This window comes from Aquarana catesbeiana, linkage group LG01 (genome assembly GCF_042186555.1).
Source record: "Aquarana catesbeiana isolate 2022-GZ linkage group LG01, ASM4218655v1, whole genome shotgun sequence".
NCBI lineage: Eukaryota > Metazoa > Chordata > Amphibia > Anura > Ranidae > Aquarana > Aquarana catesbeiana.
Window position 1 is genome coordinate 560,527,468 of NC_133324.1, and position 144,179 is coordinate 560,671,646.

General features: G+C 44.0%; 1 protein-coding gene across 1 annotated transcript; it reads left to right on the forward strand.

The window, feature by feature from the left end:
• The first annotated feature begins 29,059 nt into the window (after positions 1-29,059).
• On the forward strand, positions 29,060-71,887 carry PEX11G (peroxisomal biogenesis factor 11 gamma). Its single transcript, XM_073596348.1, has 5 exons — positions 29,060-29,273; positions 49,123-49,311; positions 51,480-51,658; positions 54,293-54,343; positions 71,415-71,887. Exons 1-5 carry the CDS (start codon positions 29,211-29,213, stop codon positions 71,638-71,640), a joined length of 708 nt encoding a protein of 235 aa, XP_073452449.1. The 5' UTR covers positions 29,060-29,210; the 3' UTR covers positions 71,641-71,887.
• Positions 71,888-144,179: the final 72,292 nt, after the last annotated feature.

Here is a 144,179-nt window from a genome sequence, read left to right on the forward strand (position 1 = left end):
GACCACAAGTGTAAGGAACATTCTTCCCAATGACCATAACACTAATGTATAATGAGTTGTAGATATAGTAATTTTTAGCAGGGGTTCCCTGAGATCGGAAAGTTATTTAAAGTGTTCCTCTGTGTTGAAAAGGTTGAGAAAGGCTGTTCTAAACCATTCAAAGGGAGATAAGGCAGACTGGGGCATGTTGCTGCCTTTCCCTGACATCTTACAGACACCAGTAGTGACTTACAAGTTTTACAGTATATTAATGTTTGCACTATTATTCTCTTGTTCTCCTCCTTTTTCTTTTTCAGGTGTTCTGGACTTGATTCTCAATTGTTTAATATTTAAAATAAAAGATTTTTACAGGGAGTATCATGTTTTACATGAATTGTTGTTTATTTGCCTATACATAATTGTGTTCTTTCCTCACTCCATAGCTAGGGAATGCTCTATGTAGTTAGTCCCACCCTACCTCTTCTTAATACTTTAGATCAGGGGTCTCCAAACTTTCTAAACAAAGGGCCAGTTTATTGTCCTTCAGACTTTAGGAGGGCCAGATTGTGGCCAGCGAGAGTCAAAAATTTCCTGACATCAGTGGGAGTAAACATCGCCACATTTGGTACTGGGGGGAGGAATAGTACCCCATTGCTAGTATCATAGGGAAAATAGTGCCCCATTATTGGTGTCATTGGGAGAACCAGTGCCCCATTATTGTTGTCAGATGGCAGAATAGTGTCTCATATCAGTGGGAGGAATAGTTCCCCAAGGGTCAAATAAAGACAGGCAGTTTGGAGACCACTGCTTTAGACTTTTTTAACCTATCTGATGTTCATCTGCTCACAAGTTTTCAATTAAAGCATTCTATGATCTGCAGGGTGTCATCTGGATCGAGTCACTGTCTGCCAAGCTACTAGACTGTAAATGAATACACTGCAACTTGATCAGTTATAAAAAAAAAAATCACACTTTCAGTGCTTAGATTGCTGAAGCGGAACAGTGCATAATAGCAAAACTGCCCACTGCACCAAAAAAAGGTACACGTACTATTTTTCTGTAATGCGAAACACTACAGGGTGCAGTAGTATATTATCATGTGTTGTAGTGTGCTGCAATGCACATCCATTGACAATGTGCATTGGGTTACCATTCAGAATAAATTGGGTCTGAACGGGCCCAATTTAACTCTTCTAGTACACTCAGTATGCCATGCTGTATGTTCACTATCCTGCACTGAATAATTCCATATGTCATGCTGCATGTTCACTTTTCTGCAGCAGCTCATTCCATTTGTAGAAGTAGGAAGGGATAGCTTGGCCGCTGCACACCTTGCCTGGCCTGAGTGTTAGCAGGTAAAAACAGCCTCAGTTCGATTCATCCAAGCCTTGCCCCCAACATGTTTTGCCCCACCCCATCCCGCTTAGTCCATGGCTAAACATGTTGGGGGCCTGGCTTGGATGATTCAAGCTGAGGCTGCTTTTACCTGCTAACCACTCGGGTCGGGCAAGTGGTTCTGCAGTGTGCTCTGAGTTTGAACAAAACTTTCCCCAGCCTGCACCCTCCTTAATCAGCGACATCCAATTCATCAGACCTTGTTAGCCTGAGCAGGGAACACTAAGCATTATTTATGGGTCACAGGCTCATTCCATATGCCACATTTTCTATTACACACTGCCCCATTCCATGCCATTTGGTATGCCATGCTGTACTTTCCCTATTCCACATGAACTCATTCATTATGCCATGTGGTACAATCATTATTTTGCACTGCATCATCCTATATGCTATGTTGTACATTCCTTATTCCACAATGCCTAATTCTATATGCTTTTTATTTTTCTCTAGCACCCTGACTGAATAAGGCTTACTCACCCCCTCCAAAGATCTGTACATATCTCCGTATCATCACCACATCATTTTCGAGGCTTTATCACCTACCGTAGTTGTACAATGGTGTCTTTTTTCTGTTGGGGGCCCATTCATATTTTTTTGATGGACCCTGTGGTTTTTAGTTATGCCCCTGTCTGTGAATTAAACTGTTGCCTAGAATTTGCCTTTTTTTTTTTTTTTGCATTTGTATGTAGAAAGTTCATACTATCATTGGTAAGCACTCCAGAAGCTGAACATCATTCTATCACAGAATGAATGGGTATCTGTGTCCAACTCGGCTATCAAAGTAATATAAAGCATTTTACCTGTAAATTACCATTAATTCAACTGCTAAGCATATAATTTAAATTTAGCATTCCTTACGGTATCCACCCCTTAATTACAGACATAACTGATTTGACATTCTAAACTGCAATATTAATCTTATGACTCCAAGGCAGGTATTTAAACTAAAACCTATTTAAATCTTGTCTGACCCTACGTGAGAGCATTTATACTAGACTAATGTTTTTATATTTCCATCAGCAATACTTAGTCAGCTTTCTTTTGCATAAAACTCATCTAGACTTGAGGCTAGAAATAAAAACAGGCATAAAAAAAAAAAAAAAAAACTAAAACCGCAATTGAATGGACTATCAGTTATGTTTTCATACTGATCTTGCATTAGAGTATTTGCAAAATGAACTCATTCCATCTCTTACAGTTGTGTGTTGAGTTGTAAGAGAACAGTTATCACAAAAGAAAACTGCACCACCTAGTGTATAATCACAGATCGGATTGAGACATAGAGGTCTGAAACACTGTATTTGCATCTATGACATACAGTATATAAAAACTATTCCTTTATTATAACATGTCCAACCATAAATAATACCTAAATTCAACACAGCCAGTAAACCCATACATTAACCCCTTCAGCCCCGGAAGGATTTGCCCCCTTCCTGACCAGGCCATTTTTGCGATACAGCACTGTGTCGCTTTAACTGACAATTGTGTGGTCTTGCGACATTGTACCTAAACAAATTTATGTCCTTTTTTCCCCACAAATAGAGCTTTCTTTTGGTGGCATTTGATCACCTCTGCGGTTTTTATTTTTTTCGCTATAAACAAAAAAAGAGGCCTATTTTGAAAAAAAACACAATATTTTGTACATTTTGCTATAATAAATATCCCAAAAAAATAAATAAAAAAAAACTAATTTCTTCATCAGTTTAGGCCAATATGTATTCTTCTACATAAGGTAAAAAAAAAAATCGTAATAAGCGTATATTGATTGGTTTGCGCAAAAGTTATAGCGTCTACAAAATAGGGGATAGATTTATGGCATTATTATTATTATTTTTTTTTTTTACTAGTAATGGCGGTAATCTGCAATTTTTATCGGGACTGCAACATTGCGACAGACACATCAGACACTTTTGACACTTTTTTGGGACCACTGACATTTATACAGCGATCAGAGCTAAAAATAGCCACTGATTACTGTATAAATGTCACTGACAGGGAAGGGGTTAACAATAGGGGGCGATCAAGGGGTTAACTCTGTTCTCTATGTGTGTTTCTAACTGTGGGGGGAATGTGGCTGACTAGAGGAAGAGAGAGATCATTGTTCCTACTTAGTGGTAACACACGATCTGTCTCCTCTCCCCTGATAGAACCATAATGTGTGTGTTTACACACAGATCCGGTTCTCGCTCTGTCACGAGGGATCGCGGGTGTCCGCCGTGCACGCGCATCTGCTCCGTGGACACGCTGTGGGCCCACGCGCCTGCTACAGTGTCTTAAAGAGCCGATGTACACCTAAGACGGCTCGTGCAGCTGTGCCAATCTGCCGCAGTATAACTGCGGTGGCTGGTCGGGAAGTGGTTAAGTAAATTTAGCTAGTGGAGATAATGTGGACTGTTCTAAAAAAACAAACTGTAGCACTACGCCCAAAGGAACTACTAAATTGTTTTGTGATTTCTCTGCACAAAGATGACACACCTCGCTCAACTAGCACTTACCGACACACCTTGAGGTATTTCAAAGAATTTTATAAGCTAAGTATAGCCTACAAGAAGAGGGGATTATCAAGTCTACTAATACAAACAATTAATAAGAAAACAATGTTACTCTGAGAGATATGGTTAAACACCTGCAGTATTAAGAGAACTGAACTGCATTTACCTATCAACAGTGTATAAAGTCAGTCCTAACGTGCTACAACAGTCCCAGTTTTATCAAACGTTGGTCAGCAAAGTTGAAGCCCTTGAAAGGAAGCACACAGGCAACAGTTTAACTTGTATGATGTTAGTCTCTTACCAGTCCCAGGGCACCTTCTTCTGGGTTTACGGAAATGTGTTCTTATTTAGTCAGACAGGGGTAGAAGTTGCTGATGATCTCTCTCTTTCAATCTTGCTGAGGCACTCCCTCCTTTCCTTCCTTACAAGTAGAGGGACTGCTCTCTATTACAGTCTGATCTCACCAAGCATCCAAATCACACAGAAGGTTGTCAGTCTCTTTGCTTCTCTGAGTTCTCACCTGTAGTACAGCCTAGAAACAATAGTGTACATCTTGCTTTTTTATCCTACCTAAAACATTTTGGCACTGATACTAATTAAAAAATGCTACCTAAAATAGACTGTCCTTGACCTTTGCCTCTGACCATGACCTTTGATTTTACACACACTTTTTTATTTACATTTTACAATCTTACCCTCCGTTCAGATAAGAAAGCATACACAGGGGCGGGCTTTACAGTGATTGATCACTGTGATAGCCAGACTGAGGCTATCACAGCAATCAGGTGATTGGGAACTGGGCTTTCCGGTTCCTGATCATTAGTACAAGACCCAAGACTTTCAGTGTGAGACCGGTCCCTGTGCTGCAAGAGAGCTGTGCAGGGCACTTCCAACACAAACACAGTTACCCATTATATGCGGCCTTCCAAAAGAAGACCCACTTTAGTGAGGCCACATATTTCGTACAGTCGGTTGGAAAGGGTTTAAGATGGGTGCTGCACTTTTGCATTAATGAATATTCTGTTTACCCTGTCAACATTGGAGAAGGATATTACAGCAGCAACAAAGGAAAAAATACCACATCAGTTGCCATCTACAGCCCAGGGTACATAAGATTAGACCACACTAAGCATGGGGCTATGCACTGGATGCCCATCTAAGCATCACAGCTGTTGTTAAAGAAAGTGTTGACTCACTGTCACGAATGTGGGCGTCTAAGAGACAACTGATGTTCCCCTAAGATACCCCCAGGTCACCCAACAGGTACTCACAAACATAGTGGTGTGTAGGTAGTAGGACTGCCTGGTAGCAGACTGTAGCAGGACATAGTGGACTGGAACAGGATTGATAGAATAAAGATTACAGAGACACCATCAATGTATTTCACTTGATCAAGGGTTGGAAGAAGAACATGGATCAAATGAATGATGATTGGATCTCAGATCTCTAATATACAAAAGTGGACAGCAGTAGCATTCTCAATTAATTTGGACAAGCAGATTTTGACTTGAATTGGTCAAAATTTGAACTGTGGTTGGCCCTGTAGTGCCTACTCAGCTCAACAATATTCAATCTGAAGATTGAAGAAGTTGAGCAGAAAATTCTTAGCCAAAGAGGAACTGCAGCCAATTATAAGCTGTCATAAGCTGTTATAAGCTGTCATTGCAGCTGCAGGCTAGGCCATCTTTAATATTGATTGGACCCTGGGCAAATATCGCCTTTGGCCCCTCCGACTTAAATCAGGTTAGGCAGCAATTGAGATTGGTTGCCAAAAGTTACAGCATATCATTACTGCTCATTGACTGGATGCTAGAGGTTACAGCAAACATTTCAACTCATCAATTAGTTGTTAGAGGTTACAGCACATCATTTTTCCTAACCGATTGGTTGCTGGAGGCTACTGCACATCCTCACCGCTTACTGATTGGTTGCTAGAGGTTGCATGTTTACTGCTCACACATTGGTTGCTAGAGGTTACATGCTTACCGCTCACTCATTGTTTGCTAAAGGTTGCATGTTTACCTCTCACTCACTGGTTGCTAGAGGTTACATGTTTATCGCTCACTGATTGATTGCTAGAGGTTACTGTGCATCATTACCACTTACTTATTGGTTGCTAGAGGTCACAGCACATCAATACAGATCACTGATTGGTTGCTGAAAGTTACAGCACATCATCTCCTCACTGCCTGCACACCATGGACTGGAGAGGTAAGGGGATCCGCCAATAGACAGAAAATTCCTAGAACTTGCTATTAGCAATGAGCAGAGCAGAGCACACACAGCTATGAAGGTTAACTGAGTGCAGCTAGGAACAGAGCCCGAAAGGAGCAATATCCCTGAGGACTGGCTACCAGAAATAAATGACTAGTTATGCCACCTGCAGTAGAGCACTGTGAAGGGGTGAGCTACGTACAGAGTACAGGGTTAAGGGGTGCGCTATATGGAAAGAGTGCAGGTTTTAGGGGTGAGCTGTGTACAGAGTGCAGGATTGAGGGGTGAGCTATGTAGGGAGTGCAGGATTGAGGGGTGAGCTATATGCAGGGTGCAGGATTTAGGGGTGAGCTGTGTACAGAGTGCAGGATTGAGGGGTGAGCTGTGTACAGAGTGCAGGATTAAGGGGTGAGCTGTGTACAGAGTGCAGGATTGAGGGGGGTCTGTGTACAGAGTACAGGTTTTAGGGGGGATCTGTGTATGGAGTGCAGGATTTAGGGGTGATCTGTGTATGGAGTGCAGGATTTAGGGGTGATCTGTGTATGGAGTGCAGGATTTAGGGGTGAGCTGTGTACGGAGTGCAGGTTTTAGGGGTGAGCTGTGTACAGAGTACAGGATTTAGGGGGGAGCTGTGTATGGAGTGCAGGAGTTAGGGGGGATCTGTGTACGGAGTGCAGGAGTTAGTGGGGGTTTGTGTATGGAGTGCAGGATTGAGGGGTGATCTGTGTACGGAGTGCAGGGTTTAGGGGTGATCTGTGTACGGAGTGCAGGATTTAGGGGGATCTATGTACGAAGTGCAGGAGTTAGGGGGATCTGTGTACGGAGTGTAGGAGTTAGGGGTGTGTTGTGTACATCCAAGTCCCCCCCCCCCAGCAAGTACAGGGCTCTCGAGGATATGTCTTGCAGATCGAGGATATGTCTGCAGAGCAGGGAGGGATGTGAACGGCTGCCAGGAGGAGAGCGCTGTTACTTGTAAATACAGAAGCAGCGCTCCTGTATTTACAAGTGACAATAGCGGGCAGCTCAGCAACCAGCGCCGGATCCCAGAGGTGGAGAAACTCCGGCTGAAAAAAAGCCGGCGGGCAGCACAGGCTCCACGGGCAGCTGCTTTGAGCCCCTCAACAATGGCGGGGCTCTGGGCAGATGCCCCGTTTGCCCTGCGGTAAAGATGGCCCTGGCTGCAGGCATCACTCCGGTACAACCACTTGAAGCCAGTGTTAACTGACAATTACGTGGTCATGCAACTCTGTACCCAAATACAATTTATATCATTTTTTTCACACAAATAGAGCTTTCTTTTGGTGGTATTTGATCACTACTGGGTTTTTTACTTTTTTGTGCTCTAAATGAAAAAAGACTGATGTTTTTGAAAAAATATATATTTTTACTTCTGCTATAAAACATAAAAATAAAAAATTTAACAAATCAAATTCCATCCTAAATTTAGAATAAAAGTAAAGGAGACTACGCCAAGATAATGTTAATTATTAATCCTGTCCAACTGCTATCAAATTGAGGGGCCTCAATAAATAAGTAAAGCAAAAAAAGTCAACAAAACAAAAAAGAAGCACAGCACTGTCCTTTTTTGTTTACTTCATAAATTTAGGCCAATATGTACATATATTTGGTAAGAAAAAATCCCAATACGCGTATATTGATTGCTTTGCCCAAAAGTTATAGCATCTACAAACTATGGGTGTATATACTGGAGTTTTCTATTTATTTTTATACTAGTAATGGTGGTGATCAGCGACTTAAAATGGGACTGCGATAGTATCTGGCACTAACTGACACTTTGTGGGAACCAGTGACACTAATGCTAAAAATATTCACTGTCACTGTACTAATGACACTGGCAGGGAAGGGGTTAACATCTAGGGCAATCAAGGAGTTAAATGTGTGCCTAACAATGATTGGTGCATTTACTGTGTGCTGTTTTTACTAAGGGATGTGCTGGTTTTTATTCCCTGCTTTACAGGGAAACAAAAACCGGCATATCCCCGCTGACAGGACAGAGCTCTGTATTGTTTACATTTACAGAACTCTGTCCTGTCTTCCTCTTTGGCGATCAGCAGGTGCTGCCGGTCAATCGTTTGCAGAGACCCGCTGATCGGCTTGTGCTGTGACTAATCACAGCACAACCAGCGTGGCAGCTGCGCTCGTGTGCGCCCTCTACCCAGAAGTGCTGGATCACGTACTAGATATGTGGTCCAGTGCAGGAGTTCTACCGCCGTTTTCCTATGTGAGGAGTTTGGCAAGCGGTTAATGGGGTCAAACCGCAACTGTATGCAATGCACATGATTGTGGTAGTGTGGAATTTTAGGGTTAAATCAGGCAGCGAGGAAGTATCAATACGCCTCCTCACCACCAGTCAAATGCCAATATGTACACAATGAAATTTAGTCTAGAAATGGACCCTTCCACGACTCCATCTGCTGCTAATTACTAGAGATGGCTGGGGCATCCTCTGAACTCATCTCCACCCAAACCTCGGCTTTGCTCTATTTTCTAATCCAGTGAGCTGCAGGCCAGGTCATTTCCCACTCCACAGTACACATAAACAAAGGAGCGGGATGCTGATGACATCAGTACATAGCTCCCAACTGTCCCTGATTTCAAGGGACTGTCCCTGATTTGGAGCAATGTCCCTCTGTCCCTCTTTCATCCTCATTTGTCCCTCATTTTGGTCTGATCTATATAGTTGTATATTAAATGCACTTTTTATCTTTCAAAAAGTGTTTCCCAGTGCTAAACCTTTCATCCAATTTCTAAATTGCTGCATTTGTACATTTCAAAAGCCAGCATAAAAAAATAGTAGTGGTAAAAAAAAAAAAAGCACTTGTGGGTTTAACAATTTTTTTTTTAATATATAATATTCCTTTGAGGGGGCATGGCAGGGGGGTCTGTCCCATGCCTACATACTTTTGCTAATAGTTGTCCCTTGTTTTGATCTCCAAAGGTTGGGAGGTATGTCAATGCCCTTATATGGACAAATGCCCATATTTAGTCAATGACATTGAATGACCCGGGCCGCAGGTCTTTGGATTAGAAAACAGTGCAAAGCCAAAATTTGAATAAACATAAGTTTGAGCTCATCTTTATTGATCACATACTGAAGGCTCATTTACATTATCAGCGGTGACCTGCATATTTCCACACTGAATATTATTATAATTATACAGGATTTATATAGCGCCAACAGTTTAGGCAGCGCTTTACAAGTTGCTGCTAGGAGCCATAGAAAACAAACAATAATTTTTCTGTTCACCCTATTCCTGATGCAACGCTAATATGATGTGCGGTGACCTACGGTAAAATGCAGCATGTCTGCATTTTCCCGCAACGCACTGGTTGGCACATGGCTTAGGTTTCTAACCAGTGTTTTCTTGAGTGGAGTATTCTTTTAGCTGAATGAAATGTATGACAAATAGCAATTCTTTGTGACATGTCAGTAAGTAAATAAAAAGCCAGTGTATACTTTGCTGAAATGGAAAAATAAATAGAACAAGAGTGAAATGAATTTAGTACATTTATTGTCTAACTAAAATAAATAAACGTGTCCTTTCTTCATGCACTGAGCACAAAAGATATTTATTTTGTGCAGACGCAATAATTTATACCAGTGTAAAAATGTATCATCAAATATCTGTTGAACTTTATATATTTGTAACACACAAGAATAAACTGATACAGCACACTGAAATAAGTCACAAGTCAAACCGTTTCAAAGACATTATATAATAAATATGTATGTTCAAAAATGTCCCAACATTTTAACTGTAATCCCTTGATAAAGTCCTTTGGTGGCAAAATGCGTTGTAGGTGGAGCTACATGACACACTGTGGCCTTTTTGAATTTTTTAGGTCATGTGTTTGCATTATAAATCGATATGATTGGAAGCACTGCTCCACGTGGGTTGCTTTTTGTTTTTATGATTTTAATAAAATCTTTCTGGTTTTACGCTATGTTGAGTTTTGAATTTATGGATGAGGAAATGCAAGGAAGAGATTCTGTTGTGCGGGGTCAAGGTCATCCAGTGCCCAGGAATCCTGGACTCGTCAGCGCAATGCCTCGGTATGTTAGTAGAAAAAAGGACTTGATAATGTATTAGAGTTTTAACAATTTATTAGTCAAAGCAAAACCCCCATATGGGGTACTCACATAAATTAGGCGCGACGGTGCGCCACTCTACATCAAGCGAAAACGGCTAAAAATACCGGACTGGTATCGGGATGGTATGTACTTCCTCCTCGGCAGATCACCTGCCCAACGTGCCGTCCTGTCCCCTTCCCAACACATGTCGATACAGGGATTTCCATATCTTCTTCAGGGGGAATTCTGATTGGATGGCCGATTAATATAGAGCGCCCGCAGCCATTTTGTTGTAGCCTAAGTAAGGACACTCTAGTGCTAAACCTTTATGCTCAATGGATATACTACAAAGAGCTCTATTGCCGGGATACATTTAATGGCTTCAATAGCTGTATTGAAACTACTCCATTATACCTGCGCGCTACGGTGTCCTGATTGTTCCACCCGGGCTCACCTAAATTTGTTAATGTAAATAATAATAATCAGGACGAACGTACCAACCCGTATGGCAGTCAGCATCACTCGATGCCCCACCACACAATAAATATATCAATATAATGCATATATAAAAAGATTAAAAAAAGATTAAAAACATGTAAACACTACATATAATCTAATAGCCAGAAAGCAGAAATAAAATAATCTCAACATTATAAGGGATCCCCTCTTTACCAGTGATAATCGCATCAGAAAATCCATCATAAAAGGAGGGGCCCAGCTAGTAAAATTAAACCATCTAAATATATAGGTACTAAAAGTGCAAAAAATACCCTGTAAATATTATGGATGAAATATTATTTAAAATGTTATATATATTATATATATATATATATATATATATATATATATATATATATAAAAATACTATGTGTATTGATGCTAATATGGTCAGAAGCTGTATAGACTACACAAAAAGTTTATATTTATGTTTTATGGAGATAGACCAGTAACTTTTCATGTATTATGCATTGGGAGTGGTACTGGTACAGAGAGACCCCATCCCTGCAATAAATCATTGCGTCCAGGGCAGCTTCCCCTCCTGTCCAACCCTTGTGCCGGCCCTGAGTGCTGGAGTAACATCATGAGCTATAAAACCATCCTAGTTTTTAGTGGTTCATCATTTGTTTTTGAAGGATACCCAATGCTTGGAGGATAAGATCAGAGAGTGCATGACCGACAATGCTTTTATGACCTTCTTGAGATATAGAGGTCATTAACCACTTCCCGCCCGGCCCATAGCAGATGACGGCCGGCCGGTGGTTCCGTTAACCTGACTGGGCGTCATATGACGTCCAGCAGGATAATATGCTGCCACGCGCCCGCTACACCGATCTTGGTAAAGAGCCTCTGGCGGAGGCTGTTTACCACGTGATCAGCCGTGTCCAATCACGGCTGATCACGATGTCAATAGGAAGACGCGAGACGCGACAAACGCAAGTAGAGGAGAGCCGATCGGCGGCTCTTCTGACAGGGGGGGTCTGCGCTGATTGTTTATCAGCACAGCCCCCCCTCAGATGACCACACTGGACCACCAGGGATCGCCACTAGGACCACCAGGGAAGGGGCAACATGTGGATGGCCAGGTATGTACCCCATGGCCATCCATATGTGCCCAATGTGCCCAATCTTTGCCAATCAGTGCCCACAAATAGGCACTGATTGGCACCATTATGTTTCAGTTCTGCCCAGCAATGCCACTAACCAGTTTTATCAGTGCCACCAATCAGTGTCATCAGTGCCACCTGTCAGTGCCCATCGGTGCCACCTGTCAGTGCCCATGAGTGCCCATCTATCAGTGCCCATCTGTGCCACCTATCAGTGCCACCCATAAGTACCCATCAGTGCCACCCATAAGTACCAATCAATGCCACCTACCAGTGCCCATCAGTGCCGCCTATGAGTGCCCATCAGTGCCACCTATGAGTGCCCATCAGTGCCGCATACCAGTGCCACCTATCAGTGCCCATCAGTGGCACCTATCAGTGCCCATCAGTGCCGCCTATCAGTGCCCATCATCAGTGCCACCTCATTGGTGCCACCTCATCAGTGCCACCGTGTCAGTGCAGCCATATCAGTGCCCGTCATTGAAGAAGAAAACGTACTCATTTACAAAAAATTTTTACAGAAACAAAGAAAAACTTGTTTTTTTTCAAAATTTTCTGCCTTTTTTTATTTGTTGCGCAAAAAATAAAAACCGCAGAGGTGATCAAATACCACCAAAATAAAGCTTTATTTGTGGGAATAAAATGATAAAAAATTTGTTTGGGTACAGTGTTGTATGACCGCGCAATTGTCATTCAAATTGCGACAGCGCTGAAAGCTGAAAATTGGCCTGGGCGGGAAGGTGTATAGGTGCCTGGTATTAAAGTCTTTAAGTTCTGTTGAGTCTTCTGTGTTCTCAGAGGTGGCGGAATCAATGAAAAATGGGTGATTGCTGCATTGCTCTATATAATCTACACTAGGTGTGACATTCCACAGAAAGTGTGTGCAAGTTGAAAATCGATTGGAATACAGAAGAATATCATATCACTCACCACCTATTTTCACAGATTAAATATGGTGGGACATTTGTGGACCCAGCAATTTTGCAGCACAAATACAGCCTAAAATTATTGAGCAATTTATTCCAAAATGCAGACAGCTGTTTAAAGCTTATTAGCCATCATCAGAGCAGTGTATGGAAACTTTAGCTTCTATGGAATAGAGCCTGCAAAACAAAAAGAAAAAAAAAAAAACAATGCATAACAGTTTATGGTTAAATGGACCAATAAGGAACAAAAATCCCTCTACTTGACTGTTGTGAGGCACAGTGGAGCAATCTTGCAAAAGAAGGCATCTCCACGGAAAACCTGGCTTCTATAGACTGGGATTTGCATGCCAGTCATTGGTGTGCAAGCATTACTCCTCCAAATCTACCAGTGCCATTTCATTTTTCTTCATAGCTCTACTCCACCGAAGCCATGGTTTATTATACACTGCAATGACTATGGCCAACAAGCCTATAACAGCTGTATGCAGTTTAGAAAAATTACTTATATTAATCTGGTTTTGTGACGTGCATGCTCATGCTTACTCGGCACTGGTCTTGGTGCCAAAAAAAGGTCTAAAGTATAACATGGATAGATTGCTGATTAGTCTTCAGCTAGTTCCTGATTACCTGCGACCTGACCTGCTACAGTATTTCCAACTTACTGTGTGCAACCCAGGATGCCTTCCCACCTGCCTCTAGACCAGGGGTCTTCAAACATTCTAAAGAAAGGGCCAGTTTACTGTCCTTCCGATTTTAGGGGGGTCGGACTGTACCAAGTGGGAGTAAACAATGCCCGATCTTTGGTATTAGGGGGAGAAATAGTTGGTGTCCATGGGAGGAAATGTGCCCAATTCTTGTCAGTGGAAGGAATCATGCCCAATCGTTGATGTCAGTAGAAGGAATACTGCCCCATTGTTGGTGTCAATGGCAGGAATAATGCCTCAAGGGCCAAATAAAGGCAAGCAAAGGGCCGCATCTGGCCCCAGGGCTGCAGTTTAGGGACCACAGTCTAGACCTTCGCCTACCTGTTGTGACCATGGCCTGCATTTTTACTCTAGTTGAAAGGCAGGTAAGCCATTTTGACTGGAGAACAAAGGACCAGATACTGAACTAGAGGAACAAGTCATGGTGGAAAAACTTGAGGAGCTGCTTCATGAAAAAAAGTCATGCTGCAGTATTTGATAAAGCATCTGTGCAGGTATATTGGCTGTTGTGGACCAGTAATGGTCATGCCTTCTGCCTTGTACTTCTGCTGCCCACCTTTTAATGACCATTTCTTGTACCCTTATGCTATTTCTGCTTCTCCATTTGGTATCTCAATGACTGGCTGTTACAGACCTTGGCTTTTGTTCCTGGCTCACTTCCTTTCTCTGCACCTTGCTGACTCAGCTAAGTTTTAGCTGTTTTAGCTAAGTTCCTGTCTCTTGCTCCAGTACCTTAGTGTTCCTGCATCTGGTTCCCAGTGGTCTACAGTTATCTGGCCTATGCACCCCGTAGCTGCACAGATCTGGTACCGCCTACAGTGCCATACCTTCCAACCACCCCGTGGATCGTCACGAGATTTTAACTAAATCCCGGCATCCTGTGAAAGCCGGGCTAAACCCAGAGTCTTGTGCCGAAACAAGCTTTGGCCCTGGGTTCCACTAATACACCTTGAAGGCGTGCGGGTAGCTAGTTGCACCTGTCAAGGCTGAGTTGCAAGTTGGGCCGTGGAAGAGGAGGGAGGTTGGAACTGCTCTACCTCCCACCCATATCCCCCCGTGTCCACCCACGCTCCAACCCCCGGTGTACAGCCTGTGAAGGAGATCATGTGGGTGGGAAATTTGAACACAGCAGCAGTGCTACACCCTGCACATGATGCCACTGTCTGAGAATCCAGAGACCAGCCTTGTGAGCAAGCACTGAGATTGAACTCACTGTGCATATGCTATGGGCGCCACTGGGCTTGGGATGCCCTCGGATGAGAGTCTAGGGGAGTTCCACTCTTGCTGGAAGGCTCATATCTTATCATAGTTAAAAAAGACAAATAGACCTTGCATATGCAGGACAAATGACGGTATGTGCAAGGTCACAGTGTCTCTTGTAACTAACTGACAATTACCTTTTTTCCTTTCTTTACAGTTTTGGTGAGTTACTGAATTACCTGTCTATAGGGCAAATTTATTTTTTGAGTTTTTTAAAAAAAATTTTAGCCAAATAAATGTTCATTCAAGATATTTTCAGAGTATAATGAGAAATAGGACAACAATTCAATATACAAATCCGTGTAAAATGTTACATTGTAATAAAATAAAAAAAATGCCAAGGGGAAACATTCGAGCAATAGACAATAGAAAGCACATTGGTACCTGTAAATATTTTTTTGGTGAATAGAAGCCTATGCCTTTAACAACAAAATGATAACAATTGTGTAGGAATGAATCATATTAAGGAAAAAATAAGAAAAAGAAGAAAGCTTAATTAAACAATACTAAAGAGATGTGACATGTGGCCAGGCTGCTATGTTTGGAAGTATATAAACCGAATTCACCAAAGGAAAATTATAGATGAAATAGTGGCGCTTATCCCCAGGTGGGGAGATGCCAGATACTGTTATCCAGTCAGTGAGCTGAATACAGACGTAACTAGAGAAAAAGTGAAAAAACATATATTGCTAAATAGCCCAAAAAGTAAAAATTAATATTAAATAAAATAAATTATTCAATAAATTCAATATGAGCTAATATAAATTATAACACTCAGTGAAAGTGATATACAAATATATAAATCCAAGAAAAAATATATAATGAATATTGAACACAGTAAATATGTATAAAGTCCAGAAACCAATCAATCGTGAAAAATAATCGTGAAAATATTTGAAGAAAGTCCAAAAAAAGAGTGAGGGTGACTCCAAAACTGCTCAGCTGTGTTTTCAAACATCCACCACACCTCTGTGACGTGAATCCACTCCCTGCTGAAATTCAAACTCACCAGCTGTTAAGGCCTCTCACTCTCGTGTTTGGCCTGACAGAGCCTCTAACCCACTTACATGGGGGTTAACATGCAAGCATACACCTCCACTGCTCCATAGGAACACCGTTTTTCTCAGGTTGGTAGTATGACATAAAAATAAAAGAAGCTCCAATAGTGTAATCTCGTTTAAAAGATTTAATCACATATAAAACAACTTGTAATGAACTCAAATTTAAAATAAAATAACAGGCAAGTCACTTCACGGCAAATGGAGAACTCCCACAGCACAGCAAGCAAGAGCAACTGAAATAACAACAGGCAGGCCACGGAGGACCCAGGAGGTGTGTGCTCACGTTCATCTGACCCGTCCGCAGCACTCGTCCCTTCACTGGAGCTCCACTCTGTCCCCTTTCACTCCCTCCTCTAGTACTCATGTGAGATTGCCGTGTAGCCACGCCCCGACATGTTTCATCATAAAGATTTAATCATGGGGTTAATCATGATAAAATCCCTGGGGAGGAGTGGAGGAAAGGCTCATAAATAGTCTGACGCCTGAGCAGCAGGGGCAGTGTTCCTGGGTCCAGTCCTGCAGGAGAAGTCTCCTGTACTGAGTCTCTGCCTCCTGGGGCAGCAATGCTAGAGAAGCCTTTGTGAAGACACTGAGGTCCCAGGCAGGCTTAAATGGGGAGGGTCCTATTCGCAGATACATTGTAAAGGGATCAAGCTGGATCGGGTGGAAGATCAATAGAGAGAGCCAGGACATCTCCCTCATTAGGAATAGTTTGTGAATATTGGTAGGAGACAACTGGTGATCCTGTGGCTAAGTGAGTAAATGAACCCCAATTCTGAGAAGAAGTAACAGTGTGTGACTTTTAACCTCCCGAGGGAGCATTAGGAATCCTATGGGACATTCAGTGTGCTGCTTTGTAGCCAGCAGTGTGTGAAGTGCAGTCAGAAGTTGAGGAGTACTCGAGTTGTTCAGTTGCAGTTCATCAGGGTATCCCATGCTCCCTATCCCTATCCAAATTCATGTTCCAATCAAAACCCTAAAAAGAACCCCTTGTTTTTGAGCCAGTGGAAGAATGAAGAAAATGCTGTGTGCCTTGCTGTGTGTGCTCTAAAGGGGGAGTGCTACATCTGTTTATGGGAACTTGCAGGGGAGCATCACCCCAATGGTCTGTTCCATGTTATAACATGCTGTGGTAAGCAAACAGCATAGTGACCCTGAATCATACATGGTGAAGAACCGATTAACACAGCTCCCTTTCTCCATTTCCTGGCCTGGGCAGTCCCGCAGTAACATACCTCCAAAATAAAGCCTTGAGACTCAAAGCAGCACTCACCAACACCCACGTCACCATCTGCAGTAACAACCTTCCCATGCTAGGTTACCATGGGAGCAGAGCAAATAAAATATCCCCAAACCCGCTACACACACTAATCCTTCTCCTATGCAATCATGACATTAGGAGATGCTCTCGGGAGCTAGGGTTATATAGGGAGAGTTTCAGTAGCATTATATATAGGGAAAATAAAATCAAAATATACTCTCTTATAAGAAGATAGTATTAACAGCGCTAATAAAATTAAACGAAAGTACTCAAAAGGTCTATGGCTAATGCACACAGTAGCACTAAACTATCAAATGAACGAGAGTAGATATAAAAGTAATAATAAAACAGAAAGTTCAATGCAGTGGCGTGAGAACCAATAGTCCCAGAATGATCGTTCATACAAATACCAGTAATAGTTTATAATATACCAGCGGTAGTATAAAAAAACACTTGTAACTCCTGCATAAACTCAAAGTTTTCTTATGAACAGTTCATTGCACTGCGGACAGTTGAGATAAGGGATTGTATTCCTTCTGGAGTGCACATATCCATGGGTCACTAAACCTTCACCACATCACCGTGTGAATAACCCCCTATGGATGTAAGCTTACCAGAGGTAAGAAAAAGACAAGCCTGTCATCTTTCTCCCTTACATCAGCTCTTCCACTGCCAGAATCTCTCAGTCCTCCTCAGTCAGGGTAATGCAATGTTATGGTAAACACATGTAGGAAATAGAAGGGGAGGCTCTCCATAGTGTGAAAATGTTTAATAAAAAGAACCCACTAGGAACCCCCCTTAACAAATGCACTTACACAATAAAAGTTATAAAACAGACTGACATAGTTAGCATCGGCTCACCACTGGTCGCAGCTCCGAACGGCCCGCCCACCACGATGAGTCCTGGGATGACGCTGCCTGTCTCCAGCTGGTAGGTCGCGTGGTCATGCCCTGACACGTTTCGTAATTCCATCTTCAGAGGGCGTGGCCAGGCAACACGACTCTACAATTAAATAGCATGGGAGGCGGGCTCCCGCAGCGCCATCACCACGGGAACCATCAGATTCGTACCCGCCCCTTTGTGGAGGGTACACGGCTTCCATGCAGCGTCCCATCCATTTATAACAGCTCACTCTGTATTAGCACCATATTATTAGGCTAATCTTTATCCATGCTTCTCAGATTCATAGTGTATAATAAAAATACATTAAATAGTCTTGTAATCATTGGAATGCATTACCAAAACCAATACAAATCACAATCACGGCTTTATATTGAAATATTTATCTTCTAAACAAAGTTTGATTAAATACACATTATTGAAAATACCCAGATGATGGTAACTATTAAAGATAGAGTTTCAATCAAAGATATACCTATATAAATCCCTATTGCCAGAGTGCTAAATAGGTTCACTAGCAAGAGGAATACATATTGCGCCTTTATCTCGGGCATAAATTCACATAAAAAATTACCACAAAAAATACCCCAAAAAATATTAATTCACCAGCACGCTGGAAAATCTACATAAAAAATTCCCAAACGTCCATGATTGTATATTAAATACATCAGATAGATGCTGTAGATGCACCGATGCTGAAATACTACTACTAAAATACCCAGGTGATCATAACTGTGAAATTGCAAAGTTCCAACAAAAATAAACCAATATCCAAACCAATAATTAAATCTGATAACTACTAAAATCGTTAACTGAAGGGATATATACTCCTATCTACTTTCAAATACAAGCATACAATCCCAGCATATAAGATGGCAAAAGAGTATCAAAAAATATAAAAAATATATATATAAATGTGTATATCCTCCAGCATACTGGAAAATCAATAAAAATACAGCTAACATAGTTCAAGATAAAATTGAATTAAAATAAAGTGAAATGAACCATGCACCTTAGCGGTGTAACACAGACTACAGTAATTTAGTAATAAGGAGATAATACTGCAATGCAACATAGAACCCAAAAGAAATGAGTATTATGAGCCAACTAGTATCAATAATTGCTAATGAAACAATTTAGGTTGAGTTCAATATTCAGCCCATTAGGGCTAAGTGTATTAGCCAGAAATATCCACAATGATTCATGCTTGGATATCTCTCTAACCATGTGTTTTATTTTTGACACTTTTTTAGGTGAATGGGTAGGGGTACAATGTACCCCATACTCTTTCAGATAGGGTGGGGGCCAGAATCTGGGGGCCCCCTTGTTAAAGAGGGCTTCTAGATTTCGATAAGCCCCCCGCCCGCAGATCCCTGCAACCAATGGCCAGGGTTGTCGGGAAGAGGCCCTTGTCCCCATCAACATGGGGACAAGGTGCTTTGGAATGGGCGGCACAGGGCCCCCCGCCCCCAAAGCACCCACCCCCCATATTGAGGGCATGCGGCCTGGTATGGTTCAGGGTATGGTTCAGTGCTCGCTCATCGCCACCCCCTTTCCTGACCTACCGGGCTGTGTGCTCAGATAAGATCAGTCTGGTTTGGATTTTCGGGGGACCCCATGGCGTTTTTTCGGCGTGGGGGTTCCCTTTAAAATCCATACCAGGCCCTTTAGTCTTGGAGGGGGAACCCATGCCTTTTTTTTTTAATTTGGCGTGGAGTTCCCCTTTAAGATCATCCGAGCACAAGTTGCATGCCGAAGTTGGATCAGTTAGGACGGCGATCCGACTTTGATCCGACTTCATTGATATTCAATGGGCTGAAATAGGATCAAAGTCAGACTAAAGTAGTGCAGGGAACATTTTCAAAGTCGGACCGACTTGTGTCGGATCAGTTAAGACGGCTCTTAAACATGGATGCGTTTGTCGTATCAGTGTGAACCCGGCCTCAAGATCATCAGAGCTCAAGTCCCACGCCAAACTCGGATCAGTTAGACGCCGATCCGACTTTGATCCTACTTCAGTGATATTCAGTGGGCTGAAGTAGGATCAAAGTCGGACCTAAGTAGTGCAAGGAGCATTTTCAAAGTTGGACGGACTTGTGTTGGACCAGTTAAGATGGCTCCCATAGGGAAACACTGATTTTCACACGTCATGAGCTCCCAATGTCAGAGTGTTTGTCGTACCAGTGTGAACCCAGCCTCACTACACGTGTCATATCATTCAGAGCAGTGGGGATAATTTGTGACTGAGAAGCTGACTTTAATAAAAATAATCAAACCTGGATCATAGAAGAACACCGAACACTCATTGCAGATGTTACTGATAAAAGCAATACATTTATTTTAAACATGTCTAAACTAGAAATTACTAAGCACAAGTTTTTCTCACTGCTGCCAGTGCCAACATTTCCGCCTTCTGGAACCTTTCCTCCTTTTAAGGCTTCATGCACACAAGACGGCGGTGCAAACTCTGCTGAACACATGTTTTTAAAAGCTGAAACCGGCGTTTAGAAACGCCTGTTTAGCCGCGTTTGCCTGCCGCGTTTTACTTTCCCTTTCCCAAAAAATCAATCAATTGACCCCATCAAATCCAAAAAAGACAAAGCTATATTTGGAAGTAAACACTCTGCCTTCTATCTCAACGTTTGGCCTTGTACTTGTTGTCTTTAAAAAATGGTGGCAATGGCTAATTGGCCAAGACCTGAGCTGCAACATCTAAGATGTTGTCTGATATTTCACCAGCCCAACCCGCAAAGGGAGATGAACTTTGCTGCAGAAAGACTTCCAGGTTGCGGCCCTCTGGCCACACTACGGTTGGCATTTTTTTCTTGGCGCTTTGCAAAATGAAATTGCTGACAAAAAAACCTGCCCTGTGTGTACACATTTTGGCCTATTTGGGCTGTGTATGCACTGTGCTACCTCTGCTAAAAAAAAATTAAAAAGTGAATTTAATATACTACCCTGTAATTTTTAAGACGTAACAGAGAATAAAAAATAAAAAAAAATCCCCACCAACCAATTTTTTAGGATGCACAGCATTTTTCTGTGCCTACATGTCCTACAATAATCTGTCTATATGCAATTTGCATATGTTTTCCCTAACACAGATAAAATATGGCTGCTGTGACCTCACCCTTTTATAATGAGGGATCTGGCTTATCCAAAAGCCTCCTTATTGGCCCCTTTAATCCAGGTGGCCTAGGTTCAAAGGCCAGGCAGTGCATTATGGTTACAAAGAATTGGGTCTGATGCATTTCCTCATTACTTCTCTGGGACCACAAATTTTAAACCCGCTGTATCCACTGTTAACTCATGGAATTAGAAACGGGTCACAGAAGAAATGGTCGGCACTCAGGATGACATCAAACAACAGCCTTCTTTTATTGAAAAAGCATGTATAATAGCTGTAAAGCAGCCAATGCGTTTTAGTCATCAGGCCTTAGTCATGGTAGCGGGAGACCTCAGCCTCATCCCTATTTGGTTTTAACTATAGAATTAAATGCAGAAGAAATTGGCTGCAGTGCATACACTTCCACTGGACCTGGCACCAGGACCGGTCTGCAAAAATGCACCTTTTTACCTGCATTAGAACTATTGATTGGGTTGTCTTTAGACACTCTCTAGTGGCAGGAGGAGGAAGCAGACATTGCTTAGTCTCTTACAAGTTGTTTTTTTCACTACTAGTTTCTTGAAAGCTGAACTCCAGAAAAGTAAACCCTTGGGGGTTGCACTGCAAAGGTTAAATGCTGATTATGTCCAGGGGCTCATAATCCTGCAATGGATGTGGGGACTTCAAGGAACAGTCCACCTCTGGAGCATGGGGGATCACCATCTGCCAGGTGAGCACAGAATCAAAAAGGCAAAACTGCTTTTCCTGTCCCCTAGACCAGGGGTCTCCAAACTATGGCCCTCCAGTTGCTCAGGAACTACAATTCCCATCATGCCTTGTCATGTCTGGTAATGTCAGAGGTTTACAATGCCTCATGGGAAATGAAGTTCCGCAACAGCTGGAGGGCCATAGTTTGGAGATCCCTGCCCTAGACATAAAGGAACATTTAACCATTGCAGTGGGGGTACAACCCCCACTACAAAACAGGGCTTTTCCTTTTATCGGTGTTGGGCTTTAATGCATGCAGGCAGAGGTGTCAACACAGAGACAAGAACAGCTGGCAAAAAATAATTCAGCGCCTCTCCAAAGTAGCGAATAGCAATTGCTCCCTTTTTCTGTACTGTGGACCACCCTTTGGAATGAAGTTCTGCATCAGAAATCCTTGACTTTTTCTAGCCAAATCCTGAACCTGAGGTCTCCTTGGAGAACTGTGTCAGTTATATCTATTTTGGCACCCTAAAAAAAATATGTATTTTACTGTCTATGAATTATTTCTATAGAAATCCTTCAAAATCACAGATATTTTTACTTTTTTTATCTTTTGAAATGGAAAAAAAAATAAGGAAAACAAAATGAGACACCGAAAAATACATTGTTCAACTGATAAGGAAAAATATCAGCAGCCACCAGGAGATGGAGACATAACACAAATAATAAAGTCTAGGTATTTCCTACAAAAGTGAGGGTTTCTCTATTGTATGTACTGTACATCACTTTTCCCTGCATTTTATGTCAGTGTGAATTCAAACTTATGGTGGCTATACATGTTTGGATAAGTGATGGATTTGTTTTTACAACTGATCTCTTCCAACAGGAATAATTTATCTATACAGTAGTCAACAACCCAATAAATCACTGCCAACGGACATGGATGGATTTTGTTCAATAGTTAAAATGCTTGTATGTAAGTTATTGATCATATCTCTGTTTCCACCATGTAATATCAATCCAATCGACTGAAATGTGATTGTATTCATGATCAAAGTATCCCAGCGCTGCCAATCGATGCAAAACGATTGATCATTTTCTGTCTTGGCTGATTGAATCGGTTTGCTCAAATCTGATCTAAATTGAGTCTAAATCGATCAGAAAGGAAGTTACAGCTATTCGTTTGTTTGCAGATTTAATTGTTTTGGTTAAATCGCACATCGATCGGATGAAAAAAAAAATTAAGAGCGTAAGATCACTATTAGTACATTATGGGCCTGGTTCATCAGGTTGTAGTTAATCTATGTAACAAAGCTGTGACAGTGCTAAGCCCAGCCACTGTGTTAGTAAGAGTAAATGTCATAGAGGGTTCTCAAGGATGCCGATTGAGGGTCTCCAGAATGTCTGGTATGAACAAAGAAAATAGGTTTTTCCCTTTTCTTCTGGTTTTGTAGCTCCTGGATTAGGTTCTGGAGTCCAGAGGCTTCTAAGACCTTTGGGAGGAAGGAAGCCTCTAATCCCGTGTCCAGGTCTTACCGGAGACCAGCATGCTGAGTGTGCAGGTGTGCACAGTCTTTACAATCAAGGGGCTGTTTGGATTCAGGGCTCCACCTGGGAGACAGGAGGTCCCCTGCCCAGAGGCAAGGGCATAGGCCAGAGAAGCAGGGGTCTGAAAGAAAGCAAGCAAGCAAGCAAGAGAGAGAGAGAGTGAGATAGGTAGAGAGTTCCTACTAGATCACAGTGGTACAGTGAATTCGTCTGAGGGACCAAACCAAAAGCCAAAACATGAGGCCTGAGAAGTGACAATGCAAGAAGAAGCCAGGAGGCTTAATACCAGTTTTACTTATGTGTTTGAAGTGATGGTGGAAACTCCTGTGAGGGTAACTTTTTGTTGTTGAAACTTTTACTTTCTCTTTAAATAAAAGTGAGCCATCAAACCCTGAAACCGTATTTTCTGGCTGGACTGAACTCATAGGAAAGCACTAATGATAACACGTAATACAGCTTTATTAATCAAAGAAGGAGAAGTTTCAAGGGTTATGAATAGAGACCTGTTCTAACAAATTCTGAGGCTGCCATTGCTTAGTGACCCTGTAGAAAATTACATGCGCTGGGTAGGCATATTGTCATTTGGATTTCAAACTTTCTGAAGCACAGACCTGGAACAAGCATGCAGCAGCAAATTAAGATTTCAGGCAGAAAATGTGTGAAATGCATGCTATCTGAATAATTTAGTGCCTTCTTTAACCAGTTGTAGACTTTGGGCATGCTACACACGCCCAAAAAAAGTCATCATTGTGCACAGGCCGTGTGTAGCATATCCAGTCTCTCTGTCCTGCTTCTAGGACATCCTTCCCGGTATACAGTAATTGTCACCTGTGTTTATTCAAAGCCGCATTACTGTATACTTGGGGAAGAAGTCGGTAGCTGTATCTGTCAAAGAAGCATTCTGAATCAGTGTTTATAAACAACACTGCTTCAGACCATTATACAAAGATACAATGTAACATATTCTATTCATTCATCTGCAGATGAAAGGGATGAGCTTAGATCTGCAAATGAAGTCACTTAAAGCAACCTGACAATTAAATATATATATATATTTTTTTTAAATAAAATGTTCCTCTGTGTATCCCCTAATTAACTCTTAGTTTACTATAATCAGCCCGAATTAACACATTTGACTCTTTCTCTCTTAAGCTATTATTTTCCTGCTTATGTTTTTGTTTGTTTCTATTTTATAATTTAAAATATAATATTTAAACTTTTTTTTTTGTTTTTGTCTTGTTTGTTAATATTTTTACAAATTTAACATATATTTACACATCTCTCATATAAAAAAAAGCAAAATTGGAAAAAAAAAAAGAAAAAACGCTTTATTTAACCATTTGCCACCTGGCCTATAGCAGAATGACAGCCGGGAAGTGGTTCAGTTATCCTGACTCGGCGTCATATGATGTCCAGCAGGATAACATGCCGGCGCACAGCGCGGGAATCGGTGGTGATGTGTGTCACTCAGACACACTGCATCTCCGATCGAAGGAAGGAGCCTCTGATGGAGGCTCCTTACCACGTGATCAGCTGTGACCACAGTGCCAATCAGTGCCCATCAGGAAAACCTGTCAGTACCTCATAATCAGTGCTGGCCATCAGTGCCATCTATTAGTGTCCATCAGTGCAACCTGTCAGTGCCCATCAGTGCTGCCTATCAGTGCCCATCAGTGTTGCATATCAGTGCTGCCTATCGGTGCCCATCAGTGCTCCATATCAGTGCCACTTATCAGTGCCCATCAATTCTACATATCAGTGCCTCCCCATCAGTGCCCATCAGTGGCACCTTATCAGTGCCGCCTCATCAGTGCTAGTCAGTGAGGGAGAAAATAAAACTTTATAACAGAAACAAAGAAATTTTGGGGGGGCAGGAAGGGGTGAAGGTGCCCAGTATTGAAGTGGTTAATTTGTAAATAACTTTGCAATGCTTTGTACCAGAATCATAATTTTAGTGTCATTTTAAACATGTCAAATTATATAATAAAATGTGCACTAAAATGTAACACTATTTATTTTTAAACTTACACGGCTCAAAAAAAGAAAAAGTGCATTTTCAAGTTTCATGTCTAAGAACTGCAGGGGGAAAAAAATAATTATTGTAATACAATATTATGAAAAAAAAGACTTGTTTGTCCTTAAAAACACAATATATTACCTTGTTATCTTTAGTAATGACAAAGTTATCGCGAAATGAACAGGCTCATAGCAGAATTGGAAAAACTGCTCTGGTCCATAGGGGGTAAGCAGGTGTGAGAGGCGAAGTGGTTAAACAGACTGCTGTGGTGAATTTGCCCATGATACCCCTACCTGATGGGAGATCTGCAAATCCAGCAACATCTGCCCATAACCAAATTATCATTTTTACCTAGGCTGACGCTTAAAAGTATTATGCACCCCTAAGGTTGTGTAAACACCAAAAGAAACACTGTCACTTTACCCTGAATGGGCACCCCACACCCCAGCAACTTTATATGCACCACCAGTCTACACTTTTTCCTCACCTTTCCACTGCCGCAGTCCATCCTGGGAAAGCTCCAGAGCTGGATGATGTCAGCATTTAGCACGGTGGGTGATGTCACTGATACCCCTCACATGTGACAGTGTTCGGGCCTTTCGACTGGCAGCTCAGGCTGAGGCACTGTAATATTGGAGAGGTTTCATGTGCCCCTATAGCTTTGATGATGGAGCAGAGAGGTGGTGAAGGAGCACAGATCAACAAGGATACCTTGCTGGGGGAACATAAGGAGACATTGTCACTTTGTCTTGAAAGGGCAAAGTGACAGTGTCTCTTAACAAATGTATGGACCAGAGTATAAATGAGCTCCTGGTGCAATGCAAACCCATGTTTGGACCAAGCTTTCTTTGCCGGAGAGAGACAAATGTGCTATATAGTAGTGTTTTTTTTTTTCTTCCCCTGTCAATGGTCGTTAAGGAAACAGTGGGTGCCAGCACCTGCCATGTCCTTAGCAACCAGTGACATCATCGAGCCCCATTCATTTACTGTCTTGCAATCCCTCATGTGGGTGAAAGGGACAACGCTCAAAGGAGGGTAGAAGGTAGAGACAAGGGGTGACCCGGAGGGGGTGTACCTTCACCTATTCTCTGAGGCCACTAAAAAGAAGAGCTAAATGTACCTAGCATTAACATGTGTTTAGATGTGTTAAAGCATTTTTTCTGCCAAAACACCGCTGCTCCGGGATGCGCTGGAAGTGTTTTTTTTTTCTCTGCCTCTAAACTCTTTTAAACGCCTATGTATGCATGGACACACAAGCTAACATACAGGGGCAGATAAAAGCCCCTAAGAGCAGCGTTAAAAACCTTCAGTGTGCATGAGGCCTAAACAATGAAATCTAGAAGCTGATTGGTTGCCATGCACAGCTGCTCCGAACTCTGTCTGCTCCTTTATGTGTGTTTGTACTTTCCTCACCAGGGCCGGGACAAGGGGTGGGCGGAAGTGGGCACTGTGGTATCACGTGAGGTGCGGGGCGGCAAGAGGAGATTGGGGGGAGGGGTTTGTGTTGGTTGGGGGGAATTGGGGGGGCAACAGGTGGCAAGAATTGTTCTAAGAGGGTATATTTGGGGAAGGGGTGCTAGGAAAGGTGATTTGGGGGTATTTGTGTTGGGAGAGAGGATGGGGGGGAAAAGATTTGTGCTAGAAGAGGTGATATGAAAGAGGGGGGAAGGGATTCATCATCATAGTAGGGATGATTGGAGGGTATTTGTGCTAGGAGGGAAAACATTTTTTGGGGGGGTTTGGAGTGGGGGAGAATATGTGTGTTAGGAGGGGATATTTGAGTAGAGGATTTGTGCTAGGAGAAGTGATTTTTTTTTTGGGGGGGGGGGGGGGGTCAGGGCATTTGTGCTAGGAGGGGGGTTGTGTTTGTGCTGGGAGGGGGGTTTGGAGTGGGGCAGAGTATGTGTATTAGGAGGGGATATCTGAGTAGAGGATTTGTGCCAGGAGGGGGGTTGTGTTTGTGCTGGGGGGGGGGGGGGTTGGAGTGGGGGGACAGTATGTGTATTAGAATGGGATATTTGAGAAGAGGATTTGTGCTAGGAGAAGTTACTTTTTTTTGGGGGGGGGGTCAGGGGATTTGTGCTAGGAAGGGGGTTGTGTTTGTGCTGGGGGGGTTGGAGTGGGGGGAGAGTATGTGTATTAGGAGGGGACATTTGAATAGAGGATTTGTGCTAGGAGAAGTGACTTTTTTTTTGGGGGGGGTCAGGGGATTTGTGCTAGGAGGGGGGGTTGGAGTGGGGGGAGAGTATGTGTATTAGGAGGGGACATAGAGGATTTGTGCTAGGAGAAGTGATTTTTTTTTTGGGGGGGGGGGGGTCGGGGATTTGTGCTAGGAGGGGGGTTGTGTTTGTGCTGGGAGGGGGGGGTTGGAGTGGGGGGAGAGTATGTGTATTAGGAGGGGACATTTGAATAGAGGATTTGTGCTAGGAGCAGTGATTTTTTTGGGGGGGTCGGGGGATTTGTGCTACGAGGGGGGTTGTGTTTGTGCTGGGAGGGGGGGTTGGAGTGGGGGGAGAGTATGTGTATTAGGAGGGGACATTTGAATAGAGGATTTGTGCTAGGAGAAGTGATTTTATTTTTGGGGGGGTCGGGGAATTTGTGCTAGGAGGGGGGTTGTGTTTGTGCTGGGAGGGAGGGGGGTTGGAGTGGGGGGAGAGTATGTGTATTAGGAGGGGACATTTGAATAGAGGATTTGTGCTAGGAGAAGTGATTTTTTTGGGGGGGGGTCGGGGGATTTGTGCTAGGAGGGGGGTTGTGTTTGTGCTGGGAGGGGGGGTTGGAGTGGGGGGAGAGTATGTGTATTAGGAGGGGACATTTGAATAGAGGATTTGTGCTAGGAGAAGTGATTTTATTTTTGGGGGGGTCGGGGGATTTGTGCTAGGAGGGGGGTTGTGTTTGTGCTGGGAGGGGGGGGGGTTGGAGTGGGGGGAGAGTATGTGTATTAGGAGGGGACATTTGAATAAAGGATTTGTGCTAGGAGAAGTGATTTTTTTTTGGGGGGGGGGGGTCGGGGGATTTGTGCTAGGAGGGGGGTTGTGTTTGTGCTGGGAGGGGGGGTTGGAGTGGGGGGAGAGTATGTGTATTAGGAGGGGACATTTGAATAGAGGATTTGTGCTAGGAGAAGTGATTTTTTTTTGGGGGGGGGGGTCAGGGGATTTGTGATAGGAGGGAGGTTTGGGGGGGGTTTGTGTTGGGAGGGGGGGTTTGGAGTTGGGGGGGAAGAGTATGTGTATTAGGAGGAGATATTTGAGTAAAGGATTTGCGCTAGAAGTTATTTTATTTTTGGGGTCGGGGGATTTGTGCTAGGAGAGGGGTGGGGGGTTAGAGTAGGGAGGAGAGTATGTGTATTTTGGAGGGGATATTTGAGTAGAGGACTTGTACTAGGAGAAGTGATTATTTTATTTGGGGGATTTGGGAAAAGAGAGGATATGAGCTGGGAGGGGGGTTGGGGAGACAAAGATTTGTGCTTGGGAGGGGGATTTCAGCAGATTAGTGCTTATTTTTTTTTGGGGGGGGGGGGGTTGATTTTTGCTAACAATTAATTCTTATGCATCTTGGGGGGGGGGGGGTTGCAGTTTGCCCTGGGCTCTAAATGACCTTGTCCCGGCACTGTTCCATGCTATAACTCAATGTGATATCATAAACATAGCAGCACTTAATTTTCTAGCTCTCAGTAATTCCTATCCTTTTTTCTTTGTTTCCTGCCCTTGTTGTTACATGCTTGTGATGAAGTGCCTGAACTGGATGTTACAGTGTTCATTTCCAGGAAAACGAACACAGGCTTGCCCACGTGACGTGTGGTGTTCAGCCACTAGAGTAGCAGGAAGTGTGATGGAGGTTTTGAGAGAGAGGCTTGGAGCGCGGAAGTCCGAAGTCCTGACCATGTTTCTACCGTGCTAAGCTGCTGGAGAATACTGCCTGCACTACATGTCACAATGGCCAAAGCAGTAGCTGGAATGGTGACTGTCTTGGAGTCATACAGAGGGAGAGACAGACTGGTGAGTGAGACTTGTGCCAGCCTGGATAGGGGTGAGGGGTGCTCTCATAGATTAAAGACAAGAAGTACCCCCTCCCTTTTATTTATTTTTATAAACACCTCCCAGGTTGTCATTCATATTTTACTCAGTAATTTAGATGTATATGAAAACCTACAGCATGCAAGGTGAAAGGAGATCTAGCAGACACTTCAAGGGAACTGAAGGCATTTTATATTAGAATATTAGACTGAGAGCAGGCAGGATTTTATTGCTGAAGAGATATGCAATGGTTGATATGTGATAAAATCCACCTACCTGCCTGCTCCCAGTCTTCTTGGCATGTAAACTGAACAGGCATGGTCTCTGTGTGCTGGGATGACTGACACCTGCACAGGAATAGTGTCATCCGATGCCAGCCAATGGAGATGGCCGAAGACCGGCACCGACCAGGCACCCAGACCATTAGACTGCATTCACACCTGTGCATTTCCTAAATGCACAACAAAAAACATGCACTTCAATTGCAGGACGCGCATGCAGTGCCATTAGTTTGCCGCGCATAGGGAATGGACTGCTCTAGGTGTGGTGCGTTAAGACATTAAAAGCTTGCAACAAAAAAAAAAAAAAGCGAGAGCAGGATTGCTGGTTCTCACTAGGCTCAGGTGTGAATGCAGCCTTAGAGAGCAGGTAAGTGAAGTGCCTTTTGTCCTGCTTTAAAGCTCATTCACACCAGCCCATATGCTAAAATGCTGCAGGCTGGTGTGTGTGTGTAGGAGCCATGCTTTGAGTTGTTGCAACACAAGGCACTGTTTCCTCCTTTTAAAGGATATCTATGGTCACAGCATACACTGTCATTTTATAACATCAGCACTGTAGTGCAAACAATAGTTATATTTCACAATCCAATATTAGCTTCTTTAAAAATCCCATTTCATGTTGTGGGAACTGCCTGTCTGTTGACCATCTCTTTCCACAAGTTCCTGGATTCCCTGCATGATATTCTGCTTCTCCTCCTGCTGTTTACTTTCAATTGCAAAGGACTACATATCCCTATGGTCAATATACAATGTACAACGCTATTAACCACTTAACGACCACCCTTTAGCAGATTTACTGCTACAGGGCAGCCATTCTGTGCAGAATCGTGTGTATATATATATAGAGAGAGAGAGAGAGAGAGAGAGAGATTATATAGATAGATAGATAGATAGAGATATATATATATTGCACAATTCTGGCTAAAATGAAAATCACAATTTTTTTGCTTAGAAGATAGATCATGATTCTCGCGGCATAACATCATCTTTCACATTAAAACAAAAAAAGTTTGAAAGAACGCTGGGCAAATACAGTGTGACCTAAAATATTGCAGCAATTGACATTTTATTCCCTAGGGTCTCTGCTAAAATATATATAATGTTTGGGGGTTCCAAGTAATTTTCTAGCAAAAAATATTGATTTTTAACTTTAGAAACAAGTGTCAGAAAAAGATTAAGAGCCCTTGCACACTGGGGCGGGGGGCGGCGTCGGCGGTAAAACGCCGCTATTATTAGCGGCGTTTTACCGTCGGTATGCGGGCGCTAGCGGGGCGGTTTTACCCCCCGCTAGCGGCCGAGAAAGGGTTAAATACCACCGCAAAGCGCCTCTGCAGAGGCGCATTGCCGGCGGTATAGCCGCGCCGTCCCATTGATTTCAATGGGCAGGAGCGGTATACACACCGCTCCTTCACCGCTCCGAAGATGCTGCTGGCAGGACTTTTTTTACCGTCCTGCCAGCGCACCGCTCCAGTGTGCAAGCCCTCGGGGCTTTCACACTGGGATTACAGCAGCGGCACTTTCGGGGCGGTTTGCAGGCGCTATTATTAGCGCAATAGCGCCTGCAAACCGCCCCAGTGTGCAAGGGCTCTTAGACTTTAAGTGGTTAAACTTCCTGCATTTACAGGTTGTTAAAAACTTGGCAGACTGCCTGGATATTTTCTTTACACACAGAAGTTTATCCATTTGATCTAAGAAGGAAGAGTTAGTTACAATGTTTCATGTTAAAAACTTGGCAGACTGTCTGGATGTTTTCTTTTGACAGCTGAGTGAGCAGATAAGTCTCTCCACTTGTTATATGAAAGAATGGGCAAACTGTGCAATAGAGATCGTCAGGGGGTTTGAATCGAGAACACAATTTTTTAACGATTAATTGTATATATAATTCTTCACCTCCGGGTAGGGGACGTACATGCTGCTTCTGCTGTGATTGGTCACAGCAGAGGCAGAGCTCTGTCCTGACAGCGGAGATGTGAAAGAGAAAGAAAATCCACCACAACCCCCTAGCCAAAGTACACAAAATCACTGGCTATGCACACATTTAACCCTTTGATCGCCCTAGATGTTTAACCCCTTTTCATACAGTGACAGTGCATATTTTTAGCACTGATCACTGTATTAGTGTCACTGGTTCCCACAAAATGTCAGTGTCAGATTGTCCGCCGCAATATCGCAGTCCTGCTAAAAGTCGCTAATCACCACCATTATTTGTATAAAAATAAATAAATCAAATACCACCAAATGAAAGCTCTGTGGGGGAAAAAAATTACATCAGTTTTATTTGGGTACAGCGTTGCATGACCATGCAATTGTCAATTAACCGCTTCCGGTCCGCCCACCGCACATATACTTCAGCAGGACGGCCCGGCTGCACAAAAACAATGTACCTGTACATTTTCGTCTCTTCCCGGCCTGGGCCAGTCACCCTGCTGATCGTTGACAGTAGAGGCAGAACCACGGTCTGCCTATGTAAACATGGCAGACCACTGTTCTGTCATACAGGAAGATGGAGATCTTGTGTTTCTGCTAAGCAGGATCACAGATCTCTCTCTTCTTCCAGGTAAGTCACCCCCTGCACAGTTAGAAAGCACTCCCTAGGAGCACACTTAACCCTTTGATCGCCCCTGATGTTAACCCATTCCCTGCCAATGTGATTAGTGCAGTGACAGTGCTTTTTTTTTTTTTTTTTAGTACTGATCACTGTATTAGTGTCACTTGGTGTCCAATTTGTCCACTGCAAAAATAAAAATGCCATAAAAATATCCCAAAGTTAGTAGAAGCGATAACTTTTGCGCAAACCAATCAATATACATTTATTGGGATTTTTTTTTACCAGAAATATGTAGCAGAATACACATTGGACTAAATTGATGAAGAAATTCGATTTTTTTACTTTTTTAAAATATTTTATTATTAGATATGTTTTAGGGCTGAAACAACTAATCGATAACTAATTGATTATGAAAATAGTTGTCAACTATTTTCATAATCGATTAATCGGCCAGCTGATTAGTTGGCCTGCATACAGAATGCAATATTTGTTTACATATCAGGAAATATAGTGCAGCACACATACTGCTCAGTGCACCATTCATACATGTCAGTAACTGCCTGAGAAAATGTGAATGTGTGAGGAGCAATGCCTCATGGGACATGTAGTCCTGGGCAGGAAGTAAGTGGGTCTAAAAGCAGAAGTTTTTTTACCTTGCTATAGGGGCACACTATACTATAATTTTCAGCTTGCTATTGGGGCACTCTGATGGCAGGGAGGAGCCAGAAGCATAAGTGGGAGAACCCCAGAAGAGGAGAATCGGCTGCAAAACCATTACACAGAGCAGGTAAGTATAACATCTTGTTTAACCACTTGACGACCGCCTCACGCCGATGTACGTCGGCAAAGTGGCACGGACAGGCAAAATCACGTACAGGGTACGTGATTTGCCTTCCGCGGGTGGGGGGTCCGATCGGACCCCCCCCCCCGGTGCCCGAGGCGGTCGTCTTTTGTCCAGCGGCGATCGGTGATGAGGGGGAGACCATCCGTTCGTGGCCCCCCCCTCGCGATCGCCGCCGGCCAATGAAAACACTCCTTTGCTGCTGTATGCTAAACAGCAGCAAAGGAAGTGATGTCATCTCCCCTCGGGTCGGTATTTTCCGTTCCGGCCCGAGGAGAGAAGACATCTATGTGAGTGCACAACACACACACACACAGTAGAACATGCCAGGCACACAAAACACCCCGATCCCCCCCCCGATCGCCCCCCGATCCCCCCCCAATCACCCCCCCCCCCCTGTCACAAACTGACACCAGCAGTTTTTTTTTTTTTTTTTTTTTTTCTGATTACTGCATAGTGTCAGTTTGTGACAGTTACAGTGTTGGGACAGTTAGTATTACCCCCCTTTAGGTCTAGGGTACCCCCCTAACCCCCCCTAATAAAGTTTTAACCCCTTGATCACCCCCTGTCACCAGTGTCACTAAGCGATCATTTTTCTGATCGCTGTATTAGTGTCGCTGGTGACGCTAGTTAGTGAGGTAAATATTTAGGTTCGCCGTCAGCGTTTTATAGCGTCAGGGACCCCCATATACTACCTAATAAATGTTTTAACCCCTTGATTGCCCCCTAGTTAACCCTTTCACCACTGATCACCGTATAACCGTTACGGATGACGCTGGTTAGTTCGTTTATTTTTTATAGTGTCAGGGCACCCGCCGTTTATTACCAAATAAAGGTTTAGCCCCCCGATCGCCCGGCGGTGATATGCGTCGCCCCAGGCAGCGTCAGATTAGCGCCAGTACCGCTAACACCCACGCACGCAGCATACGCCTCCCTTAGTGGTATAGTATCTGATCGGATCAATATCTGATCCGATCAGATCTATACTAGCGTCCCCAGCAGTTTAGGGTTCCCAAAAACGCAGTGTTAGCGGGATCAGCCCAGATACCTGCTAGCACCTGCGTTTTGTGCCTCCGCCCAGCCCACCTAAGTGCAGTATCGATCGATCACTGTCACTTACAAAACACTAAACGCATAACTGCAGCGTTCGCAGAGTCAGGCCTGATCCCTGCGATCGCTAACAGTTTTTTTGGTAGCATTTTGGTGAACTGGCAAGCAAGCACCAGCTCCAGGCGTCAGGTTAGCGCCAGTACCGCTAACACCCACGCACGCAGCATACGCCTCCCTTAGTGGTATAGTATCTGAACGGATCAATATCTGATCCGATCAGATCTATACTAGCGTCCCCAGCAGTTTAGGGTTCCCAAAAACGCAGTGTTAGCGGAATCAGCCCAGATACCTGCTAGCACCTGCGTTTTGCCCCTCCGCCCGGCCCAGCCCAGCCCACCCAAGTGCAGTATCGATCGATCACTGACACTTACAAAACACTAAACGCATAACTGCAGCGTTCGCAGAGTCAGGCCTGATCCCTGCGATCGCTAACAGTTTTTTTTGTAGCGTTTTGGTGAACTGGCAAGCACCAGCCCCAGGCAGCGTCAGATTAGCGCCAGTACCGCTAACACCCACGCACGCACCGTACACCTCCCTTAGTGGTATAGTATCTGATCGCATCAATATCTGATCCGATCAGATCTATACTAGCGTCACCAGCAGTTTAGGGTTCCCAAAAACGCAGTGTTAGCGGGATCAGCCCAGATACCTGCTAGCACCTGCGTTTTGCCCCTCCGCCCGGCCCGGCCCAGCCCACCCAAGTGCAGTATCGATCGATCACTGACACTTACAAAACACTAAACGCATAACTGCAGCGTTCGCAGAGTCAGGCCTGATCCCTGCGATCGCTAACGTTTTTTGGTAGCGTTTTGGTGAACTGGCAAGCGCCAGCGGCCTAGTACACCCCGGTCGTAGTCAAACCAGCACTGCAGTAACACTTGGTGACGTGGCGAGTCCCATAAGTGCAGTTGAAGCTGGTGAGGTGGCAAGCACAAGTAGTGTCCCGCTGCCACCAAAAAGACAAACACAGGCCCGTCGTGCCCATAATGCCCTTCCTGCTGCATTCGCCAATCCTAATTGGGAACCCACCGCTTCTGCAGCGCCCGTACTTCCCCCATTCACATCCCCAACCAAATGCAGTCGGCTGCATGAGAGGCATTTTCTTTATGTCCTCCCGAGTACCCCTACCCAACGAACCCCCCCAAAAAAGATGTCGTGTCTGCAGCAAGCGCGGATATAGGCGTGACACCCTCTATTATTGTCCCTCCTGTCCTGACAATCCTGGTCTTTGCATTGGTGAATGTTTTGAACGCTACCATTCACTAGTTGAGTATTAGCGTAGGGTACAGCATTGCACAGACTAGGCACACTTTCACAGGGTCTCCCAAGATGCCATCGCATTTTGAGAGACCCGAACCTGGAACCGGTTACCGTTATAAAAGTTAGTTACAAAAAAAGTGTAAAAAAAAAAAAAAATATGAAATAAAAAAAAATAGTTGTTGTTTTATTGTTCTCTCTCTCTCTATTCTCTCTCTCTATTGTTCTGCTCTTTTTTACTGTATTCTATTCTGCAATGTTTTATTGTTATTGTTATTGTTATTATGTTTTATCATGTTTGTTTTTCAGGTGTGTAATTATTTACACTTTACTGTGCTTTATTGTTAACCATTGTTAACCATTTTTTTGTCTTCAGGTACGCCATTCACGACTTTGAGTGGTTATACCAGAATGATGCCTGCAGGTTTAGGTATCATCTTGGTATCATTCTTTTCAGCCAGCGGTCGGCTTTCATGTAAAAGCAATCCTAGCGGCTAATTAGCCTCTAGACTGCTTTTACAAGCCGTGGGAGGGAATGCCCCCCCCCCCCCCACCGTCTTCCGTGTTTTTCTCTGGCTCTCCTGTCTCAACAGGGAACCTGAGAATGCAGCCGGTGATTCAGCCAGCTGACCATAGAGCTGATCAGAGACCAGAGTGGCTCCAAACATCTCTATGGCCTAAGAAACCGGAAGCTACGAGTATTTCATGACTTAGATTTCGCCGGATGTAAATAGCGCCATTGGGAAATTGGGGAAGCATTTTATCACACCGATCTTGGTGTGGTCAGATGCTTTGAGGGCAGAGGAGAGATCTAGGGTCTAATAGACCACAATTTTTTCAAAAAAGAGTACCTGTCACTACCTATTGCTATCATAGGGGATATTTACATTCCCCGAGATAACAATAAAAATGATTAAAAAAAAAAAATATGAAAGGAACAGTTTAAAAGTAAGATTAAAAAAGCAAAAAAATAATAAAGAAAAAAAAAAAAAAAAAAAAAAACACCCCTGTCGCCCCCTGCTCTCGCGCTAAGGCGAACGCAAGCGGCGGTCTGTCGTCAAACATAAACAGCAATTGCACCATGCATGTGAGGTATCACCGCGAAGGCCAGATCGAGTGCAGTAATTTTTCCAGTAGACCTCCTCTGTAAATCTAAAGTGGTAACCTGTAAAGGCTTTTGAAGGCTTTTAAACATGTATTTATTTTGTTGCCACTGCACGTTTGTGCGCAATTTTAAAGCATGTCATGTTTGGTATCCATGTACTCGGCCTAAGATCATCTTTTTTATTTCATCAAACATTTGGGCAATATAGCGTGTTTTAGTGCATTAAAATTAAAAAAAGTGTGTTTTTTCCCCAAAAAATGCGTTTGAAAAATCGCTGCGCAATTACTGTGTGAAAAAAAAAAATGAAACACCCACCATTTTAATCTGTAGGGCATTTGCTTTAAAAAAATATATAATGTTTGGGGGTTCAAAGTAATTTTCCCCTTTCGTCTTTCAGGACAGCCACCATGAGAGATAGTCTCCTCCTCTTCCTCTTAGGAAACACTGCGCCAGCCCATAAATTCTCACTTCCCCCTGCCAGACCTCAGTATTAGTGTTTCCTCCGGTGGGGAGACACTGTGCAAGGAACCAGGCTTTTCAGTCAGGGGACTGTGGCTGTTATTTGTTTTTTTTGAGCCTGTAAATGGGAGCAGGGGCTTCCTATGGGCATGGGGGGGACTTACCCCTCGATTCGGTGGCCACCACTTCCTAGCTGAGCGCAGCTTCAGGCTGTGGGGGTTCCCTATTGCGGTCACAGGGCTGCAGCAGGCTGGCGTCCGCCCTTCCTGTATACTTTACAGGCCGCTCTCTTTTTGGAACTAGGCGGGCCGGACGACGGGCGACGTCATTTCCGGCGGAAGGGCGGGGGCTTGCCTTTGACCCGCGGCTTCCGGTTCCGGGTCGCAGGGCTGATAGGGAAGCCAGGCACAGGCTGGAGACGAGTCTGGGACGCGCACAGGCAGCGTTGGACTCGGTAGTAGCAACCACCTGCAAGTCATGTCGGAAGCGGATGCTCAACCAACGGACACTACCTCCAGCCTTCCTAAGGTAAGAGTGCCTTGGGGAAAAGTACTCTTTACCTAGGATTGTCCCTCCATGTATGGTTCCTGTCATGGGGGGGCAGATACCCTGGGTGGTCAGGGGAGGGAGGCTCAGATCCCCATAGATGAAGGAGGGTCTAGTGCACTCCCAGGGTTGTATCCTTGTTTTTTAAAAAAAAAAAAAAAAAAAAAAAGTGACAAAAATGTTTGTTTTTCCTTTCTTGTATTTCAGAAAGCTACAGAAAAATCTAAGTCTACCCATAGCTCTAAGAGGAGGTGTGCCTCTTGCAGGGACACATTAGGGGAGGCATGGACAAAAGTCTTGTGTAGGGAGTGCATAGACTCCCTTGTTAAGGAGAGGGACTCTGAACAGGAGTCAGGACTTGCAGCCTCAGTTAAAGAGCTCTCGTCCACCTTTTCTTCATTTAAAGCCTTATTTGAAAGGTTTCAACCTATTAGTCCAGCTCCCCAGGATACAACCCTGCCTCAGGCGCAGGTCTCTGCTCCTGCCCAACCTGCAACTTCAGTTAGGGCAGAGGAAGCTCCAGGGCCTTCCGGAGTGGAACTAAGACAGCCAGATAGTTCCTCCTCCGATTCCCAGGATGGTTCAGAGGGGGAGGACCAGGACGGGGAGTCCAGGAGATCCTCCAGATATAAATTATCCCTAGAGGAGGTAGAGGACCTCTTAGGGGCTATTTATACAACCCTCGGTATTCAGGAGGACAGGAAACCCCTGACCCTTCATGACCAGATGTACAGAGGCTTGGGGGAACAAAAGAGAAAGGTTTTTCCAGTTCATGAAGTACTGGTTGAAACTATCAAAAAGGAGTGGCAGGATCCCGAAAGGAAATCCTTTTTTTTCTAGATCCTTAAAGAGGAGATTTCCGTTTTCGGATGATCCTACATCTATCTGGAATAAAAATCCCAAGTTAGATGCTGCTTTCTCCCAGGTTTCCAGACACACTGACCTGGCTTTTGAGGACATGGGGGCCCTGGTGGATGTCATGGATAAGAGAATAGACTCTCTCCTTAAAAAGACGTGGGATTCAACAATTGGTAACTTGAAACCTGAGTTGGCTGTCACAGTAGTGGCTCGCAATCTGGAGCACTGGCTCTCTAAGATTCAAGAGCATATTTAGGCTGGAACGGCAAAAGAAACCATTCTGTCTTCTTTCCCTACGATTCTGCGGGGTATCGCCTACATAGCTGATGCCTCGGCAGAGTCAGTACGTATGACGGCCAGATCAGCGGCTCTGGCCAATTCGGCCAGGAGAGCCCTCTGGCTAAAAACCTGGCCGGGCGATAGCGCCTCTAAAGTCAAATTGTGCGGCATACCGTTAACGGGAGACCTTCTCTTCGGCCCAGGCTTAGAGACTGTCTTAGACCGCACAGCAGACAGGAAGAAATCCTTCCCGGTTAAGCGGAAAACCCCTGCACCTACAAAGAAGGGGTTTCGTCCGCAAAAGCGTAAAGAGACTCCAAAGCCGGAAGGGCAAAGGAAGTTCTGGGGTCAGAAAGGCAAGGGCAGAGGAGGGGCGATTTTTCGCCCTCCTGAACAGCCCCGTAAAAGTCAATGACTCCCCAACCATGGTGGGGGGAAGATTGGGGGCCTTCCTCCCACAGTGGGAGGCAATATCCCCCAATCGCTTTATCCTAGGGATTATAAGAAGGGGATACCATATCGATTTCACGAATCTTCCTCCTCGGAGATTTTTGGTCACGCACCTACCCAGGTGTACGGCAAAAGCCGAGGCTCTGTTGGAAGCATTAAGAGATCTGGTAGATCAGAATGTGGTTCTAAAAGTTCCAAAGGCCGAGGAGGGAGAGGGGTTTTATTCACACATCTTCGTAGTGAAGAAACCCACAGGGAAATTCAGACTGATTCTGAATCTAAAGCCCCTGAACAAGTCAGTGACATACAGGAGATTCCGTATGGAAACAATTTTCACGGTGAGAACACTGTTGCCCCGCAACTGCTTTATGGTATCCCTGGACCTAAAGGACGCGTATCTACACGTTCCCATAGCAGAAGCCTCACAGAGGTTTCTCCGGCTAGCGGTAGATCTAGGTGGAACATCGGTACATCTACAGTTTCAGGCGCTGCCTTTCGGGCTATCCTCCTCGCCCCGCATCTTCACCAAGGTCTTGGCGGAGGTGATGGCCTTTCTTCGGCTCCAGGGAATATCAGTGATAGCATACCTGGACGACCTGCTCCTGTTTGCAGCGTGTCCACTGCAGTTAGTCAGGGATCTAGAACTTACAAGAAGAGTTCTTACAGGTCTAGGGTGGCTAATGAACTTGGAGAAATCCAGTTTGATTCCCTCCCAGCGCATTACCTACTTGGGCTACCAGTTGGACTCAACACTACTGAGAGTGTTCTTCCAAGAGAAAAAATACTAAAGCTGGACAGGGCAGTGGCTGGTCTCCAGTGCAGCAGTCGGGTCTCTATAAGAGTTCTGATGTCGGCCCTGGGTCTTTTGACCGCGACCCTCCCAGCAGTGCAATGGGCAGGTCTGCACTTTCGTCCCTTACAGTCCTTTGTCCTAAGGGTGTGGGATCACAGCCAGAGAAGTCTGGATGCCTTGGTTCAGGTCCCATCCCAAGTAAAGAGATCCCTCTGGTGGTGGAGGAGGGTCTCAAACTTGTCGCAGGGTCGTCTGTGGTTCATCCCAGTCTCTCAGGTGGTAACCACAGACGCAAGCGGCAGAGGTTGGGGGGCGCATCTGGGTTCCCTTGTAGCACAGGACACCTGGGAGGGAAACGAACTCAGAAGGTCGTCCAATTGGAAGGAGCTGAAGGCAATCGGGCTAGCACTCAGGTTCTTCAAAAAGGAGCTACAGGGCCACCATGTACAGGTGCAGTCGGACAACTCGTCCGCCGTAGCTTATGTGAACAAGCAGGGAGGCACAAAGAGCGGAGTACTGCTGGCATTGGCATCAGACATTCTGAGCTGGGCCGAGACTCACACTCTCTCACTCTCAGCAGTCTACCTGAGAGGAGAAAAGAATGTGATAGCAGACTTTCTCAGCCGAACCAAGCTGAGAGAGGGCGACTGGATCCTCAACCAGGAGGTTTTCAATCTCATCTCAGAGAAGTGGGGTCCTCCAGAGGTAGATCTGTTTGCGTCAAGAAACAGCGCGAAAACCCCTTGTTTTTTCTCCCTAAACAGAGGGGAGGGAGCACGAGGGGTCGACGCATTGATCCAGGACTGGCATTTCAGAATCTGCTATGCCTTCCCGCCCCCAGCGTTATTACCAGCAGTTCTCAGGAAGTTTCAGATGGAAAACACGTCCCTGATTCTGGTAGCACCACATTGGCCAAAGAGGGCTTGGTTCTCAGTACTCAAGCAGCTAGCGGTCGAACCTCCCTTATTCCTGCCACCTCGAGAGGATCTCCTCTCACAGGGCCCAGTCCTCTGTCCACAGGTTCACCAATGGCAGTTAGCGGCCTGGCTACTGAGGAGGGTATGCTGAGAGCTAGGGGTTTTTCTGAGAAATTAATCTCCACCCTCCTCAATAGCAGGAAGAAGGAAACACGCCAGATATATAAAAAAATCTGGGTACGTTTCAATAAATGGTGTGCAGAAGGCTCCCTTGCGGTACATAGTCCCACAGCTGTGTTGGAATTCCTTCAGTGCGGGGCAGACAGGGGTTTATCCATAAGTACCCTTAAAGGTCAGGTGTCAGCACTTAGTGCTTATTTAGAGAAACATCTGGCCACCAACCCCTGGGTGGTCAGATTCTTTAAGGCTCTGTCTAGACAAAGACCGGTTCAAGGTCCTCCCTTTCCCAAGTGGGACCTATCGTTAGTTTTGCAGGGCCTGACGGGAATCCCCTTTGAACCTTTAGAGGAATGTCTACTAAAGGATCTTACGTTAAAAACAGTTTTTTTGGTAGCAGTGACAACTGCCAGGAGAGTCAGCGAGATTGAGGCCTTATCTGTTAGACCTCCTTTTTGCGTTATTTTTCCAGATCGGATCATCTTTAAGACCGATCCGGCATTTTTACCTAAGGTTGCTTCTGGTTTCCACAGAAGTCAGGAGGTAGTTTTACCCTCATTTTGTCCCAACCCCTCGGGGGAAAGGGAATTAAAATGTCATTCTTTGGATGTGAGGAGATGTATCCTTAGATACCTAGAGCTGACCAAGAGGTTTAGAAAGTCAGACTCTTTATTTGTTTTGTTTTCTGGGGCCAGAAAAGGATGCAAAGCGTCTCGACGCACTATTGCCAGATGGCTCAGAGTAGCCATTGGCCAGGCCTATACATTGGCAGGGAAAGAAATCCCAATGGGTATAAGAGCACACTCTACTAGAGCTATGGCAGCTTCGCAGGCAGAAAGGGCTGGAGCAACGCCAGAGCAAATATGCAGGGCTGCAACATGGTCCAGCTACTCCACTTTTGTAAAGCACTACAGAGTGGACCTGGTGTCGGCTAGTGAGCAAGCCTTTGGGCGAAAGGTATTGCAAGCGGTAGTCCCACCCTAAACTGGTAAGTGCTCGTTTATCCTCTCATGGTGGCTGTCCTGAAAGACGAAAGGGGAAAATTAGAGTTACGTACCGGTAACGTCTTTTCCAGTAGTCTTTCAGGACAGCCCTAGTTACCCACCCGAAATTTTTGGGGGGGTCTTACAAAAGACCAGAACGCAGCATGATAATGATATGGAATAGTATGTTATTAATGTGTTCTTGTGCCTCCCCAGCTGACCGGAGGTAATCTCGGAATATACTGAGGTCTGGCAGGGGGAAGTGAGAATTTATGGGCTGGCGCAGTGTTTCCTAAGAGGAAGAGGAGGAGACTATCTCTCATGGTGGCTGTCCTGAAAGACTACTGGAAAAGACGTTACCGGTACGTAACTCTAATTTTTTTGCAAAAAAAAAAAAACTTTTTCATGTAAACAATAAGTGTCAGAAAGGGCTTTGTCTTCAAGTGGTTAGAAGAGTGGGTGATGTGTGACATAAGCTTCTAAATGTTGTGCATAAAATGCCAGGACAGTTCAAAACCCCCCCAAATGACCCCATTTTGGAAAGTAGACACCCCAAGCTATTTGCTGAGAGGCATGTCGAGTCCATGGAATATTTTATATTGCGACACAAGTTGCGGGAAAGAGACAAATTTTTTTTTTTTTTTTTTTTTTTTTGCACAAAGTTGTCACTAAATGATATATTGCTCAAACATGCCATGGAAATATGTGAAATTACACCCCAAAATACATTCTGCTGCTTCTCCTGAGTACGGGGATACCACATGTGTGAGACTTTTTGGGAGCCTAGCCGCGTACGGGACCCCGAAAACCAAGCACCGCCTTCAGGCTTTCTAAGGGCGTGAATTTTTGATTTCACTCTTCACTGCCTATCACAGTTTCGGAGGCCATGGAATGCCCAGGTGGCACAAAACCCCCCCAAATGACCCCATTTTGGAAAGTAGACACCCCAAGCTATTTGCTGAGAGGTATAGTGAGTATTTTGCAGACCTCACTTTTTGTCACAAAGTTTTGAAAATTGAAAAAAGAAAAAAAAAAAATGTTTTTTCTTGTCTTTCTTCATTTTCAAAAACAAATGAGAGCTGCAAAATACTCACCATGCCTTTCAGCAAATAGCTTGGGGTGTCTACTTTCCAAAATGGGGTCATTTGGGGGGGTTTTGTGCCACCTGGGCATTCCATGGCCTCCGAAACTGTGATAGGCAGTAAAGAGTGAAATCAAAAATTTTCACCCTTAGAAATCCTGAAGGCAGTGATTGGTTTTCGGGGTCCAGTACGCGGCTAGGCTCCCAAAAAGTCCCACACATGTGGTATCCCCATACTCAGGAGAAGCAGCTAAATGTATTTTGGGGTGCAATTCCACATATGCCCATGGCCTGTGTGAGCAATATATCATTTAGTGACAACTTTATGAAAAAAAAAAAAAAAGTGTCACTTTCCCGCAACTTGTGTCAAAATATAAAATATTCCATGGACTCAATATGCCTCTCAGCAAATAGCTTGGGGTGTCTACTTTCCAAAATGGGGTCATTTTGGGGGGTTTTGTGCCACCTGGGAATTCCATGGCCTCCGAAACTGTGATAGGCAGTGAAGAGTGAAAGCAAAAATTTACACCCTTAGAAATCCTGAAGGCGGTGATTGGTTTTCGGGGCCCCGTACGCGGCTAGGCTCCCAAAAAGTCCCACACATGTGGTATCCCCATACTCAGGAGAAGCAGCTAAATGTATTTTGGGGTGCAATTCCACATAGGCCCATGGCCTGTGTGAGCAATATATCATTTAGTGACGACTTTTTGTAAATATTTTTTTTTTTTTTTTTTTTTGTCATTTTTCAATCACTTGGGACAAAAAAAATAAATATTCAATGGGTTCAACATGCCTCTCAGCAATTTCCTTGGGGTGTCTACTTTCCAAAATGGGGTCATTTGGGGGGGTTTTGTACTGCCCTGCCATTTTAGCACCTCAAGAAATGACATAGGCAGTCATAAACTAAAAGCTGTGTAAATGCCAGAAAATGTACCCTAGTTTGTAGACGCTATAACTTTTGCGCAAACCAATAAATATACGCTTATTGACATTTTTTTTACCAAAGACATGTGGCCGAATACATTTTGGCCTAAATGTATGACTAAAATTTAGTTTATTGGATTTTTTTTATAACAAAAAGTAGAAAATATCATTTTTTTTCAAAATTTTCGGTCTTTTTCCGTTTATAGCGCAAAAAATAAAAACCGCAGAGGTGATCAAATACCATCAAAAGAAAGCTCTATTTGTGGGAAGAAAAGGACGCAAATTTCGTTTGGGTACAGCATTGCATGACCGCGCAATTAGCAGTTAAAGCGACGCAGTGCCAAATTGGAAAAAGACCTCTGGTCCTTAGGCAGCATAATGGTCCGGGGCTCAAGTGGTTAAAAAAAAAAAAAAATACTTTAAAGACTGTGCAGGGAAGATCAGCATCTGAACCCAGAAAAGGTGGAAGATGATAGACTGGAGGTAATAGAAGGCTTTGCAATTACATTTAAAGTAAACTTTTACATGGAGGCAAGCCACATTAAGTGGTAACTTGCATATTACATGCAGGCAGGGCACATTGGTACAGGGCACATTACAAGGAGGCAGGGGGCAGGGATCATTACATGCGGTGTGAAAGGGGTCCAAATAAAAAATGTGATCTCCTAGTCTGATATTTACCAGGTTCAACCACCAATAGTATATACAGTATATCTTTTCTGTCTGTTATTCTCAGAGTAGATTAGAGAATTTTCTCCCTAAACATATAGTTGGTAATTTATATTTATCACTGCATAGAGATTTTTAAGAATACATTTTTTTTAAACTTTACATATTACATTATACACCACACTTTTTTTTAAGGTTATTATCCGATTAATCGAAACAATCGGCAAACTAATCGATTATGAAAATAATCGTTAGTTGCAGCCCTAATATGTTTTATAGCAGAGAGTAAAACATATTATTTATTTATTTCATTTTTTTTCAAAATTGACAGTCTTTTTTTGTTTATAGTGCTTAAATGTCCACAAGAGTGCACTTTATATGTGTATTTTTACCATACTGCTTCCAGTTTTTTGTTTAATGGAGCTGCACATTTTATATTGTATGTTTGCTGAAGGTTGTGTATCTTTAAACCTGTGCTGGCAGCTTTTTCTGAATTTTTGACACATTATCAATCTAAGTGTGTCATTTTATATGTACATATCTCATGGTACCTTGCTGCCTGCAAGCAGTGATTTCTGTGCTGTAGTTTAGAAGGCAGGCACTGTGAAATGTGTGACACAGCAGTGCCTACCCATAGGGCACCCCCAGGGCACAGGGAACAAGTGTCACAGAATTCAAAGAACTAAATGTGTGGGGAGCTTCACAAATTTAGTTCACAGACTTCAAGATCACTTATGCCTTGTTTGCACTGAGCGGATCGGTTCGGGTCGGTACAGTCTGAATGGCCTAGAATGGTCCGGTCTATTCTGGTGAGCGTTTCCACTGCAAGTGGGACCACAAGGGGCCATACAGGGTTTAGAAAAAATGCCTCAGCATAGCACAGCAGAGGGTTTTCTGTCAGCCAATCAGTGGAATGTATCATAGCTCCGCCCTAACCGAACCGTTCCATTTTCTATGGCCCCACATCTGAAGCAGGACCCTGAATGGAACGGTTCGGTTCCGTTGTATGGGCCGCTTTCATAATGGAAACACCCAAAATAGCGTACCGTACCGAACCGATCCGCTCAGTGGAAACAAGGCATTAGATTATTAGGAGTTGGCTAGAAATAATTGCAGTACAATGTGGAAAAGAATATATGATTTTAAAGTAATATTAATCTCAAAAGTAAACATTTATTATTTTGCAATTTACCAATTCTTACATGTGATAGTTGCATTAGTTTTTTCTTTTTTTAGGCTTTCTTTCCATCATGTTCTTCTGGTGATCTGAGGCTAGATTCACATAGATGCAGGAATGTGTGTAAATTGCACGCATTCCCACACTCTCAGGGCAGACCCAGTTGCTTAATCTGCACTTTTCACTTGTTAACTTTTGGGGGGCCTTCTTTGGGTGTCCATGTCACTGCCTGTGTAACATGAACACTTCCTATTGGCTGTCCTGTAGCACAGTCCTCTCAGGCCCTCTTACATTCTAGAAGAACACAGTCAGTCAAGGAGTCTGTAGGGTTTTGGCTTTCTCAAGAAGATTGCGTGCTTTGGATTAGTGAGACACCCCCCCCCCCCCTCTTCTGCTGAAAATGGCAGACATATCCTGCTATATCTTAGTAAATCTTGCTTCACTAGGTAAGAAGGTAACAAAAATAGAAAAGCCTCGCAGGATGGTTTGGAGAGGAATTGGGGAAAGAATTTGTTCATGTTTTGCCTAGAGTGGGCTTTAAAGTAGACCTGTGGGCAAAATCAAAAATTACATCTATGATGCAGTAACACAGTTAGATCTCTTCATATCCTATTCACCTTTTTTTTCTTTTTTTTCTACTAGTGTCAGCTTACAGCTTATATAGGTCTCACTTGTGTATTTTTATCCAATCACTATAGGGTATATATTGCTGTTAATTCCACTTATGATTAAGTTTCGTTAAGACACTTTATTGTGCATATCGTCTTTCAGATGACATTCTGTCTGACTTTGCCCACTAACGTACATTCAATTTTTTGTTTTTTAGTGCCACACTTATCCACACTACACAGTTGTTTTGTTTTTCGTAACTTATGTAACATAGTTCATTACCTGGTTAGAGAATCTTGTCTGATCACTATTGTTTTCTCCACCACTGGGACTGTGTGACTGTCTGCTGCCTAAAGTGACAAATATTAGTTCTTTTTTTTAGTGTCAGGAGCCTGGTAATGATGGTTTGCAGGGCTCTATGCATTGACAACCATAGCTGTATGCACTTTGTACTTTAACCTAACCCTCACCTAATGCCTCATTTAGACTGTGTAGTTAGCACAGACTGTGAATTCCAGCATAAAAAATCTGCAGTTAAATTATAGATAATTATGGCTGGATGCAGTCTGATCATCTGTCCCTAACTGCAGGTAATTGCTGGCTGTGGGAACAGCTGCAAACAGTCACTGTCATTACTTTGTGTTACCAAAGAGGCCACTGCTCTTCGTATTCATCTGTCATTCCATCCAGAAGAGCCCATAAATTTTTGTCACTGCAATTCACAGTGCGTTTTAATCACAGATGGTGAATGTGGTTCTAAAGCCTAAATATTTTTTACCTTAAAGAGGAGTTCCAGTCAAAAAAAAAAAAAATTAAAAGTCAGCAGCTACAAATACTGCAGCTGCTGATTTTTAATTGGACACTTACCTGTCCCAGGGTCCAGCGATGCGGGGGATCGAAGCCCCGCTCGTCTCCCCCTCCATTCAGCGGCGCCGACATTGCAACTGTGGGCGCCGGGCTGTGCGCCGGGCTGTGGCTTCACAGCCTGGCACCCACTGCGCATGCGCGAGCGGCGCCACGCGCCGTGATTGGCCGCTCAGTCACCTGGGACCTGTAATGGGTCCCAGATGATTGACAGGAGGGAGGGAGCAGAGCCGAGCCCTTCCTGTGCTGAGGGGGAAGTGATGTCACCAGCCCAGGCACTGGAAGAGGCAGACTACGAGGGACCCCCTAGAAACAGGCATTTAGAGGTAAGTAAAAAAAAAAAATATATCCAAATGTTTTTTTGTATTTTTTTTTAGGATTTTTCATGTAGTTTTGTTTTTTTGGGTGGAACCCCACTTTAATGCATTCCATAGCACAGAGCAGGTAAGTATAAACCTGCTTGTTGTTTTTTTTTTTTTTTTTTTCCGTTTTTTGAATAACATTTACAATCATTAAAAGAGAAGTCCAGCTTGAGCTCATTTGGCTGGGCTTCTCCTCTGGATCACAGGAGTGCAATTCGTTTTGCACTCCTGTGATCCGTTTTCATCAGAGAGTGGTCTGAAGTCCGCTCTCTGCTGACATCACCAGTGTCAGTCCAGGCACCTCGTCATCTCGACTCTGGGAGTCTGGACCCACCAGGTGCCTAGACTGATAGCAGCCTCTCAGAGAGCTGCTGAGCCGGCCACTTCCCACCCCTCCACAGCTCAGTGCTCCAATGAACAAGGAGGAGCAGAGCAGGTATGCTGCTTATTGACAGTCAGCAACTCTCTGCTCTGGGAGGTGAGAGAACTGAGCCAGCGGCGGTGTTCGATCGCTTGGTTCTCAATGCAGAGACGGCTGGGGACAGATGCAGCATCAGACCGCTGCTGTAACCACCTAGGTAAGTATGATTATGGGAAAAACTGGATTCCTATACTTCTCTTTCAAGCTTAAATTCCAGGTGCAGTAATATTTTTTTGTTTTTGTTTATATAATTCCTCTCATTCCCTTCCCAAAAAAAAAATATATATCAAAGCACTATTCCCCCTCTCTATCATTGCCCGTCATGTCCTCTGCTGCTGATCCTCTTCAAGAATGAATGACACCCAGCGTTCTCACTTCTTGTGAGCCCAGGCCATCATCCGCCGGGCTCACAGTATAATGCTGCATAGAATAGCACTGATGTCATAACCGAAGCGCTGTTCTGTGCAGCATTCAGAACTTCCAACTGCTGATGCCAAAGGGGAAGAGGAGGGACCCCAGCTCACCATGTGACTGGCCAGAATACACTAGGAAAAAGTATGTTCTCCTAAATTCACTGAACACAAAATACATTTTTTGTGGAATTAAAGAAAATCTGTTGTAAAAAAATATGTAGGCTTCCATTACTATCCTTCTAAAAATGCAGACCCGGAACAAACGTAGATCACTAACGTTCAGTGCTCCAGTAAAGAGATTTCCCCTTTCTTATTGTCACAGTGACATCAGTTTCACCACGCAGGATAGGAGCAAAAATTTCCCTCACAGGTGCAGACTGAAAAAAAAAAAATCAGAAAGGGATTCTAGTCTTTAGTTACAAAAAAAGCATTTTTACTGCTTTTTGCAGATTGCTCCTCGCTTCCTGATTGGTAAAACCATTGTCACAGGGAATATCTCACTAGGAGAGCTGCAGATAGCCCTAAAACCTAGCAGGAGTTCTAATCCTTTCCCCAAAAAAAGTCACGTACTTTAACTTTTATTGGTTTAACCTTATTTATAGTGACTTTAATAAGAAACATTTAATGAATAACAATACTGTATTATGGTTTGGATGATTTTCTTTTTCGAAGACCCAATACCTGTGACTGTTTACATATTCTTTTCATAGATGCGAACATTGTGCTACAGCTGCCAGTTACTTGGGGGTGTCATTACACAGAAGCATGGGGATAAACAGCAGTATGGAAAAAGCTTTCTCATTATAGCTTCACAACTAAGCCACTGCCGGACTGTACTGAGGCTGTTTGATGACCTGTCTATGCTTGCATATTCTTTTCAATATGGACTAGGAAAAAAGGTGAGTTGACTGTTATGTTGTTATATTACCTGATCAACACCTAGTGAAAAGCCAGCATACAGGGAAGGCTATTTCTCAACATACTGCCTAAAATCTTTTACCTGTGATGATAGGCCATTAAATTTGCCTAAAATAATCTAAGTGGTAGTTCCATGCAGTAGGAGAACAATTTTGCCCACTTATCTGGTATTTTATTTATATTTGCCCCATGTATTTTATCTTCTCTCCTTTCCAGGCTCTTCAGTATTTCACACTTCTGGCAGTGTCAGATGACATGGTTCCCCACCGCACGCTCTGGTTAACATCCTCAGACTTCAGTGACGTCAGAGGATAGAACTGCAGCACATGCTCAGGAACACAAGCATCTGACAAAGTGTCCAATGCTGAAGAGTCTGACAAAGGCCACATTTCTAGAATGGAGCAAACTAAAGAAACAAAGGCTACTGGAATAGGCTACCAGAGCTCTTCTATTGCGGAGAACAGATTTTTTTTTTTTTTTTTTTTTATTCGGTATAACCATGTTACTTTACATTTTTCTACTTCTTTGTCATCAAATACTGTAACTTTCTTATTAGCTCTAATGTAACTGGTAAAAATGTAGTGTATGAATTCAAATCCTAGAACTCCTTTTTTTCATACAAGATGAAATGTTACATTTTATTTTCTCAGCCTCTGTCATTGAAGACTTTACTTTATATCATTAAAAAAGAATGACAGCATATAAATCAATACAGGTCTCAAGGTATTAATATGACTTAAATTAGTTTCTGTTTGTCTTGTATCCCCCCACCAAGAAAAAAGAAACAGACACACCCAAACCACTTCGTCCAGTAGCATTGTTGCTTCTACCATAAGATGGGATAAGTATGCGGCAGAAGTGTATTTAGTGTAAGGGATTCGACTCTGAGACTGGGTTAATGTTAGAGCTAGGGCTTTTGCATTGCACCAACACTTAAGTAAGGGCCCAAATCTTGCGAATTGCTGATCATACACTGGATGGTGATATCGTTTTTTCCCTCCTCCCCAACTGCCCCCGTCTAGATGTACCTAAGCACCAGGCCCTTTTAGCGCTTGAGTATTTATTTATTTCAGTGGCCAGAATAAATTCCAAGTCTGGCCAATGAAATAAATACATTCCCACACGTCAAATGTGTCTAAATGCGATTGAAAAACTGCAGCATAGGTGCGTTAACACTGATTTTTCCTGTCAGGAGAAAAAGAGTAGTCATTGCTTTGATATGTTAATAATCAACATGTATATGCATATAGCTGGAATTTATGGGTTTTAATACCACTATCAATTATTGTTTTTACCTTGTTAATCATGGTCCTATTGTACCAAAATTTTATATATATATATATATATATATATATATATATATATAAATAAAAAAAAATATATATATATATATATATATATATATATATATATATATAAATAAAATTTGATAGTTGGTTTTCCCTGAGACTGCATGCTTCATATAAAGTCCCAATTGCCCCCCTTTCCCCCGCAATTCTCAACAGATAGGGATGGAGGTACATGACTTATCTGGTCTTGACATCATATAAAGTCCCAAACAATTGTCTTCTTTTCAGTGTTTTACAGTTAAACCAGTGTGCATGAGGCCTATGAGTTAAACCAGCTTTACACGGAGTAGTACCTTTTAATGCAGTTAATTATTCCAAGATATTAGGCTTCATTCTCACGAGGCGGATCCGCTGCTACGGAGTCCGCCTCTGTCCGCCAGCTCAGTGGGATATCTCTCCGTTGATCTCCGCTGAGCCAGCGGATGAGAGGTCCCTCTCTGCTCACTGAGCGGGTAGGGGCTTGTCGAGCACCGCTGGTTACTATGGAGAGATTGTCCGTTTTCATCAGATCTCACCCGATCCGATGGGGACGGATGCGAACATAGGGGCATCCGGGTCGGATGTCAGCGGACATGTCACCGCTGACATCCGTCGCTCCATAGACTAGCATGAAGCGCCCGTTCAGGTCCGCCAACAAAATTGACAGGCAGACCTGAACTGTCCGACAGTGTGAAAGGGGCCTATAAACTGTACATATTTAAACTGTTACGTTGTGCTACATGTGTTCTCAATGTGAAATCAGTTTCACATTGAGAACTGTTTAACTCACAGTATTTCTTTAATTCTATAAACTTGACCAGGAGGAAGACCGTCTTATCCGATGGATATCTGTCATTGGTAACATATTTGATCAGCTCTACTACCCGTGTGAACATGTGGCCTGGGCTGCTGACGCTGGAGTGATTCGCACCAAATCTGATATTTGGTGGACTGCGAGCACTGCTCTGTGGGGGCTTTCACTTTTAGTAGGAATAATAAGGTATGTTGCTTTAAACCTTTTAAAGGTAACTTAACAGGGCACTTGCACACAAAAATATGCAGCTGTCGAACATAGTATTTCATCTACACTTTAAAACTTAACTCTAGTCTGTTTTTACCTGTAACTGGGTTTGTATTACTGTCCATATGTTGCACAGCTAGCCTGGGGAGCTGATTTTGCTCTGTTACAGTTATGGAAAAGGCGCTCATCTGTCTGTAATTCTACCCCCTCCTATCAACATTTTATTTGTCAACCTATGAGCTCTTTAGTACAAATTATTGGCTTCTTGTGCTTCTTCCAGTCTGAGCTTTGCTGTACAACGACTGCAAGAGGCTGATAAATTGGTGGCTTTTAATTGCCTGAAGTTCAGGTTCAAGTTGGCCGATGGATAAGGGGAGCCAAGTGTTGTGAGTAACACTTCAATGTTTCTAATTTAGGATGAGTTCATTTCAGGGCCCCCTTGTTTAGATCTTAATATTAAACAACATTAGCCAGACCTGTCCTAGAACTGCTGTATACCGGACCTTTAAGGTTGTTTACCGGGGACCAAAACAGATATGAGCATTGTTTGTATATTACACTGATAATCCCATATTATACCCCTCCCACTCCACCAATCAGGTTTTAGGGGAGAAGCTCTTTAACCACTTCAGCCCCGGAAAGATTTACCCACTTCCTGACCAGGCCATTTTTTGCGATACGGCACTGCATTGCTGTAACTGACAATTGTGCGGTCATGCAACTTTGTACCCAAAACGAAATTGATGTCCTTTTTTTCCCACCAATAGAGCTTTCTTTTGGTGGTATTTGATCACCTCTGCGGTTTTTATTTTTTGCGCTATAAACAAAAAAAGCGACAAAAAAAAAAAAAAAAGATAAATAACTAAAATAAATATCCCCCAAAAAATGTAAAAAAAAAATTCCAATTGGCGTATATTGATTGGTTTGAGCAAAAGTTATCGCGTCTACAAAATAGGGGATAGATTTATGGCATTTTTATTATTTTTTTTATTTTACTAGTAATGGTGGTGATTTGCGATTTTTAGCGGGACTGCGACATTGACACTCGCATTTTTTTGGGGCCAGTGACATTTATATAGCGATCAGTACTATAAAAAGGCACTGATTACTGTATAAATGACACTGGCAGGTAAGGGGTTAACACCAGGGGTGATCAAAGGGTTAAATGTTCCCTAGGGAGGTGCTTTCCAACTGTGTAGGGAGTGGACTGACCGAAGGTAGAGAGAGATTGACTCCCCCGCTAGCAAATGGGCACGTTCGCGTGCCCACAGATAGCTGTGTACGCGCTCGATGTACAATGACGGCCATTCGCGCAGCCGAGCCAACCTGCCTCCGTATAACTGTGGCGGCTGGTCAGCAAGCAGTTAAAAGGGTTGGTCTGGCAAAATTTGGAAAACCTTTTTTATTGATTGCTAAATTGTTGCCATATATTTTGATTATGTGTTTACCCATTTTCCCTCTGCAAATGAATGAGCAAACGGTGAAACTGCAGAAACATATTGCATTTTATATAATGAAGTGAATTGCACGTAAAGCAAGCAGTCTCCAGTGATCTGGGAAGAGATCCGATTACTTGCAAGCTGTTTGTGTGTTTGCGTGACTTTAAAGTGGAGTTCCACCCAAAAATGGAACTTCCGCTTTTCCGGTTCCTCCCCCCTCCGGTGTCACATTTGGCACCTTTCAGGGGGGAGGGGGGAGCAAAAACCTGTTGTCTAATACAGGTATTTTGCTCCTACTTCCGGGCAGAGATACCCAAACCACCACCGGCGGGTATCTACGCCACTCCGCCACCCCCACCCCCCCCCCGGCTGTCTTCTGGGAGACACACGGGTCCCAGAAAACAGCAGGGACCAGTGGGATAGTGCAGCATGAGTTGCACATGCACAGTAGGGAACCAGGAGGTGAAGCCGCAAGGCTTCACTTCCCGATTCCCTTACTGAGGATGGCGGCGGCAGTACCCGACAGCCTAGGGATAGATCGCCTTCGGGTGCCGACATCCCGGGCGCCCTGGACAGGTAAGTGTCCATATTTTAAAAGTCAGCAATTGCAGTATTTGTAGCTGCTGACTTTTAAAATCGGCGGCGCTTTAAGCTCCCTGTGAGCAAACTATGCTTGAGAGCTTGTGTTTCATTAATGGAGGTTGTGATAGCATGAGCACACAACCCTAAGGGAAATCTGTACGGAGACTACTGACTTCATCTTCTGAATATACTGGTCTTTGGCTGTCATAATCTAATGACTTCAGTATTTTCTAATTCATTGTCTATAAAAGGAGAGCGAATTAGACGTTCTGACTTTCCCGATATACATGCTTGTTCTAGCTAGTGTCTCAAAAATGTTGAAGTCAGAGACCAGCCAGACAACTAACATTTTTAGAAGGAGGTAAACTGTAGCAGTCTCTCTATTTTTTTTTTTTTTTCAATTCAATGACGCGCCAAGTAGGAAGACTGGAAGATCAATGTGACAGCTAGGCAGTTAGCCTTTTTAGGAGGGTTGGGAATGACAACACAGTTTATTATTATCCATTTGTTTTATTTTTTAACAGATTTATTAATATTCGAATAATGAATGGCTTTGTTTACTTTATGGAATTTTTCTTTTTTTCTGATTTAGGTCTTTAAGAATTTTACTGAAACTGAGAAGAAGTAAAGGAAAACATTCTGAGTAAGTTGCTTGTAATTTAGTGTGCAGTATTCAAGAATGTTTAGAGATAACAGTATGTTCTAGACCTTTTGACTGATCAGCTACCGTATTTATCGGCGTATAACACTCGCCGGCGTATAACACGCTCCCCAAGTTTAGGAGGGAATTTTAAGGAAAAAAACTTTTAGGAGTAAAGTTTAAGGAAGAAAAACTTACATTAAAATGCCCATCAATGCAGCGTTATCGGTGTCCATCTGCAGCCTTGTCAGTGTCAGTGCAGCCTTGCCCCAGTGTCCATTGCAGCCTTTTCAGTGCAGCTTTGCCCCAGTGCAGTCATGTCAGTGCAGCCATGCCAGTGCAGCTTTGCCCCAGTGCAGCCTTGCCCCAGTGCTCGCCGCGAGCAAAGTCCTTTCTTGTATTAAGAGAGGTATGGACTCCAGAGAGAGAGATATCATTTTGCCCCTGTACAAATCATTAGTAAGACCTCATCTGGAATATGCAGTTCAGTTTTGGGCACCAGTTCTCAAAAAGGATATCGGCTAACTGGAGAAAGTGCAGAGAAGGGCAACCAAACTGATAAGAGGCATGGGGGAGCTCAGCTATAAGGAAAGATTAGAGGAACTGAATTTGTTCACTCTTGAGAAGAGGAGAATAAGGGGGGATATGATCAACATGTTCAAATATATAAAGGGTCCATATAGTGAACTTGGTGTTAAGTTATTCACTTTACGGTCAACACAGAGGACAAGGGGGCACTCTTTACGACTGGAGGAAAAGAGATTTCATCTCCAAATACGGAAAGGTTTCTTCACAGTAAGAGCTGTGAAAATGTGGAATAGACTCCCTCCAGAGGTGGTTCTGGCCAGCTCAGTAGATTGCTTTAAGAAAGGCCTGGATACTTTCCTAAATGTACATAATATAACTGGGTACTGACATTTATAGGTAAAGTTGATCCAGGGAAAATCCGATTGCCTCTCTGGGATCAGGAAGGAATTTTTTCCCCTGCTGTAGCAAATTGGAGCATGCTCTGCTGGGGTTTTTTGCCTTCCTCTGGATCAACTGTGTGTATAGTATTGGGTATATTGGATTGGATTTTTTTTTTTTTTTTATAGTTGAACTGGATGGACTTGTGTCTTTTTTCAACCTGACTAACTATGTAACTATGTACACATACCCGAGAGTCCTCGGCTTTTTTCGGCGCCGCTCACAGTCACGCCCAGTCCCGCCCTATGATGGACATAACACAGGTCCAATGGCGGGACTGTGAGCGGCGCCGAGAAAAGCCGAGGACTCTCGGGTATGTGTATCTCCGCTCCGCCGAGTCCCTGCAGTCTCGGTGCCATATTTGAATTTACACACGGCTATGTGTATATCGGCGGCGATCGCGGCAAAAGCCGCGATCGCTCCGATCCGAACAAAAAGTGACAGGGATCGGCCTATAACACGCACCCACGATTTTCCCCTGATTTTCAGGGGAAAAAAGTGCGTGTTATATGCCGATAAATACGGTATATGCCTAAAATACTGGACTAAATATTCAGGAAGAGGAATTTTTTGGTGGTGTGACACCCAAAAAAATAATAATCCTAAATATTTGGCCAGTATTTTCAGCTATCAGCATGTGGTGTTAAGATCAACAATGGACATTGTGACATATTCAGTTTAGGCAATTGATTATATGTATAGCCAGATTTGTGTGTCATACTTTTAAAAAGGTTATTTGCTCTTGGGATGAACGTGGAATTCCCTTGCTCTGAACCCATCCCTATGAGCACATTCACCAAAACAGAGGGACATAACTGTGACACTCAAAAACACAAGTGTACACGGTCTGGTATGCTCAAGTCCCTGCAAAATTCTTATATTATGACACTTCATTTAATATCAACTAATATATAGCATCTTACCAGTTCTTATATGTAGCTGTAATTTTATTTTTTCTTCTTTTTTTGGGGGGTCAAGAATATTTTTAGCAAGTACAGAAAATATCTGTTGATCTTGCCAGAAATGCAGTTCTTGTCACTTCCTGAACATCTTTATCTTTTTTTTTTTTTTTTTATAAACAATTAATCCAATTCATTACCATGTCATTGAGATTACCAAAGGGTCAGGATTTGCAGGATTACCAGGTAAAAAAAAAAAGCCTGAAAAGAAAAAATGAATACAAGGTGGTATGAAAAAGTTTTGAGGTTTTGCAGCATGCCAACAGATGGCAGCATAAGGCTGCACAAGCAGTCACAGGGAGCACTAACCTTCATAAGTCAGTGTGTCAAAAGATATCGTCCTGTGTACATCGGGAGTTGAGCAACTGGTGCAATTCTGACTACGTGCGTTTACCACATCTGCTATTTCATCATGGACAGCAAGTTAGAACAAAGGGCAAACGTGAAATTCTGCATGCAACTGGGCAGAGCTGAATCAGACACATTTGACATGATTCGGCAAGTTTACGGCATGCTGCAATGAGTCATTTGAGGTGTTTTGAGTGGTACGCTTGCTTCAATAGCCGAAAAACATCACTGGAAGACAAAGAGAGATCAGGAAGACCTTCAACGAGCTCAACCCCCAAAAATGTCGAAATAATTCAGCAACTTGTGCATGATGATCGTCGGAGAACAATCCACAACATTGCTGCAGTTGTTGGTGTGTCATATGGAACAGTCCAGGCGATCCTCACTTGTGATTTGAACATACGCTGCGTTGCTGCCAAGTTCATCCCCACGGTACCCTGATGGATTTTTTGTCAGACTTCGGCGCGGTGTTCCTTCTGCTCCTGGGTCAGCAGCCTGGGGATAACTCGAACAACTCATTACAGCTTCGCCGTAAACTTGCCAAATCATGTCAAATGTCTTTGTGGCAGATTTGACCAGTTTCACGCAGAATTTCACATTTCCTTTTTGTTCTAACTTGGTGTCCATGATGAAATGGCAGACGTCGTAACACACATGGTCATTACATTTTTGTTTTGAGTTTAAATATGTTTTATTAACATTGCATGTGTTAGGGCTGTCCCAGACACCTGCACACCATGCTTGAGATGGGAGACGGCCATTAAGACATTTTCAGCTGGATCTGCCAATTATCCCATAGCTATAGGACAGCTGCAGCAGGAACAATCAATGAGTGAGAGTAGAAAACCTGCCCCAATTGCTGTTCTTATAAATAACCTACTCCTTCATCAAACATAGATAAAGCTGTGGCTGCGCACGACATGCAGTAGGACATGCTGGAGCTAGCTCTGTTGTGAATCCTGCATAAAACACCGCCATCCTTCCCTGTACTGACCCGGGACACCTCACATCCGCTGCCGCAGCTGCTCTGCTACACCCGGCTGGGTATATCGTCACGCTGCCATGGCTAGACGAGGGACGGGACCCAAGATTTCACCCAACACCCCCGGCCATGATGGCGGCCTCCCGCCCCGCTCGGCAAAGGAGGCAGCTCAACGACTTCGCCAAAAATCTCTACCTGAAAGACCTGTCATCACACCGGCTGATTGATCCTGGAGAAGGGCTCCTGGAAGCTGATATGGGATCATTGGATGGCGTCCGCAGTCTCCTGGATGACACGCAGGCCACATCTCATGCGAGTACTGGGCCTCAGGCCTCCAATATGGCATTGGCGTCCCATCAAGACAGTGCTGACCCTGAGCCCACATTAAGGGACATTTTTACTGCAGTGACCACCTGCAGCTCTTCTACTGCTGACCTAACAGGGGAGGTGTGAAGGGTATGAAGGTTGAAATATCCCTAATCAGGCATGGCATGCAGAAATTGTAGGAGCGCACCTCTGCCCTGGAGGGATGCCTTGGTACATTAGAGGATGAGTGGCAGCCTCTGCAGAGAGATGTCAGACATATACAATCAGTGGCTTCTGCGGCCGCCTGGAGGACATGGTAAATCGCTTACGCCGGAATAATGTGCATGCGGTGGGCATCCCTGAACGGGCAGAGGGCAAAAATTCAGTGGCCTTTATTGAAGCATGGCTCATTGACACCTTTGGCCGAGATGCATTTTCGCCCATGTTCACGGTGGAGAGGGCGCACAGGTTCCCAGCAAGGCCGCCGAAACAGGGTGCCCCACCACACCCCTTTTTGTTCCATCTCCTGAATTACAAAGACAGCGATGCTGTACTGAATAAAGCTAGAGCAGCTGGTATCCTTCAAGTGGACAACGCCAAAGTTTCCTTATTTCTGGATTTTTCAGCGGAGGTACAGTGGCAGAGATCCAAATTCATGGATATACAGAAAAGGCTGCGTATCTTCAACGTCCAATACTTCATGCTCTATCCTGCAAAGCTGAAGGTCATTGCCAATGGCACCTCGCACTTTGAAAATCCTGTGGCTGCAGTGCACTGGCTCGACAGTGAGGAACAGTACCTGGCACAACACCCTCCTTAGGAACAGTGAGATGTCTCCGGTACTCTTCCTCTGTTTCAAGGGTGCTTTGATGTTGGTTAGCAACCCGACGGCGACAGCTCTAGCAGTTTGGTTTCCCTACATTGCATAAAGTAACTGTTCTTTTACCTTAGTTCTGTAGCACAAACTGGTTCCTTGCCCCAGGACTACATTCGTGCCCCCCAAGATGGTCCTGTGCGGACTCTTTCCCCTATATGTTTGGGGATGTTTTTGTTTTTTTAGGGCCCAGTTGGCCGAAAACTGTACTAACTCTGACCTCATACATGCGATTCTCCCTTCCACTTTCTCTTCACAGGTGGGACATTTAAAGATCTTAACATCACTAACTATGTTCCAAGCATCCACTAGGTGGCGTAAGAATCTCATCATTGATCTCTTGGTGAGATTGGTATGTTCATGTTCACACTGTATTTACCTCAGCCTAAAGCTTGAATTGGGTAATGTGGCAGTTCTATCCTATGGAGGAGGAGAGCCCTTAGGCTTTTCCTCCCTTTCCAACAGTGTCCAGGATGGCACATAACACTGCCACTGGTTTGTTTTTGATGTCATGGAATGTAAGAGGCATGGGGGACAAAATTTAAGAGGGGCGCAATTTTCAAATATTTCAGATTACAACCTCATTTGATCTGTCTCCAGGAGAAGGGTCTGCAACCTGACTGCTGAATTCTCGCAAATTCCAAACACAATTCCACTCCATGCATTCATCTTACTCCAGAGGAGTCGGTGTGCTGATATCTGCCAATGTCTCATTTGAGTGTATTCAGCAGCGGATTGACAGAGAGGGCAGATTTGTCTTTTTATTATGCAAGCTAAATGGTTTTACATGTATTATTGCAGCAATATATATCCCTCTGCCCTTCTTGGTGGACTCCCTTAACCTCCCTGGCGGTATGATTATTTCAGATTTTTGATGCTCAAAGCGGTACAATTCTTTTGCATAGAAATTTGGTGTTTTGTATTGTAGGCCTGTAATTCTTAGGAACAAACACTTAAATCTGTCCAAACAAGAGTCTAGTAGACATCCCGGGTATGATAAAGTTTGAAACACGAAATCATAAATTATAATATAATAAATAACTATAAATAATAACAAATAATAATATAATAATAAAAAATATTCAATAATGTAATCAAATCAAAAACACTGAAATTTGCTCAGTTGCAGAATAGTCGCTGTCATTTCTTTGTGTTGTGATGACAAATTTCCCCACAAATCACGATCGCTCAATTCTGCAAGTGATTCTAATTGATTATCGCTGTTTTCTAGCTGGTCTAAAACTGCTTTTGATGTAAAGGGACGGTTTTGGTTGCTATGGACAATCTCCATTTTCCATGCAGAAAGAACAGTATTTATAATATAAAACTGCATGCAGAGCACTGGACAAACCACTAGGGACAAAAGGGGTGTGAAATAATTTCATACAGTAATGTAATCTGTAAGATTACAGTGTACTGTGTGTATTGTGTGTGTTTTCACTTTTTGAATTTGGCGCCGTGCTCCGTCCCCGTGCGTCGCAATGCTCGCAGGGAACGGAGCTCGGCTCTGTGATGAATTGAGCAGAGACACAGCCGCCGCACACAGCGGGGATCGCAGCATCCTGGGGAAAATGTAAGTAAGCTGTACCTGGATCCTGCGATGCGATTCCGAGTGTGGCTCGGGGTTTAGCGCTTTTGGTACTGAAAATCCACCCCGAGCCACACTCGAGAATACCATCAGGGGGGTTAAGAAACTAGCTCAATTTATGGCGTTGCATCCCGATGTGCCTGTGATGGCTTTGGGTGATTTTAATAACACCTTGGATCCACACCTAGATAAGTTGTCACTGACGCCAAGACCTGCTAAGTCTGCCAGTGGTAAAACAATTTTTGCCTCCCTGCTCCCCGAACTGGGACTTCATGATGTGTAGCGAGAGAGGCACGCTGCTGTTAGATATTACTCTTGCTACTCAGCCACACATGATGGACTCTCCAGTATTGACCTAGGTCTGGGGAATGCAGTGCTTCTGCAGCGTGTACCGGATTCAGCAAACCCCGTCTACTCTCTGATCACTCCCCCTTCTGGGTACGGCTAGATGTTACGGTATCCTTGGGTCAGCCATTGTGGAGAGTGAACCCCTTTTTGTTGACATTGTTTACATCCTCTGACGACATATCGGGTGCATTGATGGAGTTCCTCCAATTTAACAGACACTCCGTTAGTGCGGCTGTGGTGTGGGACTTTCTCAAGGCATTCCTGAGGGTCTGCCTTATTCGGGAAATTATAGGCATCAAGAGGTGTCCAGGGGAGTGGGAGGATAGTGTAGGCGCAGAGAACAGACAATGGTCACTGATCCTACTCAATTTAATCATGAGGCTTGGACTGAGGCTCAATCCCTGTACAATTCCGTAATAATCTCCGCAGCAGAGAAGAGGAGATACTTCCTCCAGCAGGGCTGTTTTGAGGAGGGTGAAAACACTGGCCATCTTTTGGCTCTAGTGGCTAGGGAACAGTGGGACTCTTCCACAATATCAGCTATTTGGTCTGCAGCAGAGGAGCTACACACCCCTAATCCTGATATACTGAACGATTTTCATCATTTCTACACTTACTTGTATGCCTCTAAAACTAGATATACTTCCTCTGAGTTATAACTGTTCTTACAGAATTGTCCTTTTCCCCAGATAACTGATGCTGAGAGGGATACACTGGACTCCCCAATTACCCTGGAAGAGCTAACAGATGCTTTAGCAGAGGTCCCACATCATAAATCCCTGGGCTCCGACGGTCTGCCAGCCGAGGTGTACTCTCGCTATGGCGATGTTCTACTTCCACCCCTGCTGTGAGCCCTGTCTGAGGCTGTTGAGATGGGATGTTTACCTGATAGTATGCAGGAAGCCATTATAGTGGTACTTCCCAATCCAGGTAAGGACAGACTTTTGCCGGATTCATATCGTCTGATTTCTTTATTGAACTCGGACGTTAAGCTACTGGCTCGAGTCCTGGCCACCAGACTCTCCAAGTTAATGGGTGGACTGGTCCATCAGGACCAATCTGGGTTTATTCCCACCCGATCCACTGCCGATTAATAATTGGCGATTATTCATAAACCTGCAGGTACTGGTAGATAATCCTGGAGGTAGGGCCATTTTGTCGCTGGATGCCGCAAAGGCTTTTGACAGTGTTGAGTGGCCCTACCTCCTGGAAATACTGGCCAGGTTTGGTCTGGTGGATCATTTCATAGACTGGGTGACAGTTTTTTATTCAACACCCAGAGCCAGACTCCATATTAATAATACTTTCTCCCCTCCTTTCTCCTTGTATAGAGGCACTCGTCAGGGGGTGTCCACTATCCCCATTGTTTTTCGCTCTGGCAGTGGAGCCTCTGGCAATACTGATCTGTAACACGCCTGGAGTCGTGGGCTTTTGCAGAGGTCCCTTGGAAGAAAAGGTGTCTCTCTATGCTGATGACGCGCTAATTTATCTGGGGGCCTCATTGCGAACATTGATGGGGATTATCACTGACTATGGTGGGTTTTCAGGCTCTACCATCAATTGGTCCAAGTCAATCCTAATGCCCATTGACCCATTGACAGCACATCTACCTGAGGGAGCGAGCCAAATTACCATAGCAAGTAACTTTAGATATTTGGGTGTGATGGTGTCACCAGACACTGCTGACTACATTCGGTTAAATTTGGGCCCACTACTGGATAGACAGCCGCAAAAATGTAATAGCTGGTTCAAGCTTCCCCTCTCTGTGGTGGGAAGGGTGAGTCTAATAAAAATAGTATGGACACCACAGCTCTTATACTTATTCACCCATGTGGATTTCTAACAAATGGTTCAAACGCATTGACTCCCTGATGCGTGATCTAATCTGGAAGAAGAAAAAGGCTCAGCTTGCCTACTTTACAATATGGGAATGATCGGAGAGGACTTGCAGTACCGCATCCCAAAATGTATTTTCTAGCTTCTCAAATTCAGCAATTGACGGGGTGGGGTTGGGATGCAGGCGGGGATCCCGTAGCCAAATTGGTGACTCTGTCCAACCCTGCACTAAAAGCTGCCTCCCATATGGAGATGGATATACCGAGTATCCCCCCATCTTCTTCAACAGGAGACCTCCTTAAAGTATGGAGGGCATTTCCGGGAAGCTCTATCTATCAAAGGCCCACTAGTGTTTACCCCTCTGGAGAATAATTCCAGATACCCGGAACTACATAAATTGCAGGGATTCTTTTCTTGGAGACAGAGGGGGATTTCCGCAGATCTACACAGGGACCATTCTGAAAACCTATGAACAATTATGCATGGAATTCATGCTACCCTCGAAAGGTTTCTATCAGTATCTTTAACTTAGACATGCCCTGCAGACTCAACAACAAACGCATTCCTTAATTGTGTTGACCTCTTCTCTGCTGATGAAAGTCCTTTGGGCAGATGCCCGGAGGGGACTGATATCTAAAGTATACTCGGAATTGATGTCCTCTATCCAGGATCCTTAAAATGTAGAACCCGGTGGGTGAATGACATTGACAATATAGGTGGGGATCAATGGGACATGGCCTTAGAATTGATACCCGCAGTCTCGGCTTCAGCTTCCCATAAGCTCTCGCAACAGTTTATTCTGCACAGAGCCTATGGGACGCCTGTGCTGGGGCCGGAGAGACTCCCTCCTATGCCCATAATGCAAGGTACACCAGGGTGATTTCGTAAACTTGATTTGGAGATGCCCAAAACTCCACCGTTACTGGGCGGAGGTGTCCCACTGTATCTCCAAATTGGTTCAGATACCTGTACCCCTGACTCCCCTGGGGTACCTGCTAGGGGCAATTGATGTAGAGATGTATCCGAAGGGTATGTATTACATGATCACCAGACTGCTATATCTGGCTAGAAAACTCATAGCTTGATACTGGATGGCATCTACGGTCTCCACTGGGAAACAATGGATCAAATAGGTCAACCCCCTTCTTCTTAGGGAACAACTGGCTTGCCTTCGCAGGAATGCTGTGCGAAAGTTTGACCTTATTTGGCAACCTTGGCTGAATGACCCCAGCCTTGTCCCACCGCAGTTGGTGATGGACAGGCTAACCCACCAAGAATAACGGGGGGGGCGGTGTAGGTGGAGGGGAGGGAGAGAGATAGGAAACACAGGTTATGTTATGTTCTACTGTAGAGCACTAGACTCCACACAATCCGTCGGCTGAGGAAGTGTTTAATACTGAGGTTTTAAATCTGGTCGTTAGTGCTAGTTGTTGGTTTAGTTGAAGATCACAATATCTGTAATATCTCCTGTTATTGCTAACTCCTTATCTATGTTTGGGACAATCTGTCCCTATATGTTATCTTTACCTATTTGATACAGTCAATGTATGAATTGAAAGAGCAACTTAACAATAAAAAAGTTTTTTGATTAAAAAAAAACATGGATAAAGCTTGTCAGTGACTTATTTTTAAACTTTTGCAATATAAACAGTCCAACTGCATTCTACAACTCCTGCAGAGAACCACAGACTTTGTGCACGTGGTCCTGTGTGTAATGTACCCTGCAGAATTATTTGTAGGTGAAATTGGGCAAATCTCCTACCAGCGAAAAACCTACATTGATTTATGAAAACAACAAAAATTTTCCTTTAGTTAGAGCTGATGCTATAACTTGATCGACTTTAGTGTCACAGTGCTGAATGAACTTTATTATCCCCTTCCCGCCGAGCATACGCAGATGTGCGGCCTCGGCTTTCGGGGGTTATACCGGATGATGCCCACAGTTGCAGGCATCATGCCGGTATTGTTTTTTAGAGCCAGCGATCGGCTTTCCAGGGATAACAACTGATGCGGCTAAAAGCCGCTCGATTGTTATCCCGGAGGAGCGGGAGGGGACGTCCCCCTCTCGCCGCTCTGAGCGGGCCTCCCATCCCACCGGGAGACCCGATTCACGAACCAGTCTCCTGATTGTAAACACGGAAGCAACGTCACGTCACTTCCTGTTTACTCAGCCGCCAATGGCGCCGGTTTAAAAAAAAAATACAGTATTCAGAATAGCCGAAAATGGCGATCTGAATACTTTGAAGTGCAAAGGAGGGATTGGAGGTCTTTTAGACCCCCATCCCTCCATAAAGAGTACCTGTCACCACCTATTACTGTCACATGGGATGTTTGCATTCCTTGTGACAGCAATAAAAGTGATCAATTTTTTTTTTTAAATACAATTTAATAATATAAAAATAAATAAGAAAACATTTTTTTTTGTAAGCACCCCGTCCCCGCGCAGCAAAGAAAAGCATACGGAAGTTGCACCCGCATATGTAAACGGTGTTCAAATCACACATGTGAGGTATCGCCGCGATCGTCAGAGTGAGAGCAATAATTCTAGCACTAGACCTCCTCTGTAACTCTAAGCTGGTAACCGTAAAAAAAATTTAAAGCGTTGCCTATGAAGATTTTTAGGTACTGTAGTTTGTCGCTATTCCATGAGTGCGTGCAATTATAAAGTGTGACATGTTTGGTATCAATTTAGTCGGTGTAACATCATCTTTCACATTTATACAAAAAAATTGGGCTAACTTTACTGTTTCGTTTTTTTTTAATTCATGAACGTGTCCCTTTTCCCAAAAAGTTGCGTTGAAAACACCGCTGCACAAATACAATGTGACATAAAATATTGCAACAATCACCGTTTTATTCTCTAGATTCTCTGCTAAAAAAATATATATAATGTTTGGGGTTCTAAGTAATTTTCTAGCAAAAAATACGGATTTTAACTTGTAAACACCAAATGTCAGAAATAGGCTTAGTCATGAAAGCTATTTAAAATAAAATTGTAAGTTCGATTCAAAATGGAGAACCTTGGACAGTGGCCTAGATTGGGATTAGATATTATTTACTTTGATTGTAAAGTGACTCCAGATGAACATTATTAAATAAAAAAAAATGCCTGTAAAGAAAAGGGTTCATACTTCCTGTTCTGCTCCCCTGTTGCCATTGGCCAAAAAATCATTAGCATCTGACATCAGCTTCAGCTGTTGGAAGAAACCACAATGCACAGAGGAGGACCGGTCATCTGACATGCCTGGAAGTGTGTTGGATGCTGAAGATTTTTTAGCCACCGTAGCTCTAAAACAAGGGAGGAATTGGCGGTGTGGATGAAGGAGCAGGTAGGTTCTAACCCTTTTTCCTTTTTCATACATCATGGGGACACAGAGTCTGGCTAATATTCATTACCTGCTGGGTTATACTCCATCATTAGGTGAATGGACACTGGTAGACCAAAGGTCTTCAGACAGGAAGTGATCCTATATAACCCCTCCCATACAGGAAGTACTTTACTTTAGTTTTTTTACCAGTGTCTGCGAGGTGGATGGCACGGTTTGTTTGAGCTCTCTGAGCTCCAGGTCTCTAGTCCCACAAACGGTTCCAAAAATGAATCAAGGGATTGACCGATCGGATCCATTTGACACAGGCTTTTATGCTTCTATAAATGGTACCCGAGCTTCGCAAAGAAGACTCAAGATCCTGCAAGGTTTTGCCTGTAACGTGGCCTCCAGGCGATGGACCCTGCAGAGTGGAAATCCTGGACACTACAGCGCTAAGGCATTTCCTGCAGGGTGCTGCTGTGCAGGTCCAAGGAAGTGGACCCTAAACATGAAAGGGTACCTAGTCCTTGAAGGTCCAAGTGACAGGAACCCGCCGTGAAGGGTGAAGATTGGGCCCTTAGCATCTAAGTGCCCCTGCGCCTGGACGGGTAAGTGAAACCCCTTTATTTTATTATTGTGGGGTGTCCCAGTGCTTGTAACAATCAGTCAAGCTAGCTAAAAGCTGGACACCTGTGTGCGGTGACCATACGGGGGAGTTCTGGGCTAGCTGTGGGTGTTTGCAAAGTGTACCTTTTTTCTGGCTGTTTTTTACCTGTATGATGGCGCATGATGGTGCGCCATTTCGCCTTGGTTCGCCATGGCATACGTGTGTTTGCAAGAGCGCCGCTGGGCTCAGCAGTTTGTTTGGCGGTCATGGCGCACCCGGCTTCGCTGCACATGCGCCATATCCTTTATCTGGGCGCACGAAGATTCGCGTCGTACGTGAATACAGTCACGCCCACTTGCTGGGACCACGCACATGCATGCGCACACACACGCATAGAACATTCCGGCGCACACCCAGCTTATTTAGGCTGTGCAGGCCAAGCATGTGGTTCTTCCAGAAGCCAGCTGTGGGGCACAGAGCAGGCTCTGAACAGAAACTTACAGTGGTTAATTTTTCCTTACCCGGGTCACGTGAGTCACCAGGTGTTGATTGGCAGGCTAAAGGTGCTTCGCAGGATTATTGCATAGGGGCTTGGTGAGCCCTATTAAAGGGTCTCCCTTCTGAGGTGTTTTAACTACAACCAAGTACTCTTTGTTTGCGGCATTGAATGTATTCCAAAAAGAGGAGTGGGACTAACACCATAGAGAAGGGCACATCTATGTCATCAGTAGTTCCTGATGAACCTAGTCGTATCCCTAGTGTTGTATCCCCTGAAAGACCAGAGGATCCTGGGCAGTCTGAGCCGCTGCGCCTATCTGGTATTGTGCCTACAGTCAACGCTGTTGCTTCACCCTTTATCACTAAGGATTAACTGTCCTCAGCCCTAGCCAGTTTGGAGAACAGGATTGCCAGCATGATTGCATCCATCCCGCAGGAAGCGTGACAGATCCCCCTCCCCGGAGTCTCCTAGTCTGGAGCAGGAATGGGTTGAGGATGGGGAAGAGCTGAAAGCTCAGGATTCGGTGGAGTGCCCGGCAGATGAGTCTGCTTCCGTGCAATCTGGACAAGAAGATATCCAGTCGATGTCTGCCTCTCAGTCGCAGAGGTTTTTGATCCTGACTCTGACCAAAATGGTTCATTCTGCCTTTAAGTTGCCTCTTGCAGAGGTGACTGAGCCCCCCTGGTCCTCTTTGGGATCTCTGAGACCTTTTCAGGTCGCACAGACTTTCCTGCTACACACCCTGTTGGAACAGGCGGTATATGCTGATTGGGATTATCCTGACAGGACTTTTTTGCCTGCTAAAAGGTTTTCCCTTTTATATCCCATGGATGAAAAGTTTGTTAAAAAATGGAGCATGCCAGCTGTAGATGCAGCAGTCTCTTCCTTAAACAAGAACTTAACTTGTACGGTAGATAACGCACAGAGCTTGAAAGACCTTGTTGACAAGAAATTGGAGTTATTATTAAAGGCTTCCTTTTCTTTGGCCAGTCAAGCTTTTCAGCCAGCTGTTCAAGCAATTGGTATTTGCCAGTCCGTAAAGGACCAGATCAAACGGCCGGATAGGCCTAACCAGGAGGCTGACCTGCCTGAAAGTAAGACAGATATTCCTTGAGTGCTGTGTTTTGCTGTTGATGCTTTAAAGGATTCAATACAGCAGTTTTCTCGTCTGGCTCTCTTGTCTGTTCATATGCGCAGACTTTTATGGCTTAAGAACTGGTCAGCCGAGCTTCCTTGTAAAAAGTTATTGGAAGGTTTCCCGTTTCATGGGGAACAGTTATTCGCTGATCACTTGGACAAATATATCCAAAAGATTTCCGGAGGGAAGAGTTCTCCTACTTCCTGTGAAGAAAAGCACCAAATGTCCCTCATTTAAAAACCCAAGGACTGCTTCCTCAAATGTCTCAGCGTCTGGGCGGTTCTGCCGCCAACAGGGCGCTAGGACCAGGGGCAAGCCGCAAGACCAGGACCAGAATTCTTCTAAACCCAGCATCAAGCCCTCCTTTTGAGAGGATGCCCCCACTCCATCAGGTGGGGGGAATGCTGCTGCACTTTGCGGACATTTGGAAAACAACAATTCAGGACGAGTGGGTCACCTCAATTATATCTCGCGGTTACAAGCTGGCATTACGGGGGATTCCCCCTCAGGTTTCTAAGATCCAGCCTTCCCTCGGATCCTCCAAAAAACGTATTGCTTCAGGCACTACATCATCTAGTGCATCAAGGAGTGATTGTAGAGGTTCCTGTATTTTAAAAGGGGCACTGGGTTTTACTCAAACCTGTTTATGGTTCAGAAACCAAACGGGGACACAAGGCAGACCCTGCCCATCAACGTCCTAGAATTACAGGCAGTAGGTCTGGCACTGCGGTCCTGGATGGTAGAGCTTCAGGACTGCCCCATCAGGGTTCAGTTTGACAATGCCACAGCAGTGGCCTATATAAACCACCAAGGCGGTACCAGGAGTCATTCAGCTCTGAAGGAGGTGAACTACATACTAGCCTGGGGATGGCCAGAGGTCGACCTACTGGCATCCAGGTTCAACAACAAGCTACAGCAATTTCTGTCTCGAACAAGAGATCCTCTGGCAATTGGAGCAGATGCTCTGATAGTTCCATGGAGCCAGTACTCCCCTGGTTTTATGCTTTCCCTCCGATCCCTCTCCTTCCACATTTTGTTGCGCAGGATTCAGAGAGAGGGGGTTCCAGTCATTCTGGAGGCACCAGCCTGGCCCAGAAGGCCCTGGTTCCCAGAGATTGTGAGACTGAAGATAGACGGGCCATGGAGGCTTCCACGTCGCCCGATCTACTGTCTCAAGTTCCTATATTCCACCCCAATTTACAGTCTCTAAATTTGACAGTATGGCTATTGAAGCCAGGGTGTTAAAGGACCGTGGCATCTCGTCGGGACAGTGGTGTCTACTCTAGTGAACGCTAGAAAAGCAGTCACTAGGAAGATTTAGCATAGGGTATGGAAGACTTATATTGCTTGGTGTGAAGCCAGAAAATGGCATCCTTGGAAATATGTGATTGGGAGAATTCTCTCTTGTCTACAGTCGGCTGTGGAAATCAAATTGGCTTTGAGTACAATAAGAGGGCTGAACCCTGACCTATCAGTGCTCTTCCAAAGGCCTTTAGCTTCCCATTCACTGAACCTTTTATGCAAGGGGCAACTCGCTTGCTTCCACCCATTAGGTCACCTATATGTCATTGGCACTTGAACTTGGTGCTGTCTGTGTTCCAGAAACAACCATTTGAACCTATTAAGGAAATTCCATTAGACTTGCTGTCACGCAAGCTAGTTTTCCTGATGGCTATCACCTCGACTAGAAGGGTGTCGGAGTTGGCAGCCCTTTCATGCAGGGAACCATACTCGATCCTTCACCATGACAGAGTCGTGTTACGACCTGTTCCATCCTTTTTGCCAAAGGTGGTGTGGGCCTTTCATTTAAATCCAGGATATTATTTTGCCTTCTTTTTTCTCTCAGCCTCGTTCGGCAGAAGAGAGACGACTGCATTCTTTGGACATTGTCTGGGCAGTCAAGGCTTATCTGTCTAGATCTGCAGAGATCCAAGGATCAGACTCGTTTTTTTTTTTTTTTTTTTTCGTTTTACCAAAAGCACCCAAGAAGGGGCAGGGAGCCTCCAAAGCTTCCATTGCCAATTGGGTCCGTCAATTGCTCATTCAGGCCTACGGTCTGAAACATAAAGCTCCTCCCTTTAGGTTGAGAGCTCGTTCTAGCAGGGGTGTAGGAACCTCCTGGGCTTTTCGCCATCAGGTATCCCTGGCTCAGATTTGTAAGGCTGCTACCAGGTCTTCAGTGCATACGTTCCCAAAATTTTATCAAGTGGATGTTCGAGCAGCCGAGGATTTGCCTTTCGGTCGAAGTGTACTGCGGGCTGCCGTATAAGTTCTGATGGCTATTGCTTGGCAGGGTGTCTCCCTTCCCTCAAGGCTATTGCTCTGGGACGTCCCAGCAGGTAATGAATATTAGCTTGACTGTGTCCCATGACGTTTGAAAAATAAAATAGGATTTTTACGTCATACTTACCTGTAAAATCCTTTTCTTTGCGAATATCATTGGACACAGAGATCCCTCCCCTCTTTTTTGAGGATTTGGTGCTTGCTACAAAACTAAAGTGCTTCCTGTATGGGAGGGGTTATATAGGGGATCACTTCCTGTCTGAAGACCTTTGGTCTACCAGTGTCCATTCACCTAATGATGGAGTATAACCCAGCAGGTAATGAATATTAGCCTGACTCTGTGTCCCATGATGTACTCAAAGAAAAGTATTTTACAGGTAAGTATGACGTAAAAATCCTATTTTTTGTTTTTTGCAGGCAACCTTAACTAGCTACACTTTAAAACGTTTCTTTCATTTCAGGTCCAATCATATTTAGGCCACTGTGCAGGATTCTGCATTTTTGTATTCTGTGTACCAATGAGTGATTCAGTATTGCATCATGTCTGATGAAGAAACCTTACATGATTTTAAAACTTGTATATTCATTCTGTTGTTTGCCAATAAACTGTCTCCCTTTAATTCCAAAATTTCTGATTCCAGCTTCACTTGAAATTGCATTATTTTTATCTGTTTTAGCAGGACAGCCAGCTCTCAGATCCCATGCTATTTAACCATATTGGGTAAATTGCTAAAACTGGAACAGAATCTGGAGCAGCTGTGCATAGTAACCAATCAGCTTGTTCAGTTAAAGTTGAACTAAACTATCCTGTATTTGCAACCAAGGATTCTGTCTGCTCCAGTCTTAGTAAATTCTCTTCACAGTGTTTCTTGCTACCAAAATGTAGCCTTCCACTACAATTGGTCCACCCACCCTTCCTAACTCTAACACACAACCAGCTAATAAATATATATATATATATATATATATATATATATATATATATATAAAATTTACTAATAAAATGTCTGATATGTATTTGTTATTTTACAGGAATGGTATGCCAAAAAGCCGGGGTGAAATCAAATTTCAGATGAGGTCAGAAATTTTGTGCATCGTAAGCTGTCTCTCCGATCTGACTAATGCCATCCACTGGATGCCACCGGGATTTCTGTGGGGTGGATGCTCTCCTACATGGTTTGTGGGGCTGATGGGGACAATCTCGTCATTGATTGGAATCTACCAGACTGCTGTTGGCGGAAGTGCTGCTGGTGTATGAGATCAAGAACACAAGAGTAGGCTTTAAACCTTGTGGGTTCACCTTGCCTCCTGCCTGAATTTTGTTTCTAAAACTGGACTGATCTGCTGTTAAATGCTGATATAAATAATCAGTGTGTGGTAAGCGAATTGTTATTTGGGCTCAATCACAGTAGTAATCTGCGTGTACTGCAATGCAGGTATCTCAGTAATTTGCTTGACTAGGATTTTTATTTTTTTTAATAAAAATGCAGCTGGATAAAATTTAAGTTAATGTAGGTCTTTAAAATGTTATAATTTTATGAAATCGGTTATCAGTTAAAAGTAATCTGACAGAAATTGCATTTGCAGCTAAACTGCAGCTTTAGGAAAATCGTACAGCAGGTTTAAAGAAATAACCCTTCTCTGTGTGTGTGAAAACAGTTAGGGCTTATTCATACTTGTATTTACCAGATGTGTTTTGTTATCAATGGAAGCACATCAACCCATAGTTTCACACATTGTAGTGCACTTTGTTTTTCACATCACCATATGTGAACATTAGTGTGCATTCACAAGCACCTAGCAACTAGGTTTGTGTCATACAAAACTAGATAATACAAGGCATCATTTTGTTCCCTACAGATGTCACTCCTTTCTTTAACGTTAGATGGCGCTTTCCATATAAAATGTACTATAGAGTATTTTGTAGAGGTGTTGGGATGCTGTCGTTTACGTAACCCCATTTACAGCATGGCCACAGAAATGTCCATTGCTTTTATGCCTAGACCTGCAGTTCTTCTTGAAAGGACAATTTCTTGCCTCAATTTGCACTCCACACAGTCCATTACTTACCTCTGCCCTGGTTTCATGGTTTCATAGTTTTAGCAATCAGGGGCATGCGGTGCCTGGAACTGCACATCCTTTCTTTCAAAAGCATTCCTGCTGGATCTTTTATCCTGTGCGTACACACCATAACCCCACTCATTTCTATGGGGAGAGCTATACTCCGGACCCCTGGAGCCTGCCTCGAATCTGGCTTCCCATAGGAATCTGTCTTTCAATATGAATGAATGAGACCATGGAGCCAAAGGTACAGTTATTTTTTACAGAGTGTATTCCATTATATATGATCATATATAATTTTTCCTTAAAATGGCAACAGAACTTTTTACTAGTGTGATTTAGGAAGGATGGCTACTTTGCAAAAGAAATTAAACTGTAATTCCACTTTTGTCTGGGTGATCTATGTACATTACAAGGATTATAACAACCTTTGTTGCAGATTCCTACCTCTTGTTATTCTGAAGAAATCCCTGTGTGTTCCTCTGTGCCTCTGTTCTGAATGGGTCTAATAGGAGTGGTTTCATAATTAACTGTCAGGTGTGGAGCTACAGGGCACTAATGAGGAAATCTGCTGGGCCTGCATCCCTTTAGATGGGTTTCTATTGAAAGTTTCTAAAAAAATTCCCTTTTTTTTGCAAGGGATGCCTGAAATCCAGCTTGTATCTTAGCCAGACTTCTGGTAAACTTAATTGGCCAATCACACAAGCAGGAAATGATGTTTCTGGGGAGTGGTCAGTACACACTCTGTGTACAGAAAACTCCAGGTAGCCATATTGCAATGTATTCTCAGAAAATTACAGTGGATGCAGATTGAAAAGGAAAGGTAATTATTAACATTCAATTACAAAATGATTAGTGTCGCAATCATATGTGCTATAATAATTTTTCTTTCTTTACTATTTTTTTTTTCGCCACCAAAGTGGAGTTACCCTTTAACCACTTCAGCCCCGTAAGGATTTGCCCCCTTAATGACAAGGCCATTTTTTGAGATACAGCACTGCATCACTTTAACTGACAATTGCGTGGTCGTGCGACGTGGTACCCAAACAAAATTGACTTCCTTTTTTCCCACAAATAGTGATTTCTTTTGGTGGTGTTTGATCCCCTCTGCGGTTTTTATTTTTTGTGCTATAAACAAAAAAAAGCGTCAATTTTGGAAAAAAAAACAATATTTTTTTAGTTTTTGCTATAATAAATATCCCCAAGCCAGATTGTTATTCCTAGCTAGTATGAACACACGATCTGTCTCTCCTCTCCAGACAGAACTGGGATTTGTGTGTTTTACACACACACACACAAACAAATGCCTGATCTGTCTCTCGCGCCTGCCTGGCGGTCATCACGACTGGCGGCCACATGCATCGGCTCCCCTGCGCGTGCCTGCTCTAGCTGTTTAAAGGGCCGGCGTACAGCTATGGCGATTTGCATGAGAGAGCCGACCTGCCACAGTAGGATGACGGTGGCTGATCGGCTAGTGGTTAAGTAAATAAAGTGTTTTTGAATAAAGCAATGCAAAGGAAGCAAAATACATTTAAAAAATGATGCTGCCTTCATCAGTATTTGTCAACCTTCTATTGTCCTTTATCTTTGGGAATATTCTTGGTGAAAGTTTTGGTGCAAACCGCAAAGTTTTTAAAATTGATTATATCTATTTAAATCGAGTATGCTAAATCAAACCAAAAAGTGTTTTTTCCCAGAAAAAAAAAAACAGCTTTTTTTTTTTTTTTTAAAGTGGATTGCTAGATGTTTCCTTTTGTAAAGTGAGATAAACACTGAACTGTTTCGTTTAGTAAGAACCTAGTTATGACCACTAGAGGGATCCAAGTTATGAGTTTCAAAGAAAGGACTCTTTATAACTACTAAATTGCCTGTAAAATGAACTATAGTATTTTTAATATTTTTACGCATACATATTAAAAAGATGTTGTAATGCTATCGGTGTGTCAGTTTTAAAACTTATGTATAGTATACTGGATGAATATATTTGGGACTAGTACCTGTCACTTAAACAGACTCTTTTTCCTGATTGTACTTTGCTTATCCTTTTGCATCACTGTGTAAGGTGAAGTCTGTGTGATTGAAAACAATAGGCTCTTTGCAGTCTCAAATGCTATGAAACACTCTTGGTGCTTTTAGCAACATAAGATCACATGATCTAGGCTCTAGGTCTCCTAATGGAACAGGTTTTTTTTTGTTTGATTTTTAGCAAGATTAGGTGTTCTTTTAACGCAAAATAATGTTTATTTGTGGGCTAATAATTGATGCGAATCATACCATACTCCTAATATTAAAATAGATGTTAGCGCTTATGCTGAAAAATGAAACTGTACAAGCCCAATCCAGATACTGGTTTCTTTCTTATGATTCATTCCCACATGACACAGAGTTTCACATACAGCGTTTTTTTAATATTTGTCATCTTGTTATCCTTTCCCCTTCGAATGTTATAGATTGACCTGCCTGCCCTCCATCAGAACACACACAAAGTAAAAGTGAAAAACTGTCAATGTGGTGCTGATGAGCAAAGATACAGCAGGTGAATGTGCAAGTGTTACCTCTTCTAGACCAAGGTCATTCGATGTACATACAGAAAGATACAGGTACAACCCTTCTATCCTGTTTTACACCACAGTCTTTGGTGCAGCACCTCCCTGTCAACCAAAGTCTGCTAAGTTACTGACACCCTACATAAAGAGAATCCAGCAACATGGATGCTTAGCTCTTAACTGGAAACCTGTGCTGTCAGTAACCAAGGAGAGAAATCTAAGGATAACAGGGCAGGACTAGCAGTTGCTTTAAATGGCTGCACCTTTAATATGAGAGCAAAGAAGTGGCCTTCCTTTTTTTTCTAGAAGTCACCCACATATTACAGACCAATGCATTAATTCTACCTCTCCTTCCCCTAACCCCAACAAACCCCAATTACAAATAAACAGCATCCACAAGCCACACAGAGCTACTGTTTGGGACAAATGGGCACCTATGACCCACACCAAACCTTGACTAATGAGCACAGCCATTCCTTCACCTGGGGTATTTAACACCTAGGGCCCAATGATCGGTAACCCGCCCCCCCCTTCCACTAAAAGTTCAATGCGATAAGCATGTATGGAGTGTGATATGTCCACACTACAGTGACAAATGGTGTGTTCTAAAATATTCCAATATTTTAAAGTTCAAAGGAGCCTTCTTATTTACTGTAATGCAGTCAGGCTGCATATATTATATAGTAATACATATGCCAAAATAAAAAAAAATACCTAATTTCTACGTGTATTTTTATATTATCTTCATAATCACTCCATCAGAAGGCAGTGGGGGGCTTGAACCCACCCAACGCCTCTCCTCCCACTACATGTAAAAGTAATCTAGCGGCTGCTAGGATTGCTTTTTCACTAAACAACATTGCCACCTTAAAAAAAAAAAGATACTGGGATGATACCTCTAGCTGCTGGCATTACTCCAATATAACCACTCAAAGTCCAGGACATTATGACGTCCTACAGGCAAGAAGTGGTTAAAGAATGCTATACTGTGCAATCTCCTGGGGAAGTACGAAGTTTTGGCTTCTTTGTCCATTATCTGGAAATTTTGCATCCGTGAACCAGCCGGATTAACTGCCATTTCAGAAGCTGCCCTTGATGTTTGTGCAGTGTACAGGCCACAAAGTTTCAAGGAAAAAAAGAGTTCCATTGGGTTATCAAATTTCCAAGATGGATGGCAGTCATATAGGCTTTGTGAGTGCAACTCTTATGATATGTTCTATTTTCACCTGTATGTTATGGAGAATATGTAGATGGGCCAAGCACATATTTCTTCTAGAATTGGCTATCACCATGGACAGCAAACCCAGTCTGCCTGCATAAAAGCAGTAATGAACTTTAAAAACAGATATTTATTTTTAGTAATTTTATTTCTCTAAATAAAATTCTGGGACAAATGCCCAGTGTGTTTTTCATAGTCTCTGTTCTACAAAGGTTTAGGAACTTAATTATATGATCTGTTTTAAGCCATCACTTGTATTCCTAAATTACATGCTATTCCAGACAACTCTTTCATATAATTAGCAGACTGCCTTTTCTTTCCTACAAGGCTCAGTTACTATGTCAAATTTTTAATTTCTTTACTGTCTTATATGTGTATCAGTGCTTTACCCAATAAAGAAAATTGATTTTCATTATTCAAAACGTAATATGCCAGTTCAAAAATCACATTCATATTTCCATCTGGCACATTGTTAAACATATTCATGAGAATTTCTTCTACCAGAATGAAGTGGGACTGTGCTAAGCATTTAGTATAAGTTATTCCTGGGTATGCATAGACTGAAATCAACCACACTTGAATCAAGGCCAACAACAAATAGCGAACACCATGTAGACCTTGGCTTTGACAATCACTACTTTCCTTACTGAGAGGAGAAAAGCAAATGAACAAACAAGCCGATATCAAACAGACCTTACAGCCCGTGTTATTTTTACTGCAGTATGATACTGATACTTCTCATAATCAAAAAAAGAGAAAAAAAACGCGGTATAAAGTGATTTGAACAATAGTCCGACTGTGAAGTCTCATATAAAGAATAAATAGTCCCAATTAAAATCCAAAAGGAAGAAAGATGGGTTTGTGACATAAACTTCATCCAAAAAGAAACAGTGATAACGGACAAAGTTTGCGGAACACACCAATAGGTATTGCGCTTACCAGAAGTAAGCCAAAAAATGGCGAGTGGCTTAAACCCAGCCTGGGCCTTTTAGATAAACAATCCAGATGAAGCAGGAAGGACGCCCTCGTCCCGTGGATCCACCAAGTATGGTCCGAAAAAAATATGACAAAAATATAGCGTAATATTGTTTACATAAACAACACTCCAAACCAGAAAAAAAGTGACACTCAACCAGCCATAAATCATGTGTGATCATATAAAATCCTGTGCTAAATAGCTAGGACAATATAGTGAGTATCATGCAATCATGCAAAATAGAAGTGAATGGGTGAAAGCTACAAAGACTTCCAAAATCTGCTTACCAGATATAACTGGACAGTCAGCGTGTATTAATCACTCCAAAGGTATGTGAAAGGAAATCCCACCAGGTGCTGAGAAAACTATTATGCCCCGTACACACGGTCGGATTTTCCGATGGAAAATGTCCGATCGGAGCGTGTTGTCGGAAATTCCGACCGTGTGTGGGCTCCATCGGACATTTTCCATCGGATTTTCCAACACACAAAGTTGGAGAGCAGGAGATAAAATTTTCCGACAACAAAATCCGTTGTCGGAAATTCCGATCGTGTGTACACAAATCCGACGGACAAAGTGCCACGCATGCTCAGAATAAATAAAGAGATGAAAGCTATTGGCCACTGCCCCGTTTATAGTCCCGACGTACGTGTTTTACGTCACCGCGTTCAGAACGATCGGATTTTCCGACAACTTTGTGTGACCGTGTGTATGCAAGACAAGTTTGAGCCAACATCCGTCGGAAAAAATCCTAGGATTTTGTTGTCGGAATGTCCGAACAAAGTCCGACCGTGTGTACGCCCTATTAGTGCGAACTGCTTACCAGAAGGCAGACCCTTATGTGAAGATTCAATAGGACCAGGAACCAAACACCAAGGAGCAGATAATGATAATGAACCTTAGGGAATATCCCCTTACCAGATATGCAAAGCAGAGAGGGCAGATATATTGCGGTCCCAGCCGGACTCCAGACCGGAACGGTGTTATGCGTCTTGACCACTCAACCCGGGCTCAGCAGTACATATATAATGAAAGAGCCAATAGTGTAATACTGCAATCCCGGGTTCCTGTTCCAAAGTGTTGACTGTTACCGTTGGCAACAGGGAATCCATAATGCTTTTGAATATACGGCTCTTCAGTTCAACATACCCTTTTCTTTATTTAGTGTCAGGGGCCATTAGGTATTCTGACTGACCATGGGCTTTTGTTCTGGGGGTTCTATTAAGATTTTACTTATTTGTTACCCATTCCTATTTCAAAATGTTCTGTCAGAACATTACCAAGGGAGCTACAATTGGTAATTGTTTTAAAACTCCAGTGTCACTCTATTCCTTCATTACTGGGTGTGTTATTGACACGTTTTTGCCTATTAAATATCAGCGATGTCCACAAGTGTTTCAGCTGTCTGAGATTATCCCACCTGATTGACTGAGACACTGCAGCGGTGCCATTGGCTGCCGCTGCTGTCAATCAAGGTCAGCTAGCCAGTCAGGAGAGAGCTATAGCGAGGTCGGGTCGGGCTCCGTGTCTGAATGGACATGGAGCTGTGACTTGGCTCGGGTGCCCCCATAGCAAGCTGCTTGCTGTGGGGGCACTGAACAGGAGGGTGGGGCCAGGATCACAAAAGAGGGACCCGATAAGAGGAGGATCCGGGCTGCTCTGTGCATATCCACTGCAACAGAGGAGGTAAGTTTGTTATTTTTAAGGAATTTTTATAGGGAAAAAAAAGGAGACTTTACAATCACGTTAGAACCAATTTTAAGTTATTCTAAACATACAATATGTAATTCCCATTATCCCTTTTATTTAAGTATAAAAATCATGCCACTGTAAAAAAAAGCATACCTTATTGTATATTTGTTGTTCAGCTGTCACGTGATGTTTCCAAGGTCTTTCCCATCCTCAGGGAATGATCTGAGGGAGGAGTTTCTGGTACTCTGCATGCTCTATAGCAGCAGAAGGCATCTGGACTAATAATTTGTGTCTGTACAGTGCTGGTTGGTGCTGTGCCAGTCACATGACAAGAAAATGGCTTTCAGAATAGAGATAATAAAAAATGGCAATAAAGTGTTTTAACTACTTGCCGCCACTTGTGCATTTACTATGAGCGGCCGGCACAGGCAGGCTGGATCAGATACATGTCATACAGACTGTTCCAGGCGGATCCTGATACCTGACTACTTTCGGCAGCTGGGGGGAATCGCATGATCACAATGTCAACAAAGCTATTATGAATGAATTTTATTCATAAAGGCTGTATTTCCTATAGAGTGATGCTGTGATTGGCCCACAGCTATCACATGGCACCTGGGCCAATCACAACACCCTGTACCATGTGATTAGCTATAGCCAATCACTAGTATTCACAGCTGTTATTAATGTAACCCATGCATGACAGTTCAAAACATTGTTACAATGATCATCAATGTAACAGCAATCAAAGTGTAAAATAAATAAATAAAAAAATAGAAAGCTGATCAGTCCCCCCCGAGTAGTACAGTGTTTCTACGGTCACACAGAACAAAAATAGATGTGAAAGAAAAAAATCTTCATTTTCCAAAAAATTGTGACAAAATATTGCAACTTAAAAAACTTGCAATGTTGTTTACTAAATACCATAGACTGTCTACTTTCCAAAAAGAGTAATTTGGGGGATATTTGTATTGTCCTGGCATTTTAAGGACCTTAAGAAATCAGTACAATAGGATTGATCATTTTTCAAATATACATACCGTAGTTTGTAGACGCTATAACTTCCACACAAACCAATTAACATACACTTATTAGGATTGTTTTTTACCAAAGACATGTAGCAGAATACATTTTGCCTTAAATTTATGATGGGTGAATAATGTAGCACTAACACAAATGCACTTATATTGGTGTATAAGAGAAAATATATGAATAACAAATGTACAAAGGTGACGTGTATATAAAATATAGAAAAAAAAATTTATATATATATATATATATATATATATATATATATATATATAACAAAGTCTAATAATTGAAGAAATCAATTGAGGGAAGCCTGTACATCTACCACCAGTAGAATCAAGGTTGAAATAAACTGGCACTGGCAGGACGTCAAAAATGGCACATCTTCAGCAAAGAGAAAAAGTATATGTACTCTTACCAGAATGGATGGACTAAAATGTTAAGGACAAAGAGTCATAAAAGTATGAGTGCCGGAGTCGGCGGATAAACGAAACTCCAAAGGGTCCAGAACCTCCACACATAGATATGTTTGGCCACCAAACGAACCTCCAATGAAAGGAAAACCACAACTGGGTCCTGGATGTCAAAGGATTGGCTGTACAGCTGAGCAACTCTCATCCAGATGGTATGCAAAAAAAGAATGCTTCCATATAATGTAGGTAAAAAAAAGTAGATTTTTTATTTCTAAAAACTGGCATACGGCAATAAAAAAAAACTGATCACAAGAAAAATTCAAGGCAATGTGGGGAGCGATAAGACAGGCCCTACGTGTTCATTAACACGTATAGAAAAAGTTCTGATGGTACGACCCACATACTGTTTTTTACAGGGGAATGTCAACAGATAAACGATATACTTTGTTGGACACATGGTGAAATGTCTCATAGGGTAGGTCCGAGCTGTAACCGCAGAGATAAACGTATCGGTCTTACGTGGTTTCCCTCCACTATTGGTTCTCGTACTGAGGCTTGGAGCACATGTGGTCAGGTGACCGTTTGTTCTCCAGTCAGCAGCCGCCTTCTTTGCTGAAGGCTGATTGGCTTTTCATTATTGGTCTTCCTCCTATGTAGTCTATATATATATGCCAGCAATGTGGGGGAGCTGTTATATGCCCCAGTTGTAGGCCTTTTTGGTCGAAACGTGTAGGGCTTGGCTTATGGCTTACCACATTGCCTTGAATTTTACTTGTGATCACAGTTTTTTTTATTGCTGTATGCCATTTTTTAGAAATAAAAAACCTACTTTTTTTGACCTACACTTTATGGAAGCATTCTTTTTTGCATACCATCTGGATGAGGGTTGCCCAGCTGTACAGCCAGTCCTTTGACATCCAGGACCCAGTTGTGGTTTTCCTTCCATTGGAGGTTCGTTTTATGGCCACCCATATCTATCCGTGGAGGTTCTGGACCCTTTGGAGTTTTGTTTATCTGCCGACTCCAGCACCCATGCTTTTATGACTCTTTGTCCTTGACATTTGAGTCCATCTATTCTGGTAGTACATATACTTTTTCCCTGTGCTGAAGATGTGCCATTTTTTATGTCGTGCCTGCCGGACCGTGCCAGTTTATTTCAACCTTGATTCTACTGGTGGTGGATGTACAAGTATATATGTATATGTGTGTGTATATATGTGTGTGTGTGTGTGTGTGTGTGTGTGTGTGTGTGTGTGTGTGTGTGTGTGTATATATATATATATATATATATATATATATATATATATATGTATGTATGTATGTATGTATGTATGTATATGTATATATATGTATATGTATATATATGTATATATATATATATATATATATATATTATAAATTCTTTTATTTTTTTTTTTTTTCTATATATGTCACCTTTTGTAATTTATATATTTTCTCTTATACACCAATATAAGTGCATTTGTTTTAACGCTACAATATTCACTATTTATGTTTTATACGTTTGTCACATTTTTTGTAGCTACTTTGTTTTCACTAATTTGAGGTTAGCGCAGTCACGCTTATATTCACATTAAATTTATGAAGAAATTTTGATTTTATTGGATATGTTTTATAACAGAAAATAAAAAATATTGTTTTGCTTTTCCAAATTTTTGCTCTGTTTTCATTTATATAGCCCCATATATAAAGCTTATTACAAATCTATATTTCAAAGTAAATGTTTTTGTAACAAAATGGTGTAGGCTAAGTTTAAGTTGACTGACAATAGCTTTCACTTTGCTCACTCTGTAAAGATATCTAATGGAGGTTCAGCTTATCACAGGCATTGTCACGCCCAGTGGCGATAGTATAGGGGTCGCTGAGGTTGCCATGGCGACCGGCCCCCATGCTGCAGGGGGCCCTTGAGGTCCCCCTGTATACCTCAATAGGAGGAGCGGCAAGGGCGGCTGAGACCGAGCTCCCCGATCCTCAGCCAAACTGTAAATCGGCGCTGCGAGGAGCTCGTCACACTAATCAGACCTAAAATGAAAGCACGGTGTGTGCGCTGTGATCTTTGTCTCCCCCTACAGTGCAGTACCCGGCAGGAAGAGGTGATGGAAAAGGACTGCCGTTTTTTAAAAGGCTATGTGTGTGTTTGTGCATGTGTGCGTGTGTGTGTATATATATAATATATACGTATAACACGCACCCCAACTTAAGATGGGAGTTTACGGGAAAATTTTTTTTTTTTTTAAATCACTTTGAAGCTGCAGCCTGTTCTCTCCCCATCTGCAGCCTGTTCTGTGCCCATCTCCCCCATCAATGCAGCTCACCATCTCATATGAAATCACCAAGCCATCATCTGTCTCCTCGGCTCTCAGTCGGCAGTGACACACACCGTCCCGCCTTCGCCATCAGCATTGGACCAGCTCCTGTGATAGACAGAACACTGGTCCAATGCCGTGGGTGAGGCGGAGCTGTGTGTGTGACGTGAGAGCCAAGTGGAGATGACGGTTCAGTGATTTCCGGCAGCACTCGTGCCCCTCCTTCCCCTCCGGGGTACGCTTGATGTGAGAGCCAAGTGGAGATGACGGTTCAGTGATTTCCGGCAGCACTCGTGCCCCTCCTTCCCCTCCGAGGTATGCTGTCGGCATATGAAACACCCACGATTTTCCCCCTATTTTCAGGGGGAAAAAAGTGCATGTTATACGCTGATAAATACGGTATATATATATATATATATATATATATATATATATATATATATATATATATATATATATATATATATATATGTATGTGTGTGTGTGTGTTTTTGTTAATAGTACCAGCAAAAAAAAAAAAAAAATGCTGTTCCTCTAAAAAGCGATCCATGCTCAGATCGCTTTTCAGAGGCATTAGACAGCCAGTAAAGAGGCAATATGTTGCCTCCTGACCGCCTGTTTTAACCCCTTAAATGCATTATCACTATGCTGCAACTGCATGCAATGCACACAGTTGTGGAGTGGTTGCAGTGCAGTCCCTTTCACCTAGAGGTATACTTCAAGGGTAGCCTGGCTGGAAAGAGATTGAAAAACACTCTCCATTTTCCTCCTGCAGCCGCTGAATGCCTGTGGGAGGGAGAGGAGGAGAAGCAGGGGGAAATGGAGAAATTGGTTCCTTTATATGCAGCCACCCACTTTCGACCGGGCCCTGTTGTTCTGCCACTGGGCTCGGAGGAAAGGGCCCTGTCAGGTTCATGGTTTCTTGCATCGGGGCCCTGAAGATTCTAGTTACGCCACTGGTCACACCCCTCCATCCTGTGTCTATGGTGTGTATATGCTGGGACCAATGGCTAGGTGATGCCTCCATCAATCAACATCTTATATCCTGCCCCCATAGTATTTAGCAATATTAGGACATTGAGGAGGAGGAGGGATGGAGATAGTTAGTGTCATTTACCACTGTGTATAAACCATGTGTGACTCTATAGTTACATGGGCTGCACAGCTAAGGAAAATGAACAGCTTAGAATGGAACTGAAACTGGAGCGTGCTCAGTAGATGTAGCAGCAGCTGGTCTACACAATCTCAGGCTGCAGCTGGGACACAGACAAGGAGGGAGGGGCAGTGAACAGCACGATCAACCAGGTTTGCAATCTAGAGAAAACAAATGCTCTAGTGGCAAAGTGAGTATGAACACAATGTAATATAGCATGTGCTGACAGTTTATAATGATTTGGGTTTAATCACACTTTAATTATTAGCTTGGTCCTAATACTTGAAGGGAAACTTTTGTGAGAGGAACGGGGAGGTTTCCATTGTTTGCATGTCCTTCTAAAATTCCCAGCTATCTGGCCTATATATATAAAGCGGAGTCCACCTCGTGTGAAAGGGGTCTAACGCCTCGACACTTGAATGTGCAGAGTTTCACCATCAATGACCATTGTACTATGTTGGAAGTTCAGATCACCAGCCAGTTTTTATTCTTCAAAAAGGCAAAATGAAAACCGTTCTTTCCATCATTAAACAAACAAAATAGTTAATTGCTCTAATAAACAATACTTCGGCTGCCAGTATTACCTCATTGCTTAGGCTTCATGCACACTGGCGTAAATCTGCCACGGCAGCAGGAAAACGCAAAACAAGATTGCGATTTTTGCCTCGTTTTTCGGTTTCCGGCGGTCAAAACTTTCCTATCCTGAATGCGATTCTTCTGTGTTCAGGAGAGGTATGTTGAAGCTCACCTAAACACGGCAGCTCCTAAACTCTGCTGAAAGCCTATGTGTACATTGACACAGGCTTTTATGTAGTTGAGTTTAGAAGCTTTAGCAAAAAAATGCCAAAAGCTCCTAACCTCAAGTTTAGGAGCTGCCAATGTAGGCTAATGTACATGAAGCCTTAACAGGCTCTGAAGTCCCCAGTCTGCTATGAGGGTCCAAAGGGAGGGTTACCCCAGCTCAGTAGTGTCTCAGTCAGCCAACAGGACACAGCTCCTCTCACAAGTGTGTTTTGCTCTACACCACACCTCACCTGCTAACAGCTTCCTGACTTTTTCTGCCTTTTCTTGCAGACAAGTTAACCTATAACCATAGATAGAGTTGGAGGCTCTTTCCCACCGAAAATCTCTCAGACCCTCTGAATTCTGGGTCCCATATGAAGACCACCCCAACCTCCTGTAGAATTGAGCCACAAGCAGTAGTAATTTTCACTGGCATCGGTGGGTAACTCCTTAGTATCCCTATGTATACACACCATCCTCAAGGTTTTTTTTTTTGTTTTTTTATTCAGGGCTTACACTCACCTGGCTGCAAATCACTTACCCAGCTACCTACACCTCATCAGGTGTGGCATTTCTGAGCTGCTGAGGAACTTATTTTTCCCTGGCGTGTCCAGGAATCCAGATAGTTGTGTGCATCTGAGCATGGTGAATTAATAGGCACCTCGCTACTGGAGAAGATAGCAATGGTGGTAACAGTGAGTGTGGATCTGTCATTCCCTCAAAAGCAGAGTAAGGTATGTCTGCCATAATGTCCAAGTATGCTCTACATTTTTGCACGTTATGGTAAGGGCCGCCCACAACTGACAGGTTTTGTTCTGCCTAGGGTTAATATTATTTACTAAACTGTTAATAGAAACCCTAAAACCTCAACCATAATTTATAAAATGATGAAAAAAATGCTACCCGATTAGTGGCCACCCAATGGCTGAGGAGAGAACATGCTGCTCCAAAAAAAAAAAACAGGAGAAGGTGGCATCTTTAGCAACCAGGAGCATGAAGATGTCAGTCCTGGAGAAGACCAAACTAATAAGTCTGCCATAATGTGCAAGGGTGCTGTTCTTAAAGTTTCACTTTGAGACTGCAATACTCTATAAAAATGTTATCTAACCCTAACCCTTAGACCTCATGCACACAAATGGTGGGAGGCGTAAAAATCTGGGCACTTTCCCACACCCAAGAGTCACATATGCCACCTAGACCCTGCCATACAAGTCATTGGCTGTAAGTGGCTGTACTTTTGTAAACGCTGAGCTTATGTTTGTTTGGGGTTTACCCGCGCATGTGCATACGACACATTTCCTGAACATGGTCATTTCTAACACTGTTTAACCACTGAAAAGCTGATTTTAGGCCATCAGGCACCAAAATCTACAAGTCATACCCTGAGATCTTATACCACCAAGCTCTTTGTATTTTAAACTAGTGAAGCTAAAGCTTTTTTTTTTTTTTTTATGCAGTAAAAAAGTTTTGTCAATTAGATGACATCAATGGACAACCTCTTCAGACCTATGTACTTACACCATAATAAATGATTCAATACACGGGGGTTTCACAGCAATTACTAACTCGTACAGCTCACAGCAGTTCTACAAGATTTGAATTCTTCAATGTTCTATCATCATCAGATAACTGTGAAATAGCTTAGCAAAACATCCCTAGAGATGAGCAGCTATGCATCTTAACCAAGCATTATAAAGAGGAAACCTATATTTTATGTATATTACACAACTATAATAACCATTTCCTCTGTAGTACATAGAAAATTTGTAGTCTGTCTTATTTTTATACCTACGACAAGTGATTATGCTGTTCCCCAGAGTCCAACTCATAGTGTTTTCATGCTTAGCCTGTAATTATAGTTGTCTGCTGTAGAAGTTATAGTCTTAGCATGCTGAATTGTAAATCTGATGCTAGAAAGTGGTAACTCCTGTGTGCTTGCTAGACATGCATTTTACATTTTTAGTAACATATATTTATTTATTGTTTGTATATTTATTTACCATATAGATTTTATATGGGTTGCTGTTGAATACAGCAAACCTAGATCTCACCGTAGAATGTCAGTCTGATACATGTGAAGTCATTGAGGCATTTCAGCACACTATAAGCTTCAGGATACTCAGATTTATTAAAATATATAAGTAATAATATATAAGCAAATATAAGTAAGATTCATATTTACAGCAATATGGAGTTTCTCTGGTCCAGTTATCACACAGCCACTGCACAACATACATGGCTATGTAAAGCTCCAGTTCCCACTGAGCTACTGTAGGGGGTCTAGGGGCCTCCACATATTATTCATGTTGATTCATGGAGTGTATAATGTTCTTCTGTTGTTGATTTCTTTGCTCACCATCTGGAGATAGGACACAGGAGGCACGTTTGGTGAATGCAAAACTACATTTGCCAGCTATTCAGAAACAAGATGGCTCACGTATTAACATTAATTTACATGAAAAGCTGAAGTCCAGACACAAAGCTAAATACACTATGCCACCTGCCTTACCTGTAATTCCGTGCAGCCTCTATTGTGAGCGCAGCCATAAAAGTGACATAATTTTCTCTGTTAGAGTTAGGCTGGCCATAGATGGAGCAAATTTCCACGGGTTGCTGAAAATAAGTTTGCTCGATTCCCCCACCAACACAGACAGTGTTGACAGGGGAATACCTCCTACTGAGCCATTGGGGTTTATTTAATAAAGACAAATCCACTTTGCACTACAATTATTGCTCTTCTGCACTATGTCTGCAGCCTCTGACCATCTCCTCCTACACCATGTCTGCAGCCTCTGACCATCTCCCCCTGCACCATGTCCTCAGCCTCTGACTATCTCCTTCTGCACCATGTCCTCAGCCTCTGACCATCTCCTCCTGCACCATGACCACAGCCTCTAACCATCTCCTCTTGCACCATGTCTGCAGCCTCTGACCATCTCCTTCTGCACTATGTCCGCAGCCTCTGACATCCCCTCCTATACCATGTCCGCAGCCTCTACTCCGCATGCGCCACCGCTCAGGAAAGACTGTACATGCTCGGCTCTTTTCGGGCAGGCGGGCATATGCAGAGTGACGTAATGGCGCCGGGCGGCACCATTTTTAAATGTAAAGTAGTAGTGTCACCTCTGTGAGGTCTCGACGGTGGCGCATGCCTCTCATAACAGCCGTGTAAGACCCCTCTGCAGCCTCTGACTACCTCCTGTTATTGCTCTTCTGCACTATGTCTGCAGCTTTATTATACTGTATCAATAATAGCAAACCATGGGATCCGCACTCAGATTTGTAACGATTGTGTGTGTGTATATAACACAACAGAAACTACCCAAATGACCCTGATTTTTGTTATCATTCATGTTCTCTGAAAAATGGCCAAGAAAGTCTACAAGGGTATGTAAACGTATAAGCACAACTGTATGTATACAGTGGGGACGGAAAGTATTCAGACCCCCTTAAATTTTTCACTCTTTGTTATATTGCAGCCATTTGCTAAAATCATTTTAAAGTTCATTTTTTTTCCTCATTAATGTACACACAGCACCCCATTGACAGAAAAACACAGAATTGTTGACATTTTTGCAGATTTCTTAAAAAAGAAAAACTGAAATATCACATGGTCCTAAGTATTCAGACCCTTTGCTCAGTATTTATTAGAAGCACCCTTTTGATCTAATACAGCCATGAGTCTTTTTGGGAAAGATGCAACAAGTTTTTCACATCTGGATTTGGGGATTCTCTGCCATTCCTCTCCAGTTCTGTTAGGTTGGATGGTAAATGTTGGTGAAGAGCCATTTTTAGGTCTCTCCAGAGATGCTTAATTGGATTTAAGTCAAGGCTCTGGCTGGGCCATTGAAGAATAGTCACGGAGTTGTTGTGAAGCCACTCCTTCGTTATTTTAGCTGTGTGCTTAAGGTCATTGTCTTGTTGGAAGGTAAACCTTCATCCCAGTCTGAGGTCCTGAGCACTCTGGAGAAGGTTTTCGTCCAGGATATCCTTGTACTTGGCCGTATTCATCTTTCCCTGGATTGCAACCAGTCGTCCTGTCCCTGCAGCTGAAAAACACCCCCACAGCATGATGCTGCCACCATCATGCTTCACTGTTGGGACTGTAATGGACAGGTGATGAGCAGTGCCTGGTTTTCTCCACACATACCGCTTAGAATTAAGGCCAAAAAGTTCTATCTTGGTCTCATCAGACCAGAGAATCTTATTTCTCACCATCTTGGAGTCCTTCAGGTTTTTTTTTAGCAAACTCCATGCAGGCTTTCATGTGTCTTGCACTGAGGAGAGGCTTTCGTTGGGCCACTTTGCCATAAAGCCCCGACTGGTGGAGGGCTGCAGTGATGGTTGACTTTCTACAACTTTCTCCCATCTCCCGACTGCATCTCTGGAGCTCTGTCACAGTAATCTTTGGGTTCTTCTTTACCTCCCTCACCAAGGCTCTTCTCCCCCGATAGCTCAGTTTGGCCGGACGGCCAGCTCTAGGAAGGGTTCCGCTCGTCTCAAATGTCTTCCATTTAAGGATTTAAGACACAACTGAAAATACAAGCCCTCCTGGCTACTCTTCAACAGCACTGCTGCTACAGGTACTGGTCCCTCAAACCACCAGCTCTTCCAGGCCCACCGTCTTGGATGCACACACCTTTCTGGACCCACTGACGCCCCCTGTAGGTAACACAAGATCCCTGTTGTTAGGGGTAACAGCAGACTTGTACTCCAAATCTGGTTGCCTATACCTCATGCAGGATTCAGGCTGATGTGCTCTCCTTTCTGGGCTGACCACTTTCCCTAAGCAGCCATGACAGAAAACCTTGCGTTTCTCTGGATTTCCAAAACCTAGGTCTTCCTGTGACACTTCTCCCATCCTGTAGCATTACTGGCGGCCCATTGATGCGATGGAACTCTCCTCTAAGAAGAATTTCCTCTTTAAACTTGCAGTAGTCATCCTGGTCCCCATCCATCAAATGGTAAACCGACCAGAACTCTATCCGTAATAAGGTTTGCAGCAATTTTGGCCACCGGTCCCTAGGCCATTTTCTCTTTACAGCAACTTTTTTAAATCTTACCAGGAAGTCCCCAACCTCCTCTGTAGGCAACATGGATTGTATATAGTCAGAGGCCTAGATCTCAGCCCCTTGCACTGCGCCCCACTCTTTGGTTCAAGCAGAACCGCATTCGTTCACTGTCTCAGACATCACTAGGCCTCCTGGAGTGGCCCTCCTAGGTGGAGACATCATCTCAGGCCATGCTGAGCTCACTTCTTGGCATCTCCTCCATGACTGGGTCTCACTTGTTGCCATAGGATACCACTTCTGAGGACACCACTGGTCACAATCATTAGTAGGTGAGTTCCAAAATTAATCAACCTCCTGTCCAGCTTGGTTATTCCATGAACATTCCTGTGACAAGGGGCACTGGGCAACAGCATGTCCCCATTCACTACAACGCATGCAGCTCAGAGGCCTCCTTGCCTCATGCTGTGGCACCTTTGGGCTCAGGCTGCCAGGGACAACGTCCTCTTTCATCTCCCCTTTAACTGGGGGTGACATGATCAATTTACCCCAGATCACAGCGATGTCACACTCAGACAAATTCTCTGGTGTGGCTGGGGCATGTTGTGAAATACCCTCTAGCCACAATAGCCTTTCCCTGGCTTTAGCAAGGATTGCTTCATTTTTCTGCTTTGACCGCCCCATCCTTGCGGTTGCACACAGCAACTTGTAACACTTCTCAGCAGAGGAAAAAAAAAATATGTTTGATTCTTCTTTCACAGGTACACAACCTGCATGCAACACAGTCCATCAAATAAACCTGTGCAATGCTGTTTGCCTGGCTGCCACACACAGCTAGCAGTAGTTCCTGATGCGACTCACCATGGAGCAAGGCCCTGGATTCCACCGTCTACATGCCCACATTCGAGCACCACTTGTGGCATGGGGGATTGTTCAGCTCAGTGGTAGATGCCTTTTCATGTAGCGAGTACACATCAGACAGGCGTTTATAGTTAAGGGCCTGGTAGCCCACGTTTATTAAATGATAAAAACGAAACAAAAGTCCACTCAGGAATCCCACGCAGGGGTTTAAACGTCATTGAGACACAACTGAAAATACAAGCCCACCTTGCTACTCTTCAACAGCACTGCTGCTACAGGTACTGGTCCCTCAAACCACCAGCTGTTCCAGGCCCACCGTCCTGGATGCACACAGCTTCGGGCTTCTTAAACGCACACAGGCTTCAAGCCCCTCAATGCACACAGCTTCTCTCTTCACACAGAGACACTCACTAGGAGCCACTGCTCCAACTCCACCCTCCATTCACCTTCTGCTCTCACCAGCCCCTCGTTATATGGGCTGTGTGCATCTGGGCACTCAACCTGCTGGCTATCCAAAAGACCCGGACACAGGGTTGGAGATCCCGTCCCACCCATGACTCTCAGGGATCTCCAAACTACAGAATCCCATCTGGAACTAGCAAAACCTGAAGAAACTGACAGCAGTTTTCTCCATTTAAACTCTACACTCTGTAGTCTTGCAGTCCGCAGATATGCAAACTCTGTGTCTCTTTTACCTCCAATTTCATAGGGACAGAGCCTCACTCTGCCACAATATATATATATATATATATATATATATATATATATATATATATATAATCACACGTATATTATATAAATGTGTATGCCCACCCAAGCGTATGACTTTCTTTACTACGCTGCTATGGGCATAGTTAGTTAGCCATTGATAGTTGACTATTTCTATTATAGTTGATATTTATAATGACAACGTTTTTGCAAATAAACAGGCCTATAGTAGAAATGTAAAAATTGCTCTTATCCATAGGGGATATACAGGTGTAGTAATATCTACCACCCTCCCCCCTACTGACTTACTGTATTGTTATAAGCCATAGTTTTTATCGATAATACGTACACATTTGCAATGAATGTTGATGTTATTTTTTTTCTAAAAAAAAAATTAAATGTTTGAAAAAAAATGATTCTGGCATATTTAGCTTAGAATTATTCACATTTTTTCTTCATTGGCCCAGCCCTCTTCTCTTGCACAAGCATGTTGTTGATGTGGTGATTTTGTAACAAAACAGAAGATTTCACAAAGAACCATCACCAAACACATTAATGGCCAGGCAGAAAAGGCACATCTGGCTCTTCGGGGATGCAGTGAGGAGGGAATTGGTGGGGGCTTTACAGAATGTGATCGCTTTGAGATTAACACCAAAGATGTAATAAATGACCCATCAGCTCTTGAGCTGAAAATGACTTTGCTTTGATTATCTGAATGCACCTCCCCCATCATCTTGGGAATCAGACTCTTAACCCCTTGATATTTCTCAAGTCTATTGTCTACATCTAGAATCTAGATATTGTGGAAAATCTCAGTTGCAGTGTTGTGTTTGACCATTTTGCACTGGTTGAAATAATATTTAAACATCTAGAACAGCAACACATTTCAAATTCTCATAAACGAAGAATAATGTATTGTAAAATAGGTCAGTTTAAGTTATTTCATGGAAAAAATATTTTGTTGATTTACTGGTTTGATTTCTATAAAGGTCTGATATTTACTAAAATAGCAAATTTTTTTTACAGCTCAAAATAAATTTATGTAAGAAAGTTTGCTTATTCGCCTATTCATTTATGGACAGTCCATGACAGGTCCCCAAAGGCCCCATAAAGGAGATCATTTCCATCAAAACGATCCATTAAAAATGTACTTTTTTAACCCGCATTTGGGTAGTGATATGTTTTATCGTGTCAGTCTGGTACAGGGCTGAAAATGTGAAGCAGACCAGTACTCCTAAGATCAAAGACTGTAATCTGGAAGATTTAGCCTGATCACTTCAAGATATGGATGGAAAATGTAGGATTTTTTATTCATCACTGCTACAAAGGCAGCAATGAATATATAAAATCTCATACAAATCACAGCCAATACAAAATATTAAAGGAGTGTTAAAACCCTCATGGTTTTTTACCTTAATGCATTCAATCCGTTAAGGTGAAATACATTTTGTACTGCAGCACCCCCCCTAACCCCGCCTTTTTCTTACCTGAACCTGATCGTTCCAGTGACGGGGATGAGCTTAGTAGCTCCAGCTGCTGTCTCGGGTCCTCATTGGATAGATTGATAGCAGCACAAGCCATTGGTTCCCAATGCTGTCAATCAAATCCAGTGACAAAGGAGCCGGGTGACGGGGCTGAGTTCTGCTGTCTGTGTCAATGGACGCAGCAGCAGGCCTCGGGAGCGTGCTCACACAAGTGCCCCCATGGAATGCGTCTCTCCGTTGGGGCACTCGAGAAGAGGTGTAGCCTGAAATGCCACGATGGGACCCCAGAAAAGAAGGATCGGGGCCACTCTGTGCAAAACCCTTGCACAGAAGAGGCAAGTATAACATTAATCCTTATTTAAAAAACAAAAAAAACAAAAAACAAAGCTTTACAGTCACTTTAAACATTTCTATTTCGCTTTATGTCCATCATTTGGCAAAACCCGTGCCCAATTGGTAATTGGGCACCCCACAAGGAATGAAACCATCCCTCTTCTCTCCACTCCCACAAAGTAGGCAAATACCTCCAGTCCTAACCCCACTCTACCCATTAACTAATATGTCCCTGTTCTCCTTACTACACTCTACACACCCCTTAGGGTGCTTTCACACAGGCGGTCCGCCCGGCAGACTACGCTTTGCTCAGCGGGGGATCGATCCACTGATCCCCCGAGCAGGCAGATGACAGATCCGTCTCTGCTCACTGTGCTGAGATGGACCTGTCAAAGCACCACTCTTCTCTATGGGGAGATCGGATGAAAACAGAGCGCCTGTCCTTTTTCATCTGATCCTATCCGATCTGATCCGCCAGATGGATGGAAAATAGGGTCACCATCTGTCTGGATTTCACGGACAGGATCGGATAGCGGCGGATGTCAGCGGACATGTCACCGCTGACATCCGCCGCTCCATAGGAGTGAATGGAGGGTCCAATCAGGTCCGCCTAAAAAAACTGACAGGCGGACCTTAGAGTTTCCAGCAATCCCTAGTAGGTCTTTAACCCTTTCATGGTCAGAGGTCATTGATGGCTCAATGCCCATGCCAAATTCAGCATTCAGCATGCATCATTTAACTTGACAATTACTTTATCACTAATTTGCTTACCTAAATGGTTTTTATTTGGTATGTTGTTTTAATAAACATAATGACAACTACACAGAAATGTAAAATGTAAATGTAAAAAACACTTGTTTCATACCATAATCACACTGAAAATCAGTTCATCATCGTATCGCAGCCTACAACATTCAGATTGCATGTGATCACTATATGGATAAATTAGTTGTACAGTTTCCAGAAACAGACAAATTACTCACAATGCTCTCTCAAAGATTAATGGGATTTTTGTATAGAGAGTGTGTCTGTTAATAAGGCAAGCACCAAAACAGCAATTGATTAAAATAGTATAAATTTATTAAAGAATATAAGATTAAAAACAACACAATAATAATACATTTGTAGACTGTAAATAAGTTAGATTATTAAATACCCCAATATGCAAACATGTGGGTCTCAGCCATAGCTATAATCCATCATACATCTCATTCTTTGCACTAGAAGTCATTCCAGAGTCGGAAAGGGGAGGGGACTTTGATAAGAAGATCCTTCAGAAAGAGAAGAAGCAAGGTGGATTTTCAATCAGAGAGCCACCTACCCACCAGGGTTAAATACGGCATTGTCCTTTAAACCCTTCCTCTAAACTATGAGACGCCTGTCTCTATATTGTTGAACAATATGTGTCAATAGTTAGCAATTTCTATTGTATTCATTTTCTGTTTTATGTCTATGTATATTTATCAATTGCTTTTGGTTTTTTCCTCTTTCTCCCCCCCCACCCTTTTTTTTTTGTTCTTGCTTGGTTTTGTTCTGCTTTGTATCCAGCATAATTATTTTGTGCACATCGCTGGTATTAAGTTGATTGGCACTTCCAGAATATCTATCACCATGTTTAATGTCTTGTTACCTATGATCCATGGAAAAAGAACTTTCATACATTAGAGATCATCTTTCTTATCTGTTTATCCTAAAGAATATGATCTGTGCATGTGAAAGGTCTCAGCAGTCCATTCTAGCTCTCACCCATTTCAGACTCTGGGGCTATTGCTATTGGTGGAAAGGTTTATGTGTCCCTGCCAATGAGGAGGAAGCTTCCCTTTTCTCTCCTCACATCTTGTCCATGCAATCAGCGTGTGACTGATAGCGCCGGCACACCATGACCACTGGAACTGGTGCGCATGCGCGCTTTCAGGGACGCCTGGACAGAAGTGATGTCAGGGGTCAAATGTGACCCATCACTTCCGGTGGGATCGTGGTTACATAAGATGGCTGGGTCGGCATCACGCCGACACATGCATCTTGTTGTCAGTGGTGCAGTGAGCTACACCATTACGCCGGGCTTTTTGCTATCCAGGGACTTACTACAATCCACACCATCTATTTTCATCACGTAAGGGCTCAATTTAGAAGCTCCATAGGCGCTAGTTATTATCAGCTTGGAGGCAGGGAGGCTTTTGTAGGTGGTTACTATCAATATTTCTATCTCTATTGTTGGGCTCTCACAGCGGGGATTTGGCATTCGTTTATGCATTCCATCACTCGGATACCGACTTATTGGCAAGCTAATTATATGCTTTACTGTTTTAGCATCTATCTCTCTTATATATATTACTCTACCTGCTCTCCTTCCTACCTTAATTCAGTAGCTCTACTACTTAAAACAATATATAAAAAGAAAAAGAAAATAAGATAAATAATATGCATAGCCATTAACAAAAATTCTCATTAATATGCTTATCCCTTATTTTATTATTTCCCTGTAGACCAATATTAACAACATGTTACAATTATAACTGTGATGTTATTACCCCCTCTAAGTGGATTGTTATCCAATATTATTATTATCTTGTTATCTAATTAAATCTTAGACTCTTTCTATCTCAATCTCGGTCGTTGCCACGATCCAATCTCTCCACCGGCTATCCCGTTGGGATCTGACCTCAAGTGGGAAGTTTAGTGTATTCTTAATGGGTCGATGGGTGAATAGTGTTACGCTGGGATCATTCATCCTGACAGATCAGGTGAGCATATGTATCTATGTTGTTACTATATAAAATGTAATCTAATATAAAACGTCTCGTTTTTACCTTTTGTTATTGAATTGTTAATTGTATGATTGATACTATATTAATGACATGCTTTATGTCTTAGATGAAATTTTAGATGTCTGCGGTGCCCTGATGAAGCATTTTGCGAAACATGTTGGCAACACCTGCATATCAACGCATCTAATTTCATATATCAAGTACCTATTTACGGTCTACAAATGTATAATGGCTGTGTTGTTTTTAATCTGATATTCTTTAATAAATTCATACTATTTTAAATTGCTATTTTGGTGCTCACCTTATTAACAGACACACTATCTCCATACAAAAATCCCATTAATCTTTGAGAGAGCATTGTCTCTTTCCTACTTTTTATGCATGTGATCACTATGTTATAGCTGACACTGATTGTATGTGGATACATTGATTAAAAGCCTCCTTTGACAGCTTAAAGTGTTACTAAACCCAGGACCCTGCATTCACTATATCTGGTCTCCCACAATACGCAGAACATGGAAGTGCAATCGTTTTAGTAAATATAAACTCATAAATACATTTTTATTATCACCAGTATATAACAGTCTTGTGACTTCAGTCAGTGGTTGGTTAAAGCTTGTAGGATGAGTTTTCATTCTGCTCTTATTGTCCTATAAGGCTGTAGGACCCCTGACCCTCTGTCTGGACAGTGCTAATTGGCCCTGTGCTGGTCACATGCACTCTTCCAAGAAAAAAAAAGAAAAAAACTCTTTAGCAATACACACCCAACTGAGCATGTGCAGAGTAACTCCAAGGCTCTGTACTATCAGGAGATGGTTTGGGACTGTGAAAGAAGAGGAGGGACAGAGAAGACAGGATCAAACAGTCTTTTTACACAATGCAGAGGATTAACCCTTTAGGTTCCACAATGAGTATAACGAGCATTCTTTACTGCATATACAGACTGGCTTTACTGTTGTGGGTTTAGTAACACTTTAACTTAAACTCTGTATCGGTCAGGGGCGTGGCCTGGACGGCAATGTGAGCGGACGCGCCTAGGCAGAGCTCTGCCAGTGATCTATCCTGATTGCGATATCCTGCACACCTATAACCGGCTAAACCGACACATAACGCGGGGAACTATCCCAGCCACCCTTGGGCAAGCATGTCTCCACCGAAGAGAAACAATGCGGCATCCTCCTCCCTAGACAGATACCGCCGAGTAGACCGGGACCTGGAGGGACAAGATGGCGCCACGGCGGCATCTCCTGCCGCGCAGCAAGCAGAACACGAGGCGGCCGACACCACTAGAGTCCTTGAGGCGATCTTGGTAGGCCAAGCCACATTAACCTCCAAAATAGAGGAAGTAAAGGTGGACATTTCACTGATCCGTCAGGACATGACAAAGATCCGGGAACGGGTCACGGAGACTGAGACCAGGATAAGCCGAGCGGAGGACATAATTCACCCCCTACAACACTGCCAGGAAGATATGCAACGCCAACTCCAGCAACTCGCCCAGAAACATGACGATCTCGAGAATCGGGCCCGCAGATCTAACATAAGATTTATTGGTTTGCCGGAGGGTTCGGAGGGCCCCGATCCAGCCACCTTTCTGGAAAAACTTCTTATCACTGCATATGGCAGGGAGGCCTTTTCCAATACATTTGTTGTGGAGCGCGCCCACCGAATGCCCGCTCGCCGCCCCCCTGAGGGTGCACCGCCGCGCACATTCATTGCAAAGCTAATGAACTTCAGGGACCGAGATGCCATCCTCCGCCTAGCAAGAACCAAGGGGAACATACCATTCCAATCGGGACACGTGATGGCCTTCCCGGATTTCTCAGCAGAGATTCAAAAGCAGCGGGCTCGCTTCGGAGAGATAAAACGGCGCCTAAGGGTTCACAACCTGAAATACGCAATGCTGTTCCCGGCCCGTCTCCGGGTGGTGGGAGAGGACCGTGCACATTTCTTCGATGACCCGACCCAGGCAGTGGCCTGGCTGGACCAGCGTGATGCGGAAAGGAACCGTCCCGCCAGCTAGACCTACAGTTCCTCGGTTTTGGTGCCTGTAAGTTGACCTATTTACTTTTCTCCCCCTGCGAACAGTGATTTTCATACTATATCCACAAAGGGAGTTATCCCACATACCTGAAGTACTCAGCGGTCACATAACCAAAAGATACTGCCCTAACACGCTTTAATTTTGCGAATCTGTGATGTGAAGGGACAGAACTTTTCTTTCCTCTACGCATGGATCCGTTTGGCAGACTATATTTCATTTACCTGCCCACACCCTGTTCAGAAAGGCTCCCTTTGGTTCCTTGAGGGATGGGAGAGGAGGTCACATACCACCTCGTGATGTTAAATTTTTTTTTCTGTTTCCTTTTAATTTCTAGTTCTATAGGTGTGCCATGTATGATTGTTACAAATCACGGCGGAGTGGTCGGTTGGGAATACCTACTTACTGACCACTGCTAAGTAATGCCGTTTGTCATTTACATTGCTGATTTTAAACCAGCGTTTGTTCGCCTCCACTGGCGGCACGTGTTCTGCTGATTAAATTGGCGGTAGTGCCCCCAGAGGACAAATGTTAAGATGGTGCGAGACACATTTGCCTACATGAGAGTACAGCTACTCTTATACAATCGCACAGGTTTTGGGATCAATGCCCCAACCAAGTTTGGGAGGTGGAGGGCAGGGAGGGGGGATGGGAAATGTTTTTGGTTGGTTATATGGCTACTGTTATATGGCACAATTGAAAGAACCGATGGATGCCTCATAGGTCATAAACTGCACGGCTGGGGGACTTCCGGGTGGTGGACGTCTATGCCCTGGGCATACCTCCGTGACATGCGTCTCCATGAATTTAAACAACTTAAAAATGTCTAGCACAAAGTTTCTAACATGGAACGTTAGGGGGATTAGAGATAAAATCAAACGATCTGCGATTTTCGGTTGCCTTAAATCCTATCGTGATGATATTATTGTCTTGACTGAGACGCATGTCACTGGACAACTCCAAAGTGCCTTGAAACGCCCGTGGATAGGATGGTCATACCATACCACACACACCCCATATTCACGGGGGGTCTCTGTCCTAATCGCTAAGACCACCCCGTTCAGTTGTATTTCAGTAAAGACTGACCCTCAGGGCAGATTTATCTTTCTACACTGCACCATCTCAGGTACGTAATATCTTATACTGGCCTTTTATATACCCCCACCATACACTTCCTCCTTGATCAATGAGGGCCTCTTATACATGACAAAACACCCCCTACTACCAACCATTTGGCTTGGGGACTTTAATATGATATTGGACCCATCCGTGGATAGGTTACATGTGAAACGAGACGCCCAATCCACCAGTACTACCAGACTTGGACGCACACTGACGGAATTCTCCCTTACAGACACGTGGAGACATCAACACCCGGGCGAGAGAATATTTTCTTGCTTTTCTGCATCACACTCCTCTATGTCACGCATAGATATGATAATCACCTCAAATATTCTACTCCCTTCATTAACAAATACAGGTTATCACACAAGGTCCCTCTCTGATCACGCCCCATGTTGGGCCTCCTTGACACTATCCCCGCCGGCAGGGCCTAGGATATGGCGCCTACATCCCTTTTGGTTGTCGGCTCTCGAGGATCAGGAGGACATACCTAGTGAATGGCAGCATTTCTTTCACACCAACAGTAACACCACCTCCGTGGGAATGGTCTGGGAGTCATTCAAACTACATGTTAGGACCCTACTGACATCACGCATAAATAGATTAAAAGCCAATTCAAGTAAGTTACTCCGAGAGGCAACCGAGAAACTGGATGAGATTACACACGACTTCAATACAAACCCCACACCAGACAGACAAAGCCTCAGCACTTAAACTCCACACTCGAATATTAGATCAATTGCACTTTGAAAAGGCTAAACAAAAACAATTTTTCACAAAACAAAGAATATTTGAACAAGGTGAAAGGGCGGGAAAACTGTTGGCATATCAGGCCAAACAGGACACTAGGCCTCCTGTGGTTGTCTCCCTGAGGGTCACGGGTGATATATTGTTAACCGACCCCAAATCGGTAGCGGATACATTTAGGACATATTATGCAGATCTGTATTCATCTAAAGTGCAGGTTACCGCAGGGGAAACTAGGGTATTTTTACAGGATGTTCCATTTCCCAAGGTCTCGGAATCACAACGGGAGGCCCTTGAGGCCCCGCTTACCGTGGACGAGATTACGGCGGCCGTGGCATCCCTGGCGCCTGCCAAGGCCCCCGGGATGGATGGCCTGCCATTAGATTTCTATGCAGCTTACTCAGAGGTACTGGTGCCCGAATTATTGAGAGTATATAATCACATCTTTGACTCTGAGTCCCTTCCCAACTCACTTAGACAGGCGGTGATCATAGTGCTTCCCAAACCGGGCAAGGACCCACTGTACCCCGAATCCTATCGCCCAATTTCATTACTCCAGGCTGACATTAAGATTTTGGCAAAGATTCTGGCTATGCGCCTAAACCAAATTATTCTATCCCTAATACACCCAGATCAGACTGGATTCATGCCTGGGAAAAACACGGCAATGAATCTACGTCGTCTATACATGAATATCTCAGCGGTTCATGAGGAAATTGGAGATAGGGCAGTGGTAGCACTTGACGCCGCCAAGGCGTTCGACTCCGTGGAGTGGGAATACCTATGGGAGTGCTTGAGGGGGTATGGATTTGGACTTAATTTTATAAAGTGGGTTAAGTTACTTTATTACTTACCTGAGGCCAGAGTATCGGTGAATGGGAGCACATCAGACCCATTCCCCCTTGAAAGAGGGACTAGACAGGGTTGCCCACTCTCCCCGCTCCTGTACGCCTTGGCGGCGGAGCCACTCGCCATATCCCTTAGAAGCAACCCAGGGGTTCGGGGCCTTAGAATGGGTAATGTGTTGGAAAAGGTGAGTCTATATGCAGACGACATGCTCCTATATTTGGAGGACTCGGGTCCATCGTTACAGGCAGCCCTTAACACAATTGAAAACTTTGGAAAGCATTCGGGATTACGCATAAACTGGTCAAAGTCACAAATTCTCCCTCTAGATATATCACCACCCACTAGACTATCAGCAAATCTCCCTTTGCAGAGGGTGACATGCATTCAATACCTGGGAATAAAAATAACTAGAGACCCCACGGAATTTTTAGATAACAACATAGAACCACTATTTTCATACCTCAAAACACATATACAGATATGGGCAAGACTCCCACTGGGGATCATGGGTAGGATCAACCTTATTAAAATGATCATAATGCCAAAATTTTTGTATGTTTTTTGGAACTCACAGTACTTATCCCCCTAAAAATTTTCAAAACAATAGACAAACTCATTAATTCATTCGTATGGGGCTCAGGAAGACATAAACTGGCTTAGAACACTCTTAAAAACCCTACCACATCTGGAGGAACAGCCCTACCAGACTTCCATTAATACTATATAGCAGCACAACTATCTAATTTCTACCACATTCATAACACAGACAGTGACAAATACCAGACCCTGGTTTGCAACAAACCTAATAAGGATACCCATACCCCCTTGCAGGTCTTATTCAGGGGTAGATCGGGCGGGAGGGGAGTGGCCGGCCAAGGACCCCTCCTGAAACAGCATCAACGCGTATGGGAGATAGCATTAAAACTCTGTATCGGTCAGACTTACATGTCTAGCTACGCTATGACTCCATAATACTACAATGCTCTGCTTTCCCTATTCCAAAACACAGTACATAGGTTAAATTGATGTATTCGTATTTACGTTAATTTTAACTATACTGTATGTGGTTAGCTGTTTAGTTATAATTTGCAGCTGCCATTCTGGTATACGGTACGTTTTGTTACTGAATTGCAGATATTCAGCATTTGGTTTAGCAATAGGATGGAGATGTGAGAAAATATAAGTCTCTGAGAGCCTTTAAACAAAGCCTGTGAAACCAGCACTTACTGTGCATAAGTCTCCAGAGGGAGGGGCAGCTTTCAGGAAGACTGCGTTTTATCTTCTGGTTCTCATCCACACCCATTCTCATAAAAGTACACCTTGTAACTTGGCTGTCATTTCAGATTTTATATTCTTACCTTGTCCTTGCAATAAGCAGGAAATGTGTGTTGTCTGAAACTTATCAAATACCAGAGAGCTATTAATGTTTCAATGTAAAGACAATCTTTTTTTTATAAGGTTCAGGCCTCGTGCACACTGGATGTTTTTGCACCTGCTTCTAGGGGCAACGGGTGTTTTTTTTTTTTTCTCCTGCCTCTGAATTCCTCTGCGTGTGGGGAGGTACAGCATGGTGTGGTGACAGTAAGCATACAGATTTTGGTTTCAGAGAACAGAACTTCAATTAATGCAGAATCCTTCAATTCACAACAAACCCAGTGGGAACGCACCTGACCGGGAATACTCACACCAATATCAGCAATGTGTAGCAGAGCAGGTCTGAATGAGGCCTGGCCCCTCCGAGCCCAAATGAGGAGGTTCTCAGAAGGATAGCATGTCCATATCCTTTTTCTACTCACCTGGAACCTCTCCCTGCTAACCACTGTCATGATCAGATGCGTGACCTGTCCATACACTACCCACAAGTGAAATGCGCACCAAGCCTGGGAGCCAGGGCCTTACATAGGCTCTGCCTGACCTTAGATGGCTGCTAGAGTCACATTGGGCAGAATCTTCCAATTGGATAGCTTCCCCAGTGACCCTGGAAATCATAGAGGAACCATGTTCCTCCTGACTTCCTCTATCCCTGCTATGCCGCTGCGGTTGAGCACCACCTGCAGTGGAGAAAGTAGACTGCACCTGCCTACATGCATTGCAGCCTATGTGTCCATGCACACACAGGCTTTTACCAGCATTTAGTGGTAGGGGCTTTTAGAGGCAGAAAAAAAAACCCACTGCCAGTGCATCCAGAAGCAACGGTATTTTGGCAGAAAAAAAAATAGCTTGATGCTTGTAAATGCGTGTTAACGATTGTAAACACTTGTTAATGCTAGGTGCAGTTAGCTCTTGAACGGTAATTCATTTAAATTACCAGAATAAATTATTATTTTGGCTAAAAATGCATTAAGATAAAAAGCCTTCTGTGTGCAGTAGCCCTGCTCGGCTCCCCGATACTTACCTAAGCCCCATCTCTGTCCAGTTATGTCCACGAATGTCTCGGCCATCGGGAACTCTCCCTCCTGATTGGCTGAGACACAGTAGTGGCACCATTGGCTACCGCTGTTGTCAATCAAAGTCAGTTAGCCAATCAGGAGAGAGAGGGGATGGGGACAAACCACAGCTCCTGTCTGAATGGATACACTAGGCTGTGACTTGGCTTGGGTGCCCCCATAGCAAGCTGCTTGCTATGGGGGCACTCAACAGGAGGGAGGGACCAGGAGCACAGAAGAGGCACTCGAAAAGAGGAGGATCTGGACTGCTCTGTGCAATTTCGCTACACAGAGCAGGTAAGTATAACATGTTTGTTATTTTTTATAGAAAAAAGAACGAGACTTTACAATTACTTTAATGTGTAGAAACAAATAGACTGATTTGCAGATCAGTCAGGCTTCACTATCTAACAATATTCAAGATATTCCACCAGGGAGGAGACCTTTCAAAATCTGGGCCCTTTCACATGAGCAATCTAATTAGGTCTGCCTGTCAGTTTTTCAGGTGGTCCTGATCGGACTCATCCTCACATCCGGGTGCCTCCCCCTGTTTCTGGGAGAATGTTCTAGAGTAGTGGGCAGGAGGTTAGAAGGGTCTGCCTTGAATATTTATAAAGCTTTGGCCAATCCCTAGTAGTGGGCTGGTAGAGGGCAGAGCTTACCTCATAAATAGGCATGAGCCATGCCAGCAGGGGCAGTCAGGTGAAAGATGGAGATAAAGTACTGAGGAGGCTGTCGGTGGAGCTCAGGGGTACCCCCTAGTTTTTGGGGGGTGTCCTGCCTTGGGCCCGGGTGCTGGAAGGATCCTGCCACAACACATGGAGGAAGCCCTTCCTGGAGGCACAGGAGCAAGAGAGAGGATAGTGTGAATAGATCAGCACTACTGGGGAATTACTAGGGGGAGACTGCCACATGTAGCCAGATCTCCCTGAAGACAGAGGTATGCTTCAGTCTTCATCCTTCCCCATGAGACCTCCTGAGGGTCAGTGGGCTGTGAAGAGTCAGTCTGGAGGTCTGGAGAGGAAGATTAGCCTGGAGGGCTAGTGAAAGGGGCAGCTGCAGCCAGGTGGGTTGACAGAGCCTGAAGAGGTGGTGCTGGGACCAGTAGCCACAGGAGGAGGAGTACAAGCTGATCACTGTATTTTGCTACACATCAAGGAGCTTTGAGTTCCTGCCTGTAAACTGACAGGCCGGGCAAGGAGAGCATTAATCAGAGAAGAAGCCAATATGCCCATGGTAACTCTGGAGGAGATGCAGAGATCCACTGCTCAGATGGGAGAATCTGTCCACAGGACAATTATTAGTTGTGCACTCCACAAATCTGGCTTTTATGGAAGAGTGGCAAGAAGAAAGCCATTTTCAAAAAAAGCTATAAGAAGTCCTGTTTACAGTTTGCGAAAAGCCATGTGGGGGACACAGCAAACATGGAAGAAGGTGCTCTGGTCAGGTGAGGCCAAAATGTAACTTTTTGGCCTAAAAGTAAAATGCTCTGTGTGGCGGAAAACTAACAATGCACATAACCCTGAACACACCATCCCCACTGTGAAACATGGTGGTGGCAGCATCATGTTGTGGGGATGCTTTTCTTCAGCAGGGACAGGGAAGCTCCTCAGAGTTGATGGGAAGATGGATGGAGCCAAATACAGGGCAATCTTAGAAGAAAACCTGTTAGAGTCTGCAAAAGACTTGAGATTGGGGCAGAGCTTCTCCTTCCAGCAGGACAACTGCCCTAAACATACAGCCATAGCTACAATGGAATGGTTCAGATCAAAGTTTATTCATGTGTTAGAATGGCCCAGTCAAAGTCCAGACCTAAATCCAATTGAGAATCTGTGGCAAGACTTGAAAATTGCTGTTCACAGACGCTCTCCATCCAATCTGACAGAGCTTGAGCTATTTTGCAAAGAAGAATGGACAAAAATGTGACTTTCTAGATGTGCAAAGACTTGCAACTGTAATTGCAGCGAAAGGTGGTTCTACAAACTATTGACTCGGGGGCTGAATACAAATGCACGCCACACTTTTCACATATTTATTTGTAAAAAATGTTGAAAACCATTTATCATTTTTTTCCCACTTCACAATTATGTGCCTCTTTGTGTTGGTTTATCACATAAAATCCCAATAAAATACATTTACGTTTTTGGTTGTACCATGACAAAATGTGGAAAATTTCAAGGGGTATAAATATTTTTTTAAGGCACTGTAAGTATTTTAATGAAAAAAGGGAAGCTTTACTATCACTTTAATGTTAGTAATATAAAGTCTGATAACTTTTACAACGTATAGTTTTAGAGCTCATTCACATAAGCAGAAAAAATGCTGTGTTTAGATGTGTACAGCAGATAGATTTGTACACATTTAAATGCAGCACTATAGTAATCAATGAGCACATACACACAGTCGCGTCTACATACGAAAAATGTGCAGTGTGCTTAGCTGAAAAAAGTAGCACGCAGCTGTAGATTTTACACACATAAATGCAAGTACTTTCTGGTACGTATTCTACATAGAATCTTTGTAGCTCTGCCAGCAAGAACCTTTCTTTCATGCAGTCATTGAGTTCAACCTCAATGTTCACAGGTGCAAATGTCCACCTGGAATAAATCTGATCTGTAAGAAAGCTTAACTCTATATACTCTACCCAATGTGATAACGTCTGGGCAAGCTAACGGGTCCTTCTGGCACCAGCCTGTAATTTAGTGAGATGCAATAGCAGCCAAAAAATTTGTAATTTTGTTGCCCCTCCACTTCTACTGAGTTGGAGTGAATCAGTGTGCTAAACAGGCCAAGAGAGAACACAAATCGCTCCCCCTTCCCCTCTTTTACTTGCACCGCAGGCAATGTACACTAAAAAGAAAAAAATGTTAAGAGCCAGGGAAAGATTTTTTTGGCAGAACACTTAAAAGTCTCCGGGCAATTATATTGTTTTAAGCTATAGCTCCATCTTAATAAGTGTTTCCATTTTAGGCTACAACATGGGCGTATTACAATAATCCCATTTACACTGGATCTTTCTGCCTTGAGCTAGCAGAAAAATTTAGCAAAAAAAAAATGCTTTTCTGACGCATATTTGCATGTGTTCATGCACACATGGCATTTATAGGTGTATGGTCATAATTTCATTCTAGTGGCCAGAATATTCATATGTTTTAGCCACTAGAAATTAAATGATATGCATACATGCGTGTATATGCACCTTTATGTGCGTATATACCTACATTTTGCAAGTATGCGTCTCTCTATATGCAGATTTGTGGCATTTTTTTATGCCCATAGGGGACTTGCATATGGTATTGATGTATTAACATTAGATTCCTGGCAGAAAATTCCTGTATAAAAACGTGGGGATTGGCAGTATGGTAAATTTGCATATTTGTGTGTTTTTACGCATACGTGCACGCACACTTAAAAAGTTTTCTAGCTTTTGTTGGGATGTGTTGTACATGTGTATGTGCATATTGGTGTGTATAAGTGCATATAAGCGTACACGCAAAAAACACTGTCCAGTCTAGTAGTGCAGATTTTTTTTTTTTTCACTGATCTATAATGCAGCCCATTGTTAAAAACAATGGGCTGCATTTAAATTAGAAAGAAAAAAAAGCTCCTGTATGCCAGTGTGCAAGAGGCCTAAATGCTGCTCTAAAATACAAATCAAAATGGCACATTGTGCATGGACACATTGGCCAACACAGAGCTGCATTCAGAGGCATAAAAACAAAAAATGCTACCGAAAGCAGTTTTTTTTTGTTTGTGTGCATGAGGCTTACTGTCCAGTCATACAATATCATTTTTATTAATAGGCACATGGTATTATATTCAGAGGCAAATTTATGACAGTTTAATATAGTAGTAACATCAAATAAATATTTATTTCAAACAATAAAGATATCAGTTTTTGGGTAAAAAATTAAAGCGGAATTCCAGCTTAACCCTAACTACTCTTAAAAATGTCCTCTCTTCCTTCCTAACACCTATGCTTATTAACCTGTGAAGAAAGATGTACTTACCTATTTTCAGCCCACTCCTGTATGGTCATGTTACCTCCCCTGTGTCAGCCAGCGGCAGCTACAGGAGAGAAGAGAGCAATCCAACAACATCTAGTAAAGGCTGGAGTAGTGATATAGGCTTCAATCCATTGTTGGTGTTTCCTCCTCTCCCCTGCAGCCACGCTAGCTGACACAGGGGAGTGGGATCATGTGACCAGACTACAGCAGCCTAAAAATAGGTATATGCATCTTTCTTACACAGTTTAGTTAGCATGGGTGTTAGGAACGGGGGAGAGGGCAGTTTTAAGAGTAGTTAGAATTTTACGTTAAACCAGGGGCGGCCTGTCTAATAAGGGCGCACAGGCACCACCTCCCCTATCCATGCCGCCGCCACACTATATCCATGCATCCGGCCCCTTTCAGGATGCCGGGCACATGAATTACAGTGACGGGGTGTTTTTTTGAAGCACCGATTAGAGTCAGAGGCTCTAATAGGCTTCAAAATAGGGTGGACTCCGGGCGCAGAGCATTGTGCTCGGAGCCCACACAGGTGCCTTAGAATGGATAATGAATATTCACTAGTCTCACACTGAATCGCCTTTCCGCCAATCAGGAAGCGCGGCTCTAAGACACGTTTCCCGATTGGCTGAAAGGAGAGGCGTTCTGATTGGCCGCGGAGGAGGAGGTAGGAGACGGAAACCGCGGAGCAGGGGAAGGAGAAGCTGCTCGTGATGCCCGCGGAGGAGACTGGGGAAGCCGCCTGTGATTGCCCAGCATGGATGAGGTAAGTTTTTGGGAGCACTGTTTGCCACCCCCCCTAAAAAAATTACCTCCAGCCGCCACTGCATTAAACACTACTGTCTGTGCCTGTGATTACTCCTTTCAAGTTTTCAGCATCATGCACACAGGATGTTTTTACTTCAGGAGAAGAAAACACAGCCTAAAAAAGCCCCCAAAGCCGTGTTTTGCAAGCATGTTTATGCGCATTCATGCATGTGCATGCATTTAGAGTCTTCTATTAATTCTATTCCATTAGAATGCATAAATGCACAATGTGCAAACACGCCTAAACACATCTAGCCTTAATGCACAGTGCAAAAACCTTTGGCTTTTTTTCCACCCAAATGCTCCTTTTCCAAACACGCAAGTGATTTTTTTTTCTGCCACTAAACTCCTGTAATCACTTTCCTGTCGCATCATGGCAGCATACACTTTGGGTTGTGACTCCGCCCCCACAACCTGATAGGACTACATAGCTATAAGTTGTAGAGATGGCCCCTGCCCAGTATTCTCTTATTTTTCCTCACCTGAAGGACTGAACATATCAGAAGCACCCCCTTACCGAATTCGCCCCAGCCAGGTTCTAGCCTCTCCTGGGTGGAAGTCCTTACCTGTACAGCCTCTAAACGAGCTAGATGGAAGGAGCCCCGCTCTGGTGATCTCGGGGGTATGTTGCGGTCTAGTATAAGCCTTAAACAGGCTTAGTTGTTGTGCAGCGGTCGCCATGCCTCCTTTTTTCACTTTGTGTCTTTCTCCCTCTTTGCTGGGCTCTGTGGTCCCTCTGTGCCTCCCTACAGGCTTCCCGGGCATCCCGGCGCTTCCGCGCATGCGCGGTGCGCGCCGTCAGGGCGTCCTTTTGATTTTGCCAGTTTCCAAGATGGCGCCGGGCGCCTCGCGCCGCTACTGCGCATGCGCGAGCGGGTCGTGACCTCGGCGGCCATGGCGGCAAATTTAAAAGCCCTGTTTGTCATTTCTGAGCTCTCCTTGCTTCCTGGAAGACTTCTGACTGCTGTGTTTTGAACTTCTGCATTCCTAAAGCTCCCTCTCTCTCTGGGTAAGTGTCTAATACTTATGCACTGTTTTGTGGGACCTGGTTGCATGTTCTTACCTTCCTATACCTTTCTCAGGTATTCACCTTCCTCTCCTATGGAGGCCGCTGCCCCAGCAGATCACCACCAGCCTAATAGGTAAGGGGGGGGGATTCCAGCGGTAAGTAGAGAAGATTGAAAAAGAGAGCAGGACCGTACTAATGCTACCTAATTGGTCAGCCTGTCAGGTCCGCAAGATCATCTAAATCAGGACGAAGAGAATCTTCGCACAGGAGAAGCCGCTCCGGCCATAGACGCAGCCGCTCACGCGGAAGAAGCCGCTCAGGCCGCAAGGGGAGTCGCAGACGGAGTCGATCCCACTCAAGGCATAGCCGTTCCTACCGCAGAAGATCCCCTGCACGAGGACACCAATCCTCTACGCACCCTTCCCGCCCAGCCGGGAACGCTTGCTGGGTATGTGGGGCCACGGCCCTCCCAGACAAACTAGCCTGCCGCAAGTGCATAGATGAAGCCACCAGGGAGAAAGAGCCGGATTCCATAGAACCCACTGGAGTCTCTACTCCCCAGGTCTCAACTCCTGATGTGGAGTTTACGGCCTATAGCACCTCACCCACCATTCCCAGTGCATCAAGAGAGCAAGAACTACCGTCGGATGATGAAGAGCCGGAAGCTTCAGCTGGCTTTGATTTTGCGCTCATAGAACCGTTCATCAGATCGGTTAAGGAAGCGATTAACTGGGAGGAGCTTGAGGAGACACAGCCTAAACAGAGAAAATATTTCCCAAACCTCAAGAAGGTTCCGGAGGCTTTCCCATTCATCGACGAGTTAGAGGAGCTCATTAAGGAGGAGTGGCAGAATCCGGAAAAGAAGTTCAGTCTGTCCAACAGACTTACCAAACTGTACCCTCTCAAGGAACCCAAAGTATCTCCTTTACTTTCTCCTCCAGTAGTGGATGCATCTTTGATGCGTCTAGCCAGGCACGTGACGCTCCCCATTGAAGATGCAGTAACGTTCAGAGACGTGCTTGACAGGAAGGTGGATACAGACCTTAAGAGAGCTTACCTGTTCGCAGGAGGCGCCTGCAGGCCAGCGGTGGCATTAGCGGCGGTTGGGAAAGCTATCTCCAGCTGGTCCTCAGCTACAGCGAGGCTCGTCACTGAGGGCGCAGATCAAGAACAGATCACTAAGGCCTTACAAGAACTTAGCCTTGCGGGAGATTTCGTGGCGGAGGCTTCCGTAGATACTATCAGATCCACCTCAAGGTCTATGTTAGCCTCTGTAATGGCCAGAAGGGCGCTATGGCTTAAACCTTGGTCGGCTGACCCCGCCTCGAAGTCAAACTGGTGCAGGATTCCGTATGATGGGGTGAACCTCTTTGGAGCAAAGCTGGATACCGCAATCTCTAAAGTAACAGGCGGGAAGTCGGGTCTCATACCATTGGACAGAAGGCCGAAACAACAAAGGCCACCTCCCTTTAAACGTAACCTTCCGGAAAGATATAGGGATCCGAAATCCTATAGACCCGGGAAGGAATACAGAAGGAGCTGGAAGAACCCCCAGACGTCCTTCCTTAAGTTCCAGAAACCCAAGACCCCTGCCTCCAATGACCAGAAGTCCTTTTGAAGGTTCGCCCGCCCAACCAGCGGTAGTGGGGGCCAGACTCACAAAGTTCAAGTTGGTCTGGGCGGGAATGATAAAAGACCCATGGACGGTGTCCACCATTCATTTCGGTCACAGGTGGGCATTCAGAGGTCGTCCTCCAAGAGACCAATTCTGCTCAACCAGACTTCCTCCTTCTCAAGAGAAAAGACTATCCCTAGTCCAGTATATCCAAGAGTTGCTCCAGAAACAAGCAATAGTGGAGGTTCCGCCATCCCAAAGAGGCAAAGGGTTCTACTCCCCACTTTTCTTAGTGAAAAAGAAATCAGGGGACCTTCGTCCAGTCTTGGACCTAAAAAACCTCAACCGGTCGATACGGTTAGAAACATTCAAGATGGAAAGCCTTCAATCAATCCTCCAAGCAATAAACTTGGGAGATTGGATGCTGTCAATCGACCTCCAGGACGCGTATTTGCATATCCCTATCCATTCCGAGTTCCAAAAATTTCTCCGGTTTACCCTAAATCATCGGCACTTCCAATTCCGAAGCCTTCCGTTCGGGATCTCTACCGCACCCAGGACGTTTACAAAAGTCCTATTACCTGTAATAGCCCACCTGAGAGAAAACGGGCTGAGGGTCCACCATTACCTGGACGACATCCTACTTCTCTCAGACAGCCAGGACTCTCTTGTCCTTCACAGGGAAATCCTGGTCTCCACATTACAGTCCCTAGGGTGGCTGATAAATTGGAAGAAGAGCAACATCCATCCCACACAGAGAATGGTCTTTCTGGGGGCCGAATTGGACACAAGGGAGAATACGGTGGAACTTCCGGGGGGAAAAAATCCCTCCTCTAATTCAAAAGGTGAAAAGGGCAATCTCCGCTACAATGCTCCCGGCCAGGACCTGTCTCAGTATCCTGGGCTCCCTAGCTTCCACCATTCCAATGGTCCAATGGGCGCAATGGAATTCGAGGCCTCTTCAGATCTCCTTCCTACGTCAGTGGAAGGGCACATCAATGTCCCAACCAATCCTCATCTCTCAGGAGGTAAAGCAATCGTTGATGTGGTGGGTACGTCCTCACAACTTGAGAAGATGCAGGCATATAGTCACTCCCTATCAAGAAACCGTGACCTCAGATGCCAGTCTACAGGGATGGGGAGCCCACTATCAGGACCTTGCGGCTCAGGGTCGTTGGCCTTTCAGGGCACAGGATACAGTGTCGAACGTTCTGGAGATGAGAGCAGCGTTCCAGGCTCTCCTGGCCTTCAGTTCTCACTTGAGGAGGAAGCACGTCCTCCTGAGGATGGACAACAAGGTGGCCGTTGCCTACATCAACAGGCAGGGGGGCACCAGAAGCAGGTCCATGTTACAGGAGGTCCGTCCTGTTCTGGAATGGGCGCAGCTGAATCTACTGGACCTAAGGGCGGTTTATGTCCCGGGAGTCCAGAACACCTTAGCCGACTCACTAAGCAGAAATTTCCACTCCAACAACGAATGGTCTCTGAGTCCACAAGCCTATGCTCTCATATCCCGAACCTGGGGTCCTCCAGAGATAGACCTAGCAGCAACTCCGGAGAACACAAAGTGTCAGAGATTCCTATCAAGGACACCGTTTCCTTCGGCAGAGGGGACGGACTGCCTCCAACACCCCTGGAACTTTCACCTGGGGTACATTTTCCCCCCGACGCCTCTCATAGCGAGATTCCTCCTGAGGCTCAAGAAGTCAACAGCATTGGTGGTAGCAGTGATCCCTTTCTGGCCGAGGAGGCCATGGTTTACTACCCTCATGCAGCTGAACACGGCAGAGCCTCTGCCTCTCCCATTGACGACAGACCTACTCTCCCAGGGACATCTTCTTCACCCGAACCCGGGGAAGCTACACTTGATGGCCTGGAGACTGAAAGGGCTAGATACCTAGAGCAGGGCTGTTCCCAGAAGGTGGTGGATACCTTACTCCAGGCCAGAAAGCCTACTACCAACATCACGTACAGAAGAGTTTGGGAAAAATTTGTCTCCTTCTCCCACCAGCAAGGTTGGGACTCGTCCTCCCCGTCGGTGTCTCACATCTTGGAGTTCCTTCAATCAGGCCTAGAGAAAGGCCTTAGGTCAAGCACCCTGAAGGTCCAGGTATCGGCCCTGTCCGCCTTGACAGGAGTTAAATGGGCGCAAGAGCCTCTGGTGGTTCAGTTTCAGAGGGCCTGTCTAAAGCTGAGGCCCCCCAGAAAACCGTCATTCCCGGTCTGGGATCTCTCAATTGTTCTAGAGTCATTATCCAAGGAACCCTTTTTTCCAATGCAGAGCATATCCCTCTGGGATCTAACGCTGAAGGTTTCATTTTTAATAGCCATAACATCGGCGAAGCGAGTGTCAGAAATGCAAGCTCTAATGGTTAGCGAACCATACTTGGTTGTTCTTCCAGACAGGCTAGTCCTAAGGCCTTCGGATCGATTCATCCCCAAGGTGTCCTCATCCTTCCATTTTAACCAGGAGATTAATCTTCCAGCACTCAGCACGGATCAGGGAGACCCTCATCCACTAGATGTTAAGGGTACCGTTATAGAATACCTCTCAGCAACAAAATCCATCAGAAAGTCGGAAAACCTCCTAATTATCCCACATGGTTTCAGGAGAGGTCAAGCGGCATCCTCACGCACCATTGCTTCATGGCTAGTAAAGACCATCAAGAGATCTTACTCACTGAGTAACCATCAAGTACCTGAGGGCTTAAGGGCACACTCCACCAGGGCAGTGGCAACCTCCTGGGCGGCATATTGTAGAGTCTCGGCGGAGACGATTTGCAGAGCGGCTACCTGGTCCTCCAGGAACACCTTCATGTCTCATTACAAGGTGGATTCCGCCTGCTTATCCACGGTGGATTTCGGAAGATCCGTTATCCAGGCCAATTCCTCTATTATTTGATTAATAAACTTAGTTTGAATTCCCACCCAGTCTTTGCGAGTTACTCCCCAAAGTGTATGCTGCCATGATGCGACAGGAAAACGGAAAATTGTATACTCACCTTTCCGTAATTTTCCTTTCCTGTCGTATCTTCATGGCAGCATACAATCTCCCACCCGTCTAAGGTGAGATATATATATACGGAGAATACTGGGCAGGGGCCATCTCTACAACTTATAGCTATGTAGTCCTATCAGGTTGTGGGGGCGGAGTCACAACCCAAAGTGTATGCTGCCATGAAGATACGACAGGAAAGGAAAATTACGGAAAGGTGAGTATACAATTTTCCGTTTTTGTGTTTGGACACAAACTGTTGGTTAACACAGGAGGTAGTTTTGAAGCAGAAAGAAAAAACATCAAATGCTTGTAAAAGTAGCATTTTTGATGTCCTGTGTGCATGAGGCCATAAGTCAGTGTCTGAATTTCTCTTAGATAAAATAGCTGTCCAAAATACCAAGCCATTGACTCTGATTTAAAGCACCTGTGCAAGATAAAGGAAAACCTGCAAACATGGCCTGTTGGGGATACTTGAGGACTGAGGTTGAGAACCACTGGACTACAGAACACCTCCCCAATGTTATAGAGAGGGGAAGAATTCTTTATTTCTGTCTTGGGGGGGCAACACTACTCCTCCATAGATTTAGTACAGTGAATAAGTGTTTTCTAAAAAAAAAAATGCAGCCACTACATCTAAGAAATGGTAAGCTGCAATATATTACATTTTTGTTCTTTAATATAAATACACTTTAATGCTAACCACTGAACAATGCCTAAGCCCGATTTGCATGCCTAACCACCTCTTTAATCCACCCTCTTGCCTAACATATGAAACATATGAAAATGTCAGAGCTGTTTTGCATAGCCCAGAGGGAAGGCACTGGCAGCAACCTGTAAACTGCCTTAGGAAATTCAGCTAATGTGAAAGAGATGAAATCTGAAATAAAGGTGCTTCACAGGTTCTCTTAGATAGCAAATTTTAAAATAATTATATCAGTTTAAAAAAGACATGAACATCCTAAATTCAGGTTTTTATATTTGAGTTAGGCTCCTAAATTTAAAGTGGAACTATGGGCAAAACCAATATATTTATATATGATGCAGCCTGTCAGTAGTCAGAACCATTATCACAGCAGTTTTTTTTTTTTTGTCCTTCCCCCAACATAGCTTATCACAGGTACCTATTGATACCACCAGTAGTTCCGACAAGATGTCCAGCAATCCAATAGAAAAACGGATGTTGCTGTTTACTGCCTAAAATGTGTTAATAGAAGTTTTGGCTTTAAATTTTATTTTCACTTGCTTACTATTTAAAGCTACATGTAATATTTTATTTTGACGATAGTTATACCTTAGGACAGGCAGGCTGTGCTCCCAGCACACCCACAAAACTGACCATGGATGGATGTGCCTAGCATAGTCAGTTTGAAATAGGAAAGCAGGGGGACTGGCAGGATCAACAGTATGCAAAGAGCAAAGGATACTTTTTAAGACAAGTACATGATGCAACAGACACATATCAGAAATATGAAAGAGTGATATACATTTTAAGTGCAAAATGTATACATTTATATTTCATATTTCATTTTTCATGCATTAGTAAAACATAGCACAGTATATTAAGACTTTTTTAGAAACCTTAGGTGAGGGATTTTATGCATTACTATGATATCAGTCTAATGTTTCTAGAATGTGCCTTTTAATAAACAGGTACCATTGTAAGCCTTGGTATAACTGTGGGATAAAATGACTTTACTGGGATTAGCCCTGTCAATGGACAGCCTGATATGTGAGAGCTTGTTGTAAAAGGGTTAACATTTCAAACTATTACTCAGCAGCTGAGCAAACACACTGTACCCAGAGCAGGAGATTGTCTATCTTTTCACTAGACTTCCTGTGCAAACAGCTAGGGCTTGGATACCAAGGACACCAGTTTAACAGACTACCTGCCGGGCAGAAACTGATTCCAATTGGCCATGAAAATACTAATGACTTTTAAGGACCATCATTTTGGGAGCTATTGGATTACAACTGGAAACTGAATTTGGTCAATTATTACAATAATTTATGCAAACATTTTGAGTGCAGGTGTGTTTAGGGGGGGTCTTGATATAACCTTGTATGACCTACATGCCCTACTTTTCCTCATCCTCTGTTCAAAGGGATCAACTCTCTTGTTAACTACAATCTATATTGACACAAATATCTATAGTACAGTAATTATTTAACTAGTACAGTAGTACAGTAAATAAATGTTATGCATTTTTTTTAACTTCATGTGTACATAGGTAACCATACTTGTATTGTATATACAGGCTGTGTTTCCTGTTTAGAAAGACATTAAGGCATGAGTCACATAGTTGCATTGCTAATGCACATGTTACTGCAATATGTACCAGCACAAGTTAGGTACATAGATTTTCTGCAGTATCTTCATTCTAAATAGCACCCCATCACACCTTTCCCAATGCTTCTGTGTTGCAGTGCACTGCAATGCAGGACAATGCACTATGCGTTGTGGTGCGCTGCATTGCTAAAAATGGTGCATGCCTCTTTTTCTTTTTTTAGGAAGCCCATTCAGATGAATGGACTGCATTCATGCAATGCATGTCATTATCTGGCAAGGAGTATGTTAATGCACCCCAAAGGTGTAAATGAACTCTGAAGTAATTCTACTCTACTTCTGTCTATGGACTGGTGTCACTGAAATCTATGAGAATTACCTACTTAAAGAGAAGCTCCAGTCTCAAAAAAAAATTAAAGTGAGCAGCTACAAATACTACTGACTTTTAATATAGGGGCACCTACCTGTCCATGGATCCAGTGATGTCCTTACCTGAGCAGATTCTTCAATTGGTTTTGGGGGGGGGGAAGGGCCCTGGCAACTTAGGTAAGGGAAACCAGCAGTGAAGCGGTGAATGCAGACAAGCAGAACTTCTTCCCCTTTTTGGGTGAAGTTCCACTTTAATAACTTGTTTGCAGGCATCATACATGCAAAAAAGCTAATTGGATTGTCTGAGATCCAGACCCCGCTATAACAAATGCTTACAAATCAGTATATGAAATATGATTATATGGCCCAACGAGAAAGTAAATGGGACAATGTGTTTCCAATTATACAACACAGCAAAATAATGAATGTGAATTATAGTTTTCTTGTTTTTTTTTTAAAAGAAATATTACTACTGTATCTGGAACAAAGGCAATATGTTGATAGGACAGGCCCAATGAGAAGACCTTTAGTTCTGTAGGGCTATTGCTATCAAACACCTCTTTAAGTAAATCTCTGACTTAGCGTATAGTGAGGGTTGGTGAACAGTCTCAGTGACAATGATAACAGGCTCCGCGAAATGTTTTTGAGAGTTTGATTACGTTTTTATACCAATTATATATGATTTTATAAGCATTTCCCTCAAATACAGTTGCAGAGGAACTTTAGGATTATGGATTATGTTTATTAAGTACTACAGTTTGGAAAATATGTGCTTCTAAATGTTAATGTCACACATTTGTAATGGTCTTATTTAGAGTTCTTTAGCATGTATGGCTTGACGCTAGTTTTTCTACCTTCCCAAACAAATCTCTCTTCTTTTTAAAGAACAAATAGGACTTTTCTGTTTTATAAAGCAGTGGGATTGGACCCATTGAAAGACATAAAAAATTCTGGGCAGGTTTAGAAAATATCCCTGCATACAGTAAATGTTTATCTCATGCTGCAGATAAATATATCTATTATCAAAGCTTTTATTTAGTTCTGGATTGACAGCTATATGCAAAAACACTGATGTGAGGTCCATTATGGGAATATCCCAAAGGCCAGATGTGCAGTGGGCCTTCTGCTATTTTAGTATGTTACACTCAATATTTTCTGGCTACACAGTCCATTTCCTCTGCTGCTAAAAAAAGCCAGGCTAGGTGTAGCAAGAAGTCCTTGCGGCAATATCTCATTGCGAATACCGCAGAATATTTGATCTTGCAACATATCCTTTAGGTATTCTCAGAACTTGTAGTGTTCTTGTAAATTATTATGTTATTTTTATACCGGATGTCAAGGGATACAAAAGGTAGCTGGTGAGAAGGTAAAAATACAGTTTATTAGTTAAAGGCAAGATAGGCCTCTCTGAAGAGATTACTTTTTAGGGATCGCCTAAAGGTGAATAGAGTTGGAGATAGTCAGAAAGATTGGGGTCAGGAGTTCCAGAGGATAGGAGAGGCTCTAGAGAAGTCCTGGAGGCCAGCGTGGGAGGAGATGACAAGGGGGCTAGAGAGCGGGAGGTCTGGTGAGGACTGAAGAAAACAGTTTAGTTGGTATTTTAAAACACTCTTGGGGCAAAGTTGTGGATGACTTTGTAGGTTGTTGTTAGTATTTTATATTTTATTTGTTGGGTGAGAGGAAGCCAATGGAGGGATTGGCAGAGAGGAGTACTGTTGGTAAGGTGGATAAGTCTAGCAGCGGCATTCATGATGGACTGATGGGGAGCCTATGTAAAAGCAGGCCAATGAGGAGGGAGTTGCAATAGTCAAAGCGAGAGATAACCAAGGAATGAGGTAGTAGCTTTTTGGTGTTGTTGGTTAAGATGGTATATTTTGAAGATGTTACGAGGTTAAGGCAGCAAGATTTGGACAGTGTTTGGATGTGGGGCCTAAAGGAAGGGTCAGAATCCAGGATTATATTGTACATAGCATCCTGGCATGAGGGGATGGGCTGATAGAAATACTGTATAAGTAGATATTAACTCATTTGCTTTTTGCCAACATTGATAGTAATTCCTCATAGGTCTTGGTTTTAAGGCTAGGTTGAAATCTGTGCTGGTTGGGAAAACCCCCCCCAATAAAAACCTGTCAGAGATCCTAACCTTCCCCAAGGAACTAAACTAACAAAATACTAGTAATACATCTCACTTTTTTAGGTCTGGTTAATATAGCAAGCACTGCTTCAGTTAGTTTAAAAGCAATGTTCTTCATCCAAGCATTGCTTATAAAGTTTGGACCATTTCCTACCTTCTGGCAGTTAGAGTTGGTTGTTGTAAATACTTTGCATGTTCCAGCTGATGTGGGAAAGACCCCTTCAATATTCTTTGAAGAAAGGGGAAGGAACAAAATACCACACAAGTGCTGGTGTCACTGTTGGTCAAGTATTATAGTGGAATTGTGTTGGTGTGGTGACTCTTGGTCACCACACCAATGCATGGACCTGTTCACTCTTGTATGAGCAACCTAAATCTGAAAAGGCTGATTTGTAATCAAATTTATAAACATTACTTGGATATTTCCATTAATAAATCTTGCTTCTAAAAATAATTGAAAATACTTTACATATTAAAACTGTTCCTTTAAGAAAAAGGGGTTATCAGTAAAACAACTTGTGTGACAGCTTATGGCTGTAGGATTTCTTAAATTAACACAAAATCAATTATATTTGTACACTAATACAAGGTTTTAAGATTCATTGACCCAAACAGCTGGCCTGTCAAGAGACTGTGAAGACACAATATCCGTGTGGAATTGATGAATAATGCATTCATCCAACTTAATTTAGCATGGCCTCTAGAGGGTTTAGTGGATTTACACATTCCTTCTGTACATAGATAGCTCTGCAAATCCTATTAAATAATTCTAACCAACAGATTATCTATTTAATAAACATGCTTTATTTGCATTTCTTTTTTTCTGATGCATATTTCTTAACCATCTTCCATTCTGAGTTATGTAAATTTTCAGGGTGTTGCACTGAAAAACTGTAACTGGAAAATAGGCTTTGCACTATATAACTGCCATCAAATCCAGTTACTAATGCTGTTAATTATTGCTATTTGGGGCAGTCAGATACAAAAAAAGTCAGTGAAAAAGAAAGAATCTCTGGGTGATTTATAGAACACAGATCTAAATTAAAAAAACAAAACTCTTTTATAGCTTGCAAGGACTGCTATTACGCAAATTAGCATATCCTCTAAACCAGAAACTAGAATAATATGTTGCCTGTGCCATCCTGGGAGTCAGTGCGAGAGATGCTGTCTCTGAACCCACCACTGATACCTATGACATACTGAGGAGGAACACTCTAAAATTTTAAATTCTACCATATGTGTATGTCAAGGGGTAAGCGAGATCCCCTAAATGGAGTCAAAGACAAGAGTGAAAACCTGATAGACATAAAAAGCCTTCCTTCTACTACTAAAAAGAAGTCGGACACTAATGGAGGGTTGAATAGGGGAAGATGGGTTGAAGCCTATGGCAGGTGATAAGGAGATTTCCTTGTTAAAAACAACCATTGGTGATTGCCTTACTATTTGTACTACAACAAGATATGGAAAATACAAATGCAAAATGCAAGAGTGGATCAAAGTCTTTGTTCACCAATGCCAGAAGTCTGTGAAGCAAATTAGGAGTGTTAGAAGCTTTGGTGCATGAAGAGAATAATGATTTAATTCCTTTGGCTGAATCTTGGCTTCATTCTTCACATGATGGGGTATTATTATTCCTGGCTTTGCTCTGTTTTGGAGAAACAGGGTAAAACGTAAAGGTGGTGGTGTCTGTCTACATGTGAAAATTGGTCTTAAAGTCAGTGTGAAGGAGTACTTTGTTGATGGAGAGTGTGATGGTGCTGAGGCTTTATGAGTGGAGCTACTTACGGGTGCGTGTACTGTAAAGTTAATTCTTGGAGTTTGTTACAGTTAGAGACCGGTAGAAGGGGCTGCAAGGGCTAGGACAATGGTAATAATGAGAGGTTTTAAGTACCCTGAAATTGACTGGAGTAATGGCACAACAGTTTTTATAACAGTCACTATTGTGCTAACGTGCAAATATCCATTATTACCAAGAAACTTCAGACCTATTTAACTTTGAGCCCGGGTTCACACCTATGTGAATTAGATGTGCGTTTCCCCACATCTAATTTGCATAGCAGGAGAATGTGACTGGCTCCCTATGGAGCCGGTTCACATATCTCCGGGGCGGCTGCGGAGCGCACTGCACAAAAACGTTGTGCGTCTTTGGCTCCGTTTCAGGGCCGAATTCAGGCATAGAATCGGCTCTGATTCGTCCCTGAAATGGGGAACAGGGACGCACAGCGCAGCCCGGTATAGTGTGAACCCGGGCTTATAGTCAGGAAGATATTTGAGTTTGATAATATACCACCCAGAAGAGTTTTTGCTAGAAAACAATATTATAAGCAATATTCAGCATTGATGAATAAAACACCAAAGTTGTCAAACAAATTTCCACAACACCTGTCACCCTGCCCAGTCCAGCGTTTACTCCTCAGTCAGGCAGAAAACAGTCCATGTGCTTGTTTTTGTTATTTTTATTAGGGAATTTAACTTGAATGGGGTAAGGGAAATATGGGATGCCCGGTGAATTGTATATTGGTCAATTGGTAGATTGTATATCAATCAATTGGGAAAACTATGTACACTTCTCTGTACAAGTTACCACTTCAGTCTCCTCCTGCACAACTCTTGCTTCTCAGGAACAGCTAGCACATGTAAGGTTAGGCCTAACACTGGCTCAGCCAGGCCTTAACAACTACCTTTTGCAGGCAGGGACCGCAGGCCCCTATGGTGTAGAAAGAAATGAAAAGTCTTTAGTGCTAGCTGTCCTACTGGTGGACTACTGCTTTCAGTCAACCCTCTTCGGGCCCTGCCAGCCCTCCTGGCTGCAGCTGCCTGACTCCACTGCCCATGACATTGCAGTCCTCACTACTGGCTCTGCACCCATCTCTGACTGCATGCTCGCAGTCCTCTCAGGCGTGCCTCCCCAGTCCTCCTGACTGCACGTCACTCACCAGCCCTCCTGGCTGCAACTGGTGGTTCCCTCCTGAAGACTTGCCTGGCAGTACTAGCTCCTGCTGTCCTCCCTTGCTCCTCCTGTGCCTCCTATCCAGAACTTTCATGCTTTCCTGAAAGGCTCCACCCTGCACCCAAGCCCAGGCCCAAGGTCACACCCCCCCAGACTGGGGAGCTTCCTCAAAGGCCCCAACAGCCTAGTACTCCATCTCTAGTTCTTCCACCCGACAACTCCTCCCCAGCTGGGCTGACTCTAGGTATTTAAGGAGGCCTGCCCCCTGCCAATCCAGGTTGGGGATTGGTTAAGGCCTCGTTAGAATACCCCAGGCAGCGCCACCTCTCCTCTCCTCCTAGATTACTCTAAAAGAAAGAGGGAGGTCTCAGTGACACTGACACTGCCCGTGAGTCACCAGCTGCTAAACTCTGAGCCACTCCCAGCCCACACAAACCAAAACAAACAGGCTTAACTTCCAGGTAGGCCTGCCTAAATTTGCCTACATTCACAAAAAAACTAATCTAGCACCTACCTATGTAGAGAGTGCTACAAAAGTATAATTCAAGTGTTTGCAGATGACATCAACCTATACAGTGGAATAATGTCCTTACAGAATATCTCAGACTTACAAGCAGACCTTAATCCGGTGTTTAATTGGGCAACTATGTGGCAATTCAGGCTAAAAACATTTATGCATCTAACCAGCGCATATAGTGTCTGTACAGGTCAGTACCTTGATCACGATCAGAACTATACTGATTGTCTCCAATAGTATAGTGTCCCCAAAAACGCATTTTGTTTTTTGTACCAAAGGCATGTAGCAGAACACATTTTGGCCTAAATTTATGAAGAAATTTGATTTCATTTAATATTTTTTATTACAGAAAGTAGAAAATATTGTTTGTTTTTTGAAATGTTTCATTATTTTTTTGTTTATATAATAAAAATAAAAAACCCAGTGGTGATTAAATACCACAAAAAGAATGATCTATTTGTGTGAAAGAAATTATATAAATTTTATTTGTGTACAGTGTTGCATTGCAACTGTAGGTTCCCTTTCACACTGAGGCGTTTTACAGGCGTTTTTGCACTAAAAACCTGTGAACTGCCTCTTCTGCAGCCCCAGTGTGAAAGCCTGAGTGCTCTCACACTGGGACAGTGCGCTTGCAGGGCAGGAAAAAAAGTCCTGCAAGCAGCATCTTTGGGGCGGTGCCGGAGCGGTGTATACACTGCTCCTCCACTGCCCCTGCCCATTCCCCCCTGCTCATTGCCCCCTGCCCATTGTGATTGCCTATCATAGTGATCACGTGATTGGGATCTCGCCTTATCAACTCCCAATGGAAACAGTGACCAGGAGCATGGTAACTGTGGTGGGTGCTTTGAGATGGCGTGCTCCCAACACAAACAAGGGACACTTGTTGTATGCATATATGTGGCACGTTAATGTCCACCGCCATGCTGCCTCTTAAATCCATACAACTCGCTTTTTATATACAGTGGGGACGGAAAGTATTCAGACTCCCTTAAATTTTTCACTCTTTGTTATATTGCAGCCATTTGCTAAAATCATTTAAGTTCATTTTTCCCTTTCCGTCATTTCAGGACAGCCACAATAGAGAGATAGTCTCCTCCCCTTCCTCTGGAAACACTGCGCCAGCCCATAAAATCTCTCCTCCCCTGCCAGACCTCAGTTATTAGTGTTTCCTCCGGTGGGGAGACACTGTGCAGAGGAACCAGGCCGGGTGCAGTCAGGGAGACTGTGGCCTCTTTCTAAGAAAATCATCCCTAGGGAAGCAGGGGCTTCCAGGATGAAGAGTGGCGGTACATACCGCAGCTGAAGCCACCCCTTCCTTGCTGAGCGCGGCATCAGGTCGTGGGGGACCCCTATCGCGTCCACAGGGCCGCAGCATGGAGACAGTCCGCTCTCCCCTGTATCCATACAGGCCGCAAATTTGGAACCAGCGGGCCGGACGACGGGTGACGTCATTTCCGGCGGGGGGGCGGACGCTTTCCCTTTGAACCGCGACTTCCGGTTCCGGGTCGCGGGGCTGATAGGGGGCCGGGCTCAGGCTGGAGTGAGTCGCTTCACATGTACACAGTGTGAGACTCTACACAGGCAACCACCTGCAGTCATGTCTGAGGCAGATGCTGCAGCTCATTCGGACGCTGTCTCCAGCCTTCCAAAGGTAAGAGTTCCCTGGGGAGGGGTCCTCTCTATCTAAGGTTTGCTCTCCCTCTTGTATGGTTCCTTACTTAGAGGGAGGGCAGTCCCCCTGGGTGGTCAGGGGGTGGGGGGGTGAGCGCAGTTCCCTTAAGATGGATCTGGTACACCCCCAGGGTTGTTTCCACTTAAACTTGCTGGAAGTAATATGGTTTTTTTGTATGTATTTGCAGAAATCTACAGAAAAAACAAAGTCCACTCATGTCTCTAAAAGGAAGTGTGCCTCTTGTAGAGACAGTTTAGGGGAAGCATGGACTAAAGTTTTGTGTAAGGAGTGCATAGACTCCCTGGTTAAGGAAAGGGAATCTGAACAGCAGTCTGGGTTGGCAGCTTCTGTGAAAGAGCTGTCATCCACCTTTTCATCTTTTAAAACCTTTTTTGAGACGTTCAAGCTTCCCTCTAAACCCATTCAGCAGGACACAACCCCGCCTCATGCTCAGGGCTCTGCACCTGCCAGATCTACCAGTTTAGTTATGGCAGAGGAGATGGCAGGCCCTTCCGGGGTGGAGCAGAGGCAACCGGACAGTGGCACGTCTGATTCCCATGAGGAATCAGAAGGGGAGGACCAGGATGGGGAGTCCAGGAAAATCTCCAGGTATAAATTGTCCCTGGATGAGGTGGAAGATCTCTTGGGGGCAATATATACAACCCTCGGGATACACGAGGATAAAAAACCCCTATCTCTCCATGACCGTATGTATAAGGGCTTGGGAGATCAAAAAAGAAAAGTTTTTCCAGTACACGACGTGCTGGTGGAAACGATTAAGAAGGAGTGGCAGGATCCTGAGAGGAAACCCTTCTTTTCTAGCTCCCTTAAGAGAAGGTTTCCATTTTCAGAGGATCCAGCGTCCATTTGGAATAAAAATCCCAAGTTGGATGCCGCCTTCTCTCAGGTCTCTAGACACACAGACCTGGCATTCGAGGATATGGGGGCTTTGTCGGATGTCATGGACAAAAGGATAGACTCACTTCTAAAAAAGACGTGGGACTCAACTGTGGGTAACTTAAAGCCAGAAATGGCTGTTACAGTCGTAGCCCGCAATTTAGAGCACTGGCTTTTCCAGATTCAGGAGCACATTGAAGCTGGCACAGCCAAGGAGACTATCCTAGCCTCGTTCCCCACGATTCTGCGAGGAATCGCATACATTGCAGACGCCTCAGCAGAGTCAGTCCGTATGTCGGCCAGATCAGCGGCGCTGGCGAATTCGGCCAGAAGAGCGCTCTGGCTGAAAACTTGGCCGGGGGACACCGCCTCCAAGGTCAAATTGTGCGGGATACCCCTGACAGGTGATCTACTCTTTGGCCCTGGTTTAGAGACGGTCTTAGACCGTACGGCGGACAAAAAGAAGTCCTTTCCGCCTAAGAGGAAAGCCCCAGCTCAGACGAGAAAGGGGTTTCGTCCGAAAAAAGGCAAGGAATCTCCCAAGCAAGGGAAGAAAACTTGGGGCCAAAGAGGCAAGGGCAGAGGAGGGGCGATTTTTCGCCCTCCTGAGAAGGCCCGTAAAGATCAATGACTCTCTAGGGACGGTGGGAGGAAGACTGGGGGCCTTCCTTCCACAGTGGGAGACCCTCTCACCCAACCGATTCATCCTGGGGGTCATAAGAAGGGGGTATCTCTTGGAATTCTCAAGTCCACCCCCACAAAGGTTCCTTGTTACGAAGCTTCCCAGCTGCACAGCAAGGGCCGAAGCTTTGGTGGACGCCCTGAAGGAACTGGAGATTCAGAACGTAGTTCACAGAGTACCAAGGGGGCAGGAAGGAGAGGGGTTCTATTCCCACGTATTTGTGGTGAAAAAGCCCTCGGGAAAATTCAGACTGATTCTGAATTTAAAACCCTTAAACAGGTCAATCTGCTACAAAAGGTTCCGCATGGAGTCAATCTTTACGGTCAGGGCCCTGCTACCACACAACTGTTATATGGTGTCTCTGGATCTCAGAGACGCATATTTACACGTCCCTATCGCAGAAACCTCCCAGAGGTTCCTCCGTTTAGCAGTAGACCTGCAGGGCACAATACTGCATCTGCAGTTTCAAGCACTGCCCTTCGGGCTATCCTCCTCGCCCCGCATATTCACAAAGGTACTGGCAGAGGCGTTGGCCTTCCTGCGACTCCAGGGGGTATCAGTTATAGCCTATCTTCTTCTGCTTCTTTTTGCAGTATCCCCAGAACAGTTGATCAGAGACCTCGATCTAACCAAGAGGGTTCTAACAGGTTTGGGGTGGCTGCTGAACTTAGAAAAGTCCAGTCTCATTCCCTCACAGCGCATTGTGTACCTGGGGTACCTGCTGGACACTACGCTCTCGAGAGTTTTTCTTCCAAGGGAAAAAATTCTAAAACTGGACAGAGCAGTCCTCTCCCTCCAGTGCAACCATCTGGTGTCCAAGAGGTCCATAATGTCAACATTAGGCCTTCTAACTTCTACTCTTCCAGCAGTGCAGTGGGCAGGATTACATTTTCGCCCCCTACAATCATATGTACTAAGAGTATGGGACCACAGTCAGAGGGATCTAGACACCTTAGTACAGGTTCCCCATCAAATAAAGAGATCTCTTTGGTGGTGGAGGAAGGAAGTGAACTTGTCACAGGGACGTCTGTGGCTCATCCCAGTCCCACAGATCCTAACCACGGATGCAAGTGGCAAGGGCTGGGGGGCACATCTGGGATCCCTTCTAGCGCAGGGCACATGGAAGGGCGACGAGCTGCAGAGGTCTTCCAACTGGAAAGAGCTGAGGGCAGTAGGCCTAGCCCTCAGATTCTTCAAAAAGGAACTCCAGGGCCACCATGTACAGGTACGGTCGGACAACTCATCCACCGTGGCCTATATAAACAAGCAGGGAGGCACCAGGAGCGGAAGTCTGCTGGCCCTAGCAGAAGACATTCTAAGCTGGGCCGAGTCCAACACTCTCTCACTCTCAGCGGTTTTTCTGAGAGGGGAGAGGAATATAATCGCAGATTTTCTCAGCCGGAGGAGTCTAAAGGAAGGAGATTGGGCCCTCAACCGGGAGGTTTTCAATCTCATATCCGAGAAATGGGGACCCCCGGAAGTGGATCTTTTCGCTTCAAAAGACAACGCGAAAACCCCCTGTTTTTTCTCCCTAAACGCAGGGGAAGGAGCACTGGGAGTGGACGCATTATCTCAGAATTGGCATTTCAGGACATGTTATGCCTTCCCTCCTCCGGTACTATTACCGGCGGTTCTGAGGAAGTTTCAATTAGAGAGCACCTCTCTTATTCTGGTAGCTCCACATTGGCCGAAAAGGGCATGGTTTTCTATCCTCAGTCAGTTAGCAGCGGAACCTCCCCTTTTCCTTCCACCTCGAAAGGATCTTCTGTCGCAGGGTCCAGTCCTCTGCCCACAGGTGCAGCAGTGGAAATTAGCGGCCTGGCTACTGAGGAGGGTATATTAAGATCCAAGGGGTTTTCAGAGAGCTTGATCTCTACCCTCCTCAACAGTAGGAAAAAGGAGACCCGTAAGATTTACAAAAAGGTCTGGCTCCTTTTCAACAAATGGTGCACAGAAAACTCCTTCTCGGTGCAGAGTCCCGTAGCTGTGTTGGAATTTCTGCAGTGTGGAGCGGACAAGGGTTTATCGGTAGCTACCCTTAAAAGTCAGGTTTCAGCACTCAGTGCTTACCTGGAGAAGTCTCTGGCTACCAATCCATGGGTGGTCAGATTCTTTAAGGCACTGTCAAGACAGAGACCTACCAGGGGTCCTCCCTTTCCCGGGTGGGACCTATCTCTGGTTTTACAGAGCCTTACAGGAAGTCCCTTTGAGCCATTGGACAAGTGCCTGTTAAAGGAACTTACCCTAAAAACAGTATTTTTAGTTGCAGTAACAACTGCCAGGAGGGTCAGCGAAATTGAGGCGTTATCAATTAGACCTCCTTTTTGTGTTATTTTGCCAGACAGGATAGTCCTTAAGACTGATCCAGCTTTTTTGCCTAAGGTGGCGTCAGGCTTTCATAGAAGCCAGGAAATAGTTCTACCCTCGTTTTGTCCCAATCCTTCAGGTGAAAGGGAACTAAAATTTCATTTTTTAGATGTAAGGAGGTGTATCTTACAATACCTAGAGATGACTAAGACAATAAGGAAGTCTGATTCTCTATTTATTTTATTTTCTGGGGCCAGAAAGGGTCTCAGAGCGTCCCGACGCACGATTGCCAGGTGGCTTAGATTAGCTATTGGGCAGGCATATTCCTTAGCAGGGAAGGAGGTCCCTAGAGGCATAAAGGCACACTCCATCAGAGCAGTGGCAACTTCCCAGGCAGAGAAGGCTGGAGCAACGCCAGAGCAAATATGCAAGGCAGCGACATGGTCCAGCTACTCCACTTTCGTTAGACATTACAGAGTGGACCTGGTGGCGGCAGGTGAGCAGGCTTTTGGGCGAAAAGTTCTGCAAGCTGTAGTCCCACCCTAATTGGTAAGTGCTCGATTATCCTCTCTATTGTGGCTGTCCTGAAATGACGGAAAGGGAAAATTAAAGTTACGTACCGGTAACGTCTTTTCCTGTAGTCTTTCAGGACAGCCCTAGTTACCCACCCTAAGCTTGGGGGGGTCTTATTAAAGACCAGAACGCGATATGGTAATGATATTGATTGGTATGTTATTAATGTGTTCTTGTGTCTCCCCAGCGGCCGGAGGTACTCTTGAAAGAACTGAGGTCTGGCAGGGGAGGAGAGATTTTATGGGCTGGCGCAGTGTTTCCAGAGGAAGGGGAGGAGACTATCTCTCTATTGTGGCTGTCCTGAAAGACTACAGGAAAAGACGTTACCGGTACGTAACTTTAATTTTTTCCTCATTAATATACACACAGCACCCCATATTGACAGAAAAACACAGAATTGTTGACATTTTTGCAGATTTCTTAAAAAAGAAAAACTGAAATATCACATGGTCCTAAGCATTCAGACCCTTTGCTGTGACACTCATATATTTAACTCAGGTGCTGACCATTTCTTCTGATCATCCTTGAGATGGTTCTACACCTTCATTTGAGTCCAGCTGTGTTTGATTATACTGATTGGACTTGATTAGGAAAGCCACACACCTGTCTATATAAGACCTTACAGCTCACAGTGCATGTCAGAGCAAATGAGAATCATGAGGTCAAAGGAACTGCCTGAAGATCTCAGAGACAGAATTGTGGGAAGGCACAGATCTGGCCAAGGTTACAAAAAAATTCTGCTGCACTTAAGGTTCTTAAGAGCACAGTGGCCTCCATAATCCTTAACCACTTAAGGACTAGCCTCGTTTTGTATGTTAGGTGTTTACGTGTTTAAAACAGTTTTTTTTGCTAGAAAATTACTTAGAACCCCCAAACATTATATATTGTTTTTTTTCTAACACCCTAGAGAATAAAATGGCAGTCAATACAATACTTTTTTTCGCACCGTATTTGCGCAGCGGTCTTATAAGCGGGTTTTTTTGGACAGTAAGACAACAGTAAATTTAGCCCAATTTTTTTTATATTGTGAAATATAATGTTACGCCAAGTAAATTGATACCCAACATGTCATGCTTCAAAATTGCACCCGCTCGTGGAATGCGTCAAACTTTTACCCTTAAAAATCTCCATAGGCGACGTTTAAAAAATTCTACAGGTTGCATGTTTCTAGTTACAGAGGAGGTCTAGGGCTAGAATTATTGCGCTCGCTCTACCAGTTACGGCGATACCTCACATGTGTGGTTTGACCACCGTTTTCATATGTGGGCACTACTTACGTATGCGTTCCCTTCTGCGAGCGAACTCGTCGGGACAGGGCGCTTTAAAAAAATTTTTTTTTTTCCTTATTTATTTTACTTTATTTTATTTATTTTTTCACAGTTTTTGACAAAAAAAAATTTGGATCACTTTTATTCCTATTACAAGGGATGTAAACATCCCTTGTAATAGAAAAAAGCATGACAGGTCCTCTTAAATATGAGATCTGGGGTCAAAAAGTCCTCAGATCTCATAATTGGACTTAAATGCAAAAAGAAAAAAAAAAAAATTGTCATTTGAAAAAATGACAACAAAAAAAATGCCTTTAAGACATATGGGCAGAGCTGACGTTATGACGTCGCTTCCGCACTCCTATGATATGGAGACAGGTGGGGGCCATCTTCCCCTCACTCATCTCCATACCACAGACGTGAAAGGTCCCGATCGCATTCGCCGCGACCGACGGTTCCGGTAAGTGACGGAAGGCGCGGGAGAGGGGCGAGAGGGGGGTGGCACCTCTCCCGCCTCCGATAACGGTGATCTTGTGGCGAATCCACCACAGAGACCACCATTATCATAAACAGAACCGCCGGCCCTAAAGATAGATACCTCGGTTGTGGCAGCAACTGCTGCCGTTACCGAGATATCCACCTTCAAACTAATGATGTATATATACAGTGGCCGGTCGGTAAGTGGTTGGAAGATGTTTGGGATGACCAGAACCCTTTCTAGAGCTGGCCGTCTGGCCAAACTGAGCTATCGGGGAGAAGAGCCTTGGTGAGAGAGGTAAAGAAGGATCCCAAAGATCACTGTGGCTGAGCTCCAGAGATGCAGTCGGTAGATGGGAGAAAGTTGTAGAAAGTCAACCATCACTGCAACCCTCCACCAGTCAGGGCTTTATGGCAGAGTAGCCCGACGGAAGCCTCTCCTCAGTGCAAGACACATGAAAGCCCGCATGGAGTTTGCTAAAAAACACCTGAAGGACTCCAAGATGGTGAGAAATAAGATTCTCTGGTCTGATGAGACCAAGATAGAACTTTTTGGCCTTAATTCTAAGCGGTATGTGTGGAGAAAACCAGGCACTGCTCATCACCTGTCCAATACAGTCCCAACAGTGAAGCATGGTGGTGGCAGCATCATGCTGTGGGGGTGTTTTTCAGCTGCAGGGACAGGACGACTGGTTGCAATCGAGGGAAAGATGAATGCGGCCAAGTACAGGGATATCCTGGACGAAAATCTTCTCCAGAGTGCTCAGGACCTCAGACTGGGCCAAAGGTTTACCTTCCAACAAGACAATGACCCTAAGCACACAGCTAAAATAACGAAGGAGTGGCTTCACAACAGCTCCGTGACTGTTCTTCAATGGCCCAGCCAGAGCCCTGACTTAAACCCAATTGAGCATCTCTGGAAAGACCTATAAATGGCTGTCCACCAACGTTTACCATCCAACCTGACAGAACTGGAGAGGATCTGCAAGGAGGAATGGCAGAGAATCCCCAAATCCAGGTGTGAAAAACTTGTTGCATCTTTCCCAAAAAGACTCATGACTGTATTAGATCAAAAGGGTGCTTCTACTAAATACTGAGCAAAGGGTCTGAATACTTAGGACCATGTGATATTTCAGTTTTTCTTTTTTAATAAATCTGCAAAAATGTCAACAATTCTTTGTTTTTCTGTCAATATGGGGTGCTGTGTATACATTAATGAGGGAAAAAAATGAACTTAAATGATTTTAGCAAATGGCTGCAATATAACAAAGAGTGAAAAATTTAAGGGGGTCTGAATACTTTCCGTCCCCACTGTACATCGTGTTTTGCATCTGATCTGAAAGATTATAGTAGCATGAAGTGTTTTAACCACATAATGGTTATACCTTTTAGATATCCTGGGAAAGGGATATAATAAGAATGTTACACCCAACAAAACTATTTAAAAGTCACTTATGCTTTCACATTGTTCCATAAATTATTTTATTTGATCTTTCCCTCTTATGAAAGTTCACACAGAACACCACATAAAAGTTACATTAAAGCTCACACTGCATGGGTAACTTTTGTCACATGCCTTTACTCAACTCGCTGTAAGCCAAGCTATGCTTACGGAATAATGAAATTTGTTTAATGAAATATTCTTTCATTTTATTTGTGTGAAAATAAAAAAAAAAAAATCTCTGTTTTCAGGTCCAAGCAAATACTATGAACAGTGGTGATCACTGAAGCCAGGTAGATAATGCACCTATAAGAAAATTTAAAGAGGTAGGTAGCCATTAAACTAAAATGACAACTGACTTCTAATGTTTATGAGCCTCCTCAACTTTTGTTAGGGAAGCACATATTCTCTTGTCCATAGTGCCCACTGGATCACAAATTAAAGCTTCTAAATTTTGCATTACATTATACTATCCAGCCTGTAATGCCCCGTACACACGAGCGGAATGTCCGACAGAAAAAGTCTGCCGGGAGCTTTTCATAGTATATTCCGATCGTGTGTATGCCTCATCGAACTTTTTACGTCGAAAATTCTGACGGACCTAGAAAGAGAACATGTTCTAAATATTTCCGATATAACCAATTCCTATCGGGAAAACCGCTCGTCTGTATGCTGTTCCGACGGACCTAAAACGACGCATGCTCTGAAGCAAGTACGAGACGAAAGCAATTGGCTACTGGCTATTGAACTTCCTTTTTCGAGTCCCGTCGTACACGTTGTACGTCACCGCGTTCTTGGCGGTCAGACTTTGGTGTGTGTACGCAAGACAGTTTCAGTGGAATTCCGTCGGAATAACCTTCAGAGTTTATTCCGACGGGAAAACCGGTCCAGTGTACAGGGCATAAAACTGGCTACATACACTGAAAATATGACTGTTAACTGACCATTGCAGCAAAAGATCATGATGTAACCGTGTGCATTTTTCTCAACTGAACTTGAATGCTCCTGCTAGAGGGAGAACACTTAATAAAGGATTTCTAGTGACAGCCTTTATATGGAGAAAGCAGCTGCATTCAGCCAGGAAAAAAATCCAACCCGGTCCAATTACTCCATACTTAAGAGAGCTCTTGCAGGGAATTTCTGCCATGGCTGAAGAGGACCTACAGCATATGTATGTCCTCTATTGTGATCATTAATAATTGGTAGGGGTAAATTTCCTCAGACGTCTGTAGGAGCAAATCTCTCATCTGTCATTAAAATTGAAGACATCTGCTGATCTACAGTGACTATTATATTTAAAAGTAACTCCTTTTAATGCAATGCTCCTGCAGCCTACTACACGGTAACTTGCAATAGTTGCAGTAAACATGTATTGTGCCATATGGCTGAATACGTGTGGGCTTTAGTTTTACATGGCATCACACCACCGTAAAAATTATGCAGTGTACACCATCAGTGTAGTTTTCATTTACTTCTATTGCTCCACTGGGCATCCTAAGCTCTTATTCAATGCCAAACCTTCTCCTTTTTTTATAGATACCTATATAATAGCAGCTGAAGGTTACTGGGACTAATCTCTCATCCACAGCTAATTACATGTACAAAACAGATAATGGGGGGATACTAAATCGATGGAGCATATTCTTCTAGAGCCTTTCCCTACATCTGTGCCTGTATTACCACTCCCCAACTATACAGCTAAGTAATTATTTTTCAGTTCCAAGTTCTAATGCTGCGTACACACAACTGGACTTTCTGGCAGACTAGGTCCGACGGTCTTCCCGACGGACTTTTGACGGACTATCTGTACGAACGGACTCGCCTACACACAACCGGACTTTCCAGCAGACTAGGTCAGCCAGTCTTCCCGACGGACTTTCAATGGAGTTACGGCGGACTTCCAAATGAACGGACTTGCCCACACATGGACTAAAGTCCGAATCATTTTGAACGTGATGAGGTACGATGGGACTAGAAAAGGAAGTCAATCTCGCCGCTTTTATCGGCGAGATTGACACCTTGCGAGCCCCGTCGCAGAGCATACCAGGCCCTCAGGTCTGGTATGGATTTTAAGGGGACCCCCCTACGCCGAAAAAAAACGGCATGGGGGTCCCCCCAAAATCCATAACAGACCCTTATCCGAGCACGCAGCCCGGCAGAAGAACTGGACACCGGGAGAAGAGGCCGGAGAGTGGGAGAAGAACTGGACACCGGGAGAAGGGGCCAGAGAGAGCGGAGAAGTCGGAAGAGACCCCCAGAAGTCGGAAGAAGACCCCCGGAGCTGCCTAATAAACTACTTTAAAAACCTGTGTAGTGTGTTTTTTATTGACACTTTTTTTTTCCCCAGGTGAATGGGTAGGGGTACGATGTACCCCATACTCATTCACATAGGGTGGGAGGCCGGGATCTGGGGGCCGCCTTATTAAAGGGGGCTCCCAGATTCTGCTAAGCCCCCCACCCGCAGACCCCGACAACCAATGGCCAGGGTTGTCGGGAAGAGGCCCTTGTCCTCATCAACATGGGGACAAGGTGCTTTGGGGTGGGGGGGCCGCAGGGGCCCACCCCCTTTCCTGACCGGCCGGGCTGCGTGCTCGGATAAGGGTCTTATATGGATCTAAGGGGGACCCCTACGCCGTTTTTTCGGCGTAGGGGGTTCCCCTTGAAATCCATACCAGACGACACTGTCGCCTCTTTCTCGCGCTCGCTGCAATAGGAAAATGTGTTTTTCCTATTGCAGTGAGCGCAAGATTATACCATGTCGCCGAGAACCAGCGCGATAGGATCGCGCTGGAAACATTCTCGCGAGCAGGTGCTGTAGCTGTCCTTGCGTCGTATTTGGTCCAGCGGACCAGCATACAGTCAAATGGGCTTCCTGATAGGAACTGGGTCCGGCAGCGTTCCGGCGGAAAGATTTGAGGCATGTTTCAAATCTAAAATCCGGATTTTCAACTGAAAAGTTCCATCGGAAGTCCGATGAAGCCTACACACGGTCGGATTGTCCGCCGGATTCGGTCCGTCGGACCAGTCCGATCGAAAAGTCCGCCCATGTGTACACTGCATTAGACTCTTCTGCTCCATCCTCCCTTATTCCAGCTGGATGTGCTGGCCTAACTTTATGTCAGCTCATACTGTCATTGTGCTCCTCATACCACGTAACTTCTTTCTTTTTTTTTTTTATAATTTATAATATTTTTATTAAATTTTTAAAAGAAAAATATACAATCTTGTTACACAATATACATTGCATTAATATTAACAACACAGTGTTAACATACAAATTGAGATAAAAAGAAAAGTAAAGGTATTTGTAAACCAACGATGTCCATGGATACAGGACACAGGAGTGGACTGTATCGTTTTTAAGAAGTATGTAAAACAAGTAACTTATGAATACATATTGAAACTCAAAAGCAGTCACAAAACCACAGGACTTCTGAGAAGATTATACCATACGCATAGAGATATCAAAAGAAAAAAAAGAGAAGAAAGGAGCACACACATGCAAGAATAGTATGAAATTAATATTACTTAGGGCGTGTTGTTTGGCAGAGGCAATAGATCCCAAGGTTCCCAAGTTTTATTAAATTGAAAGATAGAATCGTGTACGGAGGCCGTTAGAAACTCCATCCTTCGAATTTCAGCTAATAGACGTAAAAATCTAGACCACGGAGGAGGAGCATTGGATAACCAGCACAGTGGAATAAGCTGTCTGGCTGCTAATAAAATATAGGAGAATAACCGATTCTTTTTTTTGGTTGTGTTTGAAAGGGGAAGACCCAACAAACAGTTCAAGGGATCCAACGGGAGGGACACATCCACTACCTTCTGAATGAGTACACTCACATCACGCCAAAAGGGTTGTATCAGGGAACACTGTCAAAAAATGTGAAATAAAGTACCCGTGTCGGCTCCGCAACGCCAACAGCGCGGCGAGACCAGGGGGTCAAATTTATGAATTACATCTGGAGACCTGTACCAGAACATAAGGATTTTAATGGATGTCTCTCTCTGGGTTACACATTTTGAAGACTTAAACACGTAATTTCTTTCTACTGAACAACAGCAAGTGCCAGAGACGTCAACAGAAAGATCATAGTTACATAGTAGGTAAGGTTGAATAAAGATGACAGCCCATCAAGTTCAACCTATGTATGTGTGTGTGTGTTTGTGTAGATAATCATTTCCCATATCCCCGTATATTGTGTTCACTAAGATGCATGTCTATGAGTCTTTTAAAACTACCAAGACTTCCTGCTGACACCACAGATTGTGGAAGAGAGTTCCACCTCCAAAGGTGGCTCTCTAATTAGGCAAATTAGGCAGTTGCCTAAGGCCTCGGGCTCCCAGAGGCCTCGCGGCTGCCTAATTTGCCTAATGTGTGTGTGGGAGAGGGAGGGAATGTCCCCCGGTCAGTGTCCCTAGGGCCGTCTTTATGCCCGCAACTAGTTTTCCCCAGCCAGGGGGCAGACTGACCACTTAAGCACTGCCCGAGGTCCCAGGGTCAGTGGGTGGCTCCATGTACTCCCCTCTTCCAGCTCCTCCCCTTCTGCCATGCTCTGCAGATCTCCTGCAATGTGCAGAGCACAGCGGCTGAGCAGCTCCCTGATTCACTCACCAGGACGGACAGTCTCTGTAATGGAGGACCTGCCAGAGCTTGCGCCTGGCGATCATAGTGGAGCCTGCCTGCTGCTCATGGTAAAGCATGAGGGACGGTCCTGCCTGACCCAGACACATCCTGTGACGTCACCCCCCTGACCGAGGGTGCCCCAAAAATCCCTGCTGCCAGTCACCCCACACAAACAGCCCTAATAATATGTATGTCATCCGGTATATGATGCCACCTACTGACCACTAGTCATCTTCATTATCATCCCCCTGTTCCTGGCATGCCACCACCCCACCCCTGTCATCATCATCCCACTGGTACCCCTCTGACAGCTTCCTACCACCCCCCCTGTCATCATCCCATCTGTTCCCCTCTGCCAGCTTCCTACCACCCCACCCTAGTCATCATCATTCCACCTGTACCCCACTGCCAGCTTCCCACCCCCCACCCCCATTATCTTCATCCCACCTGTACCCCTTTTTTTTTGCTAAACAAACTAAAAAAGACCAACATTTTTGAAAAAAATAAGGCTGCACTGACGGGTACTGATGAGGTGACACTGATGAGTTGGCACTGATAAGGTGGCACTAGTATGTAGAATTGATGGGCACTGATATGCAGCACTGATGGGCACCAATAGGTGGCACTGATATGCAGCACTGATAGGTGGCACTGATAGGCACTGACAGGTGGCACTGATTGGCACAGATGGGTGGCACTGATGGGTGGAACTGATGGGCACTAATAGATGGCACTGATGGGCAGCACTGATTATGAGGTACTGACAGTCATTACTGATGGGCACTGATTGGCATCTGTGAAGGGCACTGACAGGTATTACTGATGGGCACTGATTGGCCCTTTGGTGGGCACTGACTGGCAGCTGATGGGCACCGATTAGCAGCTGTGATGGGCACCTCTGATGGGGTGCCTCTTTACCACGATTGGAGATGCGGTGTGTCAGAGTGACACACAGCACCACCAATCGCCGTGCCGTGTGTCCCCGGGGGTGCACGATTGTAGCTTATCCTGCTGGACATCATATGACGCCCAGTCAGGATAACTGAGCCATATTGAGGACGCCAATCCACAATAGGCCTGGAAGTGGTTAAAGAGTAACTCCACTTTTGTGGGGAAAGAAAGTAGCAAATAAAAAAAAATAATAATATAGCATATACAATTGCGAAACAAGTCATATTGTAATTGAATGTTATTAAAAATTACCTTTCCTTTTCAATCTGCAGCCGCTGTAATTTTCTGAAAATGCAATGCAATATGGCTACCTGGAAGTGTTCTGTACACAGAATGTGTACAGAACGCCCACCAGAAACCTCATTTCCTGCTTGTGTGATTAGCTCACTGATTTTCCCAGAAGTCTGCACTAAGATGCTCCCAGTCAGAAACAACGTCTAAAGGGATACATGCCTAGCAGCTTTCCTCATTAGAGCCCTGCAGGTGTAGCAGCTGATTGATAATTATGAAAACACTTTCCCACATGGACACAGACAAACACACATGGATTTTTTCAAAATAACAAAAGGCAGGCAGGAATCTGCAACAAAGTTTTTTAAAATCCTTGTAATGTACATAGACCACTCAGAGGGGAATGTTTTTTCTCAACAAAAGTTCCTCTTTAAAGTGTTACTAAACCCATAACAGTAAAATCAGTCTGTATACGCAGTAAAGCATGCTTGTTATACTCACTGTGGAACCTAAGGGGTTAATCCTCTGCATTGTGTAAAAATGTTGTTTGATCCTTGCTTCTCTAATCCTCCTCTTCTTCCACTGTTCCCTGATAATGTTCTGATAACGCAGAGCCTATGGAGTCAGGCTGCACATGCTCAGTTTGGTGTGTATTGCTAGAGATGTTTTTTTTTTCTTCGGAGAGCGCATGTGATCAACACAGGGTCAGGAGTCTTGCAGTTTCATAGGACAGTCAGAAAACTCCTACAGTCTTAAACCAGTGCTCGGCTGGACACTGATAAAAGTCACAACACAAGACTGCTATAGACTGCTGATGAGAAAAGGTATTTATCAGTATATATTTAATAAAATAATTGCATTTCCATGTTCTGTGTACTGTGGGAGACCAGATATAGTGAATGCGGGTTCTGGGTTTAGTAGCACTTTAAGGCTAACTAACTAAAATATATAATTAATGCTAGCAGTGAAATATACAAATAACAATCAGCGCAAACAACTGTAACCAATCCCCCAATTGCAAGCTGAACACTACAGGTAATCACATATGCCTGAAAAGGTAACTGAAAAGAAGGGGGTAAGTGCAGCGCAATTTAAAATCAAATAAATTCCCCAATATTCAATCTGGACCAGTCCACTAATAATATCCAGCGACAAAGAAAACAATCTTCCAACAGTATCCTGTTGCGCTTACCAAAGGAAGTGGACCTCTACACAGCAGGGTCAAACTCACGTGTATCCCCTGAGGGATGATGATACTCCTTGGAGATGTCACTGAAGATAAACACTGTAATTGAAGGATCCAAATATCCAAAGGGATGAGCCAGCCATCCAACACAGAGACCCCAGGAATGTGAACTTCCAGATACAGATGAAGAATGCTCCAAATGTGGATATGAAAAAATAAGAAGAAACTCTTCTAATGCCGCGTACACACGAGCGGACTTTCTATCCTACTTGGTCCGGCACACTTTCCGACGGACTTTGTCCGCCAGGTGCGCCGGACTTTAAAACGAACGGACTTGCCCACACACGCCGGGATTTTCCGGCGGGCTAAGTCCGCCCGTCTTTCCGACGGACTTTCGCCGGACTTTCAGAATGAACGGACTTGCCCACACACGGACAAGTCCGTTCATTTTGAACGTGACTCAGGTGCGACGGGACTAGAAAAGGATGTCAATCTTGCCGCTTTTATCGGCTAGATTGACACCTTGCGAGCCCCGTCGCGGGGCATACCAGGCCCTTAGGTCTGGTATGGATTATAAAGGGGAACCCCGCTACGCCGAAAAAACGGCGTGGGGTCCCCCTAAAATCCATACCAGACCCCGATCCGAGCACGCAGCCTGGCCGGTCAGGAAAGGGGGTGGGGACGAGCGAGCGCCCCCCCCCCTCCTGAACCGTACCAGGCCGCATGCCCTCAACATGGGGGGTGGGTGCTTTGGGGGAGGGGGGCGCCCTGCGCCCCCCCCCCCAAAGCACCTTGTCCCCATGTTGATGAGGACAAGGGCCTCTTCCCGACAACCCTGGCCGTTGGTTGTCGGGGTCTGCGGGCGGGGGCTTATCGGAATCTGGGAGCCCCCTTTAATAAGGGGGCCCCCAGATCCCGGCCCCCCACCCTATGTAAATGAGTATGGGGTACATGGTACCCCTACCCATTTACCTAGGAAAAAAGTGTAAGTAATAAAACACACTACACAGGTTTTTAAAATATTTTATTAAACAGCTCCGGGGGGGGATCTTCCTCCGGCTTCGGGGGTCTTCTTCCGGCTTCGGGGGTCCCTCCGCTTCATCTTCTCCCGGCGTCCGGTTGGTTCTTCTCCGCTCTCCGGCCTCTTCTCCCGGTGTCGCAGGTCTTCGGCCGGCCCCTCCGCTCTCTTCATGTAGCTCTATTGCGAGCGGAGGTCCGGACTTCTGGGCTTCTTGGCTTCTTGGCTTCTTGGCTTCTTGGCTTCTTGGCTTGGCTTCTCTTCTCTTCCCCCAGATGTTGACACGACGCTCTCTCCGGCTGGACTGGTTTCTGAGGGCTGCGTTGTGACTTATATAGGCGGAGACCCCGCCCCCATATGATGTCACAGTCCCTGGGCATGCTGGGACTGTGACGTTTTAGGGGGCGTGGTCGGGGGGCGTGGTCGACCACGCCCCCTAAAACGTCACAGTCCCAGCATGCCCAGGGACTGTGACATCATATGGGGGCGGGGTCTCCGCCTATATAAGTCACAACGCAGCCCTCAGAAACCAGTCCAGCCGGAGAGAGCGTCGTGTCAACATCTGGGGGAAGAGAAGAGAAGCCAAGCCAAGAAGCCAAGAAGCCAAGAAGCCAAGAAGTCCGGACCTCCGCTCGCAATAGAGCTACATGAAGAGAGCGGAGGGGCCGGCCGAAGACCTGCGACACCGGGAGAAGAGGCCGGAGAGCGGAGAAGAACCAACCGGACGCCGGGAGAAGATGAAGCGGAGGGACCCCCGAAGCCGGAAGAAGACCCCCGAAGCCGGAGGAAGATCCCCCCCCCGGAGCTGTTTAATAAAATATTTTAAAAACCTGTGTAGTGTGTTTTATTACTTACACTTTTTTCCTAGGTAAATGGGTAGGGGTACCATGTACCCCATACTCATTTACATAGGGTGGGGGGCCGGGATCTGGGGGCCCCCTTATTAAAGGGGGCTCCCAGATTCCGATAAGCCCCCGCCCGCAGACCCCGACAACCAACGGCCAGGGTTGTCGGGAAGAGGCCCTTGTCCTCATCAACATGGGGACAAGGTGCTTTGGGGGGGGGGGGCGCAGGGCGCCCCCCTCCCCCAAAGCACCCACCCCCCATGTTGAGGGCATGCGGCCTGGTACGGTTCAGGAGGGGGGGGGGCGCTCGCTCGTCCCCACCCCCTTTCCTGACCGGCCAGGCTGCGTGCTCGGATCGGGGTCTGGTATGGATTTTAGGGGGACCCCACGCCGTTTTTTCGGCGTAGCGGGGTTCCCCTTTATAATCCATACCAGACCTAAGGGCCTGGTATGCCCCGCGCTCGCCGCAATAGGAAGATTTGTTTTTCCTATTGCAGCGAGCGCGAGATGCAATACCATCCCCTCGTGTCGTATTTGGTCTGTCGGACCAGCCTACACACGAGCGGGCTTTCCGTCGGACCAGCACACACACGAGCGGACTTTCCGCCCGAAACTGAGTCCGACGGAAAGATTTCAAACATGTTTGAAATCTAGGTCCGGCGGGCTTTTGGGAAGAAGTCCGCCGGAAAAGTCCGCCGCCGCCCACACACGGGCGGATTGTCCGGCACACTCTGGTCTGCCGGACCAAGTATGCCGGAAAGTCCGACCGTGTGTACGCGGCATAAGAGTAATCCATTTAATAAAAGAGTTCAATCAGGTGTCATAAAAAGCAGGCGCTCATCAGCGCTAGTGGTATCAAGTTAAAAAAGTCAGACTGCAGTGCAATGCAGTACCGACACACACAGTCCGGCAGCGGGTGACGTCCGCAATGTAGCTCCTCCCCCCGTACGCGGCGTTACGTCCTATTGGACTTTGTCAGCGAGGAGTGGAGCCTGACAGTCACCCAGCAGCCTTTATGGAGAGCTGACGGTGTTTCATTGGGCTGCGGCATACACGGAAGTCTAAAGCTTCCTTAGCAACCGGACCATCACAACAACCAGTTCTGTGTTCAAACACTATATACATACTAAGTGGCGGAACCGGAAGTTAAATATAAACTTCATTCTACACGGGGACACCACCACAAGGGAAAAATAATTCACCCATGCAATGAAATTTTTTTTAAAACTATTATATATATCCTAAAAAGGGTAAGTATATAAATAGAATTTAATACAAAAGTCCAAAGGACTAGGCAGCGCTTATAAATAAAATAAATTCATATAAAATGATCAATGATAAAAAACATCGAACACAAAACTCAAATTGATAAAAGTCTGTGAACTATGATTATTTTAAGTGATAAAATCAGCACATTCACTTGATAAACAGCAGATAAATTATCCCCATGAAAAAGAAACAGAAAACAATCCTTTTCAAAAAGAAAATGAAAACAATCCTCTTGGGAGGGAACAATCTTCTATGTCCTTATTCAAACAGAACAGCTGTTACTAGAAGCTAAAGAGTCCAGACACCACACGTGCTCGAGTAGAGAGGGGGGTGTGTGAAGAAAAAAACCCTCTTAGGCAAACTCTTACCAGACAAGAGATGAATCTTAGCATGTATGCTGTTTCAAATCGATAGACATCCGACTCAGTGTTCTCCTTCCTTTGTCCAGAATGGAACCTCGCTCAGGTTATTCAATCACATGGGTAATGAGAAGAGATGATCGAACATAGCGTAATCTCGTTTATATCACTTTTATTGTAAAAAAACAAAAAAGGAGGGGGGGAAGGAGTCCCCCGTCCAGATATACACTTACAGGAACGTGCAAGTTAATAGGCAATTATTCACTGCACAGGCATCAGACAAAGCCTCCAGGATCCGAAGCGTCTCCTACTGTCATCAATGGAAAACATCCACGGAGGGCAAGGCTGTCATTCCCTGAGCTGTCTGATAGATCTGTGTACGTCGTGTGGCTCCACCCTGACGCGTTTCGTCACTCATGACATCATCTGAGTCACACGGCACTCTCATTCTTTTAAACATCAGAGGTGGATACATCAGAATTAACCCACCAAAAGAGCCGGTATGTAATACTGTTATACAGAACCAACTCCGGGGCAAATAAAGCTAATCAGCTGGGGGACCGATATGTGATACTACTATGGAGCTAAAATTCCAAGCCCAATCACACTTAATGGACTGAATCTGCTATTTAGGCATTAACTTCCAATTATTAAATAGCATCAACCTCTATTGGATGAGATCAGTCATATACAAAACGGACAGGTAGGAGAGCAAGCGCCACACACCTTAGAGTAGCTCCCCCACACCTACCGATATCGATCAATCCATCAAAAGGAGATATGTTTCATTTAACGTATGGCACTCCATACAGTTGCGGTCACGAACCACCCAGCTCATCAGCAATATTAGTAATGTTGTGTATTAAGTAACAACTAAACTCTATATTGCATGTCAGATGTCGAAAAGAACGGACATGCGCTCAAGCAGTTAATTGATTACCCATCGGTATCCTCACATCTGCAACCTTATTATATACAACGTCAACATATAAAATAACTATTATAAACATGCATATTACAGCTAAAAAAAATGCAACTCATAAATAAACCCCCGCTAGTATATTCATACTGAGGAACGATGTTACTATTCTTGTTGCAAAAGTTACACATACATTCACGCAAATGTGCGATGCAAAAGTGATAGTGTTGTGGAAACAAATGCACATCTATTTATAGATTTAAAGAAATTAAATTTTTAGTACCGAGCTTCTGTAGAGTTCCTACTATCTACACCTTACCAAAGGTGCATAAGAACCCAACAACCCCTCCTGCACGCCCAGTAGTCAATTGCATTGGATCACTTACTGCAAGTCTAGGACAGTACCTTCAACATTTTTACAAACTAGTGTTTTACGCACTAAAGCGTATTTAAAGGACACGAAAATCTTTTGCAGCTAATCAGTCAGGTTGATCTAACAAATAAAAAAGAAGTATTTCTTGTAACAGCAGATGTGTCTTCATTATACAGTATAATTCAGCACGATGATGCTCTGCTTGCTTTAAATTGGGCATTGTGTCAGAGGGATGACATCCCTTTTGAACAGAAAGTATTTTTGAGACAGGTTTAGGACTTTTGCCTTTCTCATAATTACTTCTGGTATGATCACCACTTCTACTCACAAAAGACGGGAGTTGCCATGGGGACTAAGGTTGACCCTAGCTTGGCAAACCTCTTTATGGGGGAGTGGGAAGACAAGTCTGTTTTTTCAAAGCAGAGGGACCCACTCCTCTTTTATAAGAGGTACATAGATGACCTCCTGTTCATATGGGAAGGAAGTGAAAGCTCCTTGCATGATTTTATGACTAAACTCCATGCCAACAAAAACAACATTGTGTTGGATTATGAATTCAGTAAAGATCGGATCCATTATTTGGACATCAATATCATCAGACAAGGAACCGGCTTGATTACGTCTGTTTACTTTAAACTAACAGACAGAAACAGTTATCTCCCTCTCACTAGCGGTCACCACCCGCACTGGCTTAAAAATATTCCAAAAGGCCAAATTATGAGAATTAGGAGAAACTGTACATTGGAAGCCGACTAATGGTCACAATCTGAAGTGATAAAAAAGATGTATACAAAAGGGATATAATGAACCAGAACTCAACTCAAATTATTGACTCCGTTGGTAATATCTCACGGGAATCATGTTTGGAAGATAGACCTTCTGTGGAAAGTTCTAAACATGAATGGGGTTTCATCTCCAATTTTCATGTGCAGTATAGGGAAATTGAGAAGATTTTTAAACAACACTGGCACATTTTACGTATGGATAAAACTTTGAACCAATCCCTCCCGATCAGTCCTTCTTTTATATACAGGAAGGCTCCAAATTTTGGAGATATGGTCGTTAAGAAGGTTCTTGATCCACCAATTAGACCAGTGATGTTTTGGGATCAGGCGGGCTTTTATGCCTGCAGGAGATGCCAAAAAATTAAACACCCTATTCGGGGGATGACTGAGTTCACCTCGACATCACATGTAGTACTACATATGTCGTCTACGTTTTACAATGCCCATGCAATCTTATGTATGTGGGTCGCACGAAAAGGACCCTAAAAAAACGCATTTCAGAGCACATCTACAATATAGAGATCGGTTATAAATACCATGGGGTTTCGCTGCATTTTAAAACTTATCATAACCAAGACCCTTCGGGTCTAAAGTTTTGGGGTATCGACAGAATCCATCCAAATTGGAGAGGTTCCAACTTGGTACGAGAAATATCCAAGAAAGAATCTCGCTGGATATATTCG

What these genes read in the sequence shown, in the direction of transcription:
- PEX11G (XM_073596348.1), top strand. Translation starts at nt 29,211, where the DNA reads ATGGCCAAAGCAGTAGCTGGAATGGTGACTGTCTTGGAGTCATACAGA. An exon ending in ACAGAGGGAGAGACAGACTG is followed by an intron (nt 29,274 to 49,122) that starts GTGAGTGAGACT and finishes TTCTTTTCATAG; the next exon opens with ATGCGAACATTGTGCTACAG. An exon ending in CTTTTAGTAGGAATAATAAG is followed by an intron (nt 51,659 to 54,292) that starts GTATGTTGCTTT and finishes TTTCTGATTTAG; the next exon opens with GTCTTTAAGAATTTTACTGA.